General features: G+C 39.6%; 1 protein-coding gene across 5 annotated transcripts; it reads right to left on the reverse strand.

Annotated features, from left to right (window-relative positions):
- Window positions 1–7,356: 7,356 nt before the first annotated feature.
- On the reverse strand, window positions 7,357–114,108 carry LOC149220603 (IQ domain-containing protein IQM1-like). 5 transcript variants are annotated; one of them, XM_089384833.1, is made up of 11 exons: window positions 112,648–114,104; window positions 88,467–88,581; window positions 88,184–88,249; window positions 87,977–88,065; window positions 87,402–87,489; window positions 87,016–87,153; window positions 86,704–86,796; window positions 10,531–10,632; window positions 8,844–8,936; window positions 8,369–8,461; window positions 7,357–7,985 (listed from the first exon to the last, which is right to left on the reverse strand). In XM_089384833.1, exons 1-11 carry the CDS (start codon window positions 112,827–112,829, stop codon window positions 7,860–7,862), a joined length of 1,185 nt encoding a protein of 394 aa, XP_089240959.1. In that variant the 5' UTR covers window positions 112,830–114,104; the 3' UTR covers window positions 7,357–7,859. The 5 variants fall into 5 exon arrangements, with proteins under 5 accessions (XP_089240959.1, XP_089240961.1, XP_089240962.1 ...); XM_089384834.1 differs by having other exon boundaries at window positions 7,762–7,985; window positions 8,263–8,461; window positions 112,648–114,105; XM_089384837.1 differs by having other exon boundaries at window positions 7,762–7,985; window positions 8,369–8,451.
- Between the last annotated feature and the right edge of the window lie 30,071 nt (window positions 114,109–144,179).

Consider the following 144,179-nt stretch of genomic DNA (forward strand, 5'->3'; position numbering starts at 1 on the left):
GGAAGGGTCATATTTTAAATTTGAAGGGTTATATGTTGGTTAAGTCTTCTATTAAGTTAAAATAAATAATACTTTTCATTTGGAAAGATATAAAAATAAATAAATAAATAAATTGTAAAAAAACAAACTTTATTTTACTAAAAAGAAATTAATGTATGTTTAATCTTAATGATTATCTTTATATTGACAATAATGTTAAACTATGTCATTCTTTTTTGAGATTTTATAAACAGATATATAAAATTTGATCCCTACAATGCAAGCAATCATCAAATTTTAAAACATAGTATACTAAAATATATGCAGACTACTTAATATAAAAATATAACTATAAAACAAATTGAATGTATGCATAGTAGTTTGAATGAAGGAAAACATTTTTGTAGGGTAGAGATCTATACACGAGGACACTCTTCAAACTAAAACAATTACCAAACAAATCTTAAAACACTATGTGTATTGGCTTCTTGAATCTTTCAAACAAATACCTAATGCTTGAAAGATATAATTTTTACGTAAAAGATAGAATGCTTGTTAAAATTGGCAACTAGGGCCAAAATCCATGTGGGTCATCTTATTTATGGAAACTGATATTTTCCTTGGATCCCTCTCATCGTGAGGTGTAGGATTGATCTAAAGATCATTCAATTCCAATAAGTATTCATCAAGTTATGAATGTATTTGTGTTATAAGACAATTCGTCAAGGTCGGCCAAAAACCAAATAAACCTCACATGTGCTCAACGTTTTAGTATAAAAGGAGATGACTTGAGAGTCATTTCACACACACTTCTATCTTGATTTATCTCCACTTGTCTTGGGTTTTAGTGGAAGAGAAATCTAGGAGTGGAAGCCCTAGACGTTGGAGGAAGAGACGCTACCCTAGACACACATGGAAGGCTGCCCTAGACGTAGATGGAAGGCTTCCCTAGGCGCAGATAAAAGGCTGCCCTAATGCAGACCTAAAGCAACCCTAACACTAGATACCCTAATGCAATCCTAAGGTCTGAAATATAGTGCGAATTTGGAGCAAAGAAGGCTGAGGCAGGTCCGAGTTTGTGGATTGTTTTGGGTCTAGATTTTAGAGAAGAAGAGTTGCAACTCTTAGCCATTGCATGAGGCAAGAAGGATAGCTTGAGGTGACACATTGGAGCAGTCTTATAGTGCAAATCAGGCCGCAAACTAGTGGTGAGTTTCACGATTGTTTTATGCATGATATTGGGGAGTATATCTATGTTTATAGGGACGCAGTAAGGGACTATTACAACAACTGTTGGGAGAGAAAGGACCTCCTAACTAGGCCGCAATCATCTCTAAGGACAACGAGGCAAATAGGGGTATTCTCCCTATACGTTAGGCTTGTTGGTGTGCCCTAGCCAGTGAAGTACATGCCCAGAACCCTAGGCAAAAATCAGCAGTAGCATGCAGCGAATTGAGGGTTGTTTGTGGACTCATAGTTAGATGCATGGGACAGCAAGGCAACTAGTACAACAGTGCTAATATATGGGACAGCAAGGTACATAGTGCTGTCAAGATATATGGGACAGCAAGGTACATAGTGCTATCAAGATATATGGAACAACAAGGTACATAGTGTTGTCAAGATATATGGGACAATAAGGTACATAGTGTTGTCAAGATATATGGGACAACAATGTACCTAGTGCTATATAGATACATGGGACAGTTGTGACATGGCAACAAAGGCACATGGATAGCAGTAAGCAATGGGACAACATCAAGACATAGTGCTGCAATAGCAATTGGGACGGCAGCAAGACATGGTGCTGCAATAGCAATTGGGACAACAGTATGGTAAGCAAGGTGCAGCGAGCACATGGTGGCAAAACAAGGTGCAGCAATGGCACATGAGGGTACATGATGCAGTACAGTGATGGGTACTATCATGATTAATGAAGCATGATAAGATGCAGCATTGTGATGATGGGTGCAACATGGAGCAGCATGATGACGAGATGCAGCACGATGATAGGTGAAGGAGTCACCTTGGTGAATCAGTTGAAGCAACATGTCTTCAACTGATCTCATGTATCATCTTCTTAGAGATGATCTATGCTCTTATCTAGATAAGTCAGAGTGTTGACTTTTGTTGTAAATGTATTATCTCTCTCTCTCTCTTTGCTGAACTATTGAAGAACATATAAGAAGAATTGATCAAGGGTTTCCCCACATTAGGGTTTGTCCCTGGCTAGCTCCACATCTTGTGTCCTCTTGTCTTGGCTTGTCTTCTATGATTTATGTTCATGTTCTATCTGTAATTTACTTTAATGCTGATGTGATTGCTAATCTGGAAATGATATTGAGTTAACTGTGAAAATTGAAATAAATTGCTCTAAGCATAGAACATACCTAAACTTAACATGGTATCAGAGGTGAGGTGAAGACAAAGCCCAAGCAAGAGTGAAAGAGCAATCACCGAAGACAGTTGGGAAAGGACAAAAGGATCAATGGGTTTCTCATCCCTCTTCAAATTCACCAAGGGTGAAGTCGGAGCGTAGAATATTATCAGAGTGGCGCAACAGAAGCTTATGATGGAGTACCTAAAGATCACTTCTATGGGAAGTCTGGATCTAAGGATGGAAGGAATGGCAGTTCGGCCATTATGCAAAGAAGTGTCCGACTGGTAAGGACACATCACTTGATGATGATAACAATCATTCTAGGGGCATCTTCAATGATTAGAGGAATGACAGGTAATGCAGGTCATCAAGGATACAGCCGACTCTTCAATGAAAGCAAGGAACCCCAGGTATGAAGAATCAAATGTTGTTTCTTATAAGATAAAGAAGCGTTATCTTGTATTGGCCCTCTCCTTCAGATTCTTTGGGAATCTGGCTTATTGATTGTAGTGCTTCAAGGCACCTCATCGGATAAAAGGGTGCTCTCTCAAATCTGGTAGAGATGGAAACAATCATGGGATTATACTTGGAGCCGATGCCACCTATTCCGAAAAGGGTGTAGGATGTTACTCCTCAATTGAATGAGGGTAACTCGATTCATTTACAGAATCTATTTTATGTACCTCATCGCAAGAACCTGGTGTCCATTTAAGCAATGGAAGTCAAAGGTTTCAGGGTGGCATTCATAGATGGAAAGATGATGACATGGATGCCTGAATTCAAAAGGAGCATGAAGGTACATGTTTGAGATGTACCGAAGGAAAATCTCACAGGTGGAGCATTCCCCTCATGTAGCAGGTCCACAGGTTTGGAACAACCCGAGGAATTTGAGATTCATGATCGGGAATCTCATGTATACTGGTGGAAGAAAGCCCTCTATGGCTTGAAGCAAAACACTTTGGGCATAGTATGAGAGGATTGATAGTTGTCTGATGAAGTTGAGATTCATTAGGAGTCATTAGGAGTGAAACCGATCCAAACCATTGCTCGAAGGTTGTGGATGATAGACCTCTCATACCGGCACCTTCTAAGGACGACCTATTTCTGACAAGTGCAGACCCTCTCACTTGCAAAAGTAAGAGGGAGTTGGATTCAGGATGTGGAATGGTAAACTGCAAGCCAGTGACTACCTCAAGGATCTTAACTTTCAGAAGTTATATGGTGGTGATGACGGACCAAATTTGGGAAATGCCTTTGAGTTTCATAAACTCATTTGCATTGATGTTCTTGGTGAACTTTCGTCTGGATATATGTTTTGCAGTTAGCATGGTGAGCTCATATTTGGTTGAGCCTCACTGGATTGGTGCCAAGAATTTTCTGAGATATCTTCGGGGCACAATCTCTCATGGATTGAGATACACTGCCAGAAATATGAAACTGCATGATTATTCGAATTTTGACTGGGCAGGAAGTGTGGAGGATCACTAGAGCACTTCCCAATGTTGGTTCTCTTTGGATTCTACTTCGATATCATGGATGAGTAGAAAGCAGAAGTCGGTTGCTATAAGCACTGCTGAGACCGAATACATAGCTACAAGTATGATTTTGTGTGAAGCTGCCTGGTTGCGGAAGCTCTTAAGTGAGTTGTTTGTACACATGATGAATACCACTGTGATTCTCTGTGATAACCAGAGGGGGGATTCGATTATTGAGGAATCTCGTATTCGATGATTGCTCCAACAAATAGACATCAGATATTGCCATATCTGGGATATGGTAAGTTGATGAGCGAGGAGGCTCCATCGCATTGAGATTGTTGTACAGGTCGTAGACATTTTGTCAAAGCCCCGGGGAAAGGTCAAATCTGTGACTTTCCCGAACGACTTGGAGTCGTTGAGAGATCTTCTTATAAGGGTCCTACATGTTGCATGCATTGAGCTCTGTGAGCTCTGGGGGCTTGGGGTACTTACTGGAGCAACATACGACCACAGGGGGACTCACCCTCCACTGGTGGTGCGCTATGTACAGGATGACAGGTTCAACCTTCCCCTGTGATACCCCGTGGCGACTGTGGATGATTAGTTCTCCCGTGGCAACTGTGAAACAAGATGATTAGTTCTCCTGAGGGTCAGGATGATTAGTTCTCCCGTGGCGATTGTGGAGTAGGATGATTCGTTCTCTTGTGGATAGGATGATTAGTTCTCCTGTCGAAACATCCTACCCATGCAGTCTGGGACTCATGGGAAGTACCACTCATCTGATCAATGAGCAGGGAAATGGGGTTAGGGACCATAGTAGTACTATCGATGACGAATCGTTGTATCTACCATACTCCCTATGCTAGGATGACCTCCATTGATTTGGGATCAATGAAACTGATCTGGGATCAGTATGAGTGGTTTGAGACACTCTCTTGTGATATTGATCTAGGATCAATAAAACTGACTTCGGGTCAGTAAGAGTGATATGACACACTCTCTTCATATGGAACTGACTTTGGGTTAGTAGAGAATGGTATGAGACATTCTCAATCAATTCTTCTTCTTCATGGTTCAACAGAGCAGAGCATAGCAAAGTAGAGCTCAATAGCGCAGAGCAGTGCAAGGCACTGATGGCAGAGATAGTACAATCGGACATATGGATCAGCAGATGGAATTCTCCCTAATTGAGAGGGAGTGTCAAAATTGGCAACTAGGGCCAAACTCCATGTGGGTCATCTTATTTATGGCAGCTGATATTTTTCTTGGATCCCTCTCATCGAGAGGTGCAGGATTGATCTAAAGATCATCCGATTCCGATAAGTATTCATGGAATTATGAATTTATTTGTGTTATAAGACAATTCGTCAAGGTCGGCCAGCAACCAAATAAACCCCACATGTGCTGAACGTTTTAGTATAAAAGGAGATGACTTGAGAGTCATTTCACACACACTTCTATCTTGCTTTCTCTCCACTTGTCTTGGGTTTTACTGGAAGAGAAATCTAGGAGTGGAAGCCTAGACGTTGGAGGAAGAGAGGCTTCCCTAGACACACATGGAAGGCTGCCCTAGAAACAGATGGAAGGCTGCCCTAGACACAGATAGAAGGCTGCCCTAACGCAGACCTAAAGCAGCCCTAACGCTGGATACCCTAATGCAATCCTAAGGTCTAAAATATATTGCGAATTTGGAGCAAGGAAGGCTGAGGCAAGTCCGAGTTTGTGGACTGTTTTGGGTGTGGATTTTAGAGAAGAAGAGCTACAGCTCTTAGTCATTGCACGAGGCAAGAAGGATGGCTTGAGGTGACACATTGGCGCAGTCTTACCATGCAAATCAGGCCGCAGACTAGTGGTGGGTTTCATGATTGTTTTATGCATGATATTGGGGTGTATATCTCTATTTATAGGGACGCAGTAAGAGACTATTACAGCGGTTTTTGGGAGAGAAAGGACCTCCTAACTAGGCCGCAGTCATCTCTAAGGACAGCGAGGAAAACAGGAGTATTCTCCCTACGTTAGGCTTGTTGGTGTGCCCTAACTAGTCAAGTACATGCACAGAACCCTAGGCAGAAATCAGCAGTAGCATGCAGCGAATTGAGGGTTGTTTGTGGACTGATAGCTAGATGCATGGGACAGCAAGGTACATAGTGTTGCCAAGATATATGGGACAGCAAGGTACATAGTGCTGTCAAGATATATGGGCTAGAAAGGTACATAGTGCTATCAATATATATGGGACAGCAAGGTACATAGTGTTGTCAAGATATATGGGACAGCAAGGTACATAGTGCTGTCAAGATATATGGGACAGCAAGGTACATAGTGTTGTATAGATACATGGGACAGTTGTGACATGGCAGCAAAGGCACATGGATAGCAGTAAGCATTGGGACAACAGCAAGACATAGTGCTGCAATAGCAATTGGGACAGCAGCAAGACATGGTGCTGCAATAGCAATTGGGACAGCAATATGGTAAGCAAGGTTCAACAAGCACATGGTGGCAAAACATGGTGCAGCAATGGCACATGAGGGTACATGATGCAATACAGTGATGGGTACTGTCATGATTGATGAAGAATGATAAGATGCAGCATTGTGATGATGGGTGCAGCATGGTGCAGCACGATGATAGGTGGAGTCACCTTGGAGAATCAGTTGAAGTAGCATGTCTTCAATTGATCTCATGTATCATCTTCTTAGAGATGATCTATGCTCTTATCTAGATAAGTCTAAGTGTTGACTTCTATTGTAAATGTAATATCTCTCTCTCTCTCTGCTGAACTATTGAAGAACATATAAGAAGAATTGATCAAAGGTTTCCCCACATTGGGGTTTGTCCAACGCCACATCTTGTGTCCTCTTATCTTGGCTTGTCTTCTGCGATTTATGTTTATGTTCTATCTATAGTTTACTTTAATGCTGATGTGATTGCTAATCTGAAAAAAGATATTGAGCTAACTGTGAAAATTGAAATAAATTGCTCTAAGCATAGAACATACCTAAACTTAACAATGCTTTTCACTCTAAAAGTTCAAAAAATATATGTGAACAATTTTACGAAGACTTTGCACTGTAAACGTCTAGTAGCATCAATCATCATGTGGTTCCATATATATCCTAAAATATTTCACAGTTGGAACCTCAACTAGAGATCCATGTCCTTTTATCGGACGCACTGAAGATACTTTGATTTGAACTCATCAAAATTGGTCATAAAAAGTGATAATAAGGTTTTCATATCCAATTTTGGTATTGGTGAGCTATTCATCGAAAGCTATATAGTTATTGAAAAATATGAAACTATGGCATGCAAAAGTTGTCAGGTTGTTATTGTAACTATGATTAATTTCCACAATATAAATTAGATTTATAACTTTCATGGAAGTTTGGCTACAATGGCATAAACGCAGAAAGTTTCTACGTCAACAAGCACAATCTTCCTGAAGTATTATTTTAAGAACCACTTAAACTAGTTGCTAGTGTGCTACACCAAGAGAAACTTTTGCAAAAGCAATCCTTGATTATAAAACATTCAATTGAAAGAAATTTTCTTGAATATTGTATTTCTGCTCAGGGCCAACTATTTGGGAAAGCCTCTTGAGTAAGTTTTACAATTAATGTAATGTTCAATGCTATAAAAGTACGATTCAACATTGAGATCAGACGCCACAGCTATACTGATCTATATCCTTGGAGAGCTAAGATAAATGAATTGCAAAAGGATCCAATAACAATTACCAACTACGAAGTTCATGTTTGAGTAATATATTATACTATGAGATTCATAACGATATTTTGTCTCGAGTTTCAAGTATTAATTTTTAGGAACTAAACATTGAGATGTAAGAGTGATAGCCCATCATTTCTAACCAATATGGAATAATCTTCACTTCTTCATTGACAAGCAATTTCTCATTCTAAATTTCTTTTGCTGAGAAATAATTTAATGACCTTGCTAAAGGGGTCTTGAAGGACAATGAAAAGCTCAAATTTGATCTGTGCTCCTAACGCATGCATGTCCTATGTAGAATATTTTATTCTTTTGTAACAAACCTGCTCTTCTCTGTTCTCTTTTGCATTCAACCCACTCTCGGTTATAAGATCCTTTCCAAGTTCATTTGATTTTTCATCATAACACGGTCTCCGCTGAAAAATCAACACAACTACAGCTTCAGGAAACTTGCAAAAATTAATCACTTTTCATTCAAATGACAATTAACATGAAATTTATGTTTGAATAATATAATATGCTCCTTTGAAATTCATAAAGATATTTTCTCTAGTTTCAAGTCTTAACTTTTAAGAACTGAACATTGACATGTAAGAGTGATAGCCCTTTATTTGTAATCAATAATCTCCACTTCTTAATTAACAAGCAATTTCTTATTCTAAATTTCTTTTGCTGAGGAAATAATTTAATGACCTTTTATGATGGTCTAAAGAGGTCTTGAAGGACAATGAAAAGCTCAAATTTGATCTGTGCTCCTAATGCATGTCCATGTAGAATATTTTCTTCTTATATAACGAACCTGCTCTTCTCTGTCCTCTTTTGCATTCAACCCACTCTCGATTATAAGATCCTTTCCAAGTTCATTTGATTTTTCATCATCACCTGGTTTCCTCTAAAAAAGCAACACAACTGCAGCTTCAGGAAACTTGCAAAAAGTTAATCACTTTTCATTCAAATGACAATTAACATGGCATTCATGTTTGAGTAATATATTATACTACTTTGAAATTCATAATATATTTTTTCTCAAATTTTAATATTAAATCTTAAGAACTAAACATTGACATGCAAGAGTAATAGCCCTTCATTTGTAATCAATATGAAATGATCTTCACTTCTTAATTGACAAGCAATTTTTCATTTTAAATTTCTTTTGTTGAGGAAATAATTTAATGCCTTTCTATGAAAGGCTAAAGGGGTCTTGAAGGGCAATAAAAAGCTCAAATTTGATCCCTGCGACTAATGCATGTCTTGCTTAGAATATTTACACGAACCTGCTCTTCTCTGTCCTGTTTTGCATTCAACCCACTCTCAATTATAAGATCCTTTCCAAGTTCATTTAATTTTCCATCATAACCTGGTCTCCTCTGAAAAACCAACACAACTACAACTTCAGGAAACTTGCAAAAGTTAATCACTTTTCGCTCGAATGACAATTAACACGATATTCAACAACAAGTAGAATGACATAAATCAATAGAAGCCAATTAGGCCACATATCACTGAACGGATGAGATTGAAGAAACCGAAATAAATAACAGTAAACGGTGGGGTTAGTTCTGGCGTTTTACAGAAACAGGATCACAACAGCCTCAAACATTAGAGAGCTTGAAAGTAGAAAGCTTCAGGCAATTTATGAAAGACCCAACAAAAATATAATGATATGATTGCTTTGGACATGCTGCCATAATGTTTAGTAGAAGTACCCCCTAAGGCCACAACATAATGTTCAGTACAAGTTTCCCCTTGTTGAGGCCGAATATTATTTCAAATTTTTCTTCTTTTTCCTCCTGTGCTGATGGGAAACCAGTTGAGCTTTCGGACACACTCCTCTTAAATACAGCTTTGAAGACACAGCAAGAAAGATTCGGTAATGACCGGAAATAAGAGATGCATGCACCATTTGAAATAAACAGAATGGGTGACCCATCACTAACGTGAGTATCCTTGAAATCAGAAGAATTTTCCAGGTCACAAGGACCCCCTTCGCTTTATAAGTTGAATCAGGAGATCGATAGTGCATTAGAATTCGGATAAACTGCGTACAAACCCTGAATTTGAACCCTGTTTTACATAGTGAAAATTCAAAACAAAACTGTTCAGACTTGAACTTTCCTAGTGTTTTAATTCGCAACCAATATTTAAGTGACATTTCTGCTATTATCCAGAATATGTTACTATGCATACTTAAATATTCACCTTCAGAGCTATGTTAAAACTTAAAACAACTAACAAAAAGTCAACTGCTACTTTATCTTTTTATTTTTCCTCATGGATTTTGTCCAATATCTTGTGGTAGGATGTTAAGTTTGAGTTTTATAATCTACACAATTTTGATACTTGAAAATTCTTATAGGATACTAAATTCATTTGTGCATTTAAAAATACATTTTAAACAACAAAAATCCATAATCTTAGACCATAAATTCCAACTAAAAGATGAAAACTTCTCATCGATAAACTGCTCCCCTCATTTATTGCCTATGCCATATCCTATTTGAATCTCAATATAACCATCGAGAAGCTGGTTAGTAAATATCATATATTATCTTCAGGTTTCTGTAGTCTGTTAAATTGTCCATAGATTATTCACGAAGAACTGCATCAACAATGTAGTGTGTCAACGTTTCAAACCTGTCGCTGGGTTCATCATCGGATTTAAGAGTGCTGATTACAGATGCGGTTTAAATATTATGGACAAATATTATATATATTTAGTATTTAACCCTAACAGGCAGATGCTTTGTAATTTTTAAATTTCCCACATTAGATCCTGATTACCGAAGAACCAAAACAAGTTTAGGATACGCTTGTGTTTAAGTTTCCAAAAGTGCATAAAAAAGGATAAAAAACATTTGAAGCATTACAACAACCATAATGACAATGCCAGTCAAACTTGAGCTCATGCCAAAGAATAAAGAATGAAGTAAAAATAGAAATTTGCTTGATTTTAATACGGACCTCCACATTAGTCATGTCAACACCATTTTTAACAAGAAAACTGATGAAGTTCTGAAGGTTTTCTTCTGTTGGACGGTAGTGTCCACTGATAGGAGATATAGACTGCACCATACAAGAGAATAAAATCATCACATTTTTCAAATCTATGCAGCGTCATGATTCAAGCAAATTATGACGATATAACCCAAACAAGCAAAGCAAACACAATGAAATTGACTGTAAAATGCCAAGATTTCAAATAAAACTCTGTACAACATGAATCATGTGATGCAGGAGACTACAGTTCAATGGATATCCTGCATAACCCTCCCAAAAAATCTTGTTTCCAGATTTCATTATATTATTGAAGTTTCTAATTTTGTTTATAAATTCATGATTTGATTATAGCTATGAGGTCTGTACATAGGTTGATGGCATAATGTTAATACCTGGCTCACCATTGAAATAATCCAAGAATGGCGGCTCATTCTCGTAGCGGAATTTTGTGGAGCCATCACAATCACCTTTCTGCTTATTGATTTCTCAATGACTTTGTTGCAAAGATTGCAGAATCTAAGGCCGATGGAGAGATCGGGAAAGCAGTATACCAAGGAATCTTACACATTGTTTATAGAATATGGACAAAGCAAGAAAAGTTCCGAGTCAATTGCAATTGCAAGGTACATGAATCGATTGAAGTTGTGCCTTCAAGATAAATATTGCATGTTAAGTGTCCAATCTGTGTCATAGGTGTGCCAGATGGCTTTGAGCATTGAAGAAAAGTTAGCAAGAAAGAAAAAATGTTGAGAGAAAGATGAGATTAGATAGTCAGGAGAGGACAACCAATTGAAAAAAAGAACGACCAAGATAGTAGCAGCACTGTGAACCAAAATGTTGGAAGAGGAAGTGAGGACCAGGACATGAAAGAGGCAGAGGTGATAGATTCACTAGTATGTGTTTCAAGTGTGGAGCACATGGACATTGTGGATATGCGTGTCCAAAGAGATGGAAGGATGGGAACAAGTAAAATTTGAAATAGTGTGTTGTTGACATAGTAGAGCTGACAATTGAAGGAGAACCAATCCAACTATTGTCAAAGGAAGGCGAGAGTGTAATGGTATAAAAACTATTTTTGGAGCAGGACAAAGTTACAAACGGCCTGGTAAGGAACCCATGCAGAGGAAGAGAATTGTCATAATCAAATGTAGAGTTGAGGGCAAGTGTTGTAATTTGATTATAGAGAACCTTGTTATTGACTTTCGTATCAAGATTACCAAGATAGCATTCTAAGTGATGTTTTTCCCGGGATGCATATCACCTTAAAGGGAAGAGCATGGCAATATGATCAACGTGTTGTCCATGGTGGCCAAGAGAATGCCTAACTATTTGAGAAAGAAGGAAGTTCAAGTTGCATGCAGTGTAGGAAGATAATAGTAGAGTTTGTGTCCTGTTGCACTCAAATTGTCAAAGTTCCAGGGAAGCCGAAGTACCAACCTTTTCAACAAGGATCAGATCACATATCAGCAGTCCATGTGTCAAGGTTATCCCATTCTACAAGTTATGTGATGTAAACGATCTTAGTAAAACCTTGAGTCTATGTAACAACCTAGGTAAACCTATAATTTGATGATGGATTCCATCCTAAGAGGTATTTTAACCTCGTTGATTACCTGTGTTTCTAGACATGGCTAATCAAAAGAGTTTTTTTTCCCTCCAGCTTAAACCCCAAAGCTAGGGTGAAATTTATTGTCGTATTATTAGGTGAGTCATAGTGTTTTTAGTCGAGTCTAATGTAAAAGTGGTTTGGGAATAATTTAAGCTAGTTGGCTTAATTATTTTATGGATGATGATGGTGATGATAATGGTTAACGTCCACTGAGACCAAACTTTGGTCTATCGGACCTAAAGAAACGAATTATTTAGTTTGATTTAAGATTTTATTCCTATGCTCAAAAATCTTGGAGAGAAGCCTCCCAAGCTCACTGTAATTTTGACAACGTAAAAGGCTAGAAAGGTCAATATTGCAACAAAGATTTTGAAACTGAGATCTAATGTGGTTGTATGCAGGGCACTCTAAGAGGAAGTGATTTTCATCCTCAATGTTCGTATTCTCACAGAGATGGCAGAACCTTTCCATCCACGGTGTTTTAGGAACTACCCAATGACCCGTTTCACTATGGAGCTCATGAGAGTTCGTTCTAATCTTGGCTATATTAATTTTCTTCTTTGAGCTAGTTAAAACAGAGAGATACTTTTGATCTTCTAGGTTGGGGTTGATGACCTCCTTATAATATCTTAATTTTCTTTTAGCTGCTAAATCTTTCTCACACCACAATTTTTCTTTGAACTTAGAAGTAACAATATTTTTAATGTTATTAGTGTTTTGCAATGCAACATTCTCGTCGATCTCCCAATGGTTTAACCATGCCTTGGTGTCTTTATACCAACCTCATTTAAGCCTTAGGTGGTTTTGGCTGGAATTTAAAGCTAGCTTAGGAAGTCTATGGTCTCCTATGTTATTGAGTTCATGCTTGTACAATAGAAGCCTAGTCATAGCTAGGCTCTCGATAGGGGAAAGACCCACTTCTATAAGGAGAATAGGATAGGGTGTATTGCTTTTAATTTTGAGGTTATACATTATAAAACGCTTCTGGATTTGCTCAATCTTTCTCCAGCATTCTCTAGAGATGCTACAACCCCAAACCTCACATCCATATAAGATAACCGAAGTGACTAAAGTTTCAAAGAGGAACTTCTTTCTATCCCACATTATGAGGTTTGTCGTTTTACAATTATTTTCAAGACAAAAATAAGCTTTCCATCCCCCATTAATCCTTTTCTCAATGCTATAGTTCTAGTTGAGCTTGTGATGAATATCAATTCCTAGGTACTTGTAGGAAGACACTTCCTCCAAGTTACTATTGTCATACACAAAATTAGCATAAGTGTCCTTCTTGGATTTGATAATCATAACTTTTGTTTTGTCAGTGTTAACAATCATACCCATGGTAGAGCAGAAATCCTTAAGAAGTATAAGTTGCTTATCAAGATCAAATGGGCACCTTGCGAGAAGAACAATATCGTCAGCGTAGAGAAGAAGGATGATGACTATCCCAGCTAAGATCGTGCCAGCACATCCTACTTCCTCTAAATAGCCTTCTAGCTTGTCGATGTAAATGCCAAATAGGGTAGGGGAGAGGGGGCAACCTTGTTTAACCCCGATATTACCCTTAATATCTTTCGACCACCCCTCATTTCTCTTTAACTTGGCAATTACATTCTCGTATAACCTTATAGCGGCAGCTCTCAACTCAAAAGGAACCTTTAGCTCTTCTAATCTGTTCCAAAGGTTGCTTCTAGGAACCATATCGAAAGCCTTTCTAAAGTCCACAAAGCAACAAAAGAAATTGGATTTATCATTGCGGCACTCCTCCACAATGATCCTAAGCGTAACGAGGTGGTCCGTTGTTGAGTGCTGCTTTCTAAAACCCGCTTGGCCTTTAGCCCACTTACCTTCACTTTCAAGCCATATGCTTAACTTCCTTTCCAAAATAATACCATATAACTTGGCTAGGAGAGGGTTGATCATAATTGTCCGATAATTAGAGGGGTTATTTGTATCCCCACTTTTAAAAATAGAGATAATGAGGCTTTGAGTCCATGGTTTAGGGAACCCTTGTTTGACCGCTTGATTGAAAAGCTTGTGAATGTGGGGGATGAGGATAGGACCTCCAATTTTTAAGATTTCCGCCTGGTAACCTTCAATGTCCTTAGCTTTCCCATTAGCCAAGCGATTAACCCCAAAATCAATGTCTTCTAATGAGAAAAATTCTTTCGTTGTGAGCAGGGTTTCAAAGTTATCCATGACATTTGGAGATTCATAAAGCTTTTTAAGATAGGAATTCCAGTCGTGTAAAGCAATTTTATTATTATCTTTAGTTTTCCTAGTTATAATCTGCCTCCAGAATTTCTTAGGAGCTACCTTAGAGAGGTGTAAGAGATTCTCTTATCTTTTACGAATATACTGCCTTTTTTTCCTTTTAGTTAGGGCTTTGTATATTTTTATCTTGCCAATTTTAAGAGATTCATCAACAACTTCCTTAATTGCTCTCCTCGCACTTTTACAATCTTTGTCATACCATGGGTTGGTTTTGCTATTTCTTTTATTACTTGAAACTTCAATTGAGAACTTGTTAATAGAATATGAGAGGGTTGTAGTAAAATTATGATAGAGATCTTCTATGTTGTCTATACTAGATAAAGGAAGCAAATTAGTTTTTAATTCATTTAAAAAGAGATCTTTTTTATTTCTATCAAAGATTAACTTCTTTTGGCTATAAGGATTATCTTCTATGGGATCTCTATGCATGACAAAATTGAGAGTTATAAGTAAAGGCCTATGATCAGAGTCTCGTGGTCGTTTAAGATGTCAAAATTTGTTATTTCGTTGTATAGAGGGAGATCAGAGATAACATAGTCTACCACGCTGCTACCAAGTCCATGGATGTAGGTCATCTGGCTAGAATTGGGCCACTTCTTTAGACTGTTGCAAATTATGAGACCTTGAGCACTACAGAGCTTGACTAGCTTCGACCCAAACAAATTCTCCCCGAGGTCTTCAGAGCTCCTTTTGTACCAGCTAGTCAAAGGAAGGTCTTCTTCTAACCAAAAAGGATTAGGGTTGGAATGATTGCTTAGAAGAATAGCTTGGTTGCTTGAAGTTCGAGCATTAAAGTCACCCATTAAAAGGACATTGCCATCATTCCTTATGCTAGAAATATCATTCTCTAACCCATTGTAAGGACTATTTTTATCTAGATTCTTTTTCTTATAGAAGTTAGAATTGATGGGGGGGGAAATAACAGATTGCTATGTAGGTCTTTTTATCATAAATGTTGGTAATTTTTATCCAAATATATTGGTTGTAAGGGTCGTTTTTATAAATCCTAGCATGGGGAGAGATGTTCTTCTTAATGTAACAAGCTATACCCCCAATGCCTCTACGGGAGGATCGCTTATTCTAGGTAGACCATAAAGTAAAGCCATCTATGTTAGGGACCTTAGATTCTTCGTGCTCCCAAGTTTTAAAAAGCAAAATAATATCAACATCATTCGAGATCCAACTTAGCTTGGGGCCTTTGTTCCATGGAAAGCCCCGGCAGTTCCAAGAAAGAATCTGGAGCATGTTGAATTACTATTTATTATTATCTTTTTGGTTTCTATCTCGAATAACAGCTTTTCTATTTCTGATTATTGCCCATTTTCCTTCCTTCCTAGCTTCCTTTACATTTTAAACCTCCTTTCTCAATTCTTCTTGATCTTCTGGAATGAGATCTTCATTTATAAATATTCTCGTTCCTTTTAGACTTGAGGTTTTACTAAGTATGTCATACTTATGGTCAGTAGAGCTCACCTTTCATTTATTCTCAATTAGTTTCCCCAACCTTGTTGCTTCTGTGAGACACGTTGTTTCAATTTGTAATCTGTTATGTAATTCTGTTTGGGCTATGGCTAAAGTAATATCGTCTACCTCCTCTTTCAAACTGAAGATTATAAGGTTCAAGACCCTTTTGTTACGCTCATGGTCTAATTCTATCAATTTTTTCATTTCATCTTTAATTGGTTTGATATCTACTTTACCTGACACACTATTTAGGGTGAGGCGGATATTAACTTTTTCTTCTAACTCTTTAATCATGTCCTTCATTTTAAGACTCTCTAAAGTATCAGCATCTACTTGCTGGGATGTTTAGTTCATATCTTGGTTTTGTTTTTCTATAACCTGCAACCTAGTTTCCATTGCCTCCATCTTATTCTCCAATAGATCTATTTCATTTTCTATTTGTTTTTGGATCTTGTCTTCAAGAGATGTGAATTTATTTTCCAGCATGGCTACTAACTCTGTTTGTAGCTTGACTTCTCTTTCTTCTCTACGTTTCTCTAAAGACTCTATATACTCATAGAGGCTCTGTAGAGTAACTGTGCTAGGTCTACCTTTGGTAATTGTGGTGAATTATTCATACTTGAAAATATATGAACAGATATGTATTAGAAAAATATAAGGAATGTGTGCACCTGATATTAGCAAGTTGGACCGCAAACGCACGTGCCCCAGATTGTTTTTCTATTATCGCAAAGAGATTGTGAATGATTACCGCAGAGAGATTGTAAATTATGACCACAGAGAGATCGTAAATTATTACCGCAAAGAAATGGTAAATATATCACCCTAAATTATTACCGCAGAGAGATCGTAAATACATCACCCTCGCAGATGGGTTGTGTGTCTTGAGGGTCTAAGCCGAATGTGTATTCCCTCTTTGAGTCTTGTAAATGAGAAATCTTAAAGTATTAGAGGATTGGAAAATTAATTAAATCCCCTCGTGTGTAAATTAATTAATTTTTCTGGCAAAATTAAATTAAATCCTAAGCCAGAAAATTAATTAATTAGAGTCAAATTAATTTGTCTTAGGAAAATAAATTCTCCAAATGGAAAATTTTGTGGGCCTTAAAAGAGTCAATTTTTAAAGGTCCTCCACCAAAAGAATATCTCAAGAAAATTTGGACCCTTGGACCTTGATGGTTAAGTCAAAGTCAAATTTTTGAGGAAATTAACTCAAAAATAATTAATTTTGAGCTAATTAAAATGGAATTAAATGATTAATTCGAAAATTCATCAAAAATAAAAAGTCAAAGGCCAAGATTAAAAGATCTTGAAGTTTTTATCAACGGCTAAGATTATTTTGACAAGGACCAAAGAAACTCGTTGTTATTTTTCCGTTTGGAGGATTTATCTATAAATTAGAGAGTCAGTTGAGTCTCTAGTTGTCTTGATCTCTAGCTAGAAATCACTGCTGAAGCATTTTTGTAAACTATTTTCCCACTGGAAACTATTTTTTCTGCTATAATAAAAGACATTGGAGTGCAACTCGAGGTGTTCTTTTTCGTTGATCAGTGGTATGTATTGACTACGGGCTTCCTATGTTGTGCTTCATGTGATTATTTTGAGATAATACATAGTGTTTGCAAGTACTCAATCCTTGGTCTCCAAGTTCATAGACTGTGGGCAAGGATCATTTTGCTTGGATCTCTAGTTTTTATATAGTGGATTAAATCTTTGCTAAGGCTATAGTGAGCATAAATTTTCTGAAGTATTTCTAGTCATTCTTCAAAGGAAAAAATATTATAAAAGTTATTCTCTCAAAAATCTTTTGAAACCCTTGTATAATTTATAAAATAATTTTGTAATTTAGATTATAAATTATTTTTTCTAACTTGGTTGGGGTTTTTAGATTTATTTTGTATATATTTGGGGTTTGGGTGTTGTAATTTTATTTTTGCAGGTTGGATCAAGGGATCAAGTGAAGGAAGAGCTAGATCTAGGCCCTTGAGGGTAAGATCTAGTCTCTAGATAATTTTGTAGGGCCATCCACTAAAGATTATTCAACAAAATTCAGATCTGAAGAAGAAGAAAAAAATCGAGAAAAAAAGGTTTTACTTTCTAGCCTTCATGGGACTAGATCTAGCCCCTTCGTAGACAACGTCAACCTTATGATCCCTTGCATCCAACTTTTCAGCCTCTCTAAGGCTGGTTGTGAAGCCTAGAGGCCTTAGCCTCTTCTTCTTACCCCTGCGCTGGCCCTTTTAGGCCTTCTTGGGCCTAGTCATGGCCCTTTTGGGCCTCGGCCTCCCTCTGGAAGGCTAGACGACAACCCTAGAGGGCTTGTTGTGGGCTTTTGAGTCCTCAAAACCCCATCGTCCTCCTTCTGTGAATCTCCTCCGCCAGCGTCCCCCTCTCTGAGCCTCTGCGTTGACCTTTTGCGGCCTGATCTAGCTTCTTTAAGCCCCGATCTATCATTCTAGCCACTCTATCCCCAAACGCTGGCCTTCCTTGGCCTAGTATTGCCTTTTTTTTGGCCTCCTTTGCCCTAAAACCCTAAGTATGAAGTTTTACACTGAATACTTGGTGGTTTTGTAGGTTTAAGGTCTCAAAAATCATATTTTTCAGGTGGCAAATTGATCCTAAAGTTTCCTCAATTTTCAACCACGGGATCTTCAAGGCTTGGGCCTAGGGTTTGACATCTAAACTCTAGATTTACTTATGTTTCAATTCAGCAATTAAATCACTGAAAATTCACCCCTAAAATCACATGTTTAATGGTCAAAATCACTTAAAATCATAAAATCTAAATTCTCATGAGTTTTGGCCACTTGATCATCTTGGGTTTGGCCTAGATCTAACTTTTAAACTTGTTGGGGTTTACTGCATAACTGAAAAATTCAAATCTGAATATTTTTGAAGCATATACTTAATAAGGGTCAAAAATTTTAAATTTTCAGTTTGCGGCAAAATCTTAATATTTTTAGGCATTTTGGGCATTATCTCTAATATTGCTAGCTTGTTGATTTGTCATTGTTTCACTGCTGTAATAAACATATCAATTCTGAAAATCACTCAATCAAACTCTCTAAAAGCCAAAAAAAATTGAATTTTTCAAGTTCTAGTGCAATTTTACTATTTTTGGGCATATTGGTCATCTAATTTTGGTATCATTAGCTTGCTGATCTGTGGTTACTTACTGCTGTAATTAATATTTCAGATCTCAAAATTCACTGAAGAATACATCTTAAGAAGGCTAATTCATTTGATTTTCCAGTTGACTAAAGTTTATTTGATGATTGGGCATATTTTTGTGATATTGGGCAAGCATAAGCATTACTGATTTGACATTTACTTACTGTTGTCATAAATTGTTTACGGTTGTCATAATAGTCATTTTCTCATCAAAAGGTCATAGGAACATAAAAGTGCCTAAGTGTCTTCATATTTTGTTCCTAGCATTTACATTGTGAAAGTGACTAACACTTTGTTTCTATTGTGGGTTTGATTGTTATAAGAGTTCATATTTCACACACTTAAAGCACTTCAATTTCTTGGGAATATTGGCATCTTGATTGATAAGTGGAGAATTTGTTTTAATTGGTTAAACATCTTGAGCAAATTTCTTGAAGATTGCACTTGTATCTTTCAGCATTTATCTTGTTTAAGATTGTATTTTAATATTGTTAAGTACTCTTTCTTTAAGACAATATACATTAAGTACTTACGTAACCTAAACAATCTTAACCCAAGATAACTTTCACTCACCATCTTGCATTAAAACAATGTAAACTTTGAAACGGGAACTATAAACTCAAAACGGGAACTCTGGCCCAAAAATCCCAAAAAAATATCAAAAACAGTGCTAAAAACGAAAAATGTGTATACTGGAACGATGATTTTATTTTTTAGGGGTAAATTTTGAACATGTTTTAAAAATGGCAGTGACTACAAAATTTATATAAAATTTTCGTGCAAAATATAGCTTCAAAATGAAAAAGTGATGATACTGGAACGATGATTTTTTTTTTTAGGGTCAATTTTCAAACTTTTTAGAGTATTTGAGCAATCGGGTGGTGGGGCGCCACCGCCCCACCACCAATGATTGGTTAATAAAATAGTAACCAATTATTTAAGTAATATTTATATAATATTTTTAATAATAACTAAAAATTGATACCTAAAATGTATTTAAAAATAATTATACATTTTTCCTATCAATATTACATTATTCTTATTATAAGTCACCAACAATACTATGTAATACTATAGTAATCTATACTTGGTGAAACATCTTTTTTTTCTGAAATAAATACGAAATGCATCACTTTTGGGAGCATCTGAATGTTTGATTTTTTTTTAATAAATACAAAATGTATGTTGTCTTCAAGATCATATAACACTTAGTAATCTATACTTGGTGAAACATATTTTTATTCCGAAATAAATACGAAATGCATCACTTTTGGGAGCATCTGAATGTTTGATTTTTTTTTTAATAAATACAAAATATATGTTGTCTTCAAGATCATATAACACTTAAATATGTCACAGGTTTATTTTGACCAGTACAAAACATTTATCTTTTTTAACTTTTACATTAATTTGGTGCTAAGACCAAACGGACTGAACCTCTTCACACTTACTCGATGTGTAAAATACTAAAATACGTCAAAGATTTACTGTGGGATGGCAAATCACTTTGAGTGGTCATGAATGAACTATACTCGAGATAGAATCACAATATTTTCTCTTTGACTGAAGATGCTGGAGATGAATGGCAGGCACTTCCAGAAAGAAATCGCATGACTAACGAATGGATAAAGCTGACTTTTTAATATAATTTTCTATATTGTTTCATTCGATTTGATTTTTGAGTTTGGTGTGTTATTTTTTCAAAAATGATTTTAATTTCATTTTGGTTTTGTTATTTTTTCAAAGTTTTAATATTGAGTTAATTTTTACTAGCATTGGTCGAACCGAACCGCAGAAAATTTGGGGGAAACAACTGGATTTTGTTGCCCAATTAACTTATCCTTCCCACGGTACCTAATGTGCTAATTCTCACTGAAAAGTAGGCAATCAGTCAAAGAAATAGTCATAACTGTCATAGTATTTAAAGGGACCTGAACCGCCGATTTTATTTTTATCTTTTTATAAGTACTGGATTTTGGGGCCAAAATCACTTCCCCTTCCCACGATACGTAATGTACAAATTATCATTGAAAAGTATGCAATCAATCAACGTAATAACCATAACTGTCATACTATTTAAAACTTCTATTTTGAGTGTATCATTTTTTATTGAAACTTGAACATTTGTAAATTTGAGAGACAGAAGTGAGGCTAGCTTGTTTAAATTCTCTTTTTGTTTCCAGATTGTTAAATATTCTGGAAATGTGTAATTCAAATAAATTATTTAAATCATTATACAATTGTAAATTTCTTTCTATGGCTTTAAAATTTGGAGCCTGCTTTTTTTAGTCGCAACTGCAGCGGAAACTCGGCGTATTCATAATAAGCATCATCGATATATCTACCGAAAACAGTTCCGTGTCTCCATAACAGGGAGGGATGTCATATATACGGAAAAGTTAAATGGGGATGAATGCGCATAAATCATTTAGAAATGGACAGAAGCACATTGTTACCCAGAAATCACAAGCTATATTTTATGGATTATAATGGTTACATATATTACACCCATCGTCATCGCTCACACTTGCATCCAACCATTGTGCCAAGACCTGATGGAATCCGATGGGCGGGATGGGGAAATTCTCATCCCAAGACAATAAAATTCACGTTCACACCTCCCATCATTGCGCTAAGATGAAATGAAGGTTAATGAAATAAAACCTGGCTATTAGGTATTTGAGCAATCGGGTGGTGGGGCGATTCTGAGAATCGACCCGCCACCGCCCCGCCACCACACTGGTGGCGGGGCGGTGGCGGGTCGATTCTCAGAATCGCCCCACCACCCGATTGCTCAAATACCTAATAGCCCAAGCAATATGTGGTGAGTCAACGTGGACGGTGAGGTGGAATAAAATCAAATATTGTAATAAAACTACATAACCTCCCCTCGCCTTTGCACCATAACACCCATTGCCAAGATTCAGATTAAAAAAAAATTGCGTTGACGAGAAATAAAAGGTTAACACCCATTGCCAAGATTCAGATCAAAAAAAAATTGCGCTGACGAGAAATAAAAGGTACGAATGGGAAAATTCTTGTCATGGAATGTAAAAAAAATTCTCGTTGCTTGGGCTATTAGAGTATTTGAGCAATCGGGTGGTGGGGCGATTCTGAGAATCGACCCGCCACCGCCCCGCGGGGGTCGATTCTCAGAATCGCCCCACCACCCGATTGCTCAAATACTCTAATAGCCCAAGCAATATGTGGTGAGTCAACGTGGACGGTGAGGTGGAATAAAATCAAATATTGTAATAAAACTACATAACCTCCCCTCGCCTTTACACCATAACACCCATTGCCAAGATTCAGATAAAAAAACAATTGCATTGATGAGAAATAAAAGGTTAACACCCATTGCCAAGATTCAGATAAAAAAAAAATCGCGTTGATTAAGATAAAAAAAAATTGCGTTGACTAGAAACAAAAGGTTAACACACATTGCTAAGATTCAGATCCAAAAAAAATTTGCGTTGACGAGAAATAAAAGGTGCGAATGAGAAAATTCTCATCGTGGAATGTAAATAAAATTATGTTAGCACCTCCCATCAATTACACCCATCGTCATCACTCACACTTGCATCCAACCATTGTGCCAAGACCTGATGGAATCCGATGAGCGGGATGGGAAAATTCTCATCCCAAGACAATAAAATTCACGTTCACGCCTCCCATCATTGCGCTAAGATGAAATGAAGGTTAATGAAATAAAACCTGGTGTGCAACGAGTGGCGGGGCGGTGGCGGGGCCATTCTGAGAATCGCCCCACCACCCGATTGCTCGAATACTCTAATAGCCCAAGCAATATGTGGTGAGTCAACATGGACGGTGAGGTGGAATAAAATCAAATATTGTAATAAAACTACATAACCTCCCCTCGCCTTTGCACCATAACACCCATTGCCAAGATTCAGATCAAAAAAAATTGCATTGACGAGAAATAAAAGGTTAACACCCATTGCCAAGATTCAGATAAAAAAAAATTACGCTGACGAGAAATAAAAGGTGCGAATGGGAAAATTCTCATCGTGGAATGTAAAAAAAATTCTCGTTGCTTGGGCTATTAGAGTATTTGATCAATCGGGTGGTGGGGCTATTCTCAGAATCGCCCCGCCACCGCCCTGCCACCAGTGGGGTGGCGGGGCAGTGGCAGGGCGATTCTCAGAATCACCCCACCACCCGATTGCTCAAATACTCTAATAGCCCAAGCAATATGTGGTGAGTCAACGTGGACGGTGAGGTGGAATAAAATCAAATATTGTAATAAAACTACATAACCTCACCTCGCCTTTGCACCATAACACCCATTGCCAAGATTCAGATTAAAAAAAAAATTGCATTGACGAGAAATAAAAGGTTAACACCCATTGCCAAGATTCAGATCAAAAAAAAAAATTGCGTTGATTCAAATCAAAAAAAAAATTGCGTTGACTAGAAATAAAAGGTTAACACCCATTGCCAAGATTCAGATCAAAAAAAAATTGTGTTGACGAGAAATAAAAGGTGCAAATGGGAAAATTCTCGTCGTGGAATGTAAAAAAAAATTATGTTAGCACCTCCCATCAATTACACCCATCGTCATCGCTCACACTTTCATCCAACCATTGTGCCAAGACCTGATGGAATCTGATGGGCGGGATGGGAAAATTCTCATCCCAAAACAATAAAATTCACGTTCACACCTCCCATCATTACGCTAAGATGAAATGAAGGTTATAAAACCCGGTGTGCAACGAGTGGCGGGGCGATTCTCAGAATTGCCCCACCACCCGATTGCTGAATGCATGAGGTTAAAACAGTGGTTTTTGGGAGATTTGGGATCGTTTTGACTAGATTGGTGTTAATAAATAAAAATTTCAATAATTTCTAATAAATTGATATGGTTTAATTCCAAACATCATTATTAAATTGATAAATAGACAAATCACTTGGTGGAAATAAAAAAGTTTTTCGAAGAAGCTCATCTTTTATCTCTTTGCATAGATAAGATTTGTTTTCGCTGATAATTCTGTTGAGATGAATTGATTACAAGGGAAACAAGTGTGTAAGCAAGTCTTAATCATATAAATGAATTTCACATGTAGACTTGAACATATATAATTTTGATTTTTTTTAATAAATATAAAATTAATTGTGTTTGGATGAATTATAGTGTTTTTTTCTTCACTTGATTAAAATTGGTAGTGGATGATATGTAATGAGTTCTTTTTATATATTACAATTCACCATTATTAAATTAGTTGAGTTTGTTTTATTAATTTTGAAAATTGGTATAAAATTGATATAAAATGTTTTAAAGTAATTTCATGTTTGTGAAAATATTGAATATTTGATAAAAATGATTGTTGAATAGAATGATAAATACATTCAAGAAAATTTCTAAACATTTCAGCCTTTCATTCAATAAAGAATTAATGCTCTTAAATTTCTTCTAGATGCAATGCAAGAAATTGGGTTGAAGAAAGGGGACTTTAGTGAATCACGTGTGGCAAAAAAGGCAAAGGAACCCCAACCACCATTACATGGAATGTTTGGAAAGACATACATTGGGAGATTCACAGACATCAAAGGCCCATTAGAAGAGGAAAATAAGCAAAAGGAAACATAAAATGTTGTGGAAGAAGACAATGATGAAACTCTAGAGGACGAAGAGTTTGGATTACGTGACATTGTTGATTAAATTTAAGTTATGCTTGGAAATCAAGCTTTGCAATGTTTTGACTTTGACATTTTATGAGAAGAATAAACACTCAATTAGGGTGTTATACGTTTAATATTTGTAATATGTGATTTTCGCATTGATTTTTAAGTTAATCATTATTTTTTGAAAAAAAAAATGATTATTATTATTTTTTTGACATGAAATTCATAAAAAAGCTATTATTTAACCATTTTTAGTTAAAATTAGCGTATAAAAATTGTGATTTTGACATGTCAATTCTAGCAAAAAATTATCAAAACGTGTAGTTTTTTAGTTATATTTATGTTAAAAATGGTTATTTTTATGTCCATTATTAAAAAATATTGTTTTTTAGAAACAATTATTTCATGTGGAGCGAAAAATTAATTAAGGATATATAAATATGTAGAATATCGAAAATTCTAAATATCGACCTCCTAATTTAAAAATGAAAAACAATAAAAACCTCACTTAAAAAAAAGTTAAAATTAAAATAAATAAAAAAAGAAAATGACCACTTCAAAAATGATCAAATTTACAAAATAATTATTTACATTTTATACATTAGAAAATTTAAAGCCAGAAAACAGGTCTTTTAAAAAAAGGGGATGATGCAGAATACTCACTTTTTTAAATCAGCATGAAAATCACTACCATTCAAAAGCGTAATGTACATAAAACCATCCTTCCCATGACATTCCTTCCAAAACTATTCTCTAAAAAAAACATGTTCGTTCTGCATCGCCCCTTTTCAAAATCAGGTCACTTTTTTGCTATCTCTACGAAACGGGTAACAGTATCAGTTCCCGTTTCAAAGTTTACATTGTTTTAAGCATACTAAGTTTAGATTGCATTAATAATTTACCTCCTAGCATAAGCTAGGTTGATAGAAATATAAGGCAATCCTTCTCATCTAGCTTGAGGGGCCTCGAAAACTCTTCAGTGGTTAACACAACGACCTTGCAGTTGTCAGAGCTATAGTCTCTGCAATGCTAGAGGCATCGTGTGATAGGAGCACAACAGAAGGTATCGTTAATGAGGCCTTAGCTTGCTTCCTGTTAGCTTCCTTCCCAAACCTATCTTGGAGCCCAACTTCAACATAGTTAAGAGAAGGTCACATTTAGATTAGGCATATAACTAAAAATAACCAAGATCACTGCATCACACATAAGTCATAGGATTTGCATATCATTTAGGTTAGTCAATCATCTCAAGCAGCGGGTATCCATCCGGTCATTTGTTTCCAATTTACTATAAGCAAGAATTTGTGACTCCATTAAGGCACTAGTCTCATACTTTAAAATCCAATCGAATTAATAATCTTACTTAAGTTCAACCAAGTGGCTAGGACATTCATCCGTGTCTCCCAAACAAGTTGGTTTCCAACTTTTTTTTCCTTCACCTCATTCCATAGGAACTACCCCCCATAGCCTATTATTGGGAGACAGCTAGAACAAAGTGGGTAGGGATCAGAGTGACGGTCCCTATCCTGAGCAATTGTCACAGGTGCCTGTACAGTCTAGGCGACAACATGTCTAATTATGAAAATTGTGAAAGCTGAGAAGTATAAGAGGTGTAGTCTTGAGGTTATGCAAAAGGATAATAAAGTTGCAGAGAAAATATTTGTTGGAAACATTGTGTTAAAGAAAGAGGAACCAAATATTGATAAGTGGTTTTCATTGATGTCAACCCAAGAAGCACCTGGAGATGTCACGCTTTTGTTGATGAATATGACATGGCAACTCATTGTTTCTCGCATCTATACCACCATAGATGGATTCTCCTCGTCAATATGTTTCTAGTGGTATGTGGCACGCCACGTAGTTCTTCATTGCGAGATATTCGCGTTTGAAGTTGAAGACCCCAATAAGTGGGCAAAAACCCCAAGGGGTGGTGAGATGGCATGCTTTCATTGGTTGTGGTCATTAAACAACAAGCATAAAGGTTGTTATTTATCATGTTTCATGGAGAAATTATCCTAGGAAGGGCATCACAAACATTTTTCACCCATAAGAAGCATCATTCATACATTAAAGGCTAAATTTCCATCTAAAGGGCCATGACTTCCTTGCTTAGGGTTTATGGTAATCATTTAATAATGCCCTCCTCCAACATTTACTTTTGAAGCTCCTTTCTAGTCAATGTTCTCCTCCTAAAAACCATCCAACGTCCACTTTAATGAAGCCCTCTACATTCTATAAAAAAAATAGGAGCTCTATACCTCACCTCAAAAAATGCACTTATGATGAAATATCTTTAAAGATCACTCTGAAATTATTTTCGACCTCTAAGGAGAATTAGACAATTTAACGATATTCATTTGAGGAACAAAATTGCATGTCTGAAGCAGCGAAGAATTGGAATATCTTTGTGGTACGTTGTGAAATTAAAAGGGTTTTGGGGATTCGTTTGAAATCTAATGATAGGGTAGGGTAGGGTTTTGGGGATTCGTTCGAGGAACAAAATTGCATGTCTAAAGTGGCAAAGAATTGGAATAGCTCTGTGGTGCCTTGTGAAACTAAAAGAACCCCAGTCTCTGAGATTCGACCCATTAGGGCATCAAATTTTGAAGACTAACCAATGAAAGTGGAACTCTCTCATCTACATGGACGCCAGATCATAACTCATGAACATGAAGCAAGAAAGAAGTTTTGTGGCATCTTCGTGAAAGTTTTGGGTTTGTTATGACAAGTTAAAGCACATTTAAACCTGCGGATCCAAGCATAAGAAACTCATATTTGTGGTTTGATGATCAAAGCAGTGTTAGTCCATATACAACTTAATTGCTATCATTCGTTATTCAAGTTACAACTGTGACAATAGTTGAGACATCGAACTGAAGTGTGTGGCCAAATTTCTTATGATCCAACTGCATGGAAGTTTGGCGTAGAAGCACAACTATTATCTCAGGATTGCGGCTACTTTATAAAGCTAAACATCTGGACTTGAGTAACCTCTTATTGTTGCCGCCTATCACACACACCGAAGTTAGTGAGAAAATCCCTTAACCCCACAAGGTGTGGTTGGTGGTAAAACTAAGAGATGGGGTTGATCTATTAATGAAAAAGGTATTATAGACTTTGTGTGAATTTGTTTATGTTACATAGTGCAACGGATCGAAAAGATTGCAAATAACATAAACACATAAACAAGTTGAAAACACATCAACACAACCAAATTTAATAAAGGAGTTCACCAGACTTTCTGGCTACGTCTGCTGGTCCTTTCGCTTCCAGTGCTGACCTCTTTATTTTGTCTTCAAATTGTTGTTACAGGTATGAGCTCAAAAACAAAGTCTCAAATAAGAAAATGGACCTCACCACTGTGTTCAACTCGAAATTTCGAGTCAAACAAGTATAAACTCGACCATATTTGGCCGCTATGACCTCTAGACCCCCTAGAATGGTCCAAAACCACCTTTGTTCCTGCAAAACCACCCTCTGTTTGGAAAAAACCACCTTGGCCTGCATAAAAACCACCTCGAACTGCGCGCTAGTGGTATGGCGGGTTTGGCACCTGCACAGTTTAAATAAAAATTGGTTCGGCTTTGTTTCAAGCCCGAACTGTTGACATGTTGGTTAGCGGAGGCGTGTTAAAGCATTGCATATATATGGTTTTGGAAGGTCGAGGGTTCGAAACCCCCCCCCCCCCCGACCATTCCGTCGTTGTTTACATTATACAACGTATATGCAATGTGATATGTATTGGCTCCGCTGTTTCATTGTTTTAACATTAATCATATGGTATTAATATACCATATGTGGCTTGGTCTTGCGGTGAATGTGGGATATATGCAATAATGATAACTTCAAAGGTCCAGCGGTTGTGGGGTTGACCCCGATCGTCGAGCTTTTTTCTAGCAACAATCCCCGATACACAATAAATACAACTTCACCGCGAATCTTAACAAGTCCCAACGTAGTCCGTCCGGTGCGGTCCTTTGGCGAAAACTCAGCCTTCCGGGAGGTCAGGGGTTCGATCCTCCCTGATCCCCAAAATTTTGGGAATAAGGCCAAATTGGGCAAAATCCGAGCTGCACATGTCAACACCGATTGGCCCATATGAAAAAATCACAACCTGCCACGTCACCTCCTCTGCTGACATCATCTAGGACCTGTGGCTTGTTCCCAGGTTGACACGTGTCCCTGCTAACATAGGCATTGACTGTTGACCGTTGACCTTTGACTTTTTGACCTTTTGCCCTAATTTTCCATAAACTTTGATTGGCTCTAACTTCTCCATCTGGACTCGGATTTATGCGTCGTTCGCACCGTTGGAATCATATCGACAAGCACTTCAACTTGATCCCACTTTCATCTGCATTTGAAGACTTTGATCCAAAGGCAAAACTGGATTCATTTTGGATCACTCCTCCCCACTGGAAGCTTTTGGACCACCAAAAGTTCGTTTTAGCTGTTGAGTAAGTCAGGATAAACTTCCTTCACTTTTCCAATCTTTATCCATCGTGCTTTACTTGGATTTGTACCTTTGAGTCCAACTCTAAGATACTCAACATTTCCTCATCATGAAGTCCTTATCCTCCTGTCAAGAACTATGTCCTCATGTAGCTCATTTAGATACTTGGGCAAAACATCTTTAATGGAAGGTAGCTGACCGGTAGCTGACCTTGCTCTTCAGGATCTTCAATCAATGAAGGCTCATACAATCGCAAGTTTTCAACATTTACGACGGAATAGATTTGCATATAAGCTGGTAGATCTAGGCGAAAGCATTTTCACCAATTTTGTCAAGTATTTTGAAAGGACCATATCTAATTGGTTTTAACTTTTTACCTTCCCCTTGTAGTCTTTCTTTGCTAATGTACAACCAGACTTGATCACCAACTTGAAAACTATGCTCAACTCGATGTTTGTCATGTCGCGCCTTATACTTTGCTTGGCTTCTTTCCAGCTATTCCTGTACTACCTGGTGAATTTCCTGGATTTGCTCAATGAACTTGGTTGCTTTGTCCACATCACTGTGCCCATCAACTGCTATGTCTTTACCAAAGACAAAATCCAAGGGAGACTTTGGTATAAAACCAAAACAAGTCTCAAAAGGAGATCTCTGAGTAAAAGAATGTTTTGCATGGTTGTAAGCATGCTGCACATAACACAAATGCTCATCCCAAAGGTTGGAATGCTTGCTGCAATATCCTTGAAGCAACTGTATCACTGTCCTGTTGACCACTTCTGTCTGACCATATGATTGCGAATGAAATTCCGTGCTCTTCAACTTTGTGTCCATTAACTCCCATAGACTTGACCAAAATTTTCCGACAAATCGAGAATCTAGATCAGATACAATAGAAGTGGGAAACCCAAAATGAACCCATACATTTTGAAAGAACAACTTTGCAGTTTGTTCAGTTGTGACCTGTTTATTACATGGTGTCAAAATACACATCTTACTGAACCTATCCACAACTACATACAAATAATCATGACTCTTTCTAGACTTTGGCAATCCCCCAACAAAATCCATGGAAACACTTTCCCAAGGATGAGAAGGAATTGGAAGTGGAGTATACAAGCCTAATTTTCTATTACTTGGCTTGCTTGTAGCACACATAGTACATCCTTTAATATATCTAGAAATTGTCTCATTCATTCGTGGCCAATAGCAGAATCTTTGTAATTGTGCAACTGTTTTACTTACACCAAAATGACCTGATATGAGAGAAGTATGTGCTTCTCGAATTATATTAACTCTTTCAGTTTGTGGAATGCATAACTTTCCCAAATGATATAAGAGTTTGTCCTTTATGAAATAATCCAATTCTTCTACCTACTTGCCATGACTTAAAGTTGCATATAGTGTCTTGAGCATATTGTTCAATGTAACTTTCATGAATTACTGAGTTATGTTTACGTATTGTGGATGCATTTATAATTGGTCTGGATAACATGTCTGCAACCTTATTATGTATGCCCTTCTTATATCTAATAACAAGATGAAATTGTTGTAGAAAACCCATCCACCTGTAATGTCGTGATTGTTGCAATTTAGTTTGTGAGTGTAAATATTGAAGTGGCTGATGATCTGTGTGTATATTTGTTTCTTTACCCATTATGTCATGTTTCCGCTTTTTAACACCCTGAACTAATGCATACAATTCTTTATCATATGTAGGATAGTTAACTACTGCAGATGTGAATGTCTCAGAATGAAAGCATATAGGCTTTCTGTGCTGCATCAACACTGCCCCCATGGCATATTTACTTGCATCTATCTCGATCTCAAATGGATGTTGAAGATCTGGCAGTGCTAGTACGGGCGCTGTATTGATAATTTCTTTCAATGTGTCGAAGGCTTTCTGTTGTTTGCCCCCCCACTGAAAAACCTGTTTCACACTTGTCAAAACATGTAAAGGCGCTGCAATCAAAGAAAAATTAGCAATAAACTTTCTCCAATATTGTGCTGCCCCTAAGAAACTTCTAACTTCTGTAGCAGTATTGGGCTTAGGCCAATTTACAATGACTTCGACCTTAGAGGGATCTATCTTCAATTCACCACCCCCTACAATATAACCCAAATAATTTAAAGATGTTCTGCCAAATTCACATTTTGACAATTTTACATAGAGATTTTATCTTTTCAAAACATCTAAAACCTACTTTACATGCTTTACATGTTCATCCCATATTCTACTGAAAACAAGAATATCATCTAAATAGACTATTACAAAATCATCAATGAATGGCCTAAATACATCATTCATGACTCGCATGAATATAGCTGGAGCGTTAGTTAAGCCAAAAGGCATAACCATCCATTCATAGAGTCCTTGCTTTGTTTTGAAAGCAGTCTTCCATACATCCTGTTCTGCAACTTTGATTTGATGGTAGCCGCTTCGCAAGTCCAATTTAGAGAAGTAAACTACATCTTTCAACTGATCTAACAAATCATCAGTACGAGGAACTAGTGCGAAAGAAAGACCATGGTAAAAGAACTGTCTTTCTTTCGCACTAACACAATAAGTGATCCGCCCGATGATGTGCTTGGTCGAATAAACCCTTAATCGAGCAACTCCTATACTTGCTTCTTTATCTCTACATTCTCTAGAGCTGATAACCTGTACATTCCAATGTTAGGTAGTGGAGCATCTTCCTACAAATAAATCTCATGTTCTATCTCTCGCTTGGGTGGAAGACCTTTAGGCTCTTGAAACAGAATATCATAACAGGAAACAACTTTAACTAGATCTGCTTTCTGTTTAGGATTACAGCCTTGGAAAGCAATGGATTTATCAATATCCTTTGCTTTTACAATCATAAGTAAAAATTGTTTACTTGAATTTACAATTCTTTTCATCTATCCTGAATTTATGAGAGAGAAGTTATCTTTGAGTTTATGAGCCCTTACAATATATTCAATTCCATCCTTAGTGAGTTGATACTTATTTTCAGTTCGATAGAAAATAGCATTTCTATCGTACAAGTATGGACTTCCTAATACAATTCCACATATGTCCAATGGGACTATGTCTAACTCAACCTCATCTACAAACTTTGACCCAATAACAAAACGAAATTTACATTGTTTCGTAACTTGTAGCTTAGTTTTACCACACACCCAACCTAATGGATATGGCTTTTTATGAGGTTTTGTTTATAGACCCAACTTCTTTACAATTGCTTCAGAAATCAAATTAACTTGTGACCCACTATCAAATAAAGTATCAATTTTAGTATGCTTGGAAATGACTCTAATGTGAAATAGCTCATTTCTTTTCCTCTCATCATTATCATTATCAACAGAATGCAAAGAAGTACTTGTAGATGCTTTAGAATCTTTACCTTTTATACCTGTATCCATAACCGTTGTCTCATCACCTGAATATGATCCCAAGTCCTTTTGAATAGCAGCAACATTCTTCCGCTCTTTACTCCCAAACTTCTTAGGCTTCAATTCTAGATGCAATAACTAGCAGTGTGTCTCATTGTGACCTTCCTTCTTACAATGAGTGCATGAAGGTTTATCTTTCTTCACAATGTTTGTTTTCTTCTCCTTCCATTTAAGTTTCTTCTTGCCTTTATTCTTGCTTTCAATAGGTTTGGGTGATTTCCCAACATCCTGGTTTACATTTTTTCCTCTAGCTTCTAGATGAGTTGCTTGAATCGATACATCATCTAAGCTAGTTGGATTAAACATAAGTATGGTATGCCTCAAATAACTATGAAGACCACCTATGTATTTCAACAAAGTTTCTAGTGAGTCCAATGATATGCCTAATGTTAAAGCTCTCTTACGGAATTCCTGAGTATAACTTTGAACACTTTGACTTTTTAACTGACGTAGTGTTTGCCAACTCATCATTGCTTGTTGCATATAAGCCAAAAGATAAAATTGCTTTTTAATGGCAGAAACAAATTCATTCCAAGTTGAAATGATTTTACCATGCTTTTGGAGATCTGCTTGTGTCTTGCCTTCCTACCATACAAGTGCGGTTCCTCCAAGTCGAAGGCTAGCAAGCTGGATCTTCTTCCTTTTTGAAACAACTTTCTGCACCCTGCAATATACTTCAATTTGTCTTATCCAATTATCAAGCTTTTCAACGTTAAGTTCTCCGTCATAAATTGGCAAATCAAATTTTACATTTAATTTGATCAAAGAGGATTTCTTCTTTTTCTTCTTAGAAAGGCTAGATTTATGAGAAGAAGAAGATCATGATGACGATGATGGTGAGGATGGAGGAGATGGTGGAGGAAGCATTCCTCCCTTTCCCTTATCTTCTTAATCTTTAGGTGATGAAGTGCCTTCATCTTTGTTCTTCTTAAACTCAAGATACATCTCTTCCACCATAGCACGTATCGTCATGAAACTATCCAAGAATTGAGATTCTGATCCAAGTGGAGTTTCATCTGCCATCCTTCTTTGTGAAAAGACCCTTCCAATCTCTGGATTCGCCTCAACAAGTTCACCTTCACCTCGTCCGAGACTCAACCTAGTAAGCATTCAAATCTTCACACAAAACTTGTCAAACATTAAAAACCTTATGCTCTGATACCACTTGATCTATTAATGAAAAAGGTATTATAGACTTTGTGTGAATTTGCTTATGTTACTTAGTGCAATGGATCAAAAAGATTGCAAATAACATAAACACATAAACAAGTTGAAAACACATTCAAACACATCACCACAGCCAAATTTAATAAAGGAGTTCACCAGACTTTCTGGCTATGTCTCCTAGTCCTTTCGCTTCCAGTGTTGACCTCTTTATTTTGTCTTCAAATTGTTATTACAAGTATGAGCTCGAAAATAGAATCTCAAATAAGAAAATGGACCTCACCACTGTGTTCAACTCGAAATTTCGAGTCAAACGAGTATATACAATAAACTCAACCATATTTGGCCACTGCGACCTCCAGACCCCCTGGAATGGTCCAAAACCACCTCTGTTCCTACAAAACCACCCTTTGTTTGGCAAAAACCACCTTGGTCTGCATAAAAACCACCTCAGACTACGCGCTGGTGGTATGGCGGGTTCGGCACCTGCACAGTGTAAATAAAAATTGGTTCGGCATTGTTTCAAGCCCGAACTGTTGACATGTTGGTTAGCGGAGGTGTGTTAAAGCGTTGCATATATATGGTTTTGGAAGGTCGAGGGTTCGAACCCCCGCCTGACCGTTCCGCCGTTGGTTACGTTATACAACGTATATGCAATGTGATATGTATTGGCTCCGTTGTTTCGTTGGTTTAGCATTAATCATATGGTATTAATATACCACATGTGGCTTGGTCTTGCGGTGAATGTGGGATATATGCGATAATGATAACTTCAAAGGTCCGGGTCGTGGGGTTGACCCCGACCGTCCAGCGTTTTTCCGACAACAATCCCCGATACACAATAAATACAACTTCACCACGAATCTTAACAAGTCCCAGCATAGCTCGTCTAATGCGGTCCTCCAGCGAAAATTCAGCCTTCCAGGAGGTTAGGGGTTTGATCCTCCCTGATCCCCAAAAGTTTGGAAATAAGGCCAAATTGGGCAAAATCCGGGTTGCCACGTGTCAGCACTGAATTGGCCCATATGAACCAATCACAACCTGCCATGTCACCTCCTCTGCTGATATCATCCAAGACCTATGGCTCATTCCTGAGTTGACACGTGTCCCTGCTGACGTAGGCATTGACCGTTGACCTTTGACTTTTTGACTTTTTGCCCTAATTTTCCATAAACTTTGACTGGCTCTAACTTCTCCATTCAGACTAGAATTTACGTGTCGTTCACACTGTTGGAATCATATCGACGAGCACTTCAACTTGATCCCACTTTCATCTGCATTTGAAGACTTTGATCCAGAGGCAAAACTAGATCCATTTTGGATCAGGGGTTGTCACCTATTCCCAACTCTCTCAGTTTAAGCTCTCTCCTAGGAAAGCTAAAGGGTGTGGTCCCTAAATGAAAAATTAAGATAAAAAGGATGTGAGGTTTCTAGGAGATGTTAGAGTCAATTGGGTTACTTTAAGTTTATGAACAAATTTCAACAAATATGATGAGCAATATGAAATGAAATAAACTTCAATAACCATCAAGACATAAATCAAAGATGAGCATATAAGACTAGTGCTTTCAATATTGTTTTAAAATAAATAACACTTGCTCTAAAATGAAATGTTTCAAAGTGAAACACAAGTAACCTTGTCGATCAAGAAGATGTTAGCAGGGTTTAAAATTGCTTCCGAAGAAATGCTTTCAAAATATAATCATTCACACTACTAGAGCATGTAAGGAGGCAAATAAAATAACTTGTAACATGAAACAAGCTAAAACTTCACTTTGCAAAATGAACAATATGGTACTTTCCCAAGTGAGATAATCAATTAAAAACATTTTCATCATGACAAGTATATAAATAATTTGCAAGTAAAATAGCTTGAAAAGTAAAGTTTGTTAATATGAAATGCACTTAACTAAGATTAAATGCAATTATCTTGGTTAATTTTAAGCTAGATGCCTAATCTAAGTAAGAGATCTTCCTTTTGAACTCTTGCCAAAGGGTAAAAATTGGAGTGAGTGTAAAAAAGAGGGGTTGAGGACACGGTGGTGTCGTTACTGATACCCTTCCCCTCAGTCTTACAAGCCAACATGTGCCTTCGTTCCTACAAGGGGGCAAGCCACCTCCACAACTGCAGGGTCACACACTCTTTACCTTACTTCGAACCAGTTGGAAGAATTTTCCAGGAAAGTCTTTTCCCTATAATGTCTATCAACCAAACTTATGCTTGGAGGTAAATTAGAAATGCAAATTAATCTAAAATGCCTAAATGAAATGCAAGTAAGTTTTTCCAAAGAAATATCAAATTTGCAATGCTTCAAAGTAAGAAAATGGTGTTCAACAATATATTGCAAATATAACTTTCAAATGGAGATTAGCTTGTCAGTAAACTAGAAATGATGTAAGTAAGTTGGTTGTAGATAAACTTGTTTCAAGTAAACAATGAAAATAGAATGCTCCACTATTCAAAATATCATTGTAGCATAGAAATGAAGCATGCATTCAAATATACATGAAACAAATTTCTCAAACTAAATCGAAATGAATTAGTAAACAAAATTAAAGTTTACTAGAAATTGAAATGTTTGCATGTGAAGAGTAGATTGCTCAAAGTAAAGTGCCTGTAGCTCAAAGTGTTGATTTTTGTAGCATCGGATGTGTTCTAGCCACGAAACATTTTGGAGAGGCTAGAATGCATGTGTTCTCCAAAACCCATATATCGTTTTTGGAAATTCCACCTAGAGACGACTTAATTAAAATAATTAATCTTTTTTTAATAGTGCCTAAGTCTAAACTTAGGAAAACTGGTTAATTAAAAGATATTAATTAAGTCATGGTGAGAATCTTCTAGAAGAAGACATGGATCAATTTCTAGTTAATCTTATAGCTATCGATTATGTTTTAATCTTGGTCGTTGAAGCCTCAACAAGAGATTATAAGAAGAAATTTGATGGGGGTTGGAGAACACACTTAAGGAGCAAGGAATTCGATATTGTTAGGAAATCGAACTCCAGAGTATCAGTTGTGTGTTGCCGGAGGTGATTCAGTAGTTTCGAACCAGTGTGAGAGGGGCAAGGATAGTAAGGCAGGAAGGAAGTTTTTCCAGTCTGGTGAGTGCATAGCAAAGAGACAGCGTACTCCACAAAGAGGTTGACGCAGCGCAAAGCTTCAGAGGGAGATCTGTATTTGTTGAGGAGAAGTCGAGATTGTTGAAATATGGCAACAAAAATATTCCAATTTAATTTGTCCTTGAATTAAATTGTGAATTAAAATCGAATTTAGTCTTAACAGCTACTTGGAAATAATTAATTAATTTATTTTAAATTAATTAGTTGGAGAAATTCAAGTTAGAAGTCTTTCTGAAGTCATGCAAGAGTTATCCCTTAAATTAAGGAGATAAGATTGAGTTATATTTGAGTTGTAATTGGTTAACTCAGTTTACTGAGTTAAGTCCAGTTAAATTAATTCCTAACTGTTTGAGGAACTAATAGAGAGTTAACAGTCAATTGATGCATGCATGCACTCAACTAGTGCTACTCCAGTGAACTGAAGGTTCCCTCATCGGAAACTCATGCATGTCTATTTTGAGAAAGACCCAATTGAGATTAAAGTCAAGGACAATGTACTATCAGTTGCATGTGTTTTCTCATGAAGAAAACTCATGCATGCAGTCAAGGATTTATGCTTGAGGATTGCGCAGTTTTGGAAGATATCATCCACTTGGTAATAGGAGAATCATCCACAAGGAACAGCGTAAGGAAATAAGAGCTTGGAGGGCAGAGAGGAAGGCTGGAGAGAAGCCAAGATTTCCTGTGAGCATCTGTGATGATTGTCCTGAGAGCTGGCTAGCTGTGAGAGCTAAGGCTTTGTATAATTCCTATGTATTTCCACCATGTATGATAATACAATAGTGTGGGGTTTTTAGCTGAAGCTTTCCCCAAAGTATTTTCATGTGTATTGTGCCATTGATTCTTCTTCTTTTGGTTATATTGTTCAGTTTGATCTTTAAGCTTCCGCAAATTGATAGTAGAAGTAGGTTATAGTATTCTGCTTTGATTTATATTGCATTATCGGGTTAACCTACCATCATATTTTCAACAGAGATTCCAAGGCAGGAGTCGAAATGAGAACCTGGAGGCCAGAAGATCGAGTTTCCAGAGAAGGCGCTGAATAGCAGAGTGAGAGAGACGCTAGTCCCAACAAGCTAATGCAAATCTGTGTAGTTTGACGCAGAGGCAGCAAGGGGCAGCTCATCTTGAGCGAAGTTCAGTGTCAGATCATTGATGGAAATGAGAGTTTGCTCACTAGACTTCTGTTAGTCATTTTTCTCTGTATGGAAAGCTAGATTTAAGCTTCCATAGATTTGTACTCAAATTTACTACTACATGATAAAACCCTCAGCTGTTGCACCGGTTTTCCCAAGTTGGATTTTTCTAGGGACTTTGTACTCAAATTTACTACTACATAATAAAACCCTCAGTTGTTGCACCGGTTTTCCCAAGTTGGGTTTTTCTAGGGACATTGGTCCAAAAAAACGATGTTTATTGTGTGTGTGCATCTATTCTTCCAGTGTTTTTATTTCTTCCACAGTATTGTATTTGTGAAGACTGCAGTGTATATGTTTCGATATTTTCCGTAGGAAATTGCAAGTAATTTGTTTGATTAATTTAACAAATAGAAAAAACATTATCAGTTGTAGCAGTATGATTTGGGATCGCCGAATTTTCACATGGTAACAGAGCACAGATTGTAAGTCAAAAGAGCTTAGTAGCAGAAAAGGAGGAGGAGGTTCAAATTTCTGTGTAGGCAGCAATTCGTAACCCCAAAGGCAGTGCAATCCTTGGGCCAAGAGGGTCGAGTTTTGAGTAAAGATCTATTTCTCTAAGTGAGTAGACAGAGAAATTAGATTTCCTAGATTGAAGCTTACCAGAGGTGGAAGGGAGCAGCAGTATTTTCCTTGCAGAGCAAATCTTCAGCTGGGACGCAGATTTTGCAGCAGTTTTCTAGTAGCATCAAGAGGAAAGAGCACACACTGAGGGAATTCTTTATTCAGGGGACTTCTAGCCAAAAAGTTCGAATTTTCCTAGCAGAGCAACAGTAGTTGTGTGCAGAGTTTCTCACTCTATAAGGGAGTGTGAATAGCTGGGTAGCAGCTACACAGAGGAGAAGAGGAGGAATTCGACATTCTTAGAGAGATGGCATCAAGAGGGTTGAGAGACCAAGATCGAGAGGGAGTCTCCAACTATATGGTCTAGAAGGCTAGAATTTCTTGCCTTCTAGATAAACATGATCTCAAGATTTATATCGATAGTGCGGTAGTTGTACCTGCAGATGCATATCTGCTTAAGAAGTAGAAGAAGGAGATGTCAAAAGCAAAGATGTTGATCCTCAATGGGTTTCGAGATCGCGTGGTATCTCACATAGCTGGCAAAGATACTACCCGACAGATCTGGGAAGCACTTGCTACGCTATACGAAGGATCTTCCGAGCAGTGGAAGATGTAACTTGAGGAGAAGCTGAGATACATGAGGATGCAAAAAGGGGAGCATATAGACGCCTTCCTTACTAGACTTCAGGATATCCGAGATCATTTGCCTGCAGTAGGGTCAGCGCCTCAGCCTACAAAGTTGGTGCGATTTGCCCTCAACAGCATTTCCGAAGAGTGGCAAGTCTTCGTCTAGAGTATTTCGGGCAGAGAAAAGTTTCCATACTGGAATCGTATGTGAGTTGATCTGCAACAGGAAGAGATGACACAAGATTTGGTGAAGACCACCATCACTGGCAGCAATAGTTGTAGTGGGTTGAGCAAGTAAATGAGGAGGAAGATGTGGCCCTCACATCAAAGGGGCAGCAGGAGTAGCGCAAGAGGAAGAAGAACATTTCCAAGGTGAAATGCTTCAGATGTGGTGATATTAGCCACTATAGCACTCAATGTCCTCTCAGAAAGAAAGACAAGGAGGAGAAGCAGGATCAACAGGCTACATCCGCAGAGATCAACTAGTTGTCCTCCAAATTGGAAGAAGAGTTTGCCATGGTCAACGAGATACCTCCAAGAGAGAGGTGGGGTGATGTGGTTTTGTAGCTCCAAAGAGCTACAGGATGGGCAAGATTCTTGAGGAGGCCCACCTCATGAATCAATACCTTACTAAGGGAGCCCATAATATGGGGTAGTAGGATGGATCAGTGGCAATTGGTGCAGTCAGGTGCCAGAGTGACAAATGCAATAGCTAGTAGCAGGTCAGATATTAGGCAGCGAAGTGCAGTTGCGACAGAGCAGACTCAGCAACAATGTAGAGGTTTTGGTGACAAAGCAGAGTCTAGCAACAGTCAGGACTCGGGTGACAGATGCATCATATTGACCACAGTTGGTTCAGTAATTTTGGATGTTTTTTCGTTGTAGTTGTTGCAGTTGTAGCAGCAGCAGATGGAAAGGGATTGCAGTGTTGGCAGCAGGTTCAGCGGGACCAGCAGCAGCACGGATGCAGCGTTTATCAGAATTGCGTAGTAGTTGGTGGGCAGCAGCAACCAGACATTAGCAGTGTAACAGGAGGTGGTGCAAAGACAGGGTGTTGCTTCAGTAGGTTGCAGCACTAGAACACATTCCTCGCTAAGAGGGAGTGTTGATTTTTGTAGCATCAACTGTGTTCTAGCCACGAAACTTTGTGGAGTGGTTAGAATACATGTATTCTCCAAAACCTAGAAATTGTTTCTGGAAATTCCACTTAGATATGACTTAATTAAAATATTTAATCTTTTTTTAATAGTGCCTAAGTCTAAACTTAGAAAAACTGATTAATTAAAGGATATTAATTAAGTCATGGTGACAATCTTCTAGAAGAAGACATGGATTGATTTCTAGTTAACCTTAGCCATCGATTATGTTTTAATCTTGGTCATTGAAGCCTCAACGAGAGATTATAAGAAGAAATTCGATGGGGGTTGGAGAACACACTTGAGGAGCAAGGATTCGATATTGCTAGGAAATCGAACTCCAGAGTAGCAGTTGTGTGTTGTCGAAGGTGATTCAGTAGTTTCGAAGCAATGTGAGAGGGGCAGGGATAGTAAGGCTAGAAGGAAGTTTTTCCAGTTCGGTGAGTGCATAGGAGAGAGACAGCGTACTCCACAGAGAGGTTGACGCAGTGCAGAGAGGCAGCGCAGAGCTTCAAAGGGAGATTCGTATTCACTGAGAAGTCGAGATTCAGAGGCAGGAGTCGAAGTGAGAGCCCGGAGGCCAAAAGATCAAGTTTCCATAGCAGTAGCTGATCAAGAGAGTGAGAGAGACATTGGTCTCAGCATGTTGACGCAGATCTTAGTAGGCTAACGCAGAGGCAGCAAAGGACAACTCATCTTGAGCTAAGGTCAGTGTTGGATCACCGATGGAAGTGAGATTTTTCTCACTAAACTTTTGTAAGTCATTTTCTCTATATGGAAAGATAGATTTAAGCTTCCATAGATTTGTACTTAGATTTACTACTGCATAATAATAAAATCCTCAGCTGTTGCACCGGTTTTCCCAAGTTGGGTTTTTCTGGGGACACTGGTCCAAAAACAAGGGTGTTTATTGTGTGTGTGCATCTGTTCTTCCAGTGTTTTCATTTCTTCAGCAGTATTGTATTTGTGAAAGCTACAGTGTATATGTTTTGATATTTGTCGTAGAAAAATGCAAGTAATTTGTTTGATTAATTTAACAAATAAAAGAAACGTTATCAATTGTTGCAGTAGGATTTGGGATCACCGAATTTTCACACACAGCAATATATAAAATAGAGAATGCAAAGTTTTAAGTTGAATTGTAGCAAACTTATCTAAATAAAATAAAAATATGATGAGTGAGGATGTATAAATTTTAAGCATGCAATTAAAATGGAAACCAAGAAAATGAAATGTTAATCCACCCACAAGTTTCTCTCCCTAAATGGAGAGAGGGGATGCCATGGGTAAAACCCAAGCTCCCACAAGAAAAATAGATATTTTATTATCTTTTTACAATGAGTAAAAGGCCTCTTAATGGGCTACCCAAAATATGGAAGAGAAAATTACAAAATAAGAGTCTATAGGAACCAAGATCTCCTTCCAAGAAGTGGCAACTACAATGGCCAATGAACAACTCTTGAAATCTGAAAATTACAAGTGTCCAAGTCCCACAGCCAAGCTAATTTGTTGTTGTCCAAGATTCCTCACGGCCTCCCTAAACTTGATGCTCAAGTGCTCTTGGGGTCCTACAACAAATAGTTAGTGTTTCAAGTTTTAGCTGCCTCAATCCTATCAACACAAAGGATGAGCATAGTCCATAAATAAATATAAATTTTATGCAAAACCCACACTCAAACTTAGTGTAAAACAAAGAGAAATGTTAGCAAATTTAATTTACAAATTTCTACAAAATTTAGACTAAGGAATTGGAGCAAAACTTCAATTATTGCCTAATTTTCCACATGCTCTTCAATAGAAAACTAAAATCGTTATTAGCACAAGAAATTGAGACAAATGATTTTAAATGAATTTGGATTTTGAAACACAAGCTAAAATCCAAGGATCCCCACAACTCAAAATCATAAGATGCGGCCTTGGGAGATGACAAATGCGGGTTTTTCAATGAACTTGCTCAAGAGTGGAACGATTCCTCCAAACATTTTCCCTCACGCTTGAGGCTTGATTCAAGAGATGTCTCTACACAACTTCAAATACACATTAGATCCACATGGGTTAAAATAAATACAATGATAAAGAGATCTTAGAGATTTATTGGAAAATCAACTAAAACTTTCTTTCTCTAGAGCAAACTCTCAAAACCAAATGCCAATGTGAAATAGCTACACATTAACAAATCTCTAAAAGCATAATAGAAACTAATGAACATAATAACATAAGTAGAAAATGAAACACAATGATCAAGATATTACCATGCTCAAGAAGAACAACACCTCATATGTGAACCCTAAAGTCTTTTTTTGCAATAGAACATAAGTGTACATAAGAGTAGAGATTCTCCAAGAACAATAGCTCATTTTCAATGGATACATAGTGAGATCCCATGGCTCTATTATATAAAAATTTGGGAGCCAATCCCAAGGCAAATGGTGACAATCTCAATGCTCCTTATGCAAATTCAAATTTCCCAAGTGGCATCAAGAATCCATCAAGCAAAATCAAATTCCATGATGAAATGACAAGTGTAGAAGGGTAAGGACCCATGCGAGGACAATTTCTCCTACCAAATCCTCCCAAATATGCATTAACTCCACAAATTCGAATTTTCCAAGTAAGGAGTTTCCTCATTTTTTCCAGAAATTTGATTTCCTTGAGTGGGCCAGGTTTTTATGATATAAGGTGCCAAATCATCCTCCACTTGTTTTTTGACTCAATCCTTTGACTTGAGATAATTTCCATGTCATTTTGTCACATGGAGCGATTTATTTTCTCCATTTAATTTATTTATGGCGTAATTTAATACTAGATTTCCCACTAAACATAGGAAAAGTGGGTTTTGAGGGTCTAGAACACATTTTTAACCCCTCAAAGTGTGTCATGGTAGAAAGTTGAAGGTGAGAGGTGTAATTTTGATCACACATACCCCTTACAAATTATCTAAATATCACTTATTACATTTCATATACAAAATTTATTCTAATTTCCACCACGCGGGAAATTTTAAAAAATAAAAAATAACCCCTAGACCTAATCAAATTCCACGAAATTTTTTGTGTGATCTAGTATGATAATATATAATGACCCTAGACACTATGAATGACCCAATGCCTCACCATAAAGCCACACTCCGACTTTGGGGTTATGCTTGGAGAAAAAAAATTCAGATAATTATTAAATCCTCGTAATGACCTAATAATTAACCAAGTGAAAAAAAACCTCCGAGAGTAAACTCAGTTGATGACAAAGTACCAAGATACCTAGTCCTGTTACATGACTCAACTCATCACACTAGCATCACTTTTACATCGTCCCCACAAGGTTTGTGGAATTTGAGAACAACAGAAAACGATGAGAAGAAGAAGTAGAGTCAAAAAATTCTGATGACCTAGTGAACTCTAATGGTGGATGAAGCCTCTGACATATCTTTGGACATGAAGTCTTAAAAAAAAAAATTAGTTGCCACTTCAATAGTCAACACCTCCATTGCAAGCAAAACCATTAACCTCTGAAGCTTACCAGTGTTCAAGCTACACACTCTGCAAGCTCCTTGCGGCCTCAAGAATTCAATGTAATAGTCGAGCTGGACGTTTTCAAATACGGACTTGATTAAGGCTACAACAAAGTCAATACAATTGTAACCAGACTGTATTGGAAGCCAGGTGGAGGAGATCATACACCAGGTCAATTTGTTCTCTTCTTTTGATCTTACATGTATAAGTGTTATGTTATTGGCCTAATTGCATACAGTTCAGAGTTGTTTTAAGTATGATTTATCTCTTGGTTCTGGAATTGTAGTATTGTTGCAGGCCTGGGGTATTCTTTTATTATTTTTCTTTTGGACTTGGGGATTCGCCTTGGGTAAAAATATTATTGCAGATTCATACTTCAGTAGTCATACTTGCAGTCAATTCTAGATACTTTGGCACCTCTGCATTTTGAAGTGAATAGCAAACCTAGAGGAGGCTTTGCACAAAAGAAAATTGATTGTAATACAGTAGTGAAGGACTGGGAGCAGCAGTAGTATATACCTTGCAGCATTTAGGACAGTGTATTCATCAAGGACAATGGGTCATCATTAAGACAGAGCAACATCTTCAAGCACTCAAGCATCCTTCTTCTCAAATATCTTAATTGTAAAAATCTTGTAAATTTTGTGAAGGGTTTGTACTATTGTACAAAAATAAAAGAAGTCCTTTTCAGGAAAGGGTTTGGTTTACAGTTAGGACAAGGGTTTTTGGTCCTAGGGTTTGTCGAGACATGGGTTTACGTCATAGAAATGTTGGTCAGTCAAAGAAAAATCATTGAACATTATTGTAAGTGGATCATTGTCCCTGGTACAGTAGTCCACAATTTTGTATTTAAATTTTCGTCTCTCTAGGGTGGTAGGGTGGTGCTAGGGAGGTGCTTGAAGTCACCTTTAGGTGGGTGCCTAAAAACACTTCAGGGTGGCAGGATGGTGCTAGGACAAGTTGGTGCTTGCTAGGGTGTTGGTGCATCCATTCCACTGATTGCTGATAAAATCTATAGCTTTGGGGTGAGCTTCTAGTGAGTGTTAGAGAAGAATATTTTTTTAGAGGTCTAGGGTGTTGTTGCTTTCTTTTCAGTTGGAGCTGAAGATTTAGAATAACTTATTAGAAAAGCATTCGGTGGTTTTATGGAGGTGGTTGAAGTCACCTTTAGGTGGGTGCCTAAAAACACTTCAGGGTGGCAGGATGGTGCTAGGACAAGTTGGTGCTTGCTAGGGTGTTGGTGCATCCATTCAACTGATTGCTGATAAAATATAGCGTTGGGGTGAGCTTCTAGTGAGTGTTAGAGAAGAATGTTTTTTTAGAGGTCTAGGGTGTTGTTGCTTTCTTTTCAGTTGGAGCTGAAGATTTAAAATAACTTATTAGAAAAGCGTTCGGTGGTTTTTGACCCAGAGGGGATTTTCCACCTAAAAATATTTGTGTTCATTGTGCACTGCTTATTTATTGTTTTGAATACTGCTAAAGAATAACCAATGCTCTGAAAAGATTAATATGTTATTAATTGCTAAGAAATATCGATTCACCCCCCTCTCAGTATTTCCAACAATTGGTATCAAAGCAGGTCCCTGTAAATCAATCTAACCGCTGAAGGGAGATCATGGAGTACACCAAGAATGGAGTTCCTTTATTTGATGGGCAAAACTATGCACTATGGAATGGAAGAATGCAGGTATACATCCTTGCACAAGGATATGATATTTGGGAATCAGTTGAACAAGGCTATGATGCAAAAGCCTCTCCTCCAACAAATGAAAAGGGAAGGAAACTTGTCGAATATGATGCCAAAGCCAAGAATGCCATTATGAGTGGACTCACTCAATTTGTCTATGTTAAGGTATTGGGTTGTAAAATAGCTAAGGAACTTTGGGGCAAGCTTCAAAACATATATGAAGGAGACTCAAAGGTCAAAGAAGCAAAACTTCAAATTAGCAAAGCTCAATTTGAACAACTGAAGATGAAGGAAGACGAGAACATTGTAGCTTTCTTTCAACGAGTGGATGAAGTAACAAATGCCTTGGAAGGACTAGGAGAACCAGTTGATAAAAATACTATTGTACGGAAGGTCTTAAGATCTCTTCCAGCAAGATTTAATCCTAAAGTTTTTGTCTTAGAAGATAGATCTGACTTGAACAACCTTAGCATGGATGAGCTACACAAGATTCTTACAGCTTATGAAATGAGGATTGAAGAGGAAGACGGTCCATCCAACCGAGAAGCAACATTCACAACATCCAAGAAAACCAGGAAAAACAAATAAGAATCAATACCAAGCTCCAATTGTTGTTGCTACTGCGAAGAAGAATACTCAGATGAAGAAATAGCTAACCTTGTAAGAAAGCTAAAGAAAAGAACAGGTAAGTTCAAAAATAAACTTATTTTTATGTGTTTCAATTGTGGTGAGATTGGTCACTTTGCAACTAAATGTCCTCATAAAGGGATGAAGGGTCAAAGAAGATTTAACAAGCAAGGTAAAAAGAAAAGCTTATTCTCTAAAGAAGAAAACTCCTCATCTGAAGAAGGTAGTGACAATGACGAAGATAATTACCCAGGAAGAGTGTTATTCATGGCTAAGGACAATAGGAAAGAAGCTTCTAAAGAAGTAGATGATGATGATGGAATAGATAAGATGACTAAAATCGAATTTCAAAATGAGATCATCAGAGTGATAAAGGAGCTTAAAGCTAAAAAAGAAAATATCAAATCTCTTGAAGCAAAATTAAAGATAGCAAAAGAACATGTCAGAAGTCTCAATAAGAAGAATGAACAATCAAAGGAAACTATTGTCAGTCTTAAAGTACAATTAGAAGAAGCTAGAAAAATTGAAGATTCTCTCAGAAGAGAACTTGAAGAAAGAAACAAGGCAAGGGAAGCTTTAGAAGCAGAGATAGTCTATCTATGAAAGGATGCAGAAAAAAGAAGGAATGTTCAGCAAAATTTTGCAAATAGCTCCAGAGCATTAAATGATCTCATTAGCAGCGAAAGGCCGCACAGTGACAAGACAAGATTGGGCTACAAGGAAACATTTACAAAAATCTCGACCTCTTCCATAATAGAAAAGGAAGCCAGACAAAAAACTTATGCAACAATGGCTAGAAGATCTATTCAGAACAAAAGAGGATTCCCAACTGAACAAAAGATTCAAGATCAACAAGAAGAATCATGGAGAACAATTTCACGAGTGATGCCGGGTTACCCCGCTTACACCCACAGTATGCATGTAATATGCATAATCACACTTGTCCCAGGTATTTTAACTCTCTAAGGAGTCAAAATCTTCACCCTCCAATGGTTAAGGCCCCTATTAATCAACATAGGCTAACTCCTAGCCATATATACTTATCGGGACTTTTAAAACCCTCTCATTAACCTTCGTTACCCCTTAACCACGTATATATAACCTTTTCCTTTCTTAACATTGGTTATATATAATTAACACGTAAAAACCTTCCATCGACGTTATTTCCTTATAAACCATTACAAAGGAAATACCCACAAAACAAACCTTTCCGCTTTAGTACGGTCTTGACACGCTTCCCGAGGTTCCACCTTTATCGCAATCGGGTATCGGCTCCTCCATGGGTCACATTAATACACACCTCCTCCGCATCCGATATGCGATTGAACTGTCGGACTTCAAACTTTATAAACCCGCGCTCATAACTTCATCGGGTCCGCACCCATCGGCCCTTCGCATTATCGCGTGTCGCTTCCATACCCCGATCCCCGATCGACCAACTTGCATATTAAACCTCCGTCGTTGATCCACTCTTAGTAGATCCAACAATTCACATTTGCTTCGATTTGACAACACACACGGGGGTTAACCTCCCGATAAAGCGGTTTCCCCTCACTCCTCCGTTGCTATGTGTCCTCCAATTAGTGGAATTAGAGCCAAGCCCTCGATACCACTTACCACTGCTTTGCCACCCGAAATACCGCTTGAGGTTATATATCCGCCTTTTCACCGCGTTAACTCTTGCGCTCTTTCACATGCGATGACCATTGATCTACTCCATCGGTCGATTCCGATAGTTCCTTTAGGTTCCTCTGTTGTTTAATCTAGACCATTGATCACTGAGATCCAACGGTTACTCTGCGCCAACGCCTCACTTCTTCGCTCGTCCCTTTTACTTAGACTTTACGCTATTTTCATTGGTTCCTCTATGATTTTGGGAATTTCTTCAGGGTTTCGGGTTTTCACTCTTCCGCTTCCTCAGAGCTTAACTCCACGAATTCTCCCTTCACTTCCTCTCTAGAGCTTCCTCTGATTCTTTAGCTAGATTCCAAGATCCCCAATGACTTCTCTGAATCATTCTCTCCTCTCTGCGCATTCTATAGAACTCTGTTTGTAACCCTGTTACAGAACCTACGACTTCATATATCATTCATTCATTAAACACTCATTTTACATACTAACATAGTTAGGAATAAACCTCTGTGTACATAAATATAAACAAATGATTACATTCGAGACTCTGTGTCTCTCACGGGCCTGATCTTCAACTATCAGCGGCCTCCTCCCTTTACTCTGCCCATAGGCTTACATTTATACTAGAAAGGCTCTGTTGAACTAATTCTGGTTCAACTCCTAAATCTACCGAACTGACTCCTAAATCCTCTATGTCCACTTCTAACTTCAATTAATTCCTAAGAACTCTCTAGTTCCTCGAATCATGAAACTACCTTTAAAAGTTATAATTGACTTCTAACTCTTTTGTCCTTATTAACCACTCATGTTCTCCTGCATTCGAGGGAATTTACAAGATATCTCACATTATCTAATTAATTCCTATTCTATGCACTTAAAAGCCTAAATATTACATAATTCATCACTTAGGAATCCAAATTCCTTAAAATACATGACCCCCCTATGTCTGCTAATTTACAATGATTTTCCTTGGATTGAATGCTCTTGCATCAGACTCCCAAAGTAGAAAATATTCATGATCTCCTGATCATGTGTCTTCTAATCTTTGTCTTCCTGGATCCCATACTTTGTTTTGTAACTACCCAAATGTCTTGTTCCTTTGTTGTTGTTGCACTTTTGTTGTCTTTTGCTCCATCTTCTTCTCCTTGTCAATCAGGTTCATACTCTGATTGATCATCCTTCCTGCTATCATCAACTTTCTCCCTATGGCTTGTTTCATTATCAGCTGCCACATTTCTTCAATCTCTATCTCCAATACATCCTTGGACTGGTCCATACTCTGCCACTTACTTTTTCCTCTTTCTCTTTGTTTCAGGTTGTTGCTGTTGTCCACCAACTCTTCAAACTGTTGTTGGTTACTTTTACTTACTGCCTCCCTTTCATCCTTGCCCTCTTTCATGATTATTTCTGTCTGCACTGAATCATGATTTTTCAGCGTTCTCTCCAGCAATTGAGCATCTATGTTCCATGGATTGAATTCTTCCACAGAATCTTCTTCTTTCATCTTTATTTGGCTTCTCATCTATGCCAAAATTCTTCCAGCATCTGCAACTAAACTTGCACTCACAAAACACTTGCTAAAATCAAAAACATAAGGCTTATGTGCCTTATCTTCCTTTGTTGACACCTAATCATCAGGATTGGGTGAATAAATAAAATCAATGTAAATAAATAATAAGAGACATGAACAGTCATCGGGAGATGAAGTGAACAGTCTCCCTCATGTATATAATAAAGACCAACCTAAACGAATAACTAGAATTGATTTGTTTTGAGGAGTTACTGCCTGGTTTGACATGGTATCAGAGCCAACTCCCAAAATTAGCTTTTGTGTTGTAACTCCTTGTAGCAGTTTTCTGCCATATTCTGTCCCTCTATTCTCTGCGCTCTCTGGGCTCTCTGCCATACTGTCCATGTGGTATTTTTTATAATTGTCTTGCTGCATAATTGTTCTGCACTCACTGCATAATTGTATTGCTGCATAATTGTTCTGCGCCCACTGCATAGATGTATTGCTACATAACTTAGCATCGTATTCCCCTCCTGAGCATCGTGCTGCTGAGCGGACTGAAGGCCATCTCTGCCATGTGTTAGGATGGAGTGCTGAACCGTTGCTCATTCCACGCTGCTGGAGATATGCTGCTCCACCGTGGGGCTGAAAGAACTCTATGACTCCACGCTGCTGGAGATATGCTCATTCCACGCTGTTGGAGATATGCTACTCCCAATACAATACACGTTAGCCTAATCCTTACTCGGTGTTAAGGGAAATAACCGTCTCCTTTTTTCTTCGAAACAATCAGACTTGTAGAACGCCTTTTCATTTTTCTCGACTCAAGGAGGGATGTGTGTGTTGCTTGGGAAGACCTCTGAATGTGAAAGAAGTCGACATTTTTGGTCTGCACAAGAGGGAATTTGTTGAGGGGATCGGCCTTACAATTTGGGAAAAATACATGTGGTAACCTCTGTCACATTTGTCGCAGAGCAACATTTCAGTTTCACAATAGCCCTTCACATTCTTCACGTTGCAGCTGCTCCAGTACACCCTTCCATACAAATGCGCTGACGATGGTCAAGTTAAAGAAGAATATGGAGAATAAATAATGGCTGAGACGGTCTTGAAAGTGATGAGCGTGGGGACGTGAAACTGACTCGACTCACGCAAAAATTACTTGTTGTTTTATATGATTTAATGCAGTTGATTCTACTTGCACGCCACTCTAAGTGCGATGGATCACTTCTTGCTCTGCAACTAATAATTTTGCAGCAACACCTCTATCATGTTGCTAACAGAATTGCATTTTTTTAGAGTATTTCCATTATAGTGCAGTTTTTCTTTAACACCAGAAGTGAAAATATTTCATATATGGGCAGCAAAGTATATTTTTTTACAGTACACAGTTTTTTACTTTACAAGATTTTACAATGCATTCAATCATATCCATTGTGGGAATAGTTCTCACTGGCAAGGAGAACCATCCTGAGTAGTCGTGCATGATAAAACACACCCTCATTTTCAATGAGTTGTGGAAAGGAGTGTGTGTTGGAGACGGAGACAAAGAGCCAGAACAGCCTACCTCAGACAAAGAGCTCGCCATTTGGGAAAACAAGAACAGTAAAGCTTATGCATTAATCGCAACATCTGTAAATGAAGAGGTGAGTCGCCATATTTCGCCATTTTCAACTGCTTTTGAAGCCTTACAAAAGCTGAAAAAATTCTATGACTCACATTTTGCACTTGAAGTTGTTCAACTCATGATTAAACTCTTCACTCTTGAATTGCAAAATAATGATCCTCTTGCTCTTACATCCAAAGTAAAATCTATAATGCATGATATCAAATCCACTAAGGTTGAATTGGATATTCCTCTTATCGCTTTTCTCAAGGCACTTTATCCTACTTACTCCAATTATCTTGAGTCATTGCAAGCAAATGGAAATCTCAAAGATATCACCTTTGACTATCTTGTGAAAAGGTTTACTGAAAGAGAGAAAGCTTTTGGAAAGAAGACAACCCCTGAATCTTTTGAAGACGTTGTGTGCCTTGCTCATAAAGAAAAGAATCCTACTCAAGATTCTTCTAGAGGAAGAGGTGGTCGAAGAGGAAGAGGAAGATATTTCAGAGGCAGGGGGGGCAGACACTCTCAAGGAGAAAAGGCAGATTTGCACTGCATATGCTACAAAAGAAATGGATCACATGATGTCTCTACATGCAAGTTACCATGGGACAAAATTGAGCAACAAAGAAACCAACAGAAAGGTAAAATTGATGATACAAACAAAGGTAAAGCACCTGAATCTGCTCACTATGTTGTGGCACAATGTAATATTGGAGTAAATGAAAATTTATTTAATGCTTCACTTGCTTCTTGGAAAAATGATTGGTTGCTTGATTCAGGAGCAACCTGCCACATGACTCATAGAAAAGATTTTTTTTGAAGAGTTTACTGACAATGTTGATGGAGCAGTATACTTTGCAGACCAATCAAAAATCAAGCCATCAGGGCTTGGCACAATCAAGCTTCAATTGCCTGGTCTTCCAGACTTTCTTCTGCATCATGTTCTCTATCTCCCACAACGAAAGAGAAACTTGCTGTCCTTGGTCCACATCCGCCAGCAAGGTCACTCCATTCATATGTTTGATGGCAGGCTTGAGGTGAGAAAAGCATCTGACCACTCACTTGTCATGAGGGGAATCGAAGAAGAAAGGCTTCTCAAGCTACAAGGTACCTATGCTCGTGCACAACATTTCTCACACAATTCTCATCATGAAGAAGGTACACTTCCATCAAGTTTATTATGGCATGCTAGACTTGGACATTTGAACTATGACAGCCTCCGCTTGTTGAAGAAAAATGGTGTTGCTAGTTTGCCTACAATTCCGAGGAAATTTAAGCAATGTGATGCTTGCATTCTAGGAAAGCATAGCAAACAGTGTTTTCATGATTCACATTCAAGAGCACATAGAAAAATTGAACTCATTCATTCAGATTTATGTGGTCCAATGCCTGTTACTTCTGCAAATGGAAATAAATATATGATGACATTTATTGATGACTACACCAGAATGTGTTAGGTTTATTTATTGAAGAACAAATCTAATGCTTTTCAAACATTCAAGAACTTTCATAAATGGATTGAAAATGATGCACAATCTCATATTGGGTCTATTCGCACTGATAATGGAAAAGAATACACATCAAATGAATTTGAAAACTATCTTCGCCAACATGGGATCAAACATCAAACAACTGTGCCTTATAATCCCCAACAGAATGGTGTAGCTGAACGAATGAATAGGACAATGTTAAATATGGTATGATCCATGCTCTTCTTCAAAAATGTAAAGATAGTGTTTTGGGTTGATGTTGTTCTATGTGCTGCATATATAAAGAATAGATGTCCATCTAATGCTATTAGAAACAAGAATCCATATGAAATGTGGTATGGACATGTTCCTTCGGTAAAGCATCTCAGGGTCTTTGGTTCCACCTGTTATGCCTTGATACCGAAGGTACATAGAAACAAACTTGGTGCTAGAAGTCGTAAGTGTATCTTCCTGGGGTATTCAAACACCTCCAAAGCATACCGTCTCTATAATGAAGTCAATAAAAAGTTTGTTGTATCTAGAGATGTAATTTTTCTTGAATCACCCAAAACTGACAATGTTGTTGAGCGACAACTTGATCGCTTGGATAGATTCACAAAAGCAGAATCATTTCAAGAATTTGATAATCAAATTCCACATCTTGAAGGGGGGATTCCTATACTAGATCAACATGTGGAATCTTCTTCTGAAGAACACTCTCCCCCACATGAAACTCCAACAACGAATGATGCTTTAAGTGATGTGATTGATAGAATTGGGAGACTTAATCTTGATTCAGTCCCAACTCAATCAACGGAGCAGCCTCGACCATCTGAGAAAGGTCCCCCAAAGTGGTTGCCAAAGACACTTGAAAGTGTTCATCTTGATGAGGTTGGAAAGATAGGAACTAGAAATTCAAACCGGCAAAATGGAGGTGATGTAGATGACTCTAATTCACCTGTTGATATGGATGTTTCTTATGATTGTGAATTGAACTTGTCTACAGATTTTGAACCAACTTCCTTCAAAGAAGCTGCTTCTCATGATGAATGGAAAGCAACGATGCAAAAGGAGTATGATGCCCTAATAAAGAACGACACTTGGAAGTTGGTTGATCCTCCATTAGGAACCAAACCAATTGGCTGCAAGTGGGTCTACACGAACAAGTCTAAAGCTGATGGCTCACTTGACAAGCACAAAGCTAGGCTTGTGGCAAAAGGTTTTGCACAGAAGGAAGGAGTCGATTATGAGGAGACTTTTGCCCCCACAACAAAATGGACTACCATCTGGACGCTCTTTGCCCTAGCAGTTCAGAACGGTTGGAAAGTCCATCAAATGGATGTAAAAACTACTTTCTTGAATGGAGATCTAAAAGAGAATATTTTTATGTCCCAGCCTGAAGGATTCGCTGTGAAAGGACATGAACATAAATTATGCAAACTTGTGAAGTCCTTGTATGGCCTGAAACAAGCACCGCGAGCCTGGTATGAAAAACTAACAAAGCATCTTCTGAAACTCAATTTCAAACATTATGATCTTGATGATGCAACTTTATTTGTCAAGAAAGTTGGCAAAACAATTGTATATCTTGTGGTATATGTAGATGATCTTTTGATGACAAGGAACAATGAAAGCTACATTGTATCCATAAAGAAGGAAAGTGGGGAAAAGTTTTGAAATGACTGATTTGGGCTATGTTCATTACTATCTTGGTATTGAAGTACCCCAACATCCGAAGTCCATATTTCTTTCTCAAAAGAAATACATTGGAGATCTGTTGAACAAGTTTGGCATGACAGAATGCAATCCTCTTACTACTCCAATGGAACAAAAGTTAAAGCTCACATCTATTGAAGGAAAAGAATTTGAGGATGCAACAAAGTATAGACAGCTTGTAGGAAGTCTCAACTACCTAACTACTACCAAACCAGACATTTTGTTTGTTGTTTGAATCCTCTCCAGGTTTATGCAAAAGCCTTATGAGGGACATTGGTCTGCTACAAAAAGAGTTCTAAGGTACTTGAAGGGAACTCAAGACTTTGGAATCAAGTATACACAGGTGGACGACTTCAGTTTGATTGGATACTCTGATTCAGACTTTGATGGAGACAAAGAAACTGGGGTATCTACTTCATGATATGCTATGAGTCTTGGCTCAGGAGCTGTCTCCTGGAGATCACGAAAACAATCAGTTCCAGCAGATTCCACAACAGAAGCAGAATACGTGGCAGCAGCTGAGGCAACCAAAGAAATTGTGTGGCTCAGGAAAATTCTTGAAGATTTGCAAGTAAAACAAGTACAATCAACTCCACTGATGATTGACAATACCTCTGCAATAAAGTTGGCCAAGAACCCAAAGTTCCATGATCGAACGAAGCACATCAATACCAAATATCATCTGATTCGACATCATGTTGAGGCCAAAACAATCCATCTCTGTCATTGTTCCACTAATGAGCAAATTGCCGACATCTTCACCAAAGCACTTGGAAGAGAAAAGCTTGAACGATTCAGAATGATGCTTGGACTCACCAACATCCCTTCAGATTAAGGGGGGGAATGTTGACACCTAATCATCAGGATTGGGTGAATAAATAAAATCAATGTAAATAAATAATAAGAGACATGAACAGTCATCGGGAGATGAAGTGAATAGTCTCCCTCATGTATATAATAAATACCAACCTGAACAAATAACTAGAATTGATTTGTTTTGAGGAGTTACTGCCTGGTCTGACAGGCAACAATTCAGTTTGTTGCTCTGTTTCTTTCTCCTCTATCAGCACATCAGTATGTTGTTTTGAATTCTCAAAAGAACTCATGAGACTGTCAACTAGTCTCTCCTCCACAACATCTGCTCTAATGATGTCTTCCTACTCCTGTCTACTGTAGTGAACTTCTTCTTTTGCAATCACACTGTCATACTCTGAATTTTCCAGCAATGCAATTTCTCTGTGACACTTTGCAAGTACTTCATCATCACATATGAGTCCTGCATTAATTCGAAAATCACAAGGTTCAACAGTCTCAACAATTGCTTCAGATATCAGCTCTTAAAACTGAATTTCATCTCCTTCTTTCACAAGAAATTGTTCCTGTGTTGTCACAATTTCAAATATCAAAGCATTATCAAATTCTTTCTGCTGCAATAAATCACTGCTTCTCTCATTTAAGAGACATTCTCCATCCTCCTTTACTTCAGAGTTTTTATCTTCTGAAAGATGCTTCTCCATACTTCTAACAATTTCAAAAGATTGCTCATCCTCTGCAAAACACTCCTTTGTTAGTGTTCCTTATCCCAAGGTTAAATCCTTTGCATAGGTTCCTTCCTTCTTAACATCTTTCAGTAGATGTCCTTCTTTCTTACTAACTGTCTCAACAGTTTCCATGGCTATTTCCACTGTGCCTATCATCATAGTGAACTGATGATCCTTTACTATGTTTTTAGCGAACATAGTCTCTTCTTCAAGTTTGCCTTTAATTTCTTGTTGTTTACCTTCTCCAAGAGCTATCCTTGGCTCACCATCTGCATTAATATTCTCCTTCATTTGTTCTGCATCCACAGACAAATTGTCAGTCTTAAAAACATAAGACCCTGTGGTCCCACTTGATGTTTCAGCCATCATATCTCCTTGATGTTCTAAATCCTTCATATAATTCAGAAATTCTTCGATGGTCTTCTCTTCAATCTCCTCAAGCCCTTCACTTGGTTGCTTGATATTTTTCCCCAACTGTATATGATACCTATCTATCTCATCTCCTTCCAGAACATAATTTAGATTCTGCTTGTCTTCTTCTTCGTTTATGACAATATCAGCAAATTGTCCTTCACTTGTTTCCCCTGCAAACATACACAAATTGTCAAATTTAAAACCATGTGACCCTTTGGCCTCACTTGAAGTTTTAATCTTCAAGTCTTCATCGTCACTTTCTCCCAGAATTTCTCCCTGTTCTAGTTCACAAATGGACTCTTCCATTTCCAACTCAGCTTCCTTGAGTTTTTCCCTTAGCCACCTTACTTTCATTTGTTGTAGCCTTCTCTGCAACTTATGCCACTTCACTGCCTTCTTCCTCAAGACCCAACCTAGTCTCTGGCTTTCCTCTAGTATCCTCCTTAATGCATCGAGTTGTTCTTTTAACTCCGCAATTTCTTTGTCAATTTCCTCTTGACTCATCCTTTTGCCATTTGCCTTGGCATCCTCTTTCTTCATCTTTCTTCTGTTGTGGTTTTTCTTAGAACCTCTACTATGACTATCAGTAGCCATCTTCTTCTCTTCTATCTTCATGAGCTCCTCACTCACTCACTATGAGTTACATTAAAGCCTCTGCAACAACAAGTCCTCCTTGTTGTGACTTACCTCACCAAGCTTTCCTCTGTACTTGGTCTTTTGGCAAGCCCTTGGTTCTCTATCACTGGAACCTCCTTTGAGCACTTCTCTATGCTCCTTCTAAGCTTCAACTCATCTACATATTCTAAGATCACAACTATCCTCTTGTATTTCAATCACAATGAAATACTTGGTTCTGACCACCTCTTCTTTCACTTAGAAAGTCTTACCAACTTCCTTCATTACTTTGGCAATTCTACCCACATCCTTTGTGGAATTACCTTTGTGATCTGCAGCAATCCCTCTGCAGTAACAAGTCTCCTTCTTGCTACATATGCCTCACTAAGATTCTCTCTTTTGAGCTCAGTCATTTAGCATCTCTCTGGTTCTTTCCTCTGGAACCAATTCAGTCACTCCTTGCTCTATATTGCTGCAACCTTCTTAACTTCTTATGTTGTCACCTGCATATCAATGTATTAACACGCATTCTCAAATCAAAACAAAACATATAACCTCACCTTCAAGATCTCAGCATGATCTTGTTTCACCATTCCACCTGTACTTTGAATGGATTGTCCTCTATCTCTTGCATCTGCAAGTTCTGCTACACATCTCCTCTGTGTGCCTACTTTCTGTCAGATTAGAATCTGATCCTTCCTTCCCTGCATAAACATCTTAACACATATCTTGTTCTCAGTTCTTTCACATAGAATTTATTTGTTCTGTTTTAACACCAATTGTTTCAATTACAATTCTGCTCTGATACCAAAATGACGCCGGGTTACCCCGCTTACACCCACAGTATGCATGTAATATGCATAATCACATTTGTCCCAGGTATTTTAACTCTCTAAGGAGTCAAAATCTTCACCCTCCAATGGTTAAGGCCCCTATTAATCAACATAGGCTAACTCCTAGCCATATATACTTATCGGGACTTTTAAAATCCTCTCATTAACCTTCGTTACCCCATAACCACGTATATGTAACCTTTTCCTTTCTTAACATTGGTTATATATAATTAACACGTAAAAACCTTCCATCGACGCTATTTCCTTATAAACCATTACAAAGGAAATACCCAAAAAACAAACCTTTCCGCTTTAGTACGGTCTTGACACGCTTCCCGAGTTTCCACCTTTATCGCAATCGGGTATTGGCTCCTCTACGGATCACATTAATACACACCTCCTTCGCATCCGATATGCGATTGGACTGTCGCACTTCAAACTTTATAAACCCGCACTCATAACTTCATCGTCTCCGCACCATCGCCCTTCACATTATCGCATGTCGCTTCCATACCCCGATCCCCGATCAACCAACTTGCATATTAAACCTCCGTCGTTGATCCACTCTTAGTAGATCCGACGGTTCACATTTGCTTCGGGTTGACAACACACATGGGGTTTAACCGCTCGATAAAGTGGTTTCCCCTCACTCCTCCACTGCTACGTGTCCTTTGATTAGTGGAATCTGAGCCAAGCCCTAGATACCACTTACCATTGCTTTGCCGCCCGAAGTACCACTGGAGGTTATAAATCTGCGTTTTCACCGCGTTAACTCCTATGCTCTTTCACATGCGATGATCGTTGATCTACTCCATCGGTCGGTTCTAATAGTTCCTTTAGGTTCCTTTGTTGTTTAATCTAGACCGTTGATCACTGAGATCCAACGGTTACTCTGCGCCAACACCTCACTTCTCCGCTCGTCCCTTTTACTTAGACTTTACACTATTTTCATTGGTTCCTCTACGATTTTGGGGATTTCTTCAGGGTTTCGGGTTTTCACTCTTCCGCTTCCTCAGAGCTTAACTCCGCAAATTCTCCCTTCGCTTCCTCTCTAGAGCTTCCTCTGATTCTTCAGCTGGATTCCAAGATCCCTAATGACTCCTCTGAATCATTCTCTCCTCTCTGCGCATTCTATAGAACTCTGTCTGTAACCCTGTTACAGAACCTACGACTTCATATATCATTCATTCATTAAACACTCATTTTACATACTAACACAGTTAGGAATAAACCTTTGTATACATAAGTATAAACAAATTATTACATTCGAAACTCTGTGTCTCTCACAGGCCTGATCTTCATCTATCAGTGGCCTCCTCCCTTTACTCTCCCCGTAAGCTTACATTTATACCAGAAAGGCTCTGTTGAACTAATTCTCGTTCAACTCCTAAATCTACTGAACTGACTCCTAAATCCTCTATGTCCACTTCTAACTTCAATTAATTCCTAAGAACTCTCTCTAGTTCCTCGAATCATGAAACTACCTTTAAGAGTTATAATTGACTTCTAACTCTTTTGTCATTATTAACCACTCATGTTCTCCTTTATTCGAGGGCATTTACAGGATATCTCACATTATCTAATTAATTCCTATTCTATGCACTTAAAAGCCTAAATATTACATAATTCATCACTTAGGAATCCAAATTCCTTAAAATACATGACCCCCCTATGTCTACTAATTTACAATGATTTTCCTTGGGTTGAATGCTCCTGCATCACGAAGAAGGCCTTCCCCTCTCAGGTATCAAAATGTATTTCTTGGTATTTGTTATTCATGTGGAAAATTTGAACATAAAGTTATAAATTGTCGAACCTATGCTAGAAACTAAAGCAACTTTGGAAGGTCTTTCAGGAATGATTACCCTAGAAACTTGCAGAACGATTATAGGAAAAACTACAACGGGTTTGGTCATTTAAGAAATGAAGCAGAATGCCATCGATGCAACAACTTTGGATATTTGGCTAAATATTGTAGGTTAACCATTCCTCCAAGAGAATCACAGCAGAATCAAAATGATCAAGTCTAGAAGAAGAAAACTGAAAGATGCGCTCTTGCCCTAAAAGCTCAAAGCAAAAATAATGTTTGGCACGTCAATAGTGGTTTCTCAACATATATGACAAGAGACAGGAATAACTTTATATCTTTGAAAGAAGGAAAAGATGGAACAATGTCTTTTGGAAATGATGGATCTACAAATGTTACAGGAACAGAAACTGTAAAGCTTGGAAGCAAGGATGCTATAGCAAAGGATGTGATTCTTATTGAAAATATGAATCATAGTTTGTTGAGCGTAAGTCAAATGTGTGATCAAGGACATATGATATTTTTTGACTCAAAGAAATGTGAAATAAGAAAAGAGAAATCCAGCCAACTGGTGGCTACTACAACTAGAACTCCAAATGACATATACACATTGGATGAGGTTGTTAAAGGTTGTTTCTTGGAAAAAGAAGATGAGAGTTGGCTCTGGCATAGACGGATGGGACATATAAACTTTGATAACCTTGTCAGAATCAGCAAAAAGGAAGTTGTGAAAGAAATGTCACTGATTTCAAAACCAACCAACGCTATACGTGAACACTGCAAACATGGAAAAAAGACGAGTTGAATTCAAGACGAAAGAACATTCCACATCAAAACCATTGGAATTGATACACACTGATCTATGTGGACCAATGAAGACTAAAGGACTAGATGGTGAATTGTATTTCATGTTAATGATTGATGATTATACCAGGATGACAGCAATTAGCTTTTTGAAGAAAAATTCTGAGGCATTTGAATGTTTCAAAATCTTCAAGGAAATGGTAAAAAGTGAAACCAATTTGAAGATCAAATGTTTGTGATCAGATAACGGTGGAGAATTCACATCGAAAGTGTTTCAGCGTTTCTGTGAAGAACATGGAATAAAAAGGTAGTTCTAACTTCTAAACAGCTATGACACCACAACAAAATGGAGTTGTCGAAAGGAAGAATAGAACTGTACAAGAAATGGCCAGAACAATGTTGAATGATTCAAAATTGGATAACAAATTTTGGGTTTAGGTAGTTGATACAACAATGTATATTTTGAACAGAGGTTTTCATCGAAGCAGTTGTGATATGATTCCATATGAACTATGGAGTCGAAGACCAGCAAATTTCAAACATTTCAGAGTATTTGGAAGCAAATGCTACATCAAAAGGGAAGATCAGAAAATAGGAAAATTTGATTCTCGAGTAGATGAGGGCATCTTTGTTGGCTATTCACGCAAAAGGAAAGCTTATAGATGTTACAATTAGAGGCTCAACTAAATAGTTGAAAGCATCAATGTAACATTTAATGAAGTTTGTGGCCCAAAGATTGAACAAGAAAGCTCTTCTTCAAGCACATCCGAGACACGAGAGACTAAATTAGAAAAGGTCAAAGAGGAAGTCCTAGAGCAAGCACAATCGAATAAGGAAACAACTACCAACCAAGAACAGACAAGAGATGAATAACAAGATGAACAGTAAGCACCCTCGAAGACCCCTAAAGAATGGTATCAAAAGAATCATCCTTCAAATCAGATCATTGGGGATCTCAATGAAGGCATAGGAACCAGAAGAAACTGACATCTCTGTGGGCCACAACATGCCCATCTTGCTCTCTTAGCCACATTTGAGCCTGTTGAAGAATCTAGGGCAAATAAGTGTAGTGTGATTCTTCATTACTTGATAACAATTTGTGGAGTCTTTTTACATTTTCTTGTTAGCTTAAATTTCTTCTTATTATTATTAATGCATTTGTGTGTACTTCATCAAACTGCTACCAAAACATAAGAACAAAAACACAAGATATTGGCTTTCTGCCAGGGCCAAAAGCTCTCCTCTTGAGAGGAAAACCCTTTCGTGAATTTCTCTTATTGAAACTTCTATTGATCAATGCCAAACCCTAGAAACTTGATAAGAAGATCCTCCAAGAACAAGTCAAGTCCTTTCAAGATTACTTCCTCTTGCAACACTTCGTCTTTCTCCTTCCAACACTTTGTCTTCCTCCCTTCGGCACTTCTTCCGGCAACTGTAGAGACCTTAGATTGTATGCTCTAGGATGAACCTTGACCTTTTCTTCCTTCGCTTGAGATGGAGCCTTCCTAACTTGAGAAGATGACCTTGTTGCCTCCCAACCAAGCCTTCTTCTCTTTCACAAAGATTGCAGACTTAGAGTAGCAGTAATGCAGCCCTAGTTCTTCGCATGTGTGAGGGAATACCCTCACAAGAACTCTGTTATACTTCTCCTTCTTCCTTTGCTTGTATAGCCTTTTTCCTTGCCTGAGTGGGTAACCTTAAGGCTTATAGGCACTCTTTTCTAGCTCAAACACTTCTCCTTTATGACTGCAATAGGAGAGTTCGATATGACAGCAGAATAGCCTTCTTTGCCTTCGCACGTGTGACTGTAGTATGCTTCAAATCAGCCCTATTAACTTTGTTATCCTTCCTTGCTTCTTCGCTTGAGTGGGAGGCCCTTTAGGCCTATAATCTTAGCCCAAACAATGAAGTTTGTGTGACTGTGATAGAGGGTTGCTATGACAGCAAAGAGACCCTCTCCTTCTTTGCACGTGTGGCTATCTTTTATGTTGATTTGTTGTAGCATCAGATGTGCTCTAGCCATGAAAATTGGTGGAGAGGTTAAGGCACATAAGATCTCCAAGACCTAGAAATGATTTGGGGAAATTCCACTTGGTTGGAGAGATAGTAAAATAATTAATATTTTTAACAGGGTTCCTAAGTCTAAACTTAGGAAAATTAAAATATTAATGGGTATTAATATAAAATTGGGTGAGGACCGAACAATAAATACAATCAATTCTAATTAATTCACATATTATTGTTTGTTTTTCTAAATGACATGGATCAAGCCAAATCTAATCTAATCCGTTGATTAGGGACTTAATCTCGATCGTTGAAGACTCAACAGGAAAAGTATAAGAGGAGGCTTCAGGGTCAGTTGGAGATACACTAAATTGATCAATCTGTTCAATTTTCTGGAGCGAGGTTTTGCTGAGAGAATCGAGCTAGTGATCTGTTGCAGCGAGGGGCAGTTCAACACGAGGCCAAGAATACATAGTAGAGAGGCAGAGATAGTACCAAAGAGGCAGAGCAGAGCCTGGAGAGGCTAACGCAGAGGCAGCTAGGAGCTACGCAGAGGCTGAAGAGGCTAGCGGGGGTAACGCCAAGGGTCTGAGGGCTAACGCAGAGGCTTCAGTAGCTGTGCAGAGGCTAGCAAAGCTGATGCAAGGCCTAGAGGTAGCGCTGGGTGATATTCGTGGGGCAAACTGAGTGCTGGTGAGCTGGGAGGGTGACGCAATCCCTAGCAGAGTGACGCAGAGCATTGCAAGTTGTCGTAGTTGTTGTGGGATCGTTCATCCGGTGATTGATCAGCCAGAATATCTGTCTCCAAGGAGAGGTACTACTACCAAGGGAATTCTTTGTTGGGTGAGCCATTTCTGGCACCCTAGATGTATTCAGAAACTGCATAATAATAAAACCCTCATATTTGTTGCACCAGTTTTCCCGCATTGGGTTTTTCCGGGGATGACTGTCCAAAAATAATGGTTTCCCTTGTGTGTTTGTCTCAGTTATTTTAGTTGTTGATCTGTATATGAGTTAAGGTTGCATTTGTGTTTACTTCAGTATTTATATTTATAAATAACTTGTTAATGGAATGAACAAGTAGGAGAAATTAAACCAGATAACGTAGTACGGATTTCTAACGTGTCAGACTTAGAAATTTCAACTTGGTATCGGAGCGTTGCAGATCACAGGAGAACTAAAGGCACCAGTAGTAATCTGAAGAATTTGTAGCAATAGCAGTTGTCCCAAGAGACAACGTTGTTCTAGAGTAGAAACAGCAGAGAAGAAGTGATGCAGAGGGCCTACGTCATTATTTCAAGTCAGGAGGAGGGTCAACACAAAGGCAGAGAGGGGAAAATCAGACCTACGCAATGCTTGGTCATCTTTCACAGCCAGGAAGGATCGACACTGTGGCCAAGAGGTGCAGGTTCAACCATTTCCAAGATTGCGCAGAGCCTGAAAGGCTCAGTTTCTTCAGTTGTCAAGGCTTGGGGAGCTGTGGGCAGATTGTGATTGAGAAGCTGGTGGGGTGTTGTTTCTGTCGGTGCAGAATAGTACCTAAGGGAACAGAACCAAGGTAGAGGAATTCACTACCTTGACGGATTTCTAGCCAAGAAATCCAGATCCGCGTTGTAGTCGCAAGAAGGATTGGAAAGGAGCGGTTCAACATTTGGCGGGAGAATTTCCAGCAGGGAAATCAAGACTTAGAGGGAGATTTCCAGGAGGGAAGTCGAAACTCAGAGGAAGTCCAAAAGAGGAGCAAAAAAGGCAGTGAACGGATAGAGGGATCATGACAGGTTGGACGGGGCTTCCAACTTTGTCATCTAGAAGGCTAAGATCCTGGCAATCCTGGATTGACATCGCATCAAGGACTTTGCCTTGAGAGTCGTGGCTATCCCAGTCGACCCAGCTAAGAATGAGAAGTATGAGGATGCAATGTTGAGGGCGAAGTGCATGATCCTAAACGGGGTCAAAGGTCATGGCATACCACATATTGCTAAAAAGAACACAACAAAGGAGATGTGGGATACTTTGACGACCTTGTATCAGGGCACTTCCGTGCAGCAGAAGATGTTATTAGAGAACCAGCTGCAGTCGTATCAGATGCAGAAGGGAGAGCAGATAGATCCATTCCTCCTCCGATTGCATGAGATTCGTGACCAACTTACTTCCATAGGGTCTACACCAGATCCGGAGTTCATGGTGAGGACCACCCTGAATGCAGTCTCTGAGAAGTGGGAGACATTTGTCCAAAGTATTTTGGGCAGGGCTACTCTTCCAGGATGGGAGGAGATGTGGGCAACTCTTCACTAAGAAGAGATCAGGAGGTTGACCAAGGCGGGGAGTAGTGGCAAGGGAAGTCGAATCAAGAAAGAGGAGGACGAGGATGTGGCTCTAACATCTACGAGACAACAAGGGAAGAGGAAGAAGAAGGACATCTCCAAGGTGAAGTGCTTCCATTGTGGGGAGCTGGGACATTATGCATTCCAGTGTCTAAGGAAGAAAAACAAGAGAGAGGCTTCTAACTCCATGGCAACTCCAGCTAGGGTGGAAAAAGAGGTCGAGACTGATGACGATTATGCCATGAGTGCTCATGCACCTGTAGAGAAGAGGTGGGGAGACATCAAGTTGTTGTCAGGAGGACTACAAACTAAGTGCAGGATCCTTGAGGTGCCCAAACTCTTGGATCATATCCGGCTACGGGAGCCCTTAACGACAGTAGCAGAATGACAGATGTCGGGTGGAGCAAAGTGTAGTGGAGCAGCAAGGCAGTGCTTGGGTGCAAAATTATGAGGCAGCGCAGTGGAGGTTGCAGCAGTGCTAGAGGCACAGAGGTGTATGTAGCAGCGCAGTAGCAACAGAGGGAGCACAGAATAGCAGCAGAGGCAACTTCAGTTTCATGAGGCTTCCAGACTAACCAGGATGTCAGTATTTGGGAGAAGACAGTTACCTACTTCTCGGTAACTGAGTTGCAGTGCAGCAATTAGCAGTGCCAATGCTAGGGGTAGCATTGGCAGCATATTGAGAGGGATTTTCAGTACAAATGTAGCAGTGGCAATGGTAGTGTCATGGGCAATAGTACAGGAAGCAGCAGTGTAGATGATGTGAGGCAGCAGGCTAAGCATCAGCACAGGTACCGGTGAGGAGGATCAGTGTGATGTTTCCATGGTGAAACATTACTAGAGCACATTCCTCGCTAAGAGGGAGTGTTGATTTGTGGTCGCATCAGATGTGCTCTAGCCATGAAAATTGGTGGAGATGCTAAGGCACATAAGATCTTCAAGACCCAGAAATGGTTTGGGGAAATTCCACCCGGTTGGAGAGATATTAAAATAATTAATATTTTTAATGGAGTTCATAAGTCTAAACTTAGGAAAATTAAAATATTAATGGGTATTAATATAAAACTTGGTGAAAATGTTCTAAATGACATGGATCAAGCCAAATCTAATCTTAGTCGTTGATTAAGGACTTAATATCAGCCGTTGAAGACTCAACAGGAAAAGTGTAAGAGGAGGCTTGAGGGTCAGTTGGAGCTACACCAAATTGATCAGTCATTTTGATTTTCTGGAGCGGGGTTTTGCTGAGAGAATCGAGCTAGTGATCTTTTGCAGCGAGGGGCAGTTCGGCAAGAGGCAGAGATAGTACCAGAGAGATAGCACAAAGCCTGGAGAGGCTAACGCAGAGGCAGTTGGGAGCTACGTAGAGGTTGAAGAGGCCAGCATGGGTGACACAGAGGGTCTAATGGCTGACGCAGAGAGCCAAGGGGTTGACGCAAAGGCTTCAGTAGTTGCGTAGAGGCTAGTAGAGCAGACGCAAGGCCTAGAGGCAGCGCTGGGTGATTTTCGTGGGCAAACTGAGTACTAGTGAGCTAGGAGGGTAACGCAATCCCTAGCTGAGTGACGCAGAGCAGTGGAAGTTGTCGTAGTTGCTGTGGGATCGTTCATCCGGTGATTGATCAGCCAAAATATCTGTCTCCGAGGAGAGGTACTAATGCCAAGGGCATTCTTTGTTGGGCGAGCCATTTCTGGCATCCTAGATGTATTTAGAAACTGCATAATAATAAAACCCTCATATCTGCTGCACCGGTTATCCCGCATTGGGTTTTTCCGAGGACGATTGTCCAAAAATAATGGTGTCCCTTGTGTGTTTGTCTCAGTTATTTCAGTTATTGATCTGTATATGAGTTAAGGCTTCATTTGTGTTTACTTTAGTATTTATATTTATAAATAACTTATTAATGGAATGAACAAGTAGGAGAAATTAAACTAGATAATGTAGTAGGGATTTCTAACGTATCAGACTTAGAAATTTCAACATTTTAGCCCTAGAACAGACTTCCAAAGGTTCGGTATTTCTTCCTCCTTCTTTGCTATACTTGGAGACCTCTTTCCTTGACTTTTTCGTACCCTTTATTCGTCCCCTTTCTCGCTGATTTCAGAGATGATATCGTTGTCCTTTGAGAAGGTCAAATGGCTCCTTATATAGGAGTCTGTCTCCTCCTTTTAGGCTGACTAGAGGCCAACGTAAAGACTTGAGGCTGACTTGCTTGATATATTTCAGATTGCTTCTTTTGATCGTGTCATTGCTTGGAGGAGGCTTATGACTTTGCTTGGAGATCTTCTTATAACCCTAATACATATTATTACATGGTGTAACAAGCCCTTAAGGTCTTCAATCTTTTCTTTTGACTATTTGACTCACCTATAGCACTTTAACTAGTATTAGACCTATTTCAATGAGCAAGAAACTCATTGACATATATTATAAGAATAATATTTCTTTTCTTGAATAAATACAAATATCAAAAGTATATCTATGAAGATAGAACCTAGTTACATTTCCTTCAACACTCCCTCTTAACTAGGGAGGTGTTCATATAACATTACAAGGTGTTTGGCTATTATCAATCTCTGAAGAATTCACATAAGAGAAACCAGATTTTGCAATCCATCTGCTATAGCATCATATCAATTAGCATTGTCATAGTGCAAGGCCTTGACTAACAGCTCCATCTCTTCATGAGATCATGAGCTACGATGCTAGAGAGATCAATGATTTATAGACACCTTAATCATTGTCTCTCAAGGTATATACCCACCCAGGTGTTCTCTGAGTATGACCTTCTAGGACTATTCTTATCTTGGGTTTCCAGCCCTCAAAAAATATCGGTCCTCTTGCCTACTCTTGTCTTGGATGCCCTACACATTCTCAAAGAGTATAGGATGCCAGATGATTACCTAATCCTCCCATTCTTTCTTCCCAAGTGAAGACAAGAATGTTGTGTCTATCTTGTGTCTACATTTCCATGCATGGACTTCATCTAGACTCATGGTTGTTAGTCCTGGTCAAGTGCATGACCCATGAAATGGAAAAACACAATTGTCACTCCTTTGTAATCAGGGGTGATCCAAAACTCCCTCTTGATCAAGGACTTGTCAGAGCTCCCTCTTAACTAGGGACTCTTTCATTCATCAGCAACTTCTTCTTCATGGGTCCTTCAACTACTTGATCTCCTTCCTTTCTTTGATGTCATGAAGTCTTTGTTCGAACTTCTTATAGGTAGGGCACCATCCATCGATCACTTTCCTTCCTAGTTTGTCATGTCATTTCCTCCTTCATGGAAAGTGTCTTTCTTATCGTACATCAGGTTTTCTTGTCATCTGGCTACTCCTTTGTCATCTGTCCATGCTTCGGAATACTCTTCTCATGGATGCTTTGTTGTATTTGCTTGTTTACATGCTTCGACCTAGTAGCCCATCATGACTTCATCCTGATATTGCTTCAACATTGCTTTTTCTTTTGTTGGATGGCTTCTTCATCACGACATCTTTGTAGAGTAGAATCAATTATCTGCATATTTCATATCTCCAAGGCCTTCATAGGTGTCAAGGTTCCTTCCTTTGTCAGAGTTGTCCTGCCTTCTTTCAGGAGATATCTTCAAAGTATCTTGTCAGATAGTGATTCTTGGTGATCATGGTGTTCTTCACATGCTTGATCTCTTTCTTCATTTGCTTCTTCTTAGATAGATAGGTCAACCATCTTATGCTTCTTGTGAGAGCATTTCTTTATTGCTTGCTTCCTAGACCAGTCAGCATTTCTTCTTGCTTTGTAGTCAGCAATCTTATACTCCTTATGTGAGCATATTCTTTTGTTGACCTTCATTGCATTGTAGTACATGCCTTCGAGCATGTCCTTGGTGAAAGAGATTCTTTCATACTTGATCATGTTATAGAACTATTCCCATGACTCAATAATATACAAATGATAACATGACTAAACTTTGATGCATACATACCTCATCTTGATTCTCCTTTGATCATCTTAGCTTCATTTGGTTGTCCTTGGTGTGGCCCTTCTTGCTTCATCTTAGCTTGCATGCATATCATTCTCTTCTTGAATCCCATGAATGGGATTCTCGATCAGACATCTGCTTTGGTTCATGAACCCTCTTTTGAAGATTCCATTATAGGATCTTCAAGACCCTTGCCTTGCAAATGTTTCTTTTCTTTTGATGATGGAGGTCTTCTAAGATTCTTAATCATGGTCAATCTTCTTTTATCATGGATGAGGTCCTATACTAGGTATGCTCCTTCTATATGAATATCTTGAGCTATATCTACCATGCTCCTATATTCTAGAAGATATTTCTACCCATACATTTTTATTCTCATTATAAATGCTACATATTCAAAAGGGGACATATACTTACTTGATAGATTTTTGAGATGTAATGGATTTGCTTCCTCCTTGAAGACTTGATGGCTTGCCTTCCTTGGATCTTGATGTTCTTCAAGTTGCCTTCTCCAAGTGGACTTGCTTGATGATGAAATTTGCTTGATGACTTGTAGCTTGATGTAGGTCCTGCTTCGATCTGATCCTCTTTGTAGGTGCCTTTATGTAAGGCTCTTCTTCTTGCTATGTAGACTTCCTTGATGAATGATGGATTGGAGAACTTCTTGTCCTTGAAGTGATTGAGACTTATAGGCATGATTCTTCAACCTTGTAGATGTCCTTCCTTGATAAGTGTTCTTGAGTTGCCCTTTCCTTGATGTGTCACCTTAGCTCTGATACCATGTTGAAGAATCTAGGGCAAATAAGTGTAGTGTGATTCTTCGTTACTTGATAACAATTTGTGGAATCTTTTTACATTTTCCTGTTAGCTTAATCTTCTTCTTCTTATTATTAATGCATGTGTGTGTACTTCATCAAACTAATACCAAAACATAAGAACAAGAACACAAGATATTGGCTCTCTGCCGGGGTCAAAACCTCTCTTCTCTTGAGAGGAAAACCCTTTCGTGAATTTCTCTTATTGAAGCTTCTATTGATCAATGCCAAACCCTAGAACCTTGATAAGAAGATCCTCCAAGCACAAGTCAAGTCCTTTCAAGATTACTTCCTCTTGCAACACTTCGTCCTTCTCCTTCTAGCACTTCATCTTCCTCCCTCTCCTAAGTCATTTATGTAAAATAAATGGGGGGGGTTGTTGCACAGCACAACACACTCTTGGCCAATTCATGTTGGAACCAAAGAGAGTGCATTAAACAACAACAAAACATGTTCTACGATATCTATGAGGTACAGTTGAGTATGGGTTGAAATCTACTCAAGGTGATGATGTTAAGTTAATGGGCTACATTGATGCAGACTGGGTAGGTAATGCAATCGACTAGAAAAGCACTTCAAGGTGTTGCTTCAGCATGGGATCAGGGGTTGTCTCTTGGTACAACAAGACACAAAAATCAGTTGTGTTAAGCTCTACAGAAGCAGAATACATGGAAGCGAGCATGGCTACATGTGAGGCCGTATGACTTCGGAAGCTGTGAGTAGCACTGTTTAGTCAAAGGATGGATTCTACCATTATCCATTGTGATAATTAGAGTTGCATCAAGCGATATGAGAATCCATTATTTCATGATCGATCGAAACATATTGACATCAGATACCATTTCATCAGGGACTGTGTACAGCATGGATCAGTTCGACTACAGTATGTGCCTACAGATCAACAGGTGGCAAACATTCTGACGAAGACCTTGAATAAAGGAAAGACTGTTTTCTTTATGGATAAGTTGGGTGTTGTGGAGATCACCTTCCTTGCTAAGAGTGAGTGTTAAATATTGTAACTTGAACAGGTCTTCTAGCCTTGAGAGGTGTCATTAAGGTTAGGAACATTGAGGAATTAATTATCTCCAATCCCAAGTAATTTTTCCTAATTTTCACCTAGGGAAAATATCTTAATTAAGTGAATTAGTGATTTTTAAATATTTCCTAAGTTAAAACTAAGGAAAAGTGGATAATTAATTGCAATTAGTTGAGATAAAATCGATTTACCTCAAGAAGCTTATAGAAAGTTTCTAAGATGATCTCAGCCATCGATTGGATCAAGTGAACTTTTAATCATGGCCATTCATTTTTAAATGAGAGATTATAAAGGGAGAACTATGGGCAACATTGGAGATGGATCAAATCATGGAGATCATTTGAAATGGGTGAGTTTTTCAGTAAGACACCAAGAGGGTTTCAGCAACAACAATTGGGAAGAGATTTTCTGGAGTTATTATTCATCCGAGAGACTTCCAGCTTATGAGTATGAGAGGGAGGTTTTTGCTATCAGTTTATTTTCTGCAAAAGAGGGTCGAGTTAATTTTCTAGAGCAAGTGCAAGTTTGCTAGAGAAGGTTCCAATTCTCCAAGAGGCAATGCGAATTGCCCGAAAAACAGATCGAATTTCTAGGTAGGTAGATTGAGCTTCAAAAGGCCGCACATGGGAGCAGTGCGAGTTTGTCGAAGAGCTAATGCGAATTGCAAGAGTGTTAGTGCAAGTTGCTGAAGGCAGTGCACATTGTAGGAAAGGGGCCGAAGGGTTATTTTCCTCGGTTATTTCCCTAGCCGATTTGATTAGCAAAGGTGGAGATCATTTATTTTCTAGAGCGTTGCTAGTGTTAGGAAAACAGTGGTTGTATTTTCTCAATAGTAGTTTTTGTTGAAGATAATAATAAAATCCTCAGACTGAAGACTAGTTTTGGCCACATTGGGGTTTTTCTAGGGACATTTGCCCAAAAATACTTGTTTCAATTGTGTGATTGGTTTCTCGCATTTTCCACAGCATATTTAATTTCTTGAATGGTGTTATTCATGTTTTTATTTATTGCTTGCAGCTAAAGATTGAAATGTGTTGTGTATAAGTGATAGAAATAATAAATTGGGTTAATAGCACCTTCTAAGTAAATAAAAAAAAAATCACATCTTGTAGGGTATCCCTCTCCAAGACCTGCTAGACTTTGAGGCAACACGATCCAACTGCCTCGGCATTTTGCTTGAAGTTGAACCTAAGGCACAAAAAAAAGTGAAAAAAAAAAAAACATCCATCACATGAGATACATAATACATTATATATGTCCATTAAAAGATTAAAAAAAAAACATGTCTGCATGCTCTAGCGGATTGATAGATTCGTAGAATGCATGGCTTGAATCTTGATTAATGGTTTGATCTTTGATTTAGTAAATTCGTGGTTTGCTCAGTAGATAGTCAAAGGTTGAAGAGAGAGTCATGAAGCTCCCAACTGGTGATTGGGGTTAGGGTTTGAAGCAGACCCGTTCATAGGATTCAAGGATGGGAGAACGCCCTGGATGACAACCCCGTTACAGCTTCACTTCCGCGGCTACCTTAAACCTCTCACTTTCGCTGTTTATGGCCACAGCCTTCCGGTTAGTTGTATTAACCCTAGACGATTTCCAGTCCTCCTCACCGACATTCTCTGTTTCTTGCATCGATACTGCAGGCAGTTGTCAGCTATCTGGATCATGGTTTTAAGAAACGGCCGTTTCGAAACCGAAACGGCCGGGTTGATCCGAGCCGGCACCTCAAACATTGAAACGGCCTTTGGAACGGTCCGGTCGGCCGAGTCAGCCATGACTCGGCCGAGTCATGGCTGACTCGGCCAACTCGGCCGTTTCCATACTAACTCGGCCGAGTCACAAATAGTGGCCTGTAACACTAGTAAAACAGCAATTTAACAATTTTTTAGTGATTTTTTAAGGTGTTTGCTGATTGGTTTGGACTCCAATGTGTTGTATGAATTAGTTAAATGTTATTTAAGGTCCATTTCCCCCTCCCAAACCTATTTAACACACTCAAATGCTCTGTACTATTGATATGCTATTCAAATTTCATGGTAATGTTAAATTCTTAAAGTAAAAATGACATTCTCCTTAATCTTCATTTTCATCCTTTTACTTAAATTTTTAACATTACCATGGAATGACTCAGGATGTTTGAGAGTGGTTTCGGCCTCATTGGATTTCATACGGAGAAAGTAGAATTTTAGATTTCATTCAAAATCCAGCAGACTTATCAATTTTTCAGGATTTCAGGATTGAAGGATTGCAATGTTTCCATTGACTTTTGTCATGTATTAGGGTATGGAACTTGTATTTAATCAAGAGCACCAATCCCTCTATGTACTTTGATGTTAGTGACATTGGTTGTCGAACTCCTCTGGGATTCGCTCCCAAACCAGGAGCTTCTTAAAATGTCGCTCCCGCTCTCGTTTTCGCTCTCGCTCCCCACTTTCGCTCCTACTCCCAAGTAATACTGAGCCAGTTGATGTTGGCAACTCTAGTAGTAGCCAATAGTACTGGTCACAGACTTTTGTTGTAGAGGCCATTTATAGCCTCCTTGGTTATGTGTTTTTGTTTTGATCTCTATATCATCATCGTGTATGTATTGGACAATGCACTGGGTGCCATTTTGATATAATGGATATATTCATGAGCCTACTTTGATCATATGTTGTCTTCTATCTATATTCTAATGCTGTGTGTTTGGAAACATGAATGAAAATCTTTAAAATTATATGTTTTTATAAAAAATAAATATTTAATGTATTTTTTAACAATGACCGAGTCATTGAAATCGAGTCGGCCGAGTCGATACCGAGTCGGAGTCGACCCTCGGCCGAGTCGGAATCGGAGTCGGAGTTTTAAAACATTGATCTGGATTGACAGTTATGGAGGACCTCGTAGATTATTCCGCGGATCCTACGAAGGGCGTGCCCATTTGGACTCAGCCTGGGACCACAGTGGAGGATTTGTTTTCATTCGACCATGAATTTTCTGAGGAAGTAGAAGCCCTCCCCGCCATCTCTAGGCCTCGCATTCCCTCCATCTCGCTGCCCATAGAAGCCTCGGCTATCCAGGATTTCATCTCCCCTCCACTCTTGCCCTACTCCTTGGCTATTACAGAGCTCTCGCAGCATCCTGGGATTCAAGCCCTAGGGCCGGCTCGGGATCGATTCCCTCAGCGGCAGGGTTGTACAAACCCGAGGAAGGTCATCAGCCGGTTTTAGATACTCAAACGCCAGTTTTGTCAGCTCCTTTGGACTCAGGGACTCCTCTACCTGGCAACTTCACAGGAATTGGCATCATTCCGGGACTTTTCGACTCCATCCCGGTGAAAGGCCCTACAGCAGAAAGGGCTTCGGTCTCACAAGCGGCGGTACAGCCTGGACGATCTACTGAAGACACGAGCAGCAAACACAAAAAGGCATCTAAGAGGAAAAGGTATCTCCAAATGAGGAGCAGCGAAATTTTCCTTAAGCTTTCCGAGGACACACCGTTACGAGAGTCGATGGATTCGGCGGAGAAATTTCTGGTGGGACGTGTCAGAGGAAGGCACTACAATGTGGAGAGGCTACAAAAATGGGCGATGGAAGTTTGGGGTCATCATCTGACAGAACCCCCCAGGGTACAAACCTTTATCAAGGGATGGTTTACCCTGAGATTCAAATGTCTGGCCCATACAAACTGGGTTCTCTGACCTATTTGGCACATCGACCAGGCCCCTGTCCTCCTCCGGAGATGGACGCCGATGTTTGACCCTGAACAGGAAAGAGTGGAGGCTGGGCCTATCTGGGTTCATCTTCCGGGCCTTCCCTGTCATTTCTGGACAGAGGAGATTTTCAGGCGGATTGGGGATGCAATGGGATCATATCTAACCTTTGATGCCTCTTTTCAAACCACTGGGAGAATGGCCTATGCCAGGATATTAGTTCATCTTGACCTCTCGGATGGACTACCTGAGTACATCAACATACAATGGAGGAATGCTACGAGGCGACAAATGTTGGATTATGAAGGGGTACCCTTCAGGTGTAGGCGTTGTCACAAAGTGGGGCATCTATTCAGAGATTGCCCTCTGAATGGGTGGAATTACAGGAAGGCTACTAGACAGGCTCCTCAGGAATCTCAGGAGCAGGAGGCACAGTCACACGGAGAACCGGCAAGGGAGGAATAGCCTAGGGCTTCTGAAGATATGCCTAGGAACACCACTCCACACTCAGAAGGAACGGCTGCATTATCTGGCTCTGGACTTAAGACCTCAGCTCCGTCACAGAACATCCCGAGGAAGCGTGGCAGGCCGCCGCATCGTCCACCGCCACCGATTCCAGCACCAGCCATGGCAGCCTCGGGTGACTCCAATACTTCGAGTATGAACTCCATTCACTTGATCCCCTCTCATTGCTTTTCTAATGATAATAAAAATACATTATCTAGGCTATCTTTGGGACCGGGCATTGTAAATTCTATGACGGCCTTAGCTCAGATTACTTGTGATATTGCTCCCCCTCGCACATTTTTCCCCCACCTCCCCTTCCTTGTTATGTACCCCCCCCCCCCGACGCCCTCAGACTCCTTGACTGCACATTTTGTTCCAAGATACAATACTCGTTCAAGATCAAAGAAACAGGAGCAGGATCAAGTCGGCCTTGACTTCATTCATTCCCCTCCCCCTCCTAAGACTCTCCACGGTCGTCCCTCACAAATTAAGCGTGCACAATCACAAGCGGATGACAATATTGCTTTGGGCAAACAATCCACTATTCCTGGGGTCCTTAGAGCCAGAGAAGCCCCCTCAGAACCCCCTCCATGAAGATTTTATCCTACAATTGTAGAGGGCTAGCTAGGCCTAAAAAAAACTAGCTCTTCGTCGGTTATTCACTTCCGACTCGCTGGATATTATCTTCTTACAGGAAACCCTAGGCCTTGTTGTAGAAATCACTCGCACTCTTGAGCGTACTCTCCCGGGATGGAATTTCTCGGGACTGGATGCACATGGCCGATCAGGAGGGCTCGCTTTGGGCATCAATTCTCGTTCTATCAAGATTTTAAATTGTTGGGGAGGGGTTGGTTTTATAGGGGCAGATGTACACTCAGCAAACCTGGGAATGCCTTTCAGAATCATCAACATTTATGGGCCTTGTCATAACCGACCAGAGTTCTGGGAACATCTTCTGGGATCGAAATTATTATCAGCTGATAATCTGATTCTTGGAGGGGACTTTAATTTCTCCATAGGACATTCAGAGTCTTGGGGTCATCGTGCCCAGAGAGACACCCTCTCGAATTACTTGTTGGCCACTCTGGATGTTCATCACCTGATCGACATTCCCTCAGCAAAGATTCAAGCCACATGGAGAAACAATCGAGTTGGTGAAAATGGATTGGCTAGGCGACTAGACCGGTTTTTAGTCAAAGAACATGCTCTAGATCTGGGACTAAACATAAGGCAATGGGTTGGCTTGGGTGGACTCTCAGACCATTTGCCTATCTACATGGAAATGGAAGGTGGTAGAGCTAGGCCGAAGGGTCCATTTAAATTCTGCTCTACCTGGCTCAAGGAAGCCTCGTTTATCAGCTTGGTGACCGAATTGCGGAAAGCAAACCCTCCAGGGGAGAGGGCAAATGTTACAGCGGAATTTATTAATAACCTCACAGAGCTTAAGAAGATGACCAAACATTGGGCCCACCAAAGAATAATACAGGATAATCAAACTCTGAGATAGGTTGAGCTTGAGTTGGCTGAATTTGAAAATGCGCTGGGTGGACTGTATAGTTCAGATGAGCATAAGGAAAGATCACATCCCTCTACATGGCCTGTGGAAAAATTCTTAAGGATAGGGAAGATGTCAGAGGTTGAGAAGCAGGGCTATTTGATTGCAGGATGGAGATGCAAATACTAAATTTTATCAAAGGTTTGCTAATGGTAGGAAAGCAATTAACACCATATGGCAACTTCAGGATGAACAGGGACAGACAGCCAACACTTCCCCCAGCTCGCTTCTTTAGCCAACTCTCATTTTAAGAAAGCTTACAGTGACCCCCAGGGAAGCAAACTTGGAAGAAATCATCAGAGTTGCCCAACTTTTCCCCAGATTTGTGGATCAAGATGAAGGCAATGATCTGATGCAAGAAGTATCTTTAGAGGAGTTGGAGGCCACTTTAAAATGGTTTAACAAGGACAAGGGACCTGATGGTTAGACCATCGAGTTCTATCTGGCCTTTTTTTATTTAATAGGAGTTGATCTCCTTCGGGTAGTTGACGAATCCAGGGCTACTGGACATCTGGAAGCTGCCATAACCTCCACTTTTATAGCACTCATCCTGAAATCTGATAATCTGTCTTCCTTTGATGAATACTTCCCTATTTCGCTCTGTAACTGTTTGTATAAGATTATAGCCAAAATTATAGCAAACAAGTTGAAACCCATCTTATCGAAGTACATCTCGCCTGAACAATTTGCCTTCCTTCAGGACAGGTAGATCCATGAGGCGATTGTGTTAAATTGGCAACTAGGGCAAAACTCCATGTGGGTCAGTTTATTTATGGCATCTGATAATTTTATTGGATCCCTCTCGTCGAGAGGTGTAGGATTGATCCAAAGATCATCCGATTCCGATAAGTATTTATGGAGATATGAATTTATTTTGTTTATGTAATTATTATCAAGCCGACCAGCACTTATGTAGGCTCTAGAAGCCCAACCGACGTGTCTATTCAACCTCTACATTTTTAGTATAAATTGGTGAGGATTCGAAGTCATTTTGGACATGTATTCTTGAGGTGATCTCCTCTCCACGTCTGGGTTTTTGGAAGGAGAGAACCAAAAGATACACTTGCCCAAGGTTGATGCCCTAACCGCAGTAAGCCGCAAGCTTATGAGGAGATCTACACGCAGAAAAGAAAGAGATTTAGTCCTCATCTAAGGCTCGCATTTCTGTAGCTCATGTATCTTGAATATCTCTAAGGCTCTGTGGTTCGAATATCTCCAAGACTTTGTTGAATTACAGTGGCACGCTAGAATTACAGTGGCACGCTAGAATTACAGTGGCACCCTAATATACTCTGAGGCACGCGTTTGAATTATAGTGGCACGCTAATATACTCTGAGGCACACGTTTGAATTACAGTGGCACGCTAATATACTCTGAGGCACGCGTTTGAATTACAGTGGCACGTTAATATAATTTGAGGCACGCATTTGAATTACAGTGGCACGCTAATATACTCTGAGGCACGCGTTTGAATTACAGTGGCACGCTAGAATTACAGTGGCACCCTAATATACTCTGAGGCACGCGTTTGAATTATAGTGGCACGCTAATATACTCTGAGGCACGCGTTTGAATTACAGTGGCACGTTAATATAATCTGAGGCACGCATTTGAATTACAATGGCACGCTAATATACATTGAGGCACGCATTTGAATTACAGTGGCACACTAATGATCTCTGAGACATGCAATTTTGGAAGCTCATGGTTCATATATATCTAAGGTTCTAATCTCAGCAGCAAGGTCACTATATTCTCTGTGGCACGAAATTTATGTGGCTCGAATTTTCTCTATCTCTGGCATCGCATCACACTACAGTGGACTCGAATTGTATTCAATATGGCTAGGCTCACATTACAGTTATGAATGTTCGTATGGCAGAGACATATGGTTATATGACAAGGATTTTGATCAAAATATGTTACAGTGATATGTGATACAGTTTATCCATGACAGAAATTTCAGATATGACAGTGACCTTAGTGCATAAAAGTGATGACTGTATATGACAGTAACTTGGATGAGATATGTTTAGGAGCAACTATCATCAGATTAGAAGTCAGAGGGCTAAGCTACTACCTTGGGTCTAGGAATCTGGAACTATAGCCTAGCTGCTTTGCTAGGCTGCAAGCCATAGCAAGCAGCTAAGGCTGATATACATATGGCTGTATAATGAAGCAACAGAAGTATAGCAGCAGCATGATGTAGCAACAAGGTGTTGCAGCATGATGAAGCAACAGAAGTATAGCAACAGCATGATGATGAAAGAGACAGCATGATGCAGCATGATGGGCACATTAGTAAGGAGCAGCATGATGATGGGAGCAGATGGGAGCAGCTCAGTGACTAGGTGTAGCACAGTGATGGATGCAACATGAGTACAAGCTGCAACACTATGTTAGGTGAAGCCGTCACCTTGGAGAATCAGTTGAAGCAGAATGTCTTCAACTGATCTCATGTATCATTGTTATAGAAGATGATCTATGCTTAGATCTAGACAAGTCAAAGTGTTGACTTCTGTTGTAATTGTACTCTCTCTCTCTCTCTCTTTCTCTGCTGAACTTTGAAGATAAAAGAAGATTTGATCAAAGGGTTTCCCCACACATTGTGGGGTTTGTCCCTGGCTTGCGCCATATCTTGTGTCCTCTTGTCTTGGCTTGTCTTCTGCATATTATATTTATGTTCTATCTGCAGTTTATCGTAATGCTGATGTGATTGCTAACTGTGAAAATTTAAATAAATTGCTCTAGCATAGAACATACCAAAAATTAACATGGTATCAGAGCTGAGGTGAAGACAATGCCCAAGCAAGAGTGAAAGAGCAATCACCAAATACAGTTGGGACAAGACAAAAGGATCAATGGGTTCCTCATAATTCACCTAGGGTGAAGTTGAAGCAGAGAATGTTATTAGAATGGCGCAGCAAAACTTCTGATGGCATCACTTCATTGGGAAGTTCAGATCTAAGGGTAGGAAGGAAAGGTAGATGTCTTGGTTATGAGTTCGGCCCTTATGCGAAGGAGTGCCCGAATGACAGAGATGCGGGTCATCAAAGACAATGGTCGACTCTTCCACGAAAGCAAGGAACCCCAAAATCTCTTTTATGTACCTGATTGAACCTGATGTCCATCTCGGAAATGGAAGTCAAAGGTTACAAGGTGGCACTTATCGATGGAAAGGTACGTGTTTGAAAACAGATCTTTTAAAGTTGCTTTTGAGTTCAGGGTTGTATCAAGTTGCAGGAAGTCCACTGGGGACCATGTCCATTGACTCAGCACCAGAGGTCTGTGAGACAGATGGTGACTAGGATGCCTGAATTCAAAAAGAAGCATGAAGGTACATGTCTGAAATGTACCAAAGGAAAATATTATAAGGGGACCATTCCCCTCATGCAGCAAGTTCACAAGTTTGGAACAACCCGAGGAGTTTGAGAATCATGATCAAGGAATCTCATGTATACAGGTGGAAGAAAGCCCTCTATGGCTTGAAGAAAAACACCTCGAGCATAGTATGAGAGGATTGATAGCTGTCTAATGCAGCTGAGATTCACTAGGAGTGAAACCGATCCAAACCATTACTCGAAGGTTGTGGATGATAAACCTCTCGTACCAGCACCTATGTCTGACAGGTGCAAACCCTCTCATTTATAGAAGACAGAGGGAGTTGGATTCGAAATGTGGGAAGATAAGATGCAAGCTTGCGACTGCCTCGAGGATCTTAACTTTCAGAAGTTATATGGTAATGATGTCGGACCAGATTTGGGAAATGCCTTTGAGTTTCATAAACTCATTGATGTTCTTGGAGAACCTCCGTTCGAACATATGTGTTGCAGTTAGCATGGTGAGCTCATATTTGGTTGAGCCTCACTGGATTGGTACCAAGAATCTTCTGAGATATCTTCAGGGGCACAATCTCTCATGGATTGAGATACACTGCCGAAAATATGAAACCACATGATTATTCGAATGATGAGTGGGCAGGCAATGTGGAGGATCACTAGAGCACTTTTCAGTGTTGGTTCTCTTTGGATTCTGCTTCGATGCAGGAAGCAGAAGTCGGCCACTATAAGCACCGCCAAGACCGAATACATGGCTACAAGTATGATCTTGTATGAAGTTGCATGGTTGCGGAATTTCTTAGCTGTTTTCGATTATTGAGGAATCCTGTATTCGACAATTGCTCCAGCGGACAGACATCAGATACTGCCTTATCTGGGATATGGAAAGTCGATGAGCAAGGAGGCTCCATCGCACTGAGATGGTATATAGGTCGCTAAAGCCCCGGGGGAAAGATCAAATTTGTGATTTTCCCGAATGACTTGGAGTCATCAAGAGACCTTTGTAAAAGGGTCCTGCATGTTGCATACATTGAGCTCTGGGAGCTCTGTGGGGCTTACAGAATCTACTGGAGCAACATACGACCACAGGGTGACTCACCCTCCCCTGGTGGTGCGCACTGGAACAAGATGATTCGCTCTCTTGTGGGACAAGATGATTTGCTCTCTTGTGGAACAAGATGATTTTGCTCTCCTGTGTAGCAGGATTGATGTGTTCTCCTGTGAGGCCTGGATTGATGTGTTCTCCATGGCAGCCTGGATTGATGTGTTCTCCATGGCGATTGTAGCAGGATTGATGTGTTCTCCTGTGAGGACAGGATTGATTAAGTTCTCCTGTCGAGGCATCCTACCCATGCAGTCTGGGACTCATGGGAAGTACCTCTCATCTGATCAATGAGTAGGGAAATGAAGTTAGGGACCATAGTAGTACCGATGGATGCATCTTTGTATCTACTGTACTCCCTACGCTAGGATTTCCTCCATTGATCTGGGATCAATGATACTGGTCTGGGACCAGTGGTAGGAGTTGTACATATTATGACGCTGACTTCGGGTCGGCTGAGACTGGTCTGGGACCAGTGGTACATACTCCGAGACTGACTTCGTGTCAGTGCAGGACTGGTCTGGAACCAGTGAGAGTGGTACATACTATGACGCTGACTTTGGGTCAGCTGAGACTGGTCTGGGACCAGTGGTACGCACTCTGAGTCTGACTTCAGGTCAGTGGAGAATGGTATGAGACATTCTCGATCCATTCTTCTTCTTCATAGTTCAGTAGAGCCAGCAGAGCAGAGCAGAGCCAGCAGAGCTGAGCAAACCAGAGTAGAGCTAGCAGAACCAGCAGCGCTGAGCAGAGCTGAGCAGAGCAGAGCTAGCAGAGCCAGCAGAGCTTAGCAGAGCTAAGCAAAGCCAGCAGAGTTGAGTAGAGTAGAGCAGAGCAAGCAGAGCTGAGCAAAGCAGTGCAGGGCACTGATGGTAGAGATAGTACAGTCGGTCATATGGATCCGCAGATGAAGTTCCCCCTAGTTGAGAGGGAGTGTTAAATTGGAAACTAGGGCAAAACTCCATGTGGGTCAGCTTATTTATGGCAGCTGATAATTTTATTAGATCCCTCTCGTCGAGAGGTGTAGGATTGATCCAAAGATCATCCGATTCCGATAAGTATTTATGGAGATATGAATTTATTTTGTTTATGTAATTATTATCAAGCCGACCAGCACTTATGTAGGCTCTAGAAGCCCAACCGACATGTCTATTCAACCTCTACATTTTTAGTATAAATTGGTGAGGATTCGAAGTCATTTTGGACATGCATTCTTGAGGTGATGTCCTCTCCACGTCTGGGTTTTTGGAAGGAGAGAACCAAAAGATACACTTGCCCAAGGTTGATGCCCTAACCGCAGTAAGCCACAAGCTTATGAGGAGATCTACACACAGAAAAGAAAGAGATTTAGTCCTCATCTAAGGCTCGCATTTCTGTAGCTCATGTATCTTGAATATCTCTAAGGCTCTGTGGTTCGAATATCTCCAAGACTTTGTTGAATTACAGTGGCACGCTAGAATTACAGTGGCACCCTAATATACTCTGAGGCACGCGTTTGAATTATAGTGGCACGCTAATATACTCTGAGGCACGCGTTTTAATTACAGTGGCACGCTAATATACTCTGAGGCACGCGTTTGAATTACAGTGGCACGTTAATATAATCTGAGGCACGCATTTGAATTACAGTGGCACGCTAATATACTCTGAGGCACGCGTTTGAATTACAGTGGCACGCCAGAATTACAGTGGCACCCTAATATACTCTGAGGCACGCGTTTGAATTATAGTGGCACGTGAATATACTCTGAGGCACGCGTTTGAATTACAGTGGCACGTTAATATAATTTGAGGCATGCATTTGAATTACAATGGCACGCTAATATACATTGAGGCACGCATTTGAATTACAGTGGCACACTAATGATCTCTGAGACATGCAATTTTGGAAGCTCATGGTTCATATATATCTAAGGTTCTAATCTCAGCAGCAAGGTCACTATATTCTAGCACGAAATTTATGTGGCTCGAAATTTCTCTATCTCTGGCATCGCATCACACTATAGTGGACTCGAACTGTACTCAATATGGCTAGGCTCACATTATAGTTATGAATGTTCGTATGGCAGAGACATATGGTTATATGACAAGGATTTTGATCAAATATGTTACAATGATATGTGATACAGTTTATCCATGACAGAAATTTCAGATATGACAGTGACCTTAGTGCATAAAAGTGATGACTGTATATGACAGTAACTTGGATGAGATATGTTTAGGAGCAACTATCATCAGATTAGAAGTCAGAGGGCTAAGCTACTACCTTGGGTCTAGGAATCTGGAACTATAGCCTAGCTGCTTTGCTAGGCTGCAAGCCATAGCAAGCAGCTAAGGCTGATATACATATGGTTGTATAATGAAGCAACAGAAGTATAGCAGCAGCATGATGTAGCAACAAGGTGTTGCAGCATGATGAAGCAACAAAAGTATAGCAGCAGCATGATGATGAAAGAGACAGCATGATGCAGCATGATGGGCACATTAGTAAGGAGCAGCATGATGATGGGAGCAGATGGGAGCAGCTCAGTGACTAGGTGTAGCACAGTGACGGATGCAACATGAGTACAAGCTGCAACACTATGTTAGGTGAAGCCATCACCTTGGAGAATCAGTTGAAGCACAATGTCTTCAACTGATCTCATGTATCATTGTTATAGAAGATGATCTATGCTTAGATCTAGACAAGTCAAAGTGTTGACTTATGTTGTAATTGTACTCTCTCTCTCTCTCTTTCTCTGCTGAACTTTGAAGATAAAAGAAGATTTGATCAAAGGGTTTCCCCACACATTGTGGGGTTTGTCCCTGGCTTGCGCCATATCTTGTGTCCTCTTGTCTTGGCTTGTCTTCTGCATATTATATTTATGTTCTATCTGCAGTTTATCGTAATGCTGATGTGATTGCTAACTGTGAAAATTTAAATAAATTGCTCTAGCATAGAACATACCAAAATTAACAGATTGGCACGGCACAGGAAGTTTTACACTCGCTCAACATCAAAAAAAGCAAAGGTGTTATTTTGAAGGTAGATTTATCTAAACCTTTTGACAAAGTGAATTGGTTGTACTTAGAATGCCTTTAACCCATCTTGGGTTCCCCTTCAATTTTATTAAATGGATTATGGGATGCATCACTAATATCCCATTTAGTGTCTTGGTTAATGGAAGTGCATCTCCATTCTTCTTCTCGGCAAGAGAGCTGAGGTAGGGCTGTCCACTCTCACCGCTTTTGTTTCTTCTGATCATGGAGGGGGTCAGCCGGATAATCAAAGAGGAATACAAGAGAGGCAAAATAAAGGGTATAATGATTACCGAGGATTGAACGCTCACACATTTGCTGTTTGTGGATGACGTTCTGATTTTTCTCAATGGAAGCGTTGGAGACTTGACAATCATCAGAGCTATCTTTTCCTTATTTCAGAAAGCCACGGGGATGATAATTAATGAAGGAAAATCTACTCTAACTGCCACAGCCTGTACCCAGCATGAAATACAATTTGCTCTCCATCGGTTCCACTTTGCACAGATAGGACTGGATGATGGTCTGAAATATCTGGGGTATAAGTTAAAACCCATTGGATACAAGATAGTTGATTGGACTTGGCTCATTGCCAAGTTGGAGAAAAGACTCAGTTTATGGTACCTCAAATATTTATCTCGGGCTGGCCGGCTCACACTCATCAAGAATGTTTTGGAAGCAACCCCTGTTTATTGGATGTCCCTAGCTTGGATTCCAAGGGGCATTTTGTCAAGGATTCAAGCACTCTGCTGCAGATTTTTATGGAGGGGTAGTCAGCCGGGAAGAATTTTTGCTTGGGTCAAATGGGATGCCCTCACTCTTCCAAAAAAATGGGGAGGCTGGGGAATTAAAAAACTTGATGATTTTTCCTCAGCTCTGGCAGCGAAGCTTGGTTGGCAGCTGGTCACTTCTGACAGCTTGTGGACGAGAGTGGCTTCCTCAAAATATATCGCCCCATTACAGATCTTGAACTGGATCAAGAGACCGGTCAGAGTCACATCCAGAATTTCAATTATTTGGAAGGCAGTCCTGAAGGCTTTGGACCCCATACGCACAAGCCTCACTTGGAGGATTCATTCGAGACTCAATGTTCGTATTGGAATCGACCCGTGGATTGGGTGCGAGAACATGCATAAATTGCCAATTGAACTTCTCATGCACCTCCAAGAGCATAACGTTACACACATTGCACACATTGCAAATGAGGCAAACTCCACTTTCCTCTTCCAGGCCTGGAAATCAGGCCACCAGCTTAACATCCCTCCTCTATGGCAGCAGATCTGGAGGGACTTTATACAAGCTCTCTTGGAGGCGCATATTCGCATTATCGACGGTGAAGATGAGCTCATCTGGGCGTCGACTAAATCGGGTAGATATTCTCCAAAGGACGGATACTTAGTACTAGAGGAGCCGAGGAAACCACTAATCCTTCATTCCTGGTGGAAACACCTCTGGAAGCTGAAGGCGCATCCCAGATCCAAATTATTAATGTGGTGCATACTGAGAAATAAAATCCCCACGGGGGAAAATCTAATGAAGCATTCTTAACATGGACCACACTGGTGTTATCTTTGCAACAATGATAGTGAATCTGCATCCCACCTGTTTCAGAACTGCCCTGAACCTTGCAAGCTGTGGAACCTTGTAACAGCTGCCGCCTCCCCACCTTGTAACTGGTTGGCGGACTCTCTGATAGAGGCCTGGAACTCTTGGTATTCCATAGTCACACCCCTCAAACTGCGAAACCTCCCCTTGCTGTTCTGCTAGGCTGTCTTGATAGCACGCAATCTCTTTATCTTTCAGAATACTCCTCCCAGATGGCCTATAATAGCTACAAAGATCATGGCAGACTATGATCTCATCCCCGATGAACCCCCTCCACCTCAAACCAGGATCATTACTCAAGAACGGATGGACCCCCTCATGCCATGGGCATACTTTGATGGGGCCGCACAGGAAGACAGTTGTGGTGGGGGTGCCATTCTTCATATATCAGCGAAGCACTCATATAGTTTGCTCATGGGATTAAGGAGGGGCACTAATAATTTTGCGGAACTATCAGCAGCAATGCACATTATTCGATTTTCTTTGGAGAGGAATTGCCATGCTTTACAATTGTTTGGGGATTCTAAAATAGTTTGCGACTGGTTGAATAAAATTTCTTATTGCTGGTCATTCTCTTTGAGACACATTCTGGATGAGACTCTGAGATTGATAACTCATTTTGATTATTTTACATGTAATCACATCTACAGGGAGCGGAACACAGATGCTAACCACCTTTCCAAAGAAGATGCGCTCTGGGAGCTGGGCATCTGGATGATCCGAGAACAGAATGATGGAGCCCATTACCAATACTATCATCGGCCATTTATGGACATTATGGATAAATTTACAAAGCTTTTGATACTATATTTTTGTATATATGTTTGATCACAGTTACTGGACTGGTCTGCTACTATCAAATATTTGATTAGCACAGTAATTTGGTTTTGATTGTTATCTCCCTGCGTGGATTTAGGTAACTAGCTTTGCTGCTTCTCCGGAAGATGATAGACTCTCTATAAATATTTTCTGAATATGCATATGCATCTACAAAATGTAATTTCTAATTTTAATGAAATTACAAATTTTTCCATGGGAAAAAAAAGATAGTTAAAGACACAAAGAAATTCAACCCAGTGCATTATTGGTTGATATTTTGAGTGATCAAACCCCGGTCCCCCATTCAATGTCAAAAAGAAAACATTAAAAAAATCAGCACCTACTTGCAATCCGCAAATGTTGGAGAGAAGCCATTGTTCAGTGGACAAAAATCGGACTCCACGACACAAAACCCTCAAATCTCCTCCTCCTTAGCAATTAGAAACCCCAACTCTCTTCACAAGGTCGAATGGCTGAGCTCACAGTGCAAAATAAGGGAACAAAACAAACCTTTTTTGACTTATACATAACTCTGAAAAACCCTTGCGATTTTATCACGACTCTTATGATTTAATCGGGATTTTTTTTTATTTCAAAAAAATCGCAATAAAATCAGCAGGCTGAAAAAATCGCGATTTGGTGATGCTATCGGGATTAAATTGCGATTTTGGTAACTCTCTATGAACTCGAGCAATATAGATATGACTGAATATATCAATCAAGTTATACTTTTGATATCACCTTGAGAATTCCATTGTCAACGTCCAATCTTCCAGCGGCTATAGTAGCTGCCCCGGCTAAGAAGCTAGAATGTTGAAATGCCCCTTTTATTTTCTGTAGAGACACAAACACAACAGAAAGTTAAAAAAATGCACCGCGAGAGAAAACTTAATCATCGGGATCCAAAAGAGACAAGCAGTTCTAACTAATGCAAAACTCAGAATAGAATAGAGAGAATACTAGTGTATAATATATAAAAGCCACAAATATTCTGAACTGAGCCACAGCCATAGATTACGTCTTAACTCTTAAGCTAGATGATATTTCAGATACCTGACCAACATAGAGGTTGTGTGATGTGCTCATCACAAATATCCACTGAGATCCTTCAGGAGTATGAACTGGCTGTTGATTCTGCTTGTACACAAGGTTACCATTGTTTATGACAACCTCATATTGCTCCCTCTCTTTCTGCAAAATCAAAACTTTAAGCAAACATAAGTTCAAACAACCAAGGTTGGAGATATACAGCCCCCTCCAATGAAAATGCATGTCTTGAGGAAGGTTTTCTGCACACGAAACATGAAAAATAAAATACCAAATTTTTTCTAAGTTCTAGATTCCTAGTAGAACAATGGACTAGAAGCAGTATATCATTAACTACTATTGTGTTTCAAGGGTTTGAGAAACCGTGGAGAAGATTAAAGGAGAAACCTTACTGGGCTAAGGTACCAGATTCGTTGCTTTTGCAACATTGGCCTCGGGCATTCATCAAGATTAAGATATTTGCCATCTCCAACACCAAGCCTGCAATCACAATAACAATTGAATTAAATTGTATTTATTCACAAACACTATCATTCAGTACACCTTCTCCTGGGCTTCTCTCTGTTTTAACTTGGTAAATACACACACACACGGATGATTAACAATAGGAAATTAACCATTTGTTCATCCTCGATTGCTTGTAAGTTATCAAGTCATCCTGAATAACAATGTAACAACGAATAATGAGCTTTTTCCATACCACCTTAATCTATTAATCCTCATCTTATAAAACAATTTCTAATCACAACAGTTAATAATGCTTCAGGATCTGCCATTAAGCTTACATGGGATATGAATACCATCGAAAATAGCACATTGGGAAATTCTAAAAACTATTGAATCCAGGATCTAAAAGGTCATTAATTAAATGAAAATAACTGCTCTCTAATTAAGAATTTTCCTTTCCATACAAAACTATTGTTGACTGCATAGCTCTTATCATGCTAAAATAAATAGCCAAGCTTACCAATAGAAAAAGGGCTGTGTTGTTGGCTTTTTACACCATTCATTATAATAGTAATGCAAATTCTGCCCAGAACGGTGTTGTGGGTCAATCTGCATACATACCAAAAAAGCATTCTAAATCAGTCATGAACTGAAGAACTGTTTCTGACAGACAGCCTAGACTAGAATTAGTTGCCAATGATGTCTTTAGTAATGATGTTGAGCTTACAGCCTCAAGCCAATGCTGGAAAGCTAGTTGCTTGGCTTTCTCATCCTTGGATAATCCCTTTCCGACCTGCAGAACAGCTCCGTAGCATTCACTCCAAATGCATGCATATTTTGGAAGTCCAAGTCCTTAATGAGGTAAATATAGCTACCCTACTTTAAGACCAAACTTACTAATGTCCATCTATAATATATTATTGAAGATTTCCAAATTAACGTGTTATACCAATCTAGAATATTTGCAGTCACAGGAAAGGAGAGAACAAAGGTCAAAGTATGCATAATACTTTTGCAGCCTTTACTTTTGCACGTGACCAGCGTGAAACAGCAGACTCTGGTTTATCATCACCAAAATAAGACTCTGTACTTCGCTTTAATGTTGCAAATTCTATTGCTGTCCACCTGTATGCGCATTTCAACACTCTTAATAATAACTTATAGAGAGAGTAAATTTAAATTTTTTCAACAAAGAAGCACCAGAACACCAAAAAATATTCAACATACCCGAGTCTTGACTAATTCAACAGACAAACATGAAAGAAACCATGATAGTAGTGTTGAGAAATTCAATAGGGTGGCAAGTTTTTTTTATTTCTCTTATTATGACATTATCTTGTGACGTTTCATTATTAGTTTTCATTCTTTCAATTTATCTTTTTCTTATCATCAAGAATAATGCCAAACAACAAATAGAAAAGGGCACGAGATATAGGAACGCAGCCAGGGCAAAACCCCTATGTAGGGGAAAACCGAGTCAAGAACTCTTCCATCAGTAGATTCAATACAAACTTGAGATGACCTAGACCCGTATAACATAGACTAGAGACTCCTTCCATCCATCAAGTCAACCTTGTCCCATTATTCTTCAGTTCTGAGTCCTGTATGTAGTATTTCATTCTTTAGTTTGTACTCAACACCTCATACAACAATATGATAACCCTTGACAGATTTCGGTGTGATGCATTTGTCCTGCAACAAAGTCAAGCCTCAGTCCTGTAGTGGTAGTATGCAATAACATAGTCCTGTAATAAGTTTCAGTCCTGTAGATGATAACATAATTCTGCAATGTGCTTCGGTCCTATAGAAGTAATATACATTAACACAGTTCTGCAATAGACTTCATTCCTGTAGTGATAGCAACCAAATGATAACACAGTTCTGCAATAGACTTCATTCCTGTAGTGATAGCAACCAAATGATAACACAGTTCTGTAATGTGCTTCGGTCCTGTGGTGATAGCTTCAGTTTTCGGTCCTATGGTGGTAGCTCAGCTTCGGTTCTGTGATAGCTTCAGTCTTTGGTCCTGTGTATATTCCTTTTTATCCAAATTCCCTTCCTCTGTGATCACCGAACTTATATTATCTCTCTGAAATTTTCTGAATTTCATCTCTAAGATACACCAAACTCTTCTCTACTCTCTGCAATTAAAGCAAAGTTTACACGCCTCTATATAGTTGTTTCCCATAGTAAAATAAGCCGACCTGATCCTTTTTGTGAAGCTGACTTTTGGAGGATTTGTTTGGAGGCCGACCTTGCAAGGTGACTTGATGGAGGAGACTTTTGACAAAATAAATTTGACTTTGGCTTATATAAAAATCCTAAAAGCCTACAATGGAGGCTTGACCTATGACAATTGACCCAAGCATGAAACCCATGCTTTAGCAAGTCAATTTAATTAATAATAAAATTTATTTTGCTTTCTTTTGATAAATATATTTCATTATGACTCAAGTACAATTATGAAGACCGAACCTAGTTACATTCTTCAACACTCCCTCTTAACTAGGGAGGTATTCATACTTACATATATCTATAGAGGTGCATGGCAGATCTCAAAACACATTATCTACAAAGAGTTTAGGCACACTTAGTGCCACAGACTAAATTCCTGACCAGGGCAATCTATCTGGGTGGGACTAAGATGGACTAAAGCGTTTAGCCAGTCTATCTACCATCAGGCTTACTTGCCAACCATCAACCTAGGGATATAGTGTTGATTTCGGGTAGCATCGGATGTGCTCTAACTTCGAAATTTTGTGGAGGGGCTAGAACACATGAGATCTCCAGAACCAAGAAATTGTTTGGAGAAATTCCACCTGGATGAGGAGTTATTAAAATAATTAATATTTTCAATGAGTTCCTGAGTCTAAACTTAGGAAAATAAAAATATTAATGTGTATTAATAAAAATATGGGTGAGAAGGTTCTAAGAGACGAGGATCAAGCCTGTTTTAATCTTAGCCGTTGATTAAAGATTAGATCACGGTTGTTTTCATCAATAGGAAAAGTATAAGAGGAGGTTTGAGGGTCAGTTGGAGATACACCAAGAGATCAAAGAGTTCGATTTTTCTGGGGCGTCGTTTGCTGAGAAAGTCGAGCTAAGTGATCTGAGTTGCAGAGAGAGAGGGGCAGTTCAGTAGAGGAACTTTAGTCCAAGGAATACATAGCAGAGAGGCTAAGAAACAGCAGGAGAGACAGCGCAATTCTAGAGAGGGTGATGCAGAAGCTGGAGGGGCTGACGCAGTCCCTTAGAGGCAGCGCTAGGGTTTTTGTGGGGCAGATAGAGCAACAATTCAAAATATCGATTCTCGAGCAAGGGAGGCTCATTGGGAGGGTGACGCAACTCCTAGAGGAGGTGACGCGGTTCCAACGTAGAGCTTGGAGCAGCCATCACTGCCCAGCACTAGGAACAACAATTGTCGTCTGTGGGGTTTGATCATCCAATTGTTGGAATTGTCAAAATATCTGTCTCCGGATAGAGGTATTTCTGCGAGGTTTATTCCCTGTTGGCTGAGCCGGATTTGGCACCCTAGTTGTATTCAGAAATCTGCTTAAAAATACAAACCCTCTATATGTTTCATTGGTTTTCCCGCATTGGATTTTTCTGGGGACGATTGTCCAAAAATAACGGTGTCCCTTGTGTGATTGTCTCAGTTTATTTCAGTTCATGATCTGTATGTATGTGTAGGCTGCAATAGTGTTTTCATCGTTGTTTAAGTAATTAAATAACTTGTTGAATGTAAAGAACAAGTAGGAGATGATAAACCAGTGATTGCAGTAGGATTTCTGATGTGTAGATTCAGAAATTCTCACATGGTATCAGAGCATTGCAAATCATAGGAGACTGAAGACACCAGTTGAGAAATCCAGAGAATTTGCTGCAGAGAAGCAGTTGTCCTGAGTAATAGCGTTGTTTCAGAGGCAGAGGAGCAGTTGCAAGAGTGATGCAGAGGCTCACACAGTGCCTAAGTCAGCATTTCGAGCCTGCAGAGGGCGACGCAGAGTTGGAGAGGAGCCCACGCAATGACTGCGTCAGCTCTCTGGGCCAACGCAGAGCCTAAGAAGTTCGAATCAGTCAGTTGTCGAGGCTGAGGGAGTAGAGCAGATTCGATTTGAGGAGCTTGTGGGACGTTGTTTCTGTTAGTGCAGAACAGTGTGTGGAGACAAAACCGAGGTAGAGGGAATCATTGCCTTAACAAATTTCCAGCCAAAGAAATCTAGATCCGGGTTGCAACAGCAAAGGAGGATTGGAGAGTAAGTGATTCGACAGTTGGTAAGAGGATTTCCGTGAAGGAAATTAGGATTCAGAGGGACTCTAGAGGAGCTTGTTCATTAGAGGGTTTCTTACGCCAAAGAAATCTAGATTCAAGTCTTGTTAGGGTGACATCAAGAGAGGGAGAAGAGAACCAGTCTTATTTTTTAGCAGAGATGGCAACGAATGGGTTGAGGGATCAGGACAAATTGAATGGAGCATCCAATTTTGTCATCTAGAAGGCCATGATCCTGGCAATCCTAAACAAACATCGCATCAAGGACTATGCCTTGAAGGTAGTTGTTGAGCCGGTCGACACTGATCCATTCAAGAAGTACAAGGAGGCCCAAGCTAAGGCCAAGCGCATGATCCTAGACGGGGTCAAAGATCATGTAGTACCACACATTGCTAAGAAGAACATAGCAAGGGAGATGTGGGAAGCACTGACCACCTTGTATCAAGGATCTATTAGAAAATCAGCTGAGACAGTACCAGATGAAGAAAGGAGAGGAGATCAATCCCTTCCTTCTCAGGTTGCAAGGGATTCGCGACCAATTGACTTCTGTGGGCTCTACACCAGATCCTGAGTTCATGGTCAGGACTACCCTAAATGCAGTCACTGAGGACTGGGAGATTTTTGTCCAAAGTATCTTTGGCAAAGTGACTCTCCCCAGTTGGGAGGTGATGTGGGAAACTCTTCGACAAGAAGAGCTTGAGAGAATGACCAAGACGAGGAGTAGCGGCAAAGAAGCCCAAGTCAAGAAGGAGGAGGAGGATGCAGCTCTCGCATCATCAGGACAGCAAGCGCAACAGAAAAGAAAGAAGAAGGACATCACCAAGGCCAGATGCTTCAACTAAGGGGAACTTGGACATTATGCCACTCAGTGCCCCCAGAAGAAGGGCAATGGGAAGCTTCTGAATCGAAGGTTGCTCCAGCGAAAGTGGACAAGGAAGACGAGGATGACGATTGTGCCATGAGTGCTCATGCACCTCTAGAGAAGAGGTGGGGCGACATGGAGTTGTAGTCGAGAGGACTACATGGGGCGCAGGATCCTTAAGGTGCCCAAACTCTTGGATCACATACGGCTACGGGAGCCCTTAACGATAGTAGAAAAGTGACGAGTGTCGGTTGGAGCGAGGTGTGATGGAGCAACAGTAGCAAAGCTAGAGTGCCAAATTCTGAGGCAGCGCAGTGGATGTTGTAGTAGTGTGAGAGGCACAAAGCAGTTTGCAGCAGCATAGTGGCAGCAGAGGGTCAGCACAGATTAGCAGCAGAGGTAGCTTCAGGATCACGAGGCATCCATACTGACCAGGATGTCAGTTTTTGGGTGAAGTATCAGTTACTTACTTCTCAGTAACTGAGTTGCAGTGCAGCAGTTAGCAATGGCAGTGCTATGGGCAACATGAGGCAGCATTTTGAGAGGGAGTTGTAGTACAAATGCAGCAGTGGCAATGGCAGAGTCATGGGAAGCAGTACAGGAAGCAGCGATGCAGTGGATGAAGGGCAGCAGGCCAAGCATCAGCAGCACAAAGGACCGATGCAGTGGATCAATGTAATACTTCTATTGAGAAGTGTTACTAGAGCACATTCCTCGCTAAGAGGGAGTGTTGATTTCGGGTAGCATCAGATGTGCTCTAGCTTTGAAATTTTGTGGAGATGCTAGAACACATGAGATCTCTAGAACCCAGAAATCGTTTGGAGAAATTCCACCCGGATGAGGGGTTATTAAAATAATTATCATTTTTAATCTGTTCCTAAGTCTAATCTTAGGAAAATAAAAATATTAATGTGTATTAATAAAAATATGGGTGAGAAGGTTCCAAGTGACGAGGATCAAGCTTGTTTTAATCTTAGCCATTGATTAGAGATTAGATCACGGTCGTTGATTCAACAACAGGAAAAGTATAAGAGGAGGCTTGAGGGTCAGTTGGAGATACACCAAGAGATCAAAGAGTTCGATTTTTCTAGGGCGTGGTTTGTTGAGAAAGTCAAGCTAAGTGATCTGAGTTGTAGAGAGAGAGGGGAAGTTCGGTAGAGGGGCTTCATTCCAAGGCCGAGAATACATAGCAGAGAGGCAGAGCAACAGCAAGAGAGACAACGCAGTTCCAGAGAGGGTGACATAAAAGCTGGAGGGGCTGACGCAATCCCTTAGAGGCAACGCTAGGGTTTTCTGTGGGGCAAAGAGAGCAGCAGTTCAGCATATCAACTTCTGAGCAAGGGAGGCTCATTGGGAGGGTGACGCAACTCCTAGAGGAGGTGACGCAATTCCAGTGCAGAGCTTGGAGCAGCCATCACTGCCCAACACTGGGAACAACAATTGTCATCTGTGGGGTTTGATCATCTAGTTGTTGGAATTGTCAAAATATCTGTCTCCGAATAGAGGTACTTCTGCCAGGTTTATTCTCTGTTGGTTGACACGGATTTGGCACCCTAGTTGTATTCAGAAATCTGCTTAATAATACAAGCCCTCTATATGCTGCACAGGTTTTCACGCATTGGGCTTTTCTGGGGATGAGTGTCCAAAAATAACGGTGTCCCTTGTGTGATTGCCTCAGTTTATTTCAGTTCATGATTTATATGTATGTGTAGGCAGCAATAGTGTTTTCATCGTTGTTTAAGTAATTAAATAACTTGTTGAATGTAAAGAACAAGTAGGAGATGATAAACCAGTGATTGCAGTAGGATTTCTAATGTGTAGATTCAGAAATTCTCACATATAGGTGCGTATCCAAGGTCAGAGCTCCATGACCAACGCCACCCTCCCTCTTCGGGATCTAGACATCAATACATATGCCGGTCAGATGTCCTCCCAGACATTTTCCACACACAATACCTCAACACATCAAATCTCTCTAACCTCAAGCATGCTTTTTCAAAAACCTTGAGAGATTTACTTGCACAGTCACAACCCCAATCAGTAACAACCTTTCAAATGCTCATGAGTAAACACAAACCTTCGGGGTCTTCTGACTTCTTGATGCTACCTCGCAATTCATCACAATAGGATGAAGGCTCCATAATGATGAAGATGAAATTCATGACATTGAATGGAGAAGCTTTACAAGCAGCTGAAGGTACCATGATCTCCACCAAAGAGCAGAAAGATGTTGTTGGAAACAAGTCCCTAGTTAAGAGGGAGCTTGGACAAGTCCCTAGATAAGAGAGAGCTTGGGTATATTCCTTTATAGCAATGAGAGTATCTTCCCTAGTTAAGAGGGCAAGATAGACATATCATTCTTGTCTTCATATTGTGAAGAAAGAATGGAGGATTGGGTAAGCATCTGAGATCGATTCCGATACTCTTTGAGGATGAGGTAGGGAATCCAAGATAAGAGTAGTTGAAAAGGAAATTCCTTCAGGATGTGTTATTCCAAGATAGGAATTATCCTAAAAGGACATACCCTGTGAACACTCGGGTGGGGTATGTGCCTTGAGAGACAATGATGATGGTGTCTATCAGTGATTGGTCTCGCCAACATTGTGCTTTGATCTTGTGGAGAGATAGAGTTGTTAGTCAAGGCCTTGCTATGTGACAATGTTGGTTGATATGATGAGATGCTCTAGCATAAGCTAAGGAAGTAGCTTATGAGATGGCTTACCAATCCAACTCTTCTTATGAGAATTCTTCAATTTGAGAATGTCCAAGTACCTTGTATGAATTATGAATACCTCCCTAGTTAAGAGGGAGTGTTGAAATATGTAACTAGGTTCGGTCTTCATAATGACCTATGTAATCATGATTTTATTGTAAAGAGAAATAAATTTATTATTGTTATTCTTAAGGCATGGGTTTCATGATCAAGGGAAATTTATTTTTAGGTCAAGCACCCATTGAGTGCTTCTAGGGCTTGTCATTGAGTCTACAAGTCAATTGAGTCATTGTCATGTATGAAAGACCCATTTGGGCATGTTACATATTGTAAATAAAATTTAATTGAGTCAAATTTAGAGTCAAAAGACCGTCCAAGACCTTGTCATGTGCTAGCAATCAGGTCGACCTTCAAAAGGAGCAGTTGACCTATCTAGAAGGACAAGTCGGCCTATTGGACACTTGAGAAGCCTATATATAGAGCACTCGGCTCACTTGAAGAGACAATCCATACATCACACAAGAAGTTCGATAAAAGCATAAAGGAGACCAAAAGGAAGAGTAGTTTGACTTGGTCTTGGAGGGATCTTGGTCAAGGGTCTTAGGTCTTGGAATTTGTCAATTGAATTTCTATAAAAAGAGAACAGTTCTTGTGGGTTTTCCTCTCAAGGGGAGATGTTTTGGCCGTAGATGATAGCCTACATCTTGTGTCCTATTGTCTCATTGATTTTATTGTTTGGTAGTTGTTTGATGATAGAGAACAACAATAATAATCAAGTGAAAGAAGAAGCTAATCAAGTTGAGTAAAAATTCATCAGAAGCAATTTCAAAGTAAGAGAAATCACTTAATTTGCTACCCCTAGATTGCTCAACATCAGAGGGCTTAATATTTGGCCCTAGTCCAATGGGACCTCCGTTAAGGCCCTTAGGGTTATAGGAGGGGCACTACTTGGAAAGCCATGATTAAGATAGTGTGTTCCATTTTCCCTATACCATACTTAAAACTTTCCATGTCACATTACAAGCCTCATATCTCACCTCCATTGTTTGAGTACAACTTGTCATTGGTTCTTGGGAATTTGGGACTCATATGTTCACAAACCTTGAGTGGGGCTCGAAAAATTTTCCCTAGGAGGTTGATGCAGCTAAATGAAAAAAACGAGCATATCATGGCCACAATTAAACAAAAAAAAGAAAATCAAAATGCGAAAGATGGTTGGGGCATAAAAATTAGCATATGGGCAAAAACATAGCATGATCTCTACCTCCCTCATATAGCCATCACCCAATTCCTAAGCACATGATGTTCCATTACATTAAAAAGGAACCCTTGCAAGTCCCAACTCTGATGAGTAATAAACTGACTCATCTTAAAGAGGTAATAAACTACTACATCATACAAAGCAATCTCTAACCCTTGAGCTACAAACGATAATACAAGAAATAATCAAGAAGTAAAAGGCGCACAAGAGGGGTGGAAAAATCAAGTTGAACTGGTAATTCATGTGTCCACAAATGCTCCCTCCTCACATCTATACACTCACAATGTGGACACCCCCATCAGTCAGTCCCTTTGACCATGGCACTTGACCATGAAGTCCTCTACCCTCCATTCCCACATTATTATACACAAACACCTATACTGAAGGGTGAACTAGGAAAATGTCAATTCCCCTTAAGGGCTAAAAGCACCTAATATGGTTGACTATTAGCCACCCCTACCAAGGTAGAAAACACCTTTGCGAGGACTTCTTCCTGATTTTGGAAGATGTGTCTATTTGAAGTCTTAATAAGCCCTTAGTATTCAAGTTTGCTTCACTTGGATGCATTATTGATCTTAGTCTCTAATGGATGGTTGCTTTCACAAGAATCCATGTTGTTTTTGTCATGTGGACACTTTAGCCCAAGCCTTGGGCACCCGCTCCACAAGTACCAGGCCTTACAGAGAAGTACATGGCCTAAGCAGGTGCAGCGTTGAAAGATTGCATCCTCCTGATGGCATGAATAGATGATACATGTCCTAAAGTACCTCCAAGAACTAGAATGTTGGTCAACTTTGACATGGCTTTAAGGACACTTCATGATGACACCATTGGACCTTGTATGCCCCCGGGCTGGCCTAGACACAACCTGATCGAAAAGCATTGATTCAGAGCCTAATTGAGGATGGTCTCCCATTGAGAGACTGGGGAGGGCTTGTTGCACCAAAGGAAGCCTCAACGCTGGAGAGAACGAGGCCTTATTTGATAATTAGTGATCCATGGAGACCACTTGATGGCACCTATTATGAATAATTAATTCATAAACAAAAAATAATAATAAAATAAATAGTATATAAATAAATAGATAATTATTTATTTATTTAATTAGTTAATTTAATCAATAATATTTATGAAAGGCCTTATGGTCAAAAGACATGACCCTGTTATATTTTGCAACTAGGGTCAAATTCCACATTGAACAGCTCAGATGCCCAAGATGATGCTTGCATTAAATTCCTCTTTTCGAGAGGACCAAAATTGACCTACAGATCACCCAATTTGGTTAAGCGGAAGTTAAGTTTTGAATTATTTTATTCATACATACATTATGGAATGGGTCAGTCCTAACCACATGGGTAATTGAGGTTCGCCAGAAGGAGTTCGCACAAGGTCCAAAATCATCGGCGAGAGGTTCGCTCTGAGTTAGGGTTTTCTGGGTTCTGGATGCTGGCACAAAACAGGGCATTTTGGTCCCTGAACGCTGGCATAGAGTGGACAAGACAACGTCCAGAGTGCCCTAAACGCTGGCAAGTAGGCTTATGAGAGCATCCAAGGGTTCAGAGTCAGATCGGGTTGCATTGGTCCTCGAACGCTCACACAAAGTGTCCCAGAGATTGTCGAGGCCATCCCAGATGCACACACAACAACTGTAAGAGAGCGCCCAAGGGTTTCTGGTGTAATTTACCCCGGACGCACGCACAAAGTCTTCCTGAGAGCGACCGAGTAGTCACATTCGCCCTCACACAGTGTCCGAGAAAGCATCCAGGGTGTTTTGGACACACACAGAGAGTTCTGATGAGAGCGTCCCTGGTTCAAATCTAGGGCTTGACATCTTGGCTTCATTTGGCTTCAGTGATCTGGTGGATTTGGTTTCTCTCTGCTGTTATACAGTTTTGTAGATCAGTAGATTTGATGCATGGATATCCGCTGCAAACATATGTATTGGGCTCATTGTACTCTCTGCTAAAATATTTTTGTGACGACCTATTAAAGAAGAAGATTTGAAAGGGTTTCCCCCTTGTGGGGTTTTTCCCTAGTCTTGGACCAATTTGTTGTCTCTTATGGTTGTGCTATTGTCTTCTTTTTCACTGCATACATTGTTCTTTCTTCAATTACTTTTATGATTTGTTATATTGCTAATAATTGGATGCATTATTAATAAAGAAAAAAATTGGGCTAAAGTAATTGATCCAGCATAAAAAAAATCATAAAATTTAACAAGGCATCGGAGTTGAGGTGAAGGACAAGCCCAAAAGAAGACAAGCATTGAAGCCCTCTATTTCAAAAAACAAATTGCCTAGTCAAGGTCAAGATGTCATCCTCTACCTTTAAGGAGCATGAAAAGTTGGGTGATGCATCAAACTTTGTTGCATGGAAAGTCAGATTAAAGATCATAGCTGACAATAATGATGTGCTGGAATACATCCAAGGAAGGATGCCCAAAATGCTTCCACTTCACTCAGAAATAGGTACAAGAAAGGTGAGTCCAAAGCAAAACAAATTATAGCTAATGGTTTACAAGATCATTTACTTGCATATGTTGGGAATTTAAGGAAATCTAAATATATGTATGATAAGATAGTCGGCATGTATGAAATCAACAACTTGAATGAGATCATCACCTTGAAAGATCAACTCAAGGAAACTAAGATGAACAAAGGAGAAGTTGTCCAATCTTACATTATGAGGATCTCTCACCTTAGAGATCAATTGCAGAGAGTTGGAGAAAATGTGCCTGATAGGGAGCTAGTAGTTGTGACTCTTAGAGGTCTCCCTCCTATTTGGGAAACCTTCATTACTACAATTAGCAACAACAATGTCCTTTTGTCATTTGATGAAATTGTTGGGAAGCTCACTCAAGAAGAATCAAGGATGATAGCAAGAGGAAGGATTCAAAAACATGAAGAGGGAGAGCCCGCTGCATATATCACTCATGGAAAAAGGAAGAAGGAAAAAGGAGGTCCATCAAGGAAGCCTCCTTCTCAAAATACAAAAGGAAGGAATGACAGATCATTATCTCATGTTGAATGCTTCAATTGCCACAAGAAGGGTCATTATGCACGAGACTGTCCTGAGAAAGGAAAGAGGCCATGCTACAACACTAGAGGCAACTACAATAACAAAAGAAGAAAAGACAATCAAAGAAATAACCGTGACAGAAGATATGAAAGAAGAATAAGAGACTCCTCAAGCGATTGTGAAGAAGATCATCCTCCTCAAAAGAAGTCAAGGGCTCCCAGGTATGAAAGTAATGTTGTAAATAAATCTGAATACATTCTTATTTCTGCTCTTACTAGTTCTTCTCCACCGGATTCGTGGGATAGTTGGTTGGTTGATAGTGGGGCCACTCATCATTTCTCTGGTTACAAGGAAGTCCTCTCTAATTTGGTAGAGAGGGAGACTAAGCTAAAGATCATTCTTGGAGACAACTCCACTCATCCCGTGAAAGGCTTTGGGTCCATCAAATTTCAGTTGAATTCTGGGGAATCAGTTATGTTGCATGATGTTATGTATGTACCAGGATTAATGAAGAATCTGGTATCTATATCCGCATTGGAAGATAAAGGGATGAGGGTTGCCTTCATCAAAGGGAATGTTTTGACTTGGCCTGTTGATTCACCTATGAGAGATGCATTCACATTAGGATCAAGATTTGAAGGACTCTATAGAGTCACTGGAAGACCTCTTCTAGCATTGGTTCATAATACCAATCATCTGAGCGAGTTATGGCACCGCAGGCTAGCTCATCTACACTATGATGCACTTTCGAAGTTGAAGAAATTGGTCAGGTATTCCCAATGTTCAAGCTCATCATGATGGAGTTTGTCCAAGTTGTGCAAGTGGAAAGAAAACAAGGGGACCATTTCCCTCTAGTAAGAACAAGACAAATGACATCCTCCATCTCATTCATTCTGATATATGTGGTTCGATGCCTGTACATTCTGTTGGTGGTCATCTCTACTACATCACCTTTATTGACGACTTCTCAAGAAATACATGGATATATTATCTTAAGCACAAGGATGAAGCCTTTGAAACATTCAAGGAATTCAAAGCCTTGATCGAAAATCAATCAGGAAAGAGAATCAAAGTCTTCAGGTCCGACAATGGAGGGGAATACATGTCAAAAGAATTCATAGCATTTTGCAAGAAAGACGGAATCAAGAAGGAAACGATTGTGCCATATACTCCTGAACATAATGGTCTAGCTAAAAGGAAGAACAAGTCTATATTAGAAGTTGCCCGTGCTATGCTCCATGATCAAAAGGTGCCAAAGTTCCTTTGGGCCGAAGCTACATCTACTGTTGTATATGTTCAAAACAAGGTGCCTCATCAAGCATTAGAAAACAAGACTCCTGAAGAAATATTCACAGGTATCAAGCCTGATATCAGCCATCTTCGTGTATTTGGATGCCCCGTATATTTTCATGTGCCGAAGGACAAAAGGAACAAATTGGAAGCTACAGGAAGAAAAGGTACGTTTGTGAGTTATTGTGAAAATTCTAAAGCATATAGAATTTATATTCCTGGTCAGAGGAAGGTCGAAATTAGTAGGGACGTAACATTCGATGAAGATGCAACTCTTGGAAAAGCAAGAGATCTTCCTCTGCCTCCTCCTCCCAAGGAAGAGAATGATGACTGGGATATTCTAGATGGTTCATTCGTGCCCGAGTCCGATATGGTTGATGATCCCATGCAACCTATGGATCCGTTAGATCCTCCTACTAGGAAGAGACCACTTTGGCTCCGCAATACTTTACAAGATACTGAAAGAAATGTTCCCATTCGTAGATCATTCAAAGAAAGGAAGCAACCATGGATATATTAGGCATATGTTGCAGCTATGAGCACTATGATTCAAGCCGAACCATCCTCATTCGAAGGAGTTGTAAAGGAACAAGTTTGGAAGGATGTTATGGCTGAGGAATATGAATCAATTGTGAAAAATGATGTATGGGATGTTGTATCTAGGCCGAAAGGGAAGTCTATTGTGACTTCAAAATGGCTATTCAAGATCAAACATGTAATTGATGGCAGCATTGAAAAATACAAAGCAAAGTTCGTAGCTCGAGGATTCTCTCAAAAAGAGGGAGAAGATTATGATGACATATTTTCTCCCATGGCTCGATATACAACCATCTGTTCAATAGTTGCCCTTGCTGCGAGTCAGGCACAGACTCTTCATCAAATGGATGTAAAGTCTGCATTCCTTCATGGCATGTTACAGGAAGAGGTATATGTTGAACAAACACAGGGATTTGAAGAGGAAGATTGAAGAACACATGTTTGCAAATTGAATAAGGCATTGTATGGCTTGAAGCAAGCTCCCTGAGATTGGTATGCACGCATTGACAGTTACTTAATGAAGTTGGGATTCATAAGAAGCAATGTCAATCCCAACCTTTACTTCAAGGTAGTCCAAGGTATGCCATTGATTTTGGTTTTATATGTTGACGATCTATTCTTGACAAGTAGTGAGCCTCTGATGATCGAATGTAAGAGGAAGCTAGCCTCTAAATTTGAGATGAAAGACCTTGGTCTCATGCACTACTTTTTGGGCCTTGAGGTGTGGCAAAAGCCTGGTGAGATTTTCCTTTCACAAGGAAAATACGTTGTAAAATTGCTGGAAATATTTGGAATGACTGAATGCAAATCCATGGTTACACCAATGGAAATGAACTTCAAGAAGTTATGTGGAGATGTTGCAAGACTAGACTTGGAAAATCCATCCAAGTATAGACAACTAATTGGGGCTCTGATGTTCCTTGTGAACACCCGTCTAGACATACGATATGCAGTAAACACATTGAGTCAATTCATTACCGAGCCCCGCCACACACATTAAATAGCTGCCAGACGCATATTGAGATATTTGCATGGGTCGATCACACTTGGCCTGAGATATTCTGCCGAATATGTTCAACTTCATGGATACACTGATGTTGATTGGGTCGGAAATGTTATCGACGGGAAAAGTACATTTAGATGTTATTTTAGCCTTGCATATGCCCTGATATCCTGGATGAGCAGGAAACAAAATTTTGTAGCATTGAGCACCGCCGAAGCAGAATACATTGCCATTAGCATGGCTAGCTGTGAAGCAATTTGGTTTAGAAAGCTCTTTGGAGAGCTATTAGAGCAGGTCCTAGATACTACAATGAGATACAGCAACAACAAGAGTGGAATTTGTTTGGCAGAGAATCATGTGTTCCATGACAAGTCCAAGCATATTGAAATTCGATATCACTTTATTCGAGACATGGTGCAGAGAGGAGCTATCAGGCTCCATCACATATCGACAGATGAACAGATTGAAGATATTCTCACCAAGGCATTATCAAAGAGAAAGTTCTTGGTTTTTAGAGAACAACTTGGACTGATGGATGTAGCCCCTCCAGATAAGGGGTAGCGTTGATCGAGGACACTGAGCAAACTCTTCCTACCCTGTTTGAGCTCCCAGGGTGAGGAATTGAGATGGAGGGCTCTTGGGGTTGAGGGAACTCTAGACAATAGGGTGTTACCCCTATCTGTTACCCATAGGGTTGAAGAATGTTGCTCCCCTATCTTCATAGGGTCAAAGAATGTTGCTCCCCTGCTTGGTCTTTGCAGAGTATACCCCAGTTGGCATCATACCCACAAGTAGGCCAGCTTGTTTGGAATACCGCTCCTCGTTTGGCCAACGAGTTGAGAGTGTACTTGGGGTGTTGAGAGTGTACTTGGGGTGTACAACCCAAGTCGATTATGATACAGGTGTTCTACCACATGACTACAGAGAGTCATTGTTGGGAAGATCGGTAGGCAATAGGATTGGATTGAGAATTACTCCCCTTTTGAGATTCCAAGTCGAGGGCAAGCTCCCCAATGAGATTCCAGAGATGAGGATGTGCTCCCCTGTATGATGTGTTATCCTATTGCTCGGTATGGGTGGAAGTTATTGCTCCCAAATTCTTCTTCCTCTAGATCTGAGAACGTTTCAACAGATAGAGTTGAGCAGAGACAATCAAAGCATTACAACAACATGACAAGATGATGTGAAGATCAACTGACAGATATTGGTAGGTGGAATTCTTCCTAGTTGAAAGGAGTGTTAATTTTTGCAACTAGGGTCAAATTCCACATTAAACAGATCACATGCCCGAGATGATGATGCCTGCATTAAATTCCTCTTTTTGAGAGGACCAAAATCGACCTAAAGATCACCCAATTTGATTAAGAGGAAATTAAGTTTTGAATTATTTTATTCATACATACATTATGGAATGGGTCGGCCCTAACCACATGGGTAACTACTTGAGTCAACCTTAACCCCAAGTAAACCCTCAAGAAAGCCTATAAATAGAAGCGACCTCAAGTTCATTTCATCACATTGATCAAGTCATTTTTCTATTCTTCTCTTTTGTCTTGGTTCGCACAGGTTCGACGAAAGGAGTTCGCACAGGGTGCGAAATCACCGGCAAGAGGTTCGCTTTGAGTTAGGGTTTTCTGGGTTATGGACGCTAGCACAGAACATGGCATTTTAGTCCCTAGACACTGGCACAAAGTGGACAAGACAGCATCAAAAGCGCCCTAAATGCTGGTAGATAGGATTATGAGAGAGTCCAGGGATTTGGAGTCAAATCGGGCTGCATTGGTCCCCGGACACTCGCACAGAGTGTCCCAGAGAGCGTCTAGGCCATCCCGGATGCACACACAGCAAGAGTAAGAGAGCGTCCAAGGGTTTTTGGTGTATTTTAGCCCGGACGCACGCACAGAGTCTTCCTAAGAGCGTCCAAGCAATCACAATCACCCTCACACAGTGTTCGAGAGAGCGTCCAGGGTGTTTTGGACAGTTTTGATGAGAGTGTTCCTAGTTCAGATCTAGGGCTTGACATCTTGGCTTCAGTGATCTAGTGGATCTAGGTTTCTCTCTGTTGTTATACAAAACTATAGATCAGTAGATCTGATTAATTGATATCCGCTGCAAACATATGTATTGGGCTCATTGTACTCTCTGCTGAAATCTTTTTATGACGATCTATTAAAGAAGAAGATTTGAAAGGGTTTCCCCCTTGTGGGGTTTTTCCCTGGTCTTGGACCAATCTGTTGTCTCTTATGGTTGTGCTATTGTCTTCTTTGTCACTGCATACATTGTTCTTTCTTCAGTTACATTTATGATTGGTTATACTGCTAATAATTGGATGCATTGTTAATAAAGAAGTAATTTGGGCTAAAGTAACTAATACAGCATAGAAGAATAAAAAAATTTAACAAACCCAACTCCTTCATTACCAGTCAATGCTTTTATATGCAACCGTCACGAAGGCCATTGTATCACCATTCAGATTTTATCAATAATACAACTACTTACTTACACATACAAGCGCAAGTCTACACATTACATTTCTCGTGTGTTGGTTTCCTCACTACAGTGGTATCAGAGCCATGTGATTCGTTCTAGCTTCAAATCCACTACACATGTCGTTCATTCAGCCACAATGACCAACTTCATTTTCTGTGCTCTGTTCATTCTCCTTGTCACCATATTCTTCTTGGCTGCATCCATCGTCGGCTACCTTCCTTGGCGGTCGTTCCCTTACCCGTCGATTATGTTGTCTGTCGTATTGTTCACCCCAATCAAACAAGTCGCACCGATTCCTCACCGACATGCCTGACCCCCCTCTGTTTTCGTTCTATCCGGCTTTCAAATAAACCGACCATACTTTTGTCCGTTGTTGGTTGTCGTTCCCTCTTCCAACATTCCGCCGCACTGCTCATCTTTCAACCACCCGTCATACACGTCGATCAAAACCTTATACCCTCGTCTTCGTGTCCCGTTGTGTTTTGTTCCACATTGTCACGTTTTCCCCAACCGTTTCTCTGTGCTGACAATCTAGCCTTATCCCAACAGCCGCCTATTTAGCGGCTTTATCAAATAAGTCGTGACCCTGTATGCATAAAGTGCCCAATCTTAAAATCTTTATATATAAATTTAAAATTAGTTATATAGTTAATTAATTAATTTAATTTAAAATGTATATATATATATATATATATAATTAAGTCCACCCAGAAAAAAGGTAAGATGGTGAGCAACGAAGAATTACAAGTTGACATTAATCGTTACCAAGACGAAGTCAATAGTGTACGTTATCGCCTCAGTAACATAGAAAAATCACAAGCAGAGTTTAGAGAAGATCAAAAATGGTTGACATCAATGATGGAGCAAATATTGCCAAAAAGCTTCAAAATTAATGAAACCACTAAAAGACCTGACAACCATAACGAACATATTAATAAATTAATGGAGAAAGTGGACTCGCTAACATTTCAAACTATTCAAGGACCAGAATCCAGCCCGCAAGGTAGGATTGTATATGAACCTACTGATCCGCCAAAGATATGCTTTTCAGGTAGCCAGTATTACACTAAATTTCCAGAAAGAGACTATCAACAGATTAAAAAGGAGCTCCCAAAATAAAATTGAAAAGACTATAAAGGCGTTGTGTCTGGGTTAATAAAATGGAAGCCATTTTTGAATCAAACCCACAAATACGTGAACGAGAAAAAATCATGACCACATCCAACAATTTGGAAGCAGAGGCATATGATTGGTTCCTATAGTGGTCTGGCAAATGTGACGCCCGTTTCTTTCTTTGGAAGAACTTTGTGGATGCTTTGCTATAAAGGTTTTATGACGAAGAAGAAGATGATGTCTACGAAAGATTTGTTCATCTTAAGCAAAAAGGGTTTGTAAGCGAATACACCCACGAATGGGAAGTATTAGCTACAAGACAAAGAGGATTTACTGATGAACAACTACTTAAAATGTATAAATGTGGACTTAAGGAGTATATCCGTGCAGAATTGAAATTGTACAAACCTAAAACTATCGAAGAAGCTAGACATGCGGCAAGGCTTATTGAACAAAAACATAAGTTCAAAATGTCATCATTCAAGGAAGACAAAGACCAACAACAATACTTAGGTAAAAACGATGCAAACAAATGTAGATATTGTGGAGACAAATGGACATCAAGACACAGATGCCTTAACAATAAATTGTATACTTATGAAGTTGAGAAGGAATCAGACAGTTCTAGTAATGAGTTAGAAGAAAAGATAAAAAAGAAAAATAATTGTTGCAATTGTGGAGAAAATTGGACGCCAAGACATAAATGTGAAGACACGTTCGTACGCTACTATAGAATAGTAAATGGAAGGCAAGTTGAAGTACAAAAACTTGAAGAAATTGTTTTCACACACAATGAAGATTTAGATCCTGAGGAACCCTCATTAGTTGCAATTTCATGTGTCCAACAAAATCAAGATAAAGAAGGCAATTCTTCAATGGGTCAAAAACAAGAAGTCATTGCAAAATACGTTCCACCGCACCTTTGAAAGTAGAGAAACCAGTCTCCAAGGAGAAAGAACATCAAGCATACTACTCTACCAACAAACATGACAAGAAGGTTACGACCTAAAACCCTGAAGATTAAGGGGCTCATAAGAGGCAGAAATGTCAATATACTTGTAGATTTTGGCAGTACTCACAATTGTATAAACATTGATCTTGCTAAACAACTTGATCTTTGTATATGCCCAATCAAGGACCTAAGCATGACTATCGCTACTGGGCAAAAGTTCGAAGAGGTAGGAGAATGTCTTAAGGTTTCAATTCAGATACAAGAACTAGAGCTACAAACAGATTTATATGCCCTACCACTCAAGGAAATGGATATAGTGCTAGGTGCAAAATGGTTAATGCAATTAGGAAGTTATACTACAAACCTTGAAGAACAGTTCATGGAGTTTAGTTGGCAAGGACGACACTATAAATTACATGGTGTTAATGCACCCAGCTTCAAGGAAGCTGCAATTTCATATGAGAATGTCACCAACTTAGAAGACACAAACAAGTCAAAGAAAATAGATGTCATTCTGTAGTAGCGTGTTCAGCGAGAGAAAACCCTTTTTATTATGCTTTGAGGACAAATCATCTTTAAAGGGGGTGACAATGTTATGAATAATTAACTCATGAACAAATAAATAAATAGTATATAAATAAATAAATAAATAATAATTATTTATTTATTTAGTTAATTTAATCATTAATATTTATGAAAGGGTTTATGGTCAAAAGACATGATCCAACTCCTTCGTGACTAGTCAATGCTTTTATAAGCAACCGTCACGAAGGCCAATGTATCACCATTCAGATTTTATCAATAATACAACTACTTACTTACACATACAAACACAAGTCTACACACATTACATTTCTCGTGTGTTGGTTTCCTCGCTGCAGCACCCTAGCTGGAACTTGGGACCCCATAAAAGATATTGAGGTGGGTTTGAGGGCCATCCCTCAATTTTTGGATCATCCAGGCATCTACCCACATTTTGACACCTCAACATACTTTGGCATGGCATTTTGAGCCCTAATTGAGCAGGATGTCAGCAATGTAAGGTGTTGCAGCTCACACATGTGGGCTAATTTGGCTTGATTTTTTGTTAGCTTATGGGTTGGCATGTAACCTAAGGTCATTTATTATCAAACTTGACTTTAGGGGCTTCATTAGGCTAAAATAGGTAAGCTAAACCTCATATAAGTAGAGGTTACTCAAAGTTCATTTTCGTCATCACACAATGATCTAATTCGACCCTCTTAGAGAATTCGGCCTAGCTGAATTTTATCTTGTATCTTGTGGAGATGTGATCTATTGAGGATTTTTTCTTATGGAGCTATTCTTTGGTATTGGAGATGTCATCATTTTGGAACTATAAAGGATTCATTCACACATTCTATCTTGTAAGTGTACCTTGTCTTTGGTGAATCTTTGTATTTTGTGGCTATTGTATGGAATGGTTAATTATCTAGGGTTTCTATGTGCTAGTTATTGTTGAAATTTTTTATATGGAATGTTAGTAATGGCATTGCATGCATTACCCACTCATAGAATTTGTATGACAATCCCATGAGTGAATATTTCAACTAGCTCTCCTCATTGACATTGCTCCCTCACAAAAAAATAGCTAGTGTTTGAAACCTAGGGTTTCATATTTCCCTTACTCCTTGCTAGTGTTTAGTAGTTTTCTCCTAAGTTGATTATCCCATAAACTCCATCACCTAAGATCGAGACACTAACCTTGGTCACATTGTTGATCACACTTAAATTTAATTCTAAAACATATTTTTCTTCCATAAAACCTAATTTCAACCTCTTAAGGAAAGCCACCAGCTAGGGTTAGGGCATAAATTTCAACTAGGGTTGTGACATTACCTTGTGGAGGGATTCAACGCTTGGTTGTGAGGTATTTTCCTCAAAATCAACCTTTTCCTCTGGCTAATTTCTCCATTTTTATGGCTGACATCCTTTGCCCTAGAAAATCCCTAGTTTACCCTAGGCTCCAACTTGAAGCTTATTAAAGGATTCTTGTGCCATAAATTGAGAGTATACATCTATTGTAAGCCTTTTCCTGGCCTTATGATCCTAGATAAGCCTATTAACCTTGCTTATCCACTAACCCTAGGTCATGTTGTGCCTTTAGGCTTTTTGGGTGATCTGCATTGCCTTTGTTGTGCTAGCTGAGCCTTGTTCATAAGTAGGGCATCCTTCCTTAGCCTATTTTGCACTAAAGCTATCCTTTAGGTGACCTAATATAGGGAATCCTCCCTCGTGGTGAAAGTCCACAAAGAGAAAGAGGTAGTGGTTGTGGTGACAATGGGCCACACCTTGTATTGTTGTCCCTTGGTTTAGGTTTTGTCTTGTGAGCTCCCCTCACACGACCTACTAGATTGTGAGGCAACAAGTCGAACCTTACCAATCCTGCTAGTTTCAATAGTAACATAAGGATATATCAAAAAGAAAAAGTTATCAACGTTAATTGATTCAGGCAATACCCAGAACTTCATCAATTATAAATTAATAAAACTTCTCAATTGTTTCATATATCTAACACCAGAGTTTCAAGTAATGATTGCAGATGGAGGCACCATAAATTGTTCAGGGAAGTGCCATAGTATTAAGCTCAATATGGGAGAGTATTTGTTGGACAATCCCATGATTGCAATATAAATGGGTGGTGTTGATGTTGTATTAGGGGTCCAATTGTTACAATCATTGGGAACATCGACCTTTAATTTTCAAGATTTCTTCATAAGATTTACTTCAATAGGAAAGGAAATTGAGCTTCAAGGTATCCAAGGAAAACCCTCTAAAGTGATCAGCTCTATTGGAATAATAAAATTACTCAAAAAGGGGCACCAAGGTATAATGGCGCAATTATGTTCACTAAATGTTCAAATGTCAATATCATCTGTGTTGGATGTCCATAACGCTACCAAGAATCATCCCAAGGTATTTGGATTAATGCCTAAGGGTCTTCCACCTAACCAAGATCATGACCATGCTATTCATTGTAGGAATTTAAAGGGTAAGTTCCTCAGATAGAACACCAAAGGACACCGCTCACAAACAGATCACAGATCAATACACCAGTGTTCTTGACGTGGTTAAAACCCTCAAAGAAGGAAACAATCCACGGCTTGAGCCAACGCGGCCACTTCAGGCAATTTATAAAAAGAAATAAAATTTACATAAGCTTATCTCATGAACGGTCACCCTACAAATGACCCTCCATGCTCTTTAAATAGAGATCATGGACCAACCGGGTGTTAAGCCACGGATTAAGTGTCGGTAATACCGAGGAGAGAATGAACCGTCGGATCACTTCATGTCTAGAACATATCGTGATCGTCGAATTATAAGTTACAAATGTACATAGTAAAGAAACACACTTTACCTAACTCTACACTAAACCAAGTTATACTTAACTATTTCCTATATGTCAGAATATCCTAACATCCCCCCTTAAGAACAACTTGGGATAGGATTGAAGGATGTACAAATATGACACAATAGAAGAAGGAAGGAGGCATTAGAGCCTATCCCCCCTTAGGGACAACTTCCTGAACTCCAACCATAAATCGAAGTTTAGTAAACTTCCCCTTTGTGAGAGCCTTTGTAAAGATGTCTGCAACTTGACCATCGGTTGAACAATATTGCACTTCAAGAACATGGTCATGAATGAGCTTTCTAATGAAGTGCATGTGTAGTTCAATGTATTTGTTGCGCTAATGTTGGACTGGATCTTTGCATAGTTGAATGGCACTTTGATTATCACACCAAAGTGTAGTCAAACACTGTTGCTGAAAGCCAAACTCTGACAGGATCTGACAAAGTCACAAGGCTTCCTTACTAGCTTCTACGGCGCCGCGATACTCTGTTTCTGTTGAAGAAAGAGAAATGGCACTTTGTTTCTTGCAAGCTCATGTTATAGGTCCAGAACCAAGAGTGAAGACATAACCTGTAGTAGACTTCTGATCATCAGGGTCACTAGCCCAATCGAAATCAATGAAACCAACCAATAGAGGAGATGCTTCTGCACTATAATGAATCCCAAACTGAACTATACCTAGAACATAACGAAGTATTCTTTTAGCTGCTTTCCAATGACTTTCATGTGGGTTTTCCATAAACCGAGCAATAAGGCCAACAGCAAAGGAAAGGTCAGGACGAGTATGGGTCAGATACAAAAGTTTTCCTACAAGCTAACGGTATAAGGTAGCATCAACTTCAGGGGAAGTACAAGGCACTAAAAGTTTGGCTCCAGAATGAAAGGGAGAAGGGGCTGGCTTACAATCTTCCATGTGAAAGTGGCGTAGAAGATCACAGGCATACTTGGACTGGGAAAGGGAAATACCTTCCTTGCATTGCAAGACTTGAAGACCAAGAAAATAATACAAGTGTCCTAAGTCTGTCATTTCAAACTTCTTTTTAAGGTTGGACTTCACATGGTTTATAAAGTTGGGATCACTACCAGTAAGGATAAGATCATCAACATAAAAAACAAGAATGATAAGACACTTACCCACTTTCTTGGTGTAGACAGTATTGTCAGAATGACACTTAGAAAAGCCAGTATCTAAAAGAAAGCTATCCATTTTGGCATGCCTCCTTCCTTCTCCTATTGTGTCATATTTTTACATCCTTCAATCCTATCCCAAGTTGTTCTTAAGGGGGGATGTTAGAATATTCCGACACATAGGAAATAGTTAAGTATAACTTGGTCTAGTGTAGAGTGAGGTAAAGTGTGTTTTTTTACTATGTACATTTGTAACTTACAATCCGACGGTCACGATATGTTCTAGACATGAAGTGATCCTACAGTTCATTCTCTCCTTGGTATCACCGACACTTGATCCGTGGCTTAACACCCCACTGGTCCATGATCTCTATTTAAAGAGCATAGAGGGTCATTTGTAGGGTGACCGTTCATGAGAGAAGCTTATGTAAATTTTATTTCTTTTAATAAATTGTTTGAAGTGGCCGCCTTGGCTCAGGCCGTGGACTGTTTCCCTCTTTGAGGGTTTTAACCACGTCAAGAATACTTTGATCTGTGATATGTTTGTGAACGGTGTCCTTTGGTGTTCTATCTGAGGAACTTAACCTGTAAATTCCTACATTCTTTTGCAGCCGGGAAGTGTACCAAAGATAAATGAAAAACGGAAAATCATATTAGAAGTAGAAACAATCCTTGAAACAAGGATTAGGCAGCCTAGTAACCTAGCGATTGTGGAGTACATCATCAGTTTATAAAACTGATTGTGTTTCCACTCGATTTTCTGGGTTTATATTTAGAACAATTTCATATCGAACTTTTAATTTCCCTTAAGGTAGATCTGGTGTACAATATATAACCGTCTGGATTCCAAGCCATTAGCATTTCTGAAACTTATTGCGTAATATTAAATACTGTAGTATTACGTTCCTATTGAGACTTCGACACCCAGATATTAAACCGCCTCTAACATCTATTCAACAGAACCTTGTTCTAGGTTCATCAAAATCTTAAATCCCAACTGTAAATACAAGGGTTTAGAAATGCAAACACAGTGTATATAAATTCAAACAACACAGCATCTAAGAGGAGACAATAAATTTATGAGTGAATCCCTGCGCGGCAAACGCAAATTTATTTTTGACGAGTACCTTCTAACAGACAATTCACGAACTATTACAAAATCAGAGAACACATAAACAAACCAGAATCCCTCGGCCACTACTGCACTGTCTGCAAGATTGCGCCTTGTTCGGTAGCTCCTGTATGTTTTCTGCACTTTCACTGCAGCAGTTGCATCCTTCTCTGTCTGTGTCTCTCCGTTGTTTGATTTGAAGGCATTTGAAGACTCAGAGGATGTCTCCATTTCAGAATCTTTCGCACCCATTTCACCTACTACTATCTACTACTGTTATTTATGATGTCTGCCTGTTGTTGACTTTCATGGATCTATTGGAGGATATTGACCCCACTGTGCTGTAATCAAGAATTTATTGATTAGTCAATTAAGTCTTCAATCTCATAACCATCTCCACCATAAATTACATAAAGGACCTTTTTCAATTCACTCGCCACAATTGAACACTTCTATAGAAAAGTTTAGATTGATTAATTGTTTTCCAAGAAGGCCATGTGCACTGGACGGCATATGCATTATTGGATATGACGGCGGACGGCACTTTTGTGTTTTTGGTTTTTTCTTACGTTTGCTGGTTCGAACTCTGCTTCCTCTCCAAATCGAGTCATCCTTCACCTGTTAGAACCATACCTTGTCCGATTTTCTGATTGGCTCGATTATTCAATTGGCGCCTGCCAGATTCGCCAATAGGACGGAGAGAAATGCGCACCGATTTATCGCATATTCTTTAGAGAGCATTTGAACGTAGAACCAAAACGAGAGAACAAAGCCTACATAGCATTTATCATTGCCAGTGAAACAGAGCTGATTTCCCGTGAAACAGAGCAACCGTTCATGGATTTTATTGTAGAATTGCAAGATAGAGAAGAAGATGTCATTGCCCCAGAATATCGCTGTCATGGACAAGAAAGTAAATTGCTTGATTACATTGAAAACAAACCAATATCGATGGGGCTAGAGAGGCTTTTATTAGTTAACAATTCGCACTGCAGATTGCACATATGAGGTAGCTACTGCCTGCACACTGACTCTTCAGGCAGACAAACTCATTTGCTTTGATTCGTCATATGACTCTTCATCAAGCAGGCCAGTTTATACGGAAGCGAGGTGAGCAGAGTGAAATTGTTACAAAATATGTACAAGATGTTGGTGGCACTGCTAGTAATCACTTTCCGCTGTGAAGAGGTGGGGTAGATCGTACAATTGCTGTCCCCGGGCCTCTTGTTATAGGAGATTATCGTAGGTTCTAAACTTTGCGGGCGTCTAGAACTCCCCAGAAGAGCCTACCGCCGATACACAGGCACCACAGGCCGGCAGAACAAGCGTCAAATTTGAGGGATGTTTCAGGTTTGAAATTCGACCTTGATGGCCTCCCTCCCTCCCCTTCGACAACAGTGTCCAAGCGGCTTTTATCATCCTGCGGCAGATTCCATCCTTTAATTGGAGCTAAGAAATAACAGACTTCCGATGCCGTTTTAAATCAACCGCACATTGTATTGGCTTCAATATAGTCAAATGACACTTTTAACAAACTGCTATTCTATACTTGGGTTTTAGGGTTTTAGTTGATAAGAACCAGAATGTAATAATTAAGGGTGGTTAGATTTTATTATTGGGTGTGTAATAATTAAAGGTGGTTAGATTTTATTATTGGGTTTGTAGTTGATAAGAAGAGAGTGGTTAGATTTTATTATTGGGTTTGTATTTGATAGGAAGAGAGTTCACAAGATGAAGGTACATATTTTTATTCGAATAAAATAAAAAAAAAAATATAATAATTTATTTCGGTGGATTTTATATAATAATTTATTTTGGGGATTTTATATTTTGAAAAATTTATATATTTGTACCTGATATTTATTATGATGAAATTATTTAAAGATACTAAGATATCTATTATGGAATGTAAGAGAAACAATTTAGATTCATCTTAACTACAAACTTAAATTTTATTTTTTTCTAAATGTTAGATTATGAGTTAAGATGGACTTGATTCCTTTCAACACTTAGCAGATCTAGATTTAAATTGGATCTATATATTTACACATAATAAAAATTAAAGGTTGTTATTATTGATGCTTCTTATTTTCTTAATTTAATATTTTTTGGTGTAGTTTAATTAATATATGTTTAGGTCTTTTTTATAGAAATAAGGTGATATAATTTTGGGTGAAATTATGATTAAAAATCTATAGTATTTTTATTTGATTAAAAAAATCTAAATACAATTTTTTTTTATCTAGTCTCTTTCTTGAATATTTGATGTATAGTGAAACCCACGAGGCCACTATTCAAATCTTATTGAGTATAGTGTCCTATTATGATGTGCACCCGGCGTGCATGATATGACGGCTGGGGCGGATGGCTTTCGCTCCCCCAGCCGTGTTCGATCCCTGCAGAGGACCCCTCGCTTCGGCGATATTGTGACGGCTTTGCCGTAAAATCAGCTGGCTTCGGCCGTACTCTGTCTAGCTTCGGCCATAATGTATTCTGGCTTCGGCCGTATTCTGACTGGCTTCGGCCATATTGTAATCTGAGGGCTTCGGCCATATATAAGGATTTCTCTCTGAAAAAAATAGTGTCCTGCTATGATGTGTGATTCAAGGAGTAGACCCCCCTTATCTGTGAGTCTCGTCTCTTGCCAAAATCATAAGAATTTAATATATCTGGCTTGCAGGTTGTTGGATGTACTATTGGTGTTATAGTGGCAGCTAGGAGGGTTGATCCTGGGTCTCCCTTAGATTAGGCCTGGCAGTTACTGATTCACCATGTTGTTAAAAAAATAAAAATAAAAAATAATGAAAAATGATACAATGGAATTTCATACCCCAATTTAATATATAAAAAATATATATAATGAGTCTCATACACTAATTTAGTGTTTAGCTTGGTTGTGACCCTAAAATAAATGATATGGAGTTGTCTATAATGAGACTTTTTGGAGATTCCAGTGACGGAATCCGGCGGAAGAAATTGAGATTAAATCATGATCTGTTGCAGTTAAAATGGTTTTTTAACTGCATATTTGGATTCAGCACCCTGAAAAACCTCTAGGAAGCTTTGATTGTGCAGAAACTAGCTATCAAACTTGGGATTCCAATAAATTGCTGCCGGATTTTCACCGGAAAAATCCGCCGGAAAGGCTTTCAAAAAGTCGCGTTATAGACAACTGCTAAATGATATATACAACATGAATGAATCTAATGATTAAAAGCATGTCTTTCTCCTTAAAATATGACAAGTTTGAATTTCAAGGGCTTAAGAGATCACATACACTAATTTGTTGTTTAGCTTGCTTGCAACCTTAAAAATAAATTTTATATACATGAATGAATCTAATGGTTAAAAACATGTGTTTCTCCTTAAGATAACAAGTTTGAATTTAAAGGGTTTAAGAGATCACAAATTTGAATTTAAAGGATCACATATATAAACTTCAGTGTTCAAATCTTTGTAAAAAAAGGTCTTTTTGCAAAAGACAACTTCTTATCATTAAGAAGGGTATACAAATAGTACTAGTTTCCCCCTTGTTTAAAAATGAGGTGACAGGGGTTTGATATAATACATTTTATTTAGGTGTAGTTTAATGAGGTTATTTTTTGGGTTTTTGGATAAAAATTCTAATGGATTCTTCTATTTGATTCACTATTGTTGTTACACCAAAACACACAAGTGTTAGTAAACAAGCACATATCCAGAGCTAACGAATCCTCGAGAGGCAATTAAGCACATTTTATGAAACACATGGAGAGCGTGGATTTTCTAATGCCCATCAATCTCCCCCCCAACGTGAGTTGGGGGTATTTCAAACTTGAGACCTTTGGCTTCGATACCACTTGTTGGAGTTACAATTGTCATTACACCAGGTGTTAGTAAACGAACGAATTGTTGGAGTTATTGGACCCTTGAGAGGCAGTTAAGCAGATGTTGTGAAACATATGGGGAGTGTTGGATTTTTTAATGCCCAACAATCTACCCCCCAACGCAAGTCAAGGGTGTTTCAAACTCAAGACCTTTGGCTCTGATACCACTTGTTGGAGTCACAATTGTCGTTACACCAAAACCCGCAAGTGTTATTAAGCAAACGCATTGCCAAAGTTAACGGATCCTCGAAAGGCGGTTAAGCACATGTTGCGAAACACACTGGAGAACTGGATTTTCTAATGTGCAACATCTTTTACCCTAAATTAGATCAAAAATGGGAAAATTGTAATTTAAATTGTTGAGTCTACACAATTTGTCTGTCCCAATAATTTCCTTGTATAATAAATTTAATTTACCTTCAAAAATACATTTTAAACAACAAAGCATTGCAATCTTACCAACCATCATCACATTCTAATTAAAAACCAAAATATTACATTATTAAACTATTATTTCCATTTAACACACTTCCCTAATCTTTCTAAAGTAACACAGTTCCCTCAATCTTTCTAAACTTTAGTGATTTTATAATCCTTTATGTGATTTGGATCCCTTAAGCTACCAAAATTAACCAAGATTTTTTACTTCTAGAATGTTAGAAGAATTGCACGTGAAAGAGTATGAAAAACCACATGTGCACACTGTAAAGAAGAGGAAACATAATGACAACCATCAAATCGAGAACGCAAAACACATTGATAACAAAGTTCACCTAGTGTGGGTTACATCTTTGGGCCTTGGTGTCAAGAGTGGGGAGGCCGCTTCATTAAATGTTGCAAGATGGTGATGAGTAAGTGGTACATTCTTTGTGATCCAGGTGGATATTGGTGGCCACCCACCAAGTCCACTTGGACCCCCACCATTGTTTCTTTTAGCTTTTCAGTTTCCTTAATTGTAGCATAGTTTACTATTTTTAGCAGTTTTTCAGGTCCTGAACTTCCGGAGTCGTTTTGAGGCCCTAAACGACGTTTTTTGGGAAAACTAGGAGCACCATGGGTCCATCAACCGATGTTGCTCTTTCCAAAGTTGTAGTTCTTAGATAGATCTTTCTAACGAGATATTGTACACGTCAAACAGAGATCGTATGCCAAAGTTACGACCCTGGGAAGTTGATGTACCAATTTACCCAAACGGGGCCCACAATTTGGCGTTTCATCTTCTAGGGTTAGGTTTTTGGATGTTTAGGGTTTTCCATTGTTTCTCAACAATAAATAGGCCTTCAAGCCTCATTGTAACACAGTTCAGAGGCATGTAGCCACCACATCTCTTCTCAAAGATAAGCTACCATCGCCCTAGTTGTTTATTTCCATTTTCTGTTTGTAAGCATATCTCAGTGTTTTACATTAATAAAATGAAGTATTATTTCTGCTGCATCTTTGTGTTTATGGTAATCTCTGTAATTTGTTGCGTTCCTGTTTAAATCCAGATCAGTGGTATCAGAGCGGTCTGCTTTCTTCTCTGATTTTCTTTGCATGTCCCTGACGAGGTCGGGATATAAGGAGTTAGGGCTTGAACTGGTCGAACCTTTGCAAGACCAGCCTCGCAAAACTCGACGGCCTCCCATGGCAGATGAAAAGAAAGACGACGGAGTAGGAGATCCTATCAAAATCTTGCTAGAAGAAGCCCTCGAGCGACAAAGGAATGCGATGATGGACAATTTTGCCTAGATCCTTCAATGGCTACCCAGGGGCGACGCATCGGCTTCCCACAGCTACTCTGGAAATGCCATACCGTTTAAGGTACAAGTTAATTTTGAAATCCCCATATTTGAGGGTCAGATAGACGCAAATTCTGTCAATAAATGGTTAAATCTGCTAGAGGGTTATTTTTCTGTTCATGATTTTTCCAGTAGGGAAAAGATTATTTTCGCTCTTCTCAAAACAGCACCCCACGTCAAGGACTGGTGGGAAACCTACTGCAAGTAGAAGGATGAAAGTATCGGCTCACTATTTTCAGCCGCACCCACCTGGAATTCATTCCGGGATGCCATCAAGGAGCAGTACTACCCTGTCAAAAGCTATGAGAATCAATACATAAAGTGGACCACGCTGCAGCAGGGAAGGGACCAAGACGTGCCGGAGTTTACCAATATTTTCCATACCCTTCGCACAAAGTTGGGTATCAAGGATTCGGAGTAGCATTTGATACTTAAATACTGTGTCTGCCTGCAAAAGTACATCCAGGAAAAAATAGAATTCCTAAACATCTCGTCGCTCGGCACGACATACCGATATGTTGTCAAGGTCGAGCAAAAGTTGAAGCAGAAGAAGTGAGACTTTGGATCTGCGAATTCGAAGCAAGGGAAAGGTGCCCCCAAACCGCAGAAGAAAGGACAAAGCCAAGGCGGGGTGGCCCAAGATAACCCACCAAAGCTGCAAGCAAAGAACAGCGCCGCAAAGCCGAAAAAGGACACGGGAAAATGGTGTGAGTTCCATAAGAGCTCCACTCACAACACAAGTGAGTGTCGGGCCAAGCAGTCATTGGTGGCTGAGCTAAAGGTTTCAGAATCAGATGCATGTTTCGACTCTGAGTCAGAACCCGACAAGGGGAATGACAAAGGGAAGCAGATTATCGGTGCGGAGCCCAATGCCACCATTGCCACCACGAAGATCCAGAAGGAGGAACTCGAATATCCAGAGGAGGAGGAGCGTCTCTTCCAGTCCGAGATGTGGGTAAAGGGATCCCCACTACAGTTCATTGTCGATAGTGGGAGCCAAAAGAACCTCATTTCGATAGAGGTCATGAAGCGGCTGAGCTTACCGACCACAGCACATCCACAACTGTACACCATCAAGTGGCTTCACCAAGGACGGGATCTTCGCGTGAGCCAGCAGTGTCGCCTTCCATACAACATCAAGCCCTTCATAGATGAGGTATTGTGTGACATTGCTCCCCTTGAAGTTTGTGATGTATTATTAGGACAACCATACTTGTGGAAGCGACATGATGTGTATGAATCAAGGCCCCGTGCTGTTATTATTACTTTGGAAAATAAGTTGTACAGGATACCAGAGGTAGCACCGCCTACTGCCATCTCTTTGGTTACTGCAAAACAATGCAGTAAGCTCATTTCCAAAACTGGGAAATTTGTTTTCCTGATGATACGCCCTCAAGGAAATAGGAAGACGGTGGCCATGACCTCCAGACAGGGCCCCTCCATACGACAACTACAGATGGAAAAGGTCATGGAGGAGTACGAGGACATCTTCACATCCCCCGCCGGGGTTCCTCTACATTGTCAGGTCAAGCACTCCATCGATCTAACCCTAGGTGCGTTGCTGCCTAATGGACCAATCTATTAGCGCTTCGTTCTGGAGAACGATGAAATCAAGAGGCAGATTCAGGAGCTGCTACAGAAAGGTCACATCCGTCCGAGTTCATCGCCATGTGGGAACCCGATCGTGTTGGTACAGAAGAAGGATGGGACTTGGAGACTCTGTATTGACTATCGGGCGCTGAACAAGATCACTGTCCGTAATAGGTACCCGATCCCACAGATTGATGACCTCCTGGACCAACTGAAGGGGGAAAAATATTTCAGCAAGATCGATTTGAAGTCAGGATATCACCAGGTACCAATCGAACCCTCCGATGTGTGGAAAACTGCCTTCAAAGCCAAGGAGGGCCTTTTTGAATGGTTGGTTATGCCTTTCAGATTGACGAATGCTCCTGCAACCTTCATGAGGCTAATGGATGACATCTTGCGGCCATTCACCAACTCATTTGTAGTGGTATACTTGGATGACATCCTGATCTTCAGCCAGAGTTGGGAAGAGCACCTCCACCACATCCGACAGGTTCTCCAAACACTGCGGCAACACAAGTTATGTGCCAACTTGGAAAAATGCACTTTTGGCATGACCCAGGTTCAGTATTTGGGATACATTATTGATGAACAGGGGATGCATGTGGATCCAACCAAGATCCAAGTCATTTGGGATTGGCCCTCTCCAACCAATCTAACAGAGCTCCACAACTTTCTAGGTCTTGCCAACTTCTACCGCAGGTTCGTGTTGGGATTTTCTCATATCACTTGGCCCTTGAGTCAAGTCACCAAGGGAGGAGTGAAAGCAAAATTCTTTTGGTCTGAATCTCAACAGAAGGAATTCACAGAGTTGAAAGATCGCCTTTGCTCGGCACTAGTGCTTGCATTGCCAGACTTGCAACAACCATTTGAGGTCGAGACAGATGCCTCTGACTATGCTATTGGGACAGTCCTTACTCAACACGGGCATCCAGTGGCATATCACAGTGAGACACTTTCAAACACAGTTCAGAAGTATCCCACTTATGACAAAGAGATGTATTTCATTGTGCAGGCCTACCGACGATGGAAACATTACATTTTGGGGAAGGAAACGGTCATCCACATAGACCACCGACCCCTCCAGTTCATACAGACCCAAGGGAAATTGCAGAATGATCGCCATCAGAAGTGGTCCACATATTTGCAACAGTTCCATTTGAATATCAAGTATAAGAAGGGCAGCACCAATAATGTTGCAGATTGCCTCAGTCGACCACCGATCATGTCATTAACCACCGTGCTTAACTCTTGTGGGCATGAGACTTCTGATTGGCCACTTCTCTATAAAAGCGACCCAGAATTTGGCCACACATACCAGACACTCTTAGAGGGTCGGCATGTTCCAAATTTTCACCTCCAGGATGCCCTGTTATGCCACCTGGGTCACCTTTGTGTTCCTTCAAGAGAGCGTGCCAAGATGATTTGGGAAGCACACTACAGTCGAGCTGTTGGGCATTCGGGGTCGAGAAAACAGTGGTAGTACTGCAGAAGTATTTCTATTGGTCGCATCTTCGACAGGATGTCGGGAAGTACATTAGATCATGCACTACCTATGCCATTGCCAAACCGACAGTCAAGAAGCAAGGCCTCTATACCCCGCTGCCTACCCCTAGTCGACCTTGGGAATCCATCTCCATGGATTACATGTCAGGCCTTCCTTCCACTAAGCATGGAAACGACTGTGTTTTTGTGGTCGTTGACAGGTTCTCGAAGATGGCCATTATGGCGGCCTGCAAGAAGAATATCACAGCAGAAGCCACTGCTAAACTCTTCTTTGAACAAGTGTGGGTACACTTTGGGATCCCACAGTCTATCATCTCAGATTGAGACAGTAGGTTCCTCAGTACATTTTGGTCCAGTCTCTGGTCGATGCTGGACACCAAACTCACTAAGTCCACAGCCTTCCATCCTCAAACTGATGGCCAGACAGAGGTTGTCAACAAGATGATTGTACACATTCTACACATGTACAACTCAAAGCATCCACGCACATGGGATGAGAGCCTCCCCTATGTTCAACACAGTTACAACCGGGCTCTCCACAGCTCGACTAGCCACAACCCTTTTCAGGTGGGCTTGGGATTCCAGCCATTATGTCCCATTGATGTGGCCATGCAATTTGCAGCTACTCACGCAGATTTGGCTCATGTCCAGTTCAAAACAGATAAGGCAAACAACTTCATTGAGCACATCCAACATATCCGCCAGCAAGTCCATGACATTCTGGAGAAATCAAATGCCAAGTACAAGTAGCGACATGATCAACATCGGGTGCCACACAAGTTTTAGGTGGGCGACAAAGTCTAGTTGCATTTGCAAAAGGAACGCCTTACTGGAGCCTATCAGAAACTCAGAGCACTTTGATATGGTCCTTACACCATTACCAAGGCTGTGGGAGACAATGCATTTGAGCTCAGCATTCACCCATTCCTTGGCCTGCACCCAGTGTTCAATGTGGACCGCCTTCGGCCATACTTTCCACCATTACTAGACACATCCGACATTGCAGAATAGCTCACAACCGTAGAGTTAAATCCAGATTGCATGGAACAAGCTACTACTGAACGGATCATGGACACATAGATCAAGCACACTCGCCAGTAGAACATTCAATTGTATTGAGTTGTCAAAGCAGACCAACTCCTTCACAAGGGCAAGTGGCTCACTAGGGACCATGTTCAGCAGAAGTTTCCTCATCTCATGGAGGAACTCAATGCAATGGGGACCATTGCTTCCTAAGGGGGGAGGAATGATCCAGGTGGATATTGGTGGCCACCCACCATGTCCACTTGGACCCCCAACATTGTTTCTTTTAGCTTTTCAGTTTCTTTAATTGTAGCATAGTTTATTATTTTTAGCAGTTTTTCGGGTGTTGAACTTCCGGAGCCGTTTGGAGGCCCTAAACGACGTTTCTTGGGAAAACTAGGAGCAACATGGGTCCATCGACCGATGTTGATCTTCCCAAAGTTGTAGTTCTCGGATAGATCTTTCTAACAAGATATTGTACGTGTCAAACGAGATCGCATGCCAAAGTTACGACCCCGGGAAGTTGATGTACCAATTTACCCAAATGGGGCCATAGTTTGGCGTTTCATCTTCTAGGGTTAGATTTTTGGATGTTTAGAGTTTTCCATTTTTTCTCAACAATAAATAGGCCTTCGAGCCTCATTGTAACACAGTTCAGAGGCATCTAGCCACCACATCTCTTCTCAGAGATAAGCTACCATCGCCCTAACTGCTTATTTCCATTTTCTGTTTGTAAGCATATCTCAGTATTTTACATTAATGAAATGAAGTATTATTTCCACTGCATCTTTGTGTTTATGGTTATCTCTGTAATTTGTTGCGTTCCTGTTTAAATCTGGATCACTTTTTCCTTACAAGGATAATTTCCCTCAACTAGAGGCATGTCTTTTTGCGAGACGTTCTTCTATAGGAACTCTCACTCATATAGGTCCTCCTTTAGCATGACAAGCTAATAAATTCTCACATGACATGGCATACAAGTATCCTTCAACATAATGGTAACAAGGACCTCGACAAAAAAATCATCATCTCAGCAAATCAAAAGAAATAGCATGACATCGCTACATCATATACCTCCACTTTTGGGGATGGCCAGAAAATACAAAGTTCAGCTGCAGAAACGACATCATCGTTGAAATCGTGGTGCGAAATTGTGTCAAATGACTATAAACTTGGCCCCTTTCTGACACCGTCAAAATTTGTACCCTTAGGAATATTAAAGACTCCCCCAAAGATTCCTTTCTCGAGATGGCCGAGAAATCTGCTACTCAAATGAAAATTATGAGCACACCATTGCGCTCCTTGTGAAATTCTATGAAAAATGACTATAAAGTTGGCGTCATTCTGCCTCGATAAAAAATCAGCCTCCATGGGAATCTTTTAGATTCCTTGTTGTTGATGGCCCCTTGAATTTATGTTGCTCATATGGGGAAATTGTTGAATTGTGTAGCTTGGATGGTACTCCAAGCCCTAAGATTCAGGGTTTGGAGGAAAAAGCGCCACAAGGGCAGCTTGTGGGCTTGGAACCTAAGTATGGGGTTTTGGCACCCATTGTGTTTTGGGGAAAAACCATTATGGATTCAAGACATGTGATGGATGAAGATGATAGTGTTTAGAAATAAGATTCCAAGACATCGAAAATCGTCCAAATCCGAGTTGTCGTTAGAGAGATATGAATTTTTGAAGTTGACATAATAAATATTGGATTTTCAAGTAGGTCGACTTGAAGAAAATTCCAAGTAGATGTGTCTCTTCATGTGAACTAGTTGGAGGCAGTAAAGCTTATATATTGAGGACGAGTTGAGTCATTTAAGGCATCCAAGAAAAGGCAATATACCTCTGAAATTTTCGGTGGAGAAAGGTGAGCCTAAGCCGCAACAAGGAGAGCTTAAGGACAACATGGAAGAGGGAAAAAAGGACAACGTACTTCTGTGATTGGGTCGCAGGAGCTGTAGGGACAACGTGGCACATTTGAAGGGTTTTTTTGCTTGTGTTAAGGGTTGTTCTTCGGTTGGGTTTGCAGGACAGAATTGCAGCTAAACTACAGTAATAAGAAGACCTAAAGACAACGTGAAAGAAGCCTAAGGGATAACGTGGTTTTTCTGTTTGCTATAGGTAATAGCATGGAGGAGAAAGTAATGTTTTAAGGTGTGAATAGGGTTGTCTTAAGTGCAGATTAGGGCCACTGTGAAGGGTTGTCTAGGCGAAGGACAATGGAATGATAAACACAGTTGTTAAGGGCATTTATGTGGGTCTATTATGGAGAAAAAATCTACAGCAAGTTGTTGAGCTAGGCTACAGGCCATAGCTAGCAACTTGAGGTTGTTCTAGGTGTTGCATTGAGGGTTATACAACCAGCAAGGAGCAGTGTGGTGGTGGAAGGGTCTCACCTTGGAGAACCGTAGCCCTAGAGGCTTGAAGTGCTGAAATTTGTGAAGGTTAGAGGGCTAATAGGTATTCCCTAACCATTTATGCAATGACAACAATGCAGCAAGGTGGACAAAAATGTTTTGAGGTGCATTGGGTCAAAGTATTTGACCAGTTTGGATCAGATTGTCAAGCAGCTTGTTGATGCCAATTGGAGGACATTCTGAGGTGGTGTAATGCCTTCTTATGTGCGGATTCAGCATTGACGAGATTGGGTGTCATAGAGCTAGTTGGAGGGTAGCGTGTTGGCTACCCAAAGTAGCCCTAGACGAGCTATCTTGAAGGACGAAAAGCAGTTGAAGTTTGGGTGAAGGACGATGCCGAAGTGCAACACTTTGATGGACTAAAGTTGTTGCTAGCATAGCAGATTAGAGCTCAGGAATTGGCCAACCCAAAGAGCATTTGATGATCTCGGGTTCAATATTGTAGCAAACATGACTTGCGGCAGTGATTGAAGGTAGCCCTCCTGAAGTCTCAATGTGTGGTGGCCTTGATGGACTAAGGCACTACTAGTGAGCAGTACGGGTGCGACGGATCGATAGGACGAGATACGACATAGAAGTGTTGCAACAAAGTTTGTCATTGTATCTTGTATACCATAGACTATTATATTATTTAGAATTTGGTTTAATATAACGAAGATTTGGATTGTATATATTGTACAATTTTGTTTAAAACTATGTATATTGTGCATATATGTTTTACTACTTTATATTTCCATTGTGCAAAGTAGTTTATGTGTTAGGCCCCTATACTACTAGTGTAACCCCTTATTGCTATTAGTACAATCCCCTTATTATATTTTTGTACCCATGTAGTCCCCATATTGTTATTATTGTGCCCCGTAGAAGCCCACTATTGTTGTTATTGTGCCCTTACATTATTATTGTTATGTCGGCTCTAATTATATTATGATCCCTTAGACTCCTATATATAGAAAGGAGGTCTTGTCATTTGTATCATCAAAGAATTGTTCATTTGTGTAATGTAAAGGAGGTTGCCCCCTCGAAAAGGCTTATTTATATGGTGTTCATCTATCTTTTCTATCTTTTTGTGAGCTGGTTTCATAACATTTGGTATCAGAGCTTTGGATTCTAGGGTTTCGCTGCTCCAAATAGGTCATCATGGAATTTTCGCTATAACTTTCTTTCTACGATGTTTTAGAAGTGAAAAAAACCCATTTGAGACAAACTCACGCTAAACCTCACGTCAGAATTTCAGAGCTTGTCTCGCTATATTTTCGGAGATATGATCTCAGGAAGTTAGGGTTTTTGCAAGCTCTAGAATTTCAACTAAAACAGGTCATTGTGGGATTTTCGCTATAACTCTTTCGCTACAAAGTTTCAGAAGCTAAAACAAAAACCCATTTGAGAAGAAATCGGTTTGAACCTCGGCTTTGAATTTCAGATCCTGTCTCGTTATAATTTTGGAGATATAGTCTGAGGAAGTTAGGGTTTTTACAGACCCCTAAATTACATTCCAAACAGGGCACCTTGGGAAAATCGTCATAACTATCTCTCTAATCATCAATTGAAATTTCGTAAGAAGTTACAGAAAGAGGACGAACTATAGTTTCTTGTGTATATTTTTTAGATCCAAAGGTCAAAATAGTGACACGTGGCACTTCATACAAGTTCGCTCTTTTGAAAAGGTATATAATTAGGTCATCTTGGGAGATTGTGCATAACTCTTTCTTGGAGAATCCAATTTTGATCAGACTGGTGGCATTGGAAAGAGGACACAGAGGGCTACTACAAGTCGCAATTTCAAAACTGGAAGAGTTGAAAGCATAGAGTTATAGTCGTTTCAAGATCGAGCTCCTAAAATCAAGAAAAGACGATATGAGGAAGTTTGATGGCAAGGATCTGGTAAATTGGATACTACAGATGGAGCAATATTTTGATCTACATGAGGTGCAACTGTTACAAAAGGTACGTATTGCATCTTCATATTTAGAACCGGATCAATTTTTATGGTATAAAGGGCTTTGTTCTCGTAAACCACTTGTTACGTGGTCAATTTTCATGGAGGAAATGATAGCACATTATGAGGATACAAAGAGAAACACCTTCTTTAGCCAATTGATAAATCTCAAACAAAAGTGTTCAATGGCAGAGCACATTGAGGACTTCCAAAAATTGAATATAAGGGTAAATGATATTCCAAAGAAGCAAAGGATTGATGTCTTCATAGGTACTTTAAAGGAGAGCATTCAACATGAGGTTCGTCTTTGGGAACCTGATTCATTGGAGAAGGCATTCAGGTGGGCAAGAAAAATTGAAAGCGAAATTATGGAAACAAGGAATCCCACCAGTCACGACTATAATTATGGAAGTCTTTCTTCTCCTAGCATTCCACAACCTACAAGGTTTACACCACAACAATTGGAAGAAAAAAGAGAAAAAGAGCTTTGTTACAATTGTGATAGCAAATGCACAAAAGGTCATAAGTGTGCTGAGAAGAAATTATTTTACATAGAGTATGAAGAGGAGGAAGAAAAGGATCAAGAAACATCAAAAGAAGAGGATATATGCTAGGACCCAACCCAAGAGAAAGAAGAAATGAATCTGACCATATCTTGTAAAGCATTGGCAAGAATTACCACTCTTCAAACTCTCAAGATAGAAGGACATATCAAGAAGAAAAAGGTTCAAGAAGTGAAAGATCACATTGAGAAAGAAGAAATGAATCCAACCATATCTTGTAATAAATTGGCCGGAATTACCACTCCTCAAATTATCAAGATAGAAGGACATATCAAGAAGAAAAATTTTCAAGAATTGAAATATCACATCGAGCATTAAGAAATGAATCCGACCATATCTTGTAAAGCATTGGAAGAAATTACCACTCCTCAAACTCTCAAGATAGAAGGACATATCAAGAAGAAAAAGGTTCAAACAGTGAAAGATCACATTGAGCATCAACAACAAGTTCTCCAACTTTTAAAGGATAACACCACTTTGGTGTAGAATCAAATGAAACAACAGGTAGATCAACATCGCAGTGAAAAAAGTTTTAATGTAGGTGATTGGGTATTTTTACGGCTACATCTCAAGCAAGCTATTTATGAGAAGGAAATGTTGGCAATACTACATGCACTTAAGAAATGGCGACCTTACCCAATGGGAAGACACTTCAAGGTAAAAATGGATCATGATAGTCTTAAATACTTTTTAGAACAAATTAGAAGAATAGAAAAAATGGGTCACAAATATGTTGGGTTATGACTTTGACATCATCTATAGAAAAGGGAAGAAATTTTTTTTTGCAGATGCACTCTCAAGAAAGGGTGAGTATGTGGAAGCATTGTTTTGTGCTATTTCTATTATCCAACTAGATTGGATAAACGAAGCAAGGGATGAATGGAAGAAGGACAAAGAAGTGTGGCCACTCATTCAAAAGTTGCAGAATATCCCAATTTAAACAATATTGCCAGAACTTGAAGAGGAAGGAAAAATCATATTGGAACCTGGGGCAATCAAAGAAACAAGAACTCGACGCTACGAAATCGATCAATTTCAGAGCATCTCATCAAGTGGAAGAACTTACCCGCTAAAGATTCCACATGGGAGGAAAATAATTTTATACAGAAGCATCAAGAACTACTCAAGCGTTGAGGACAACACTTTTTGAAGGAGAGGGGCATGTTAGGCCCCTATACTATTAGTGTAACCCCTTATTGTTATTAGTACAACCCCCTTATTATATTGTTGTACCCATGTAGTCCCCATATTGTTATTATTGTGCCCCATAGAAGCCCACTATTATTATTATTGTGCCCTTACATTATTATTGTTATGTCGGATCTTATTATATTATGATCCCTTAGACTCCTATATATAGAAAGGAGGTCTTGTCATTTGTATCATCAAAGAATTTTTCATTTGTGTAATGTAAAGGAGGTTGCCCTCTTGAAGAGGTTCATTTCTAAGGCGTTCATCTATCTTTTCTATCCTTTTGTGAGCTGGTTTCATAACATTATGGTTGAGATTCTTGGTTTGGTAGCGTCAGTGATTTTAAGACTCTAACCTAAACCCAAGGTCGTGGAAATTCAACATGGTATTAGAGTGTGTTTGAGCTACTTTGGAAGTAAGTAAATCATAGTTGTGCGCATCAAAGTACAACGTGAGAGGGATTTGGTCACATTGTGAGTGAAGGGTTCACTACAATGTCGAAATTATAGGCAGGTATCTGATATGAGGACAGGTTGGAGGGGTTGTCCAACTATAGTCCATGGAAGAAAACGATGAAGTTGATCTTACATGTCAATAGGATCTGGGATTTTTCCGAGAAAGAGATCAAGAAGCCAACCGACCCTAAGGAGCTGGAAATATGTGAAGATTTGGATGCAGGTGCGAGAATGATCATCCTTGATGGTGTGAAGGATGCCCTAATACCTCATTTGTTCAGGAAGAACACCACACATGAGATGTGGATGGCTCTTTAGAATTTGTTCCAAAATAAGAATGAGAACCGGGTACTGGTATTAGAGGATAAGTTGAAGTCCACCAAGATGTTAAGGTTGAAAGCATGACCTCGTATCTGACGAGATTGTCTTAGGTCAAAGATGAGCTTGCCGCCATCGGTGTGACTGCCTCAGCTAGAGATATGGTAAGGATTTCCTTGAAAAGGTTCACTGAGGAATGGAAACCCTTCATCAAAGGAATCATTGCAAGGGAGAATCTCCCACATTGGTATAGGTGTGGGATGACTTCATTCAGGAAGAGTTGCGAGACGAGGATCTTCACCTGAAGCAAAAAGCTTCAAATGATGACGTGGCACTTGCATCACGAATGAAGGGTAAACAAAAGAAAGACTTGAGTAAAGTCAAGTGTTTCAATTGTGGCGAGATGGGGCATTTTTTGTCGAGATGTCCAAAGAAGAAGAAGAAGGCAAATGATGAGAAAAGAAAATGGAAGTAGGTTGCCTTTATTGCTAATAAAGCAGAGATGGATGAGCTCTCTAGAATATTGGAAGATGAAGAGGAGGATTTTTCTGTGATTTCTCATTTCTCGCAAAGTACTATCAAAGAGGATGGATGATACGTGGACAGTGGTGCGACGAAGCATATGACAAGGTCATAGGATATTTTTAAGACTCTAGCTGGATGGGACTCAAAGTTGCACATGGTGTTGGGCGACAAGAGTCATTTGGAGATCCAAGGATTGGGTGTGGTGTTATTTAGGATGGAGACAGGATGTATGATGCAGGTCTAGGATGTATTATTTATACCAGGACTTAGATATAATATGCTCTCCGTGTCGATGATGGAGAAGAAGGGGGTTGAGGTCTTGTTCCAGGATGGGAAGGCAAGACTCAGGCTCAGAGGCTCTAAGTCCGATGGGATTGTACTCGGAGTTAGAGAGCATGGTCTCTACAGGTTGACTGCCAAGCTTGAGGATCATGGAAAGAAGTAGGGACAAGTGCAGGTTCCATAGAAGCAAGAGCAAGTGTAGGGGCAGGTGCAAGCTTCAGAGGAGAAGGCACATGTTCCTGAGAAAAAGGTACACTTTTCTAAGAAGGTCTAGGTTCCAGAGACTCAGAAGGACTCTAGTTCGAGAGGGATCTTGCAAATTCAGAGGGAGACTCTACAGACCAAGAAGAGTGTGTGGTCAGTGGTGAGCAAGGGTGCTCCTACAACTGCCAAGAAGGAATCATGGAAAGTGTGGAGGACGTTACAAGATAAGAAGAAGAAGCAGGTTTCTTCTGGTAGTGACATCGACACTTCCGATAAGGCTGTAGTTCGTCTTATAGGGATTGTTGCGATTGTGAGCGCCAAGAGTTGGGCAAGTGTTTCAAGTAATGATGATGACGACGAGACACTTCCTAGTCTTCGAAGTACCTCCCTCGCTAAGAGGGAGTGTTTAATTGTGTATCTTGTGAGGTACTCCAAGCCCTAGGGTTCAGGGTTTAGAGGAAAAAGTGCCACAAAGGCAACTTGTGGGCTTGGAACCCAAGTATGGGGTTTTGGCACCCATCATATTTTGGGGAAAAACCATGATGGATTCACGACATGTGATGGATGAGGATGATATTTCTCGGAAAGACGATTCCAACGCATCGAAAATCGTCCGAATCAATTGTCTTTAGAGAGATATGAATTTTTGAAGTTGACATAATAAATATTGGATTTTCAAGTAGGTCGACTTGAAGAAAATTCCAAGTCGATGTGTCTCTTCATGCGAACTTGTTCGAGGCAGTAAAGCCTATATATTGAGGATGAGTTGAGTCATTTAAGACATCCAGAAAAAAGGAAATATACCTCTGAAAATTTTGGTGGAGAAAGGTTACCCTAAGCCGCAACAAGGAGAGTCTAAGGAAAACGTGGAAGAGGGAAAAAAGGACATCGTACCTCTGTGATTGGGCCACAGGGTTTGTAGGGATAACGTGGCACATTTGAAGGGTTGTTTTTCTTGTGTTAAGGGATGTTCTTTGGCTAGGTTTGCATGACAAAATTGGAGCTAAATCGTAGTAATAAGAAGACCTAAAGGCAACATGAAAGACAACATGGTGTCTCTATCTGCTGTAGGTGACAACGTGGAGGAGAAAGGATTATTTTAAGGTGTGAATAGGGTTGTCTTAAGTGAAGATTAGGGCCACCGTGAAGGGTTGTCTAGGCCAAGGACAATGGAAGGATAAATGAGGTTGTTAAGGGCATTTCTATGGGTCTGTTGTGGAGAAAAAAGCTACAACATGTTGCTGAGATAGGCCACATGCCATAGCCAACAATTTGAGGTTGTTCTAGGTGCTACGTTGAGGGTTATACAGCCAACAAGGTGCAACGTGGTGGTGAAAGGGTCTCATCTTGGAGAACTGTAGCCCTAGAGGCTTGAAGTGCTGAAATTTGTGAAGGTTAGAGGGTTGATAGGTATGCCCTAACCAGTGATGCAGTGACAACAGTGCAACAAGGTGAACAACAGTGTTTTGAGGTGTATTGGGTCAAAGTATTTGACCAGTTTGGATCAGATTATCAAGCAGCCTATTGAAGCCAATTGGAGGACATTCTGAGATGGTGTAATGCCTTCCTAGGTGCAGATTCAGTAGTGATGAGATTTGGTGTCATAGAGATGGTTGGAGGACAGTGTGTTGGCTACCCAAAGTAGCCCTAGATGAGCTATCTTGAAGGACAAAGAGTAGTTGAAGGTTGGGTGAAGGACGATGATGAAGTGCAACACTTTGATGGACTAAAGTTGTTGCTAGCGTGGCAGATTGGAGCTCGGGAATTGGCCAACCAAGAGAGTAGTTGATGAGCCTGTGTTCATTGTAGTAGACGTGAATTGCAGCAGTGATAGGAGGCAACCCTCTTGAAGTATCGATGTGTAGTGGCCCTGATGGACTAAGGCACTACTAGTGAGTAGTACGGGTGCGATGGACCGATAGGACAAGATATGACATAGAAGTGTTACAGTAAAGTTTGTCATTGTATCTTGTATACGATGGACTGTTGTATTATTCAAAATTTGGTTTAATATAACGAAGATTGGGATTGTACATATTGTAAGATTTTGTTTAAAACTGTGTATATTGTGCATATACGATTTACTACTTTATATTTCTGCTATGCAAAGTAGTTTATGGTTGAGATTCTTGGTTTGGTAGCGTGAATGATTTTAAGACTCTAACCTAGACCCAAGGTCATGGAAGTTCAATAGAAATGGATCACACCATCATGTGCCATGCGAAATTCTGGTTCTTTTGAGTATAAAGTTGGCATGTTTCTATCACTGTGAAAAATCACCCTCTAGTGAATCTTTTAGATTCCTCCAAGATTCTGTATGGGAATCTTTTGTGGAATATTCTAGAGAATATTACCCTGGAATATACCCATCTCGGAAAATGTGCCTTTCTTAGGCTGGGTTCCGGGTGCATGGTTCCATTCTTTGTCCTCCGCTCGGCACTTCTCCTCCGTCGCTCGAATAGAAAACTCTAGTTCTTATATAAATTTTTCGGGCGGATATAACAATGAGGTCGTTGGGTCAATGGTTAAATACAATTCTTGGGATGAGGTGGGTTGGGTTCCACCCGTGGCCCACCTATTGGCTTACATTTTTGGCATGTTCTTTTAACATAATCGTTGGCGGCATTCATTTTTTGGCACGACGATATGGTGTGTTATGGAATGGGGTCGCCTATAGAGCGGGTTGACCAATGGCTCAGCATGTTTGATCTCATCGGCCCCGGTCTCGGCGATCAATGGTCATTAAGCCATTTAAATGTATATGTTATGCTGTGAGTGTGTGGCGGGGCTGGTGGCCCACCACCCCCTTTTTTTAGTACTTTTCATTTTTTTACAACGAATTATTTAAAAAACTTTGACTAGATTTTAAGGGTTAATGGAAAAATTAAGTAGGCAAAAAATTCACTTGTTCTAATGGTCGGATTCCATCCGCCATCCCTTCGCAAAATTATTGCCTCTTTAGTAACTGCCACTTGGCCTAGTTTGACCAGAACTTTGACCATGAATATCTTGAGAATTCAAACTTGGATTTGAGTTCCTTTCATATCGTTGGAATCAAGATAACAAGCAATACAATCTAGTTCTAGTTTTACTTCAATCCAATGACTTTGATTTTTGAGCTTTTTTGAGCCCTCTTTGACTTATGAGCATCTTTGGAGCCACTTGGATCATTCCTCCCCATTGAGGAGCTTTTAGTCCTCCAAAAGCATGAACATAATCTGAAACTAATATGTTACATTGTTTGCACAACAAGTGTCCTGATAGGTAACCCTTCCTTCTCCTTCACCCTTGTTCTTTGGAGCCATAAGTGATGAGCCGACACCTGCATCATCTGCAAACCTATAGTACAATTTTTGCAAAATACATGCTCAATTACGTGACCAATCATAACCCAAGCGTCCACATACTTTCCAAGAGTTTATAACACACACTCTTTGGTCAAGTTTACATCATAATAGAAACCAATACCCCTAGCTATCAATAAAAGGCCAAGAACATCATCGTTGCTTTAACAAGCGATGGAAAACACATCATCACTTTTACATTTATATCGCAACACATTATTTACAAAATGTGGCCATGAAAAACTACTATATCTAGAAAAATCATCTCTCACTTGTCAAAGTGGATGGGTCATCTCCCTGTGCCAGATTCGCTGGTTGAAAATATTCACCAACTAGTTCCTGCATGGGTGCTTTGTCCTTAAGACACTGCACTAGATGGAGTCTCCAACATGTGACTCTTTGATGTTCACCTCTGTTGCAATGACTAAAAATGTCTTCTTCCTCCAAACCTGCTTAACCTACTTCCTTCCCTAATGTGGAGAAGGCCTTTCACGCCTCATCCTATTTCTTGCTACCATTCTCTTCTAGCACTCAACAACTACATGGTTATGTAAACAACAAAAACTACATAGTTTTCTATACCATGATTTTTGTTCATCATTAACATGCTTGTAATCAAAATTAACTTTATAATAATGAGACTTTTTATACCTCTCTTGACTGTCTCTGGTGCAATTCTGGCGGTGAGGGCTTGCCTCAGCTCTTCCTCTGCAATGTGCACTGTCATGAGAGGATTGTGATGTGCCTTCCTCTTTCTCCGATGACTTTGAAAATGTCTTGGAAGCTTTTGCTACCTTTGATCACTCTCCTTCAATGTATCCAAAACCTGCAAATTGAGGTCTTTGTAAAACCTCCAATGGTTTATCCATTCCTTGGCCATTAACACCAAGTCCTCCTCCTTTATACCCCATCCTTGTAAGGAGTTTCGTGCCAGTTCTTGAAATGGGTACCTCCATATTTCCAACAGAAATAACATCATGTGAAAATGAAACTGAGGAACGATCAACATTGTTTACCTTAGCTGTCGATTCTTGAATAGGTGATGATGGCTTTGCTAAGCCTTCATTGCACTTCAACTTTTCCAATGCATCTTCCGTGTCTCGTAACTAAAGCTGCACTCTCTACTTCTTCTCTTTTTCTTCTCATAGAAGTTTCTTCAATTCAACATTCTAGGCTTGAAGAGTCTAATTGATCTACTCATCTGAATGATGAGAAGACGATGAAGAAGATGAATGCTCACTTGAGGGGGTAGAAGGAGCATCGTCCTCTGCTCTTTCTTTCTATCATTCCTCTCTTGCCATATTCTCCTCATAATCTGCATACATTGTGTCCACCATGTGTGCCATCCTCATGAGGTCCTCGTAGAGATTTCTATTGTTCTCCATTTCCCTTTTTGTTGCACGTTCAATCATTCACACTCGCAATTCACATCAGCGAGAAGACCGCTTTGATACCAAACTTGATTTGGATCTCTTTAGCTACCGGAATTAACCAAGATCTTTTACTTCTGTGATGTTAGCAAAATTGCATGTGAAAGAGTATGAAAAACCACATGTGAATATTGTAAAGAAGAGGAAACATAATGACAACCATCAAATCAAGAAAAAAAAACACATTGATAATGGAGTTCACCTAGTGTGGGTTACGTCTCTGGGCCCTGGTGTTAAGAGTGTGGAGGTCGCTTCATTAAATGTTGCAAGCTGATGATGAGTACATGGTACATTCTTTGTCATTACAAGGATAAATTCCCTCAACCAAAATGGCGTCTCTCTCCACGAGACATTCTCCTATAGGAACTCTCACTCATATGGGCCCTCCTTCAGCATGATAAGCTAATAAATTCTCACATGATGTGGCATACAAGTATCTTTCAACATAATGGTCATAAGGATCTCAACAACAAAATCATTATCTCAGCAAATCAAAAGAAATAACATACATCACTGCATCATATACCTCCACTTTCAGGATGGCTAGAAAATGTAAAGCTCAACTGTAGAAATGGACATCACCGTTGAACTCGTGGCGCGAAATCGTGTCAAACAATTATAAACTTGGCTTCTTTTTGACATTGTCAAAATTTGGACCCTCGGGAATCTCAAAGATTCCCCCAAAGATTCTTTCCTGGAGATGGCCGATAAATCTGCTGCTCGGATGAAAATTCTGAGCACACCATTGTGCTCCTTGCGAAATTCTGTGAAAATAACTATAAAGTTGGCATCATTCTGCCTTGATAAAAAATCAGCCTCCATGGGAATCTTTTAGATTCCTCAAGATTCTGTGAAGATTCCTTGCTGCTGGTTGCCTGAATTTCTGTTACCCAGATGGGGAAATGGGCCACACCATCACTCTTTTTCCTTCGTCACTCGAATGGCAAACTTTGTTTCTTATATAAATTTTCTGAGTGGATATAACAATGAGGTCATCGGACCAATGGTTAAATACATTGCTTAGTTGGAGGTGGGTCGTGTTCCAACCCACGACCCACCTGTCGGCTTACATTTTTGGTGTGTTCTTTTAGCATAATCGTTGGCGGCATTCATTTTTTGGCACGACAGTATGGTGTGTTATGGAGTGGGGCTGCTTGTGGAGTGGGTCGGCCGATGGTCGAGCGGGTTCAATCCCCGTCGGCCCTGGTCTCGACAGTGAACGGTCGTTGTGCCATTTAAATATATATGTTATGCGGTGAGTGGGGTGGCGGGGTGGTGGACTGCCACCCCCCTTTTTTAATATTTTTTCATTTCTTTGCAACAAATTATTTAAAAGACTTTGACCAAATTTTAAGGGTTACTAGACAAATTAAGTAGGCGATGAATTCGCCTGTTCCGGCAACAAGATTTTGTGTGTTGTCCCTTTGACAGATTTTTGCCTCATTAGTGACTATCACTTCGCCTAGTTTGACCAAAACCTTGACTGCAAATATCTTGAGGATACAAACTTGGATTTGAGTGTTGTTTGTGCCATTGGAATCAGAACAATGATCACTATGATCTGGTCCTAGTTCCACTTCAATCCGATGACTTTGATTTTTGAGCTTTTCTGAACCCTCTTTGACTTCTGAGCGTCTATGGAGCCACCTGGATCATTATGATATAATATCATAATAATTTCTCAAGATACATTGTCGTAATAGTTTGCAATTTTAAGACGATGTATTGGTTTAAAACCAACATAGATCCATCTTAAGTACGAATCTAGCAGGAGTCAAGAGGGATCAAATTTCTTCACGTACAAACTTCTTTAGAGTGCAAAACACAATGTGTTATTTTTCATTGTTTAAACTGTATTTTTTGAATGCTAAATAGGGTATATATAGGACTAACCATAAAACTTAATCTTTTCATGATATGTACATAATTTAAAAAAATGAAATATAATATATATGTAATTGACGTTAAAATATTTTACATAACATGTGTATCAAGACATTTTATCACGCAAATCAAAATGACTTTTTTATTATTAATATGTTTTTAAGTATACGACAATGCTAATTTGTATTAAATTATTTTATTGATAACCCACATTGAATATATATATATATATATATATATATATACATTAAAATATTTTATTTTAACAATTTTTTTTTCTATATATAGATATATATGAAGTTGATATCGATATAAATTAGTTAACATAGATCTTCAAATAGTTTATTTAAAACTCTTATTGAACTATTTTTGAAAAGTATAAGATTTGAACATCTTACTCACATATTTTTTTACTTCTAATTACTTTACAAGATATTCATTTTTTATTATAGCCGACACCATTTTTCTATTTGTTAGTGTCAGTCTTTGAAGCCTTCCTCCAGTGATCAAACATGCTCTTACAAAATGATTTTAAGGTGTCAAGGTCAAAATTTGTCATTTCAGTGAGTCTTCAAGTAAAATTTGGTTACTAGGTATTAGGTTTAGGGTTTGTTCTCACTCCTTCCAAAGTTTTCCAAATGTCGGTCCATGTCACCATTCAGATGAGTGTACCATCATTCAAAGAGCTGTCGTCATCATTTCAGGTTCCAATGGGTCATTTTACACCTTGTTCGTGTTTCAGTTGTGCTTGGGTAAGACTCATTTCCCTCTCCTAGGGTTTTGAAGGTAATTTCTCTTGTATGGTCAAATCATCAACAAAACTTGTGTCCTGATGTTCATACACCTTCCCCTATCCTTAATGTACTTTATTAAACACTTCCCATCACTGATAGCCCTCAAATTCCTCATTTTCCCACAAACCCTAGTTTCTTGCTACAATTTGACAATTTTCTAGGCTAGGCCTGTGTTTTTCCCTTTTGGATCCATTCCCCTCACTCAATCTTTGAAATTCCACTTTCCCCTGTTTCCTAACATCCCTCCCTACTTCCCAAAATTTTCTCAAGAATTTAGAAGCCCCTTATCCCCTTCATTTCAGTTCATTTCGACAAATCCCCTTTTCCACACGTCGGGATAGGTTTTACTCAAATGATGTTCTCAGCAAGAAAAAATGAATTTGTAAATATAGTTGCCTCAGGAGAGTTGCTGCACCTTTGGAGTGACCTTGGGAAAATCAATATATCTCATATCTTGGTTGGCCAAATAACTTTCTTGATGAGTCAAATGGTAACTAGACATAAAGATCTTTCCAATGAGCTATCATGAGCTCAATTTGAAGTTGAGGAAGACCTTCAAAAGTTGACTGTGATAGCACTCTGCATTTAGGAAGCCTCATTTTGCACATTTTGATTAGTATTGGGAGATTTGACATTTGACAGGGAAAATGAACTCCAAATTAAATAATTCAAGTTGTTTTGGAAAGTAGACTCAATAAGCTTTCCAATGAGCTATTGTGCACTCAATTTGGACACAGGGAAGGCCTCTAAAACGTGGTTTGAAAGCGGCGATACGCATAGAATCAGTGGCATTATGCATAGAAATTTTCAACACAGGCTTTTCCAACAGGTGCGTAGCGCCACCGGCGCTATGCTTTTTATGGGGGCCTCGATTTTCAAAAAAGTTCACATTTTTGGAATCATCATGAAAATTTATGCATGCTTAGAAATGGCTGAGAAATTTTGACAAATTCTGGACCTCCAAAAGGGCCAAAAACACCCAAAAAGTGCCCTTTCTGCCACTTTTTTGCCACACAGGAAGCAGTCTTGGGAGATTTCATTTTTGGAGGGGAAAATGGACTCCAAATCAAAAAATTCAAATTGTTCCAGAAATTAGACTCACCAAGATTTCCAATGAGCTATTCTGCACCTAATTTGGACTTCGGGAAGCCTTCCAAAACTGGTCTGGAAAAAGTGCTACGCATAAGATCAGTGACACTGTGCATAGGAGGAAAATTTGCCACTTTTGCCTGTTTGTTCAAAATTTCGCCTAGTTTGCTGTTAGTTTGAATTTTTCTTCTCTCTTGGTCAATTAATGATGTAAAATATGATGAAAAGTGACTTGAGGAGGTAGATACATCAGTTAGAGTTGGTTTGAGGATGAATGAATCAGTTTCCATAGTTTTAGAGGCAAGCTGTTCCACTGCCTATTTTTCAGTTCCTAGTTTAGATCTTGTTAAAATAGCTCCTTGAATCATAGATTCGACCCCTGATGGCTAGCATAAGTGGTTTGATGCCTATATATTGTACTTTCTTAGTCATTTGTCAAGGTTGGACTCTTGTGGATGCATTAAGCACTATTGTAAATCACTTCTACAATTTGGCAAGGAAATGAACCAGGGTTTTGCAGCATTTTGTGGGATTCTTGTGGTAATGTGAATTAGCATTGTTTTCTCCTCTTTTATTCAGTTTATATTATGTGTATATGTTCCATCATCTCTCTTTTTCTGCATAACTAAATGAATCAAGATTAAAGGGTGGAATCCATTGATGTTCAGTGCTCTGCCTTGGGGTTTTATTTAGTTTTAAATGTTTTCTGCTGTTTGAAGAGGACTCATGAAACTTGCATGCCCTTTCCAACTCCTCACCAGTCTTTAGACTCACCATCACATTCATTTCAAAGTGCTAAAACACTTGCCTACCTCGCCCCACAGAAACCTCTGCAAATCTGTGTTGATTTCCCGGACCCAAAGCTGCCTTCCTCATCTGATCCAGCAACCAAACATTAAAATCAATCAAAATCCTCTAAGCATATACCTAGCCTAAAATTAGTATTCATACCAAGTCATCTCAAGCCTTACTTGCCATATTTTCTTTGAGATTGACAAGGAGAGAGCCCTCTCCCGACCTGGTAGGGCTAGCTACTAGGTTAAGCGTGGTTTGATGTTACCCTAGACCTGCCTTTCTCAGCCTGAGGTAGATTTAGGCTCTAACATAGTGGTGACTCCACTGGGGAACGTAGTTTTATGTTCCTCAGCAAAATGTAATCAAGTTCAGATCTGATTGTTGATGGTGGACAACGATCAGACACCGGAAGGCTGAAATCATTCACCTGGCGACTCCAAATTAGTTTCAAGATCAGATCCAAGGAATCCATTGGAGGATGCTCCTAACCAGCAGAAAAATGAAAGGACAATATGGAAAGATCAGGTATTCAAGTTGGAATTTCATCCAAGACATTATGTTCTTTGCTATAAATTATTTCTTCTCGTTTCCCGAGAATGTCAAGAAGGCTTTACAAAGTATATTGTGTTCGAGAAAAGATCCAAGACCTGCATTTCATTCTTTCCCTTTGAAGATTGTGAATACCAAAGATTTGCATGCCTTTGATCTTGATCAAGACCCTTCTTCCAAATCTTATGATGACCGTCTTCAAACTGATGAGCCTAAAGAGACCAAGACTAATTCTTCACCTTCTGTACATACTCCTATACCTTGTAAAATTCCAGATAGATATAAGCCTCTGATTTTACCTCCTATATCCCATGCTTTCCCTAAAAATCATGACCTATATCTACCAAGATTTTATGGTGAATGCGACAACATCACTGCCGAGAGACATGTACTGAATTTTGAGTCTTTTGTTGACCTTTTCGAAGTTGATGAAGAAGATGTTAGTATTAGGCTTTTTGCTCTTTCTTTGCAAGGCAGAGTCAAGAGTTGGTTCAAAACCCTGCCTGATGCGAGCATCTCAGATTTATAGTAGTTCATCAAAGTTTTCCTCTATAGGTGGGTGGTTAGACAAAACCCTTTCTTGATTATAGAAGAGTATAACTAGCTGAAAAGACTGCCAGGGGAGACAGTACAACAATTTTCTGCCATATTTAACCAAGTCTATTTTTCGATCCCGGTTAATATAAGACCTCCTCCTAGATTTGCTCTCTTGCACTACCCGGAAGCCTTTGATCCAGAAATGGAGTTTTAGCTGAAGGAAATGAACCTTGCAAAACTTGAAGAGATGCAAAATAGTGCAGTAGATGTAGAGGCTAATTTGTTGATCAGAAGGGCAAAGTTGAAGGAAGAAGAGAAGAAGAAGATAGATCCGGAGGAATCGACAACTTTAGAGGTAAAGCTTGACATTTTGGTAAGTGCAGTGCAAGAGATGATGCAAAGGATTACCACAAGGAAAGAGTATAATGTTCAAGACCATGGCTCGCTGATTAAAGAAGAACAAGTTGTTGATCCAAAACATTTTGTTTCTTATCCCAGTTGTCATAGACCTCATAATGATTGTTTTATAGATCATCTTGGAGAAGAGAGATCTGTTGATATGACATGCATGCTTGATGATGTATTTTTTACTGACGATTTGCCTCAGTATGATGATGATTATTTTCTCCAAATAGAAGCTAATCTTGTAGACAAATCAGCAACTAGTTTGTGGGAGGAGAAAGTTCATTTTCCGCAGTTCGAATACAGTGATCAGCCGTTACATATCAGCCATGGAAGTGAGGAGGAAAGTGCATCAAATTTTGAAGTAAGTGAAGGATCTTTGGCTTTTTGTTTTGCTTCGTTTTAGTTCATTAGAGACAACTTTCATACAATCAGAAAATAACCGCCGACAAGTCTTGATCTGGACCATCTTGAGGGCAATGAAATCCTTGTTCAAGACTCTTCATATCCAGATTTGCAGCCTCCGAATGCCATTGATTTTCAAGTTGCAAATGAAGACTTGGAAGCTGGACCATATGATCAAACAATGCAAGATGATTCCGTTCCACTTTGTTTTGAATCATTTCAGTTTTTGAAAGGAAATTTGCATAGTACATTTTCAGTAAAGGATGAGCAACTTCTAGAAAATCATGTAATCTCATCGGAGCCAATAGAAAATGGGTTGTAGCAATCTTTTCAAGTTTTTCATGATCCAATAGCTGATGTGTTGGATGATGTATGCAGTCAAATTCTTTCTCCATTAGCTATGTGTGAGCTTGAAACATGTACTGATACAAACTTGATCCGGCAGTTGGTTTCTTTGTCATTTTCAGCAGGAGTCTCATCACAAATCTCAGATGAAAGTTTGCATTCATGGTACAAGGAGAATAAAAGTAATCCATTGGATGAGCTGAGTCCCAGTGCACATGAATTTCAAGATCCTTATGCAGTGTTTTTGGAGTCAGATAGAGAATCCATATCATTTAACGGATTTGTTTACAAGTTTTCATGGGATTTTCCTTTCAGTAGTTCTCTATTGTTGATCATAAGCAAGCACATGCGGAGAATTCAAACAGTAGTCAGAATACTTACTTGGTTGCATTGGTTGTTTCATTTCACTTGATCAGATGATGAATGTAACAGTTAGAGTAGGTTTTATTAAATAAGCTCCACTTCGAGCGTCTTTTTCAGTTTGTCAGTGGTGTTTTAATATTGAGTCTGTTAGCGCTTGAATTTGGCCTTAGGCTGAAAAAGACAAAATTCAAGGCAACATCAAACCACTTAGCCTCGTAGCTAGCCCTACGGGGACAGGAGAGGGCTCTCTCCGGGTCTATCTCGGCAAAAGGTTTTCAAAGGGCTGAGATGACCAATAAAGAATACTGATTTTAGGCTAGTAAACTGATAGGAAAATTTGATTTAATTTTTTTTAGGGTTTTGTTGGAAAACTGAGCACAACAATTTTGGGTGCGGGGATGAGACACAGTTTTTGCAGAGGTCTTTTTGGGGCAAGGTAGGAGATTGCCTTGATGCCTTTGAAATAAGTGAATGGATATGACCGGTGAGGAGTTAAGGAGAGCAAGAAACCATCGAGAGTTCTCCTTAAACAGATGAAAACATAGATATTAAGCAAACTTAAAGGCAGAGCATAGAAACCATGAATTTTACCTTAACACTTCATTTACTTAATTTGCAGAAGAGAAGAGTAGGAAAATGATACACATAACAAACTTACAAGTACATGAGAGAAACACACCATCAACACAAATCACCACAGGAATCCCAAATAGTGCTGCAAAACCGTGGTCCTTCCTTTGCCAAAATTGCAGAGATACAAAGAGTAATACAATCTAAGCTTATCCCTCAAGAGTCCAACCATGAAAATGACTAAGAAAGTACATAATATAGGCAAGCTAACACATTTCCTTGCCTCTAGGGGTCGAGATCATCATCCTAGGAGCTGTTTCAACCAATTCTAAACTGAACACTACAATCTAGGCAGTCAAAACAACTTGCCTCTATAAGTTAGGAAACCAATTCATTCATTAATTTTTTGCTATTTTATGAATGAATCTTCTAGAATAGGTAAAAAGTGTCATGTCAACATGAAATTACATCAATTACATCAAGGAGGATGAAAAATCCCACCAAAAAGTCAAAACTGGTCAAATGCTGCGTTTTCCTGAGCTGAAGGTGAAAAATTGAGAAAATGTCCTGATGCGTAGCGCGCCATTTCTCAACGCGTAGCGCGCCTTTGAGCCCACTTTTGGGGCACTTCCCGGCATCCAAATGAGGCACAAGTGGGATTTTTGGAAAGGTCTGGATGTCTACTCTCCAGCCCAAGTGGAATTTCTCAATTTGGTGGCCATTTTCCCCTCCAAAAATGCAATCTCCCAAGACTGCTTCCTGTGTGTCCAAAAAGTGGCAGAAGGTCATTTTTTGCTTGTTTTTTTGACCTTTTGAGGGCTCAAATCTCCATGAAATGTCTTGGCAGTGGCTGAGAAAGTGTAATTTGTCATGAAAAATCCAAAAATTCTGAGTTTTTGTGAAATGGACCTCCCCAACTTAAGGGTAGCGCGCTACACGTTGAGCCAAAACCCTGATGCGTAGCGCGACTTTCAGATGCTTTTTGGAGGCCTTCCCGGTGTCCAAATTGGGCACAGGATAGCTCTTTGGAAATGTATTTGAGTCTAATTTCCAACACAACTGAAACTTTTCAATTTGGAGTTCATTTTCTTTGTAAAAAATCAAATCTTCCAAGACTAGTCAAAATGTGCCAAATGAGGCTGCCTCAAGGCAGAGTGCTGTTGCAGTCAACTTTTGAATGCCTTCCTCAACTCCAAATTGAGCTCAAGATAGCTCATTGGAAAGATCTTTGTGTCTAGTTATCATTTGATTCATCAAGAAAGTCATTTGGCCAACCAAGCTAGGAGAAAACTTGATTTTCCCAAGGTCACTTCAGAGGTGCATTCGATTCTCCTGAGGCAACGATATTTTTGACATTTCTCTAAAACCATGACACCTGTGTAGAAAGTGAAGGAGGTTTTTCTTCTTTGGAATGTTTTGGACAAAAACCTCTCTCAGTTTTCCAAAA

Source organism: Pinus tabuliformis, chromosome Q (assembly GCF_031772625.1).
Source record: "Pinus tabuliformis cultivar Carrire ecotype Pingquan chromosome Q, CPIR1, whole genome shotgun sequence".
Classification (NCBI taxonomy): Eukaryota; Viridiplantae; Streptophyta; class Pinopsida; order Pinales; family Pinaceae; genus Pinus; species Pinus tabuliformis.

Excerpts from the sequence above, each read along its gene's own strand:
- LOC149220603 (XM_089384833.1), bottom strand. The coding sequence starts at position 112,829 with ATGGGTGCGAAAGATTCTGAAATGGAGACATCCTCTGAGTCTTCAAAT. Across the intron at positions 88,582-112,647 it reads GTAGTGGCCGAGGGATTCTG|GTGGACAGCAATAGAATTTG; the intron begins GTTTGTTTATGT and ends ATGCGCATACAG. Across the intron at positions 86,797-87,015 it reads ACAACCTCTATGTTGGTCAG|AAAATAAAAGGGGCATTTCA; the intron begins GTATCTGAAATA and ends GTGTCTCTACAG.